The following is a 144,179-nucleotide window of genomic DNA, read 5'->3' as shown; positions in this document are numbered from 1 at the left end:
ATCTGAAAAGCACTTTTTCTCTTTTGTATTATATTATTTTATTATACTTTCCATTTGTGAACCACAGTAAAAATATTTTATCTTTTGTACCTCATTACTATGCTTTTGAAAGATAATAAAATTGATAACTTCTGGTAAAATGTTCTTTTTATTCATGAAGAAAAAACAATCGTATAAGCAGTAGCAACATTTGTTTTGCTTCCAAAGCCCACAAGTGAACATTTCTTAAATCTTCCAAAGAAAAGAGCTTGTAGTCATTAAAGTAAGAATGAGACATGGACCTTATTTCATTTCTTATTCACCATGAATTCCTGCAACCCCAGAGGTGCAGGGTCTTTGGAGACCTCATCTGAATGATTCATGCCAGATCAGTGACCTAATATCTGTTGAGAGGTGGTACTTTTTGATTGCTGTTTACCAAGGTGATCTCCCACAAAGAGACCTTGACTAGGGTGACTCTTCTCTCATCAAAAAATCTTCCACTAAATCCCTCCCTGACATTAAAAATGCTATCTCCTACATTCGGTGAGGTTAGCAAACTGCAGAACTGACCTCCTAGTGCATAGCTGTACTCATATTTGCAGTAAAAAATAATCCAACAGTATTTTATAGAGTATGAAGTTTGGGAATTTTTCTTCTGGGCTTGAGAATAAATCAGTTTTTTTATAAATACAGTTGACAGAGGCTTGCTGATCTCTTCCTTGCCACTGAGTACCTTAACTTACTGTAATAGTCCTTGAAATGTTTTACTTCTTAGCAGACAATGATGTATTCCTTAATGTTCCAGCTATCCCTGGTTTAAGGGAGGATGGTATTGAAGTGACTTATGTCAGAGTCTCCATTTTGAAGCACTACTGTTCTTATTAGAGTTTTTCATGAAAAAAATCTAAAAGTAATCTGTTTTATACATTGAGGATGTTTCTCCCTTGATCATACTTCTGTGGCGATAGCAATACTTATTGATTTTTTTTTAACCCCAAAGGAATGGATTTGAATAATACAGCTAATACTTAAACTGTGTGTGTCCTTCCAGGAGATGATATTCTGAACAATCAGAGAAAAGCCCAGCTTACTGATTTTTCTCCTTCTTGTGAAGCCAATGATATACACAACCTTACTGCTATATCAGAAGACTTATACTTTAGATGCTGCTGCTATTTTTCTTATTCTTCTTTGCATCCAGGCAACCCATCTCTATTCTTAACTTGCATCCTGGAAGGCTTATCTCAAGTAAATAGGACACAGCAGAACTGTGCAAAGCAATTTTGCTGAAACTTCGGCATCACTTCCAAAGCTTTCTTCATTTTGCTAAGGTTTTAATTGGCATGCACATTTAGAAATAGAAATTATTGATTTTTCAGCATTTCTCACTTAAAATGGCTGCCCATTTATCCAGTTTCAAAATTAAAATTCAGAATGAAGAATTTTATTTATTTTACAAATATGTCACAGTAAACATTACTGATGATATTAGTTGGCTCGGCATGACTGTATCTGCATTTTTAACATTGGGTATGCTTATTGAGGGGAGAGAGATTCTTGCTAACCATAGAAACTCTGTAAATAGAATCCTTCTGGAACAACTGTTATGTGTAAAATTAGCTTTGTTTAAAATTCACATCCAAATACAATGTGAGTCTATTTATCACATTATCTTCTTTTTTTGCATCTAAAAATCATAAAACGCTCTCAAACAGTCATTCTCTTTATCTTCATTTTACAAGTAACTGCTTAATTTGCATTAGCAATCTAAACAATCACCATTTTATAGAAATGGAAGCATTTACAATGAAAATATCTCCAGGCTGATTATTCACAACTGGCTTATTTAAGAAGATAGCTGCAGGGTATAGAAACAGAAGACAAAAAATAAATTCTGTGAGTGAGAAAAGTTCTACTTTTTAAATTAATCTCTAATTTTCTTTCCCAGTTATTTTGTTATGTGTAAAATTATTTGTTTTTGATATGTAAGAAACTACCCCAATTTTAGTGGCTTAAACTCATCACTTCCATATTTTTTTCTAATACCAAGGGTAAAGAATTTCAGAAGAACCTGATTTTAGCTTTGTTTCTGACATAAATTCTGGAAAGCTTTTATGTCCCTGGAGTTCTTAGGGATGGAGAATTCACTTTGAGGGTAGCTCCTTTACCTTATGTTTGAGTTTTCTTTCTCTCTCTCTCTCTCTCGCTCTCGCTCTCGCTCTCTCTCTCCCCTCCCTCCTTCCCTCCCTCTCTCTCTCTCCATTCTTTATTCTTCAGAACAACTCTGCATGCCATGATAGTCTCTTTTCACTCTATAGAAATTTGAGAAAAATTTTACTTTTTACTAGGTGACTCTCTTTCCTAAAAGCAGAAAATGAGTGTTGCCAAGCCCTTATGGTTTGGATCTGAAAACTATCACAGCTTCACCCTACCTTCTACTATTTGTCACAATAGTAGAAACCCTTATAGAGATCAGGGTATAGATAATTCTACCTCACCTCTCAAAGGCACATATTTCAAAAATATGGGACTACCACTATTCTTCTGCAGCAACAGATTTCTCACACTAGTCTTTCAGTGTCCTATAGATTATTCTAAATGAAACATGATGCATTTTGTTAGACCATCTTTGAGGTCTTCTCTTCCAATTGCTAGCCTCAAGAAATGTACCAACAGTTCCCAATGATCAAAACCAAAAGACTGTGTCAACGCTATATCAAGTCTAAGAGACACTTAAAATTTTTTCTAGTCATTCATAAATCATACCAAAAACTTCTACCTGAAATTTGTTAAGAATTTTACCTTATTAAAACCTGATGATTGTACCAGTATTGGGAAGAGGCATCAAAATGTATTAATGTGCTGGTATTGGAAAATTGCTTTGATAATTTCCAACATGTAAAATCTAGTCAGAGCTTAGATGCTGTGCAAGCATGCAGGCAGGGAGGGGGCTGCAGTGATTACAATGCAGAGTTCCTCTCTCTCTTTGCCCTTCATTCTAATCATTAACCTATAGTAAAAGCCTTAGAGTCAATTGAAGCCTTTAGCCCTAAAATTACAATAGAAGCAACTGGTACCTCTGTTTACCTACTCTCCTCTGGGATCTGGCTTGGGCATATGGAAGGTAAACTTTGTGTGGGGCTTCAAAGCACCCTAGTTGATGAGCAAGCAATACTGCCCAATACAATAGACCCGAGGACGAGGTAGATTCTTGACCCTTACACTTAGGAAGTGCGCTGTCGGGAGACAAAGAGGCACCACCTGGCTAAGGAATAAGTAACTACCCCATTGCCTTGGTAACGCTGATGAGAAAGATACCAATACAAAATCTATTTAAGTGTTTGGGTCCCCAAAAGGGGCTGGAGTTCCATTTTCGAGCTCTCCAGCATGTGGGTCAGCATGCTGCTTTTTTCTTTCTCTTCTCTATTTCTTACTGCTCTTTTTTCTAATTTTGTAATAAAGATTGTTAAGGCTGCACTGAGCTGCCCATTAAATTTTCTATTCAACCAACCTTAGTTGAATAAGAAAAAGAACCCCCACCATTTCTTATCTACCCATAGACCATTGTAATAAATTTCCGAAGTTGTTATTTAAATATAAGATTGAGAGGGTTAGGTCACTAATGGGGGAATTTATCATATATAGTATTGCTAGGTTGATATATACCTCATTCTAATGATATATGAGATTGATAAAAACAATTAGGGGAAACTACAGAATATTTACTTGTAACTTTTTTATTTAAATGTATAATGAGCTAGAGGTGGTGGTATATACCTGCAATCCCAGTATATATGGATGGCTGAAAGTAGAATTTCAGTTTGGAGACTTTTAGCAACTTAGCAAAACTTTGTTTCAAATTAAAAATAAAATGGTGTCCGGTGTGGTGGCACACACTTGTAATATCAGCACTTGGCAGTTCCATCCCCAGTGCCATTGCCACAATAAATAAACAAATAAATAAGTACATAAGTAAATAAGTAAATAAGTCAGTAAGTAAGTAAGTAAGTAAGTAAATAAATAAATAAATAAATAAATAAATAAATAAATAAAATGGGGCTGCAGAACAATTCAGTACCATAATGCCCCTGGAAACAATCCCCAGTACCACATAATTCTTTTTCAACATTGAATAAGTACTAATTAATATAAACTGAGTTGAATATGTGGGTACTAATGTATGTCCTTGTTGAGTTTAAAATCTAGTAAGTGAGACGGGTTAAATAGTAAACAAATACATTATTTCAAAGTGTTTGAGGGAATTAACACTATGATACTTAATAAAGGAGATAAAAATCTCTGAAGTGGCTTTAATCTGAGAAAGGAACACTAACACTGAGAAGTTAAGATTGAGATAGGTTCATCCAGGTGAAAATTAAGATAATAACTACTATTGAATGAAGAGCAATGTAGAGCAAACTATCTTAGTTGGGCAGATGTGTTATATGATTTGGGAATGGAAAAGAAGCCAATGAGATACTAACATGGTATGTAAAATGTAGATAAATTCTGATTGACATCGGAGAGACAAAGATCAGGAAAAGCTTTTTGTTTACAGTGAAATGTTAGGAATAATCTATAAAGAGCTAGGCACTCTATGGAAGAGAATAATACAATATAGACCATGTTTGTCTTTCATGTCAAAGCAGGGAGGCTGTCCAGGCTAATAAAGGCTTATGTAAGTAGGTCAAATTTCTCAGCTTTAATGCTATGGAAAGTGAATTTTCTGTTTGGGGCTCAGGGTTGTCCCTCACATTGTAGACCATAGCAGCAGCATTTATGGAATCTACTCTTTAGATTCCAGTATCAGTCTCCCTAGTCAGAACAGACAGATAGCTCAGGGCAATGTTAAATGCTCCAGGGAAGGAAATAATCTCAAGTAATTAGAGAACAGAAAATGAATGTGAAGAGAGTTGGGGAGACATACCCTTAAACTAAAAACTATGTGATTGCCATACTTAGTGGTAAAAAAAAAAGAAATCTATTTTGCTATTAAAAGCAATTATTTATTTATTTATTTTAATTTTTAATATATTTTAATTGGACATGATACTGTAGTAAAAGATTTAGTGTATTTTTATTTGTCCTGAGATAGAGAAAACTGAGAGAAAGAATATTAGGGAAAAATTCAGAGTTCAGGTTTAGATATAAATTTTAAGTGTCTACTTGAAACCCATGTGTACATATTAGGTAGTATTTGGATATATCAATGCAACTGATTTACATTTATTCATATAATAAATGTGGCCATTTAAAATATACCTTTAATTAATCTTCAACTCTTGCCTACCAACAAGAACATTTTTTGTGTGTGGTATTAGGAATTGGGCCTAATGGCATTCTCCCTACAACCTACACCCCCAGCTTTCTTTCTTTCTTTTTTTTTTAATGTTTTACTCTTAAAAGAGGATCTCATTGAGTAGCTGAGGCTGGATGGGAAACTGTGATTCTCCTGTCTCATTCTCCCAATTGATGGAATTACAAGTGTGGGCCACCATGCGCTACTCTAACAAGTCCTTTAAGATAAACTTTATCCTGTCCCTTGATCTCAGAATATTTTGGTTAATCCCACTCTTTTTTATTTTTCAGGCATAAGAATTATGTGAGTTGTATCTTTTATATATTATACATTTTATAATAAACATTTAAATTTATGTTATACATATTTTATACTAACTGTATATGTTTTATACTCTAATTATTTAATCATATTCTTATAGATAATATCATTTTACAGTGTACTTATTTATTTTGTGTATAGAACGGGGAATTGAACCCAAGGCCACTCTATCTCCCAGATACACCCTCAGACCTATTTTTATTCTTATTTTGAAACAGAGTTTTACTAAGTTGTGGAGGGCCTCATTAAGTAGCTGAGGCTGGCCATGAACCTGTGATCCTCCTGTCTCAGCCTCCTAAGCAATGGGAGTACAAGCATGTGTCACCACCTAGCTCTATGGTGGTGTATTTATTACAATTACCCAAGTCTAACTATAAATGAATCATGATTAGCTATAAATTAAAACATAATTATAAATAATTTATAAATCTACATCAAAATTTAGTTCTAATTATTCAACTAAAAAGTAAATTATAAATTAAACAGAATTGATTTTGAAATATTTACCAAGGCTAAATCAAAGCTGTATTTATTCTTTTCAAAGCTCTGCTCTTCCTAATCTCAAGACTCACTCAAAAAGGAAAGAAGAATGTCTTATTTGTTGTTTTTTTCATGCTTTCATTCCTCCAGTTTTTGCAGGATTTTGGAGAATCAGACCAAAGAGAAAAGAAATGAGGAGAAGAAATATCTAACTTGCTCATTTACCTGTGCTGTTATAACCTTGTTAGCAAGACAGTCTGTAGCAGACACTCAAAAACTGTTTTTCTGATAAAGATGACATGAGAAGGATGTTGAGGACAGTTATCTGGCTCAACAGATTCCACGCACTGTATAATTTGTTTTGTTTTGAGAATGATATTTGTAGTTGTTCCCATCAATGATCAACCTGCAACCTCTTTTTATGAAGAAATTCCTTTGTCTCTCACAGGATACTTTTCTGTGTACATTCCTTTAGACATCTTTATATTGGTACCATGAACCTTCCCATTCCTCTAAAGCATAGCAGTCAGATTATTGACCACTGAAATAACGCGCTCTGTTTCTCCGTCTCTCTGTCTAGCTCCCTTGCTTTCATATAATTTCCTTGCTTCACAATTGGTCAATTCTTTGGTCACATACATCTCCAAACTCCATAGGATGCATATCCATCTCTCTAATAAAGTTCCCTAGGATTGTGACTACAAAGAATCCCCATATACATCTCTCTAGTAAGTTCCCTAGTACTGTCACTACAGGAAACCTCATGATTTTATAGTTCAGCACAACATCTATCCCAGAAAATAATATGTCTCCCTCTTGATAGATATTTGTTATAAATAGGGGGAAAAACTTATCATTTATCTCTGATGTAGAAGGTAAAAAAATAGTTTGGCATTGTTCTCCTGCTTACAATTAACTTAGTCTCTCCCTCTTCAATGAATTTCTATTTTATAATTTTTTATTGTAAAATATTACCTAGCATATATTTATGATGTGCAGATCAGTATTTCTTTTGCTTTAATACTTGGGGCTTCAGCAAAGTTCTGAGATAATCTTTTATGTCAGACTGACACTCAGAATTTGATATAAAATAAAAGACCATATGTGAAATAGACTTAAAGTCAGAGTAAAAGCCCAAACCACCTGAAATCAGTAATGTAGAATGAAAATAACCCTACAGAAACATCATAAGGAGATGGAGCCCTTGTAGTTCTGGTAGGGGAGGATATTTGAAAGGTGTCCAAACATGACCACAGTTGTAATAAAATATTCAGGACACTGCGGCATCTTGGAAATGCTAATATTTAGGACTCTCAGATGAAAATAAATAAATTTTCTCTAGCTAGCTAAACCAGAAGATATTTGTTTAAAATATTATGGAGGTTTGCACTATCTTTGATATGATAAAATAATTAAGTTTAAAAATGTAATCATTCCATAGATATTAGCCAGAGCAAATGCCAAAGTTCATCTTGAAATGAATAGCCATTACTTCGCTAAAATTGGGGTTTATGGCAATGGGATGTAGTAACTAAGCACTCTATCACATGCCAGAAACAGGTATGTCTGCGCTGATAGTTGCTTTTCTATATGCTTTTCTATAGTTTTCTATATGCTTTTATATAGTTTATATATATGTATGTGTGTGTGTATTTTATATATATATATATATATATATATATATATATATATTGATATTGCTTTCACCTTATCTTACCTTGAAAACCTAGGAAACTTTTGGTAAAATAAATAACAATTTAAATCTACTGGTTTGGATAGAAGACTCTACAGTTTATAAAAAATAGAATTATGGATAGAATATGTATGCATAATAGTCCATTGTGTACATTGTAAAAAAAAAAAAACACAGACTAGGTAATTTAAAATCAGTTCATAGTCTAGAGACAGGGGAATACAAATTCAAGGGTCCCAAGTTGAAAAGGTCCTTCTTGTTGCATCATTCATCGTAACATGGGAGGCTAAGGAGAAGCTAAGAAAGAGCAAGAGATCAAACTTGCACCCTCAAGCACTTTTACAATTGGCATTAATTCATTCAAGAATCACAGGCTCATGGCCAGCCTCAGCTACTTAGCTCTCTGCAACGTAGTGAGATATTGTTTCAAAATAAAAGATAAAAAATAGACCTGGGGTGTAGCTCAGCATTAGAATGCCACTTGATTCAATCCCTAGTACTCCAATAAATAAAATAAATAATTTTAGGGTGATGGACATAATGCATATTTATTTGCTGATTAAAATATTTTAAAGGTTAGAGAAACTAGAACAAAAATTTAAGATTCAAAATAAATCCAAAATATAAGGAATTTAATGGTTGAAATAATGCTCTGTGTCTATCTTAAATCGCCAATGCCAATCTCAAAGACATGGATGGAGAAGGGGGAGAAAGTTGGGACCCAGAGGGAAATGCTCTAAGAATGTGTGCACATACATTCCTATCACTCTACACTTTATTATAAAATACAATTACAATTAACTAATTAAAGTTAAAAAGTCTATAAAAACAACTGAGGACAGGATTAAAAATGTATTGAGTAAAAAATAATCTATAATTGGAATAAATACATCCTTGAGTATGAAAACATGAGTTAAGGCAAAATTTTTAATTAGCACTAGAAAGGCAGAGTTGGCCTGCTATATGTTTTAGTCTTACCAAAACACAAATTATATCATCACTTTATGTACGGAGGAAGAGTAGAAAGTGGAATAATTTGATAAACATGAAAGGAAATGTGAACTTTCTTAAACATATCACTAAGTTTGCATAGGTGTATTGAGTCTATATTCTGAACTGAAAGTGAATCCAGGCTGCCAGTTTCATTGATGTGGATGTGGTTAACATGATGGATCATAGGGGAGCATGAATGAAATGAAAAGAGAAGGCAGGAGCTTGTTGATAAATAGAAACCAGTGACATTAATAAAGTGGAGGTCATTATATGTTCAAAAATAAAGTGGGATACTTGAATAAATAAAAAAGAAGGACTGGGATTAGTGGTGAGAGAATAGAAAGAATGCATTTTGACATTGGGTAGGATTTGGTGATGATAAATTCTGAAAAGTGCCCTTGGAATTAAATGTGTGAAATATGACATGCTGAGAAGATGGAAAGGGAAGGTCACTGATGATTGATGAAGAAGAGGCAAATAAACCAAGACCAGAGGATTCGTCAGATCATTCATAAAGACGATTATGCCTCCAGAGAAAGTTACTGGTGTTCACAAGGAAAGGACTGTAAACCAGTTTAACAACTAAAATTGTCCATGAATCAACAGCACTAATAATTGAAGTCAAGTGATGAGACCAGGAAGTCAGTAGATGAGGAGGGAGCCTAGTATATCTGATAGTTGTAAGGCAGCTTTTGTTTCTTTTTTGAAAGAATGTAGGAGGTAAAATATAAGTGATTAATATTTTGTGAAGTAATGAGATACTTTTCATACTTTATATGGCACTTTGTAAAAAAAAGGACTCGTATGTGTGTGTGTGTGTGTGTGTGTGTGTGTGTGTGTGTGTGTGTGGTACAGGGGATTGAGCCCAGGAGCATTCTACTCAGGGCTCCAGCTCCAGCTCTTTTTGGTTGTTCTTTGTTTTGAAACCAGATCTCTATGTTGCTGAGTCTTTCTATGTCCTAGAAACTGAAATTCTCTTGTGTCAGTCTTCCACGTACTGGAATTACAGGCATTGCCATCACTCCAAGCATTAACCAATATTTTATATGCTGATAGTGAATACCATGCTCTCTGGCAGCAGCTGCATTTCCATTAAGTAAAGAGATTATGGGAATATTCAGAGATGCAGCAGAGATATAGGAACATTTGTTTTGTTTTAGAGATCTAGATAAAATAGTGGATGAGTTTGAAAGTAAGTAAATGTCTTGGTGAATTATTTAGTCATATTAAAGAGTGGTTGTCTAAAAAATAAAGGGAAGGCGTTACCATCCAACAATTTTTAAAAAAAGCAAATCGGCAAGGTAAAGCAGTCAAAATCATTATAGCCTTTAGGAGATACTTGCATCAGTCTGAGTCCTCTGAGAAATACACACCAGGACAGAATTAGAGGCAAAAGATGATTTTTGGAGGATGGGGGCTGTAAAAGATAAAAATGAAAACAAACCATTTGGAGGCAAATAGGACCTTCAGACCCCACTGTAAGTTAGACACTTGTGCAGGAAATAATGGGAAGACGGAAGTTTATATAAAAAGAATTTCAGACTGTAGTTACTGTCCCGGGAACATTAAGGGCATAATGATAGAGAATCTTATGAGAAAAGATGACCCATTAGAGGAGTCCTTTGTTAAGCACAATAGTAAAGTTCAAAATCTAGCCATGATCACTTGATGGCCGAGGAATAGAACCTTCGTGTGTGAAATGCAGTACTAGAGTCTCATCCTATTGCTCACCCTCTATCAGAAACATGTCCTGAGGAGGTAGGCTTGCCATGCCTCCATAACTGTCAGTTCTAGTTTTATTCTTCTCCATTACTCTCACTCAGTAAATCTGCTTTTCAAGGTGTTCTATAAGAGAGTACACCCATCTAGAATGAATCATATCAGTCATAAACTTTAACTTCATTGTCTATTTAAATGACATTTTATCATAAAGTAGTTAAAGTTTCTGTTAGATTCACATTTTAGTGGAGAAGACAGAATAAAGAATAAAAAGATACATAATTATGCAGTGTGATAAGTCCTATGAAGTTTTCTTATAAGGTCTTTAAGAAAAGAGATGAAGTAAGGCAAATTCATGATTGGTTAAATTGGCTAATTTACAATTTTTTTTAATGTCTTTGCCCCAATACTACTGAATTATTAATATAAGCAAAAAGGAAACTTTTAAATGGCTTCAGTGAAACTTGTCCTTTCCTAAATGGTTCATTCAACTATTTTTATTTAATCAATGGCTTAAAATGTCAATGAAAGTCATGAGGGATGTTGAAAGTAGATGGGTGAATGCAACTGTTTTGGTTTTGAGATAAAAAGGAGTCAGAATCCAAAATTATCTCAAGTGTCGTGTGGCAAATCAGAAGAAATTAAATAAAAAAGACTTATCTCACAGTTCTAACATTGTAAGTGCAAGATGATGAGAATCACATTCTGTGCTGCTATGTCCAGAAAAAGCCTGGCAGTGCTGCATTCAGAATCGGATGTCACATCTTTAAATAAATCATTGACAATTAAAGAGTTTTAGAGGACAAAAACAGGGCAGACAGGTGATTTAAAGCTATGGCACATAATTATGACCTGTCAATAGAGGCCAACATTTTATTGGTCTCAGAATTTAATACTAAGCTATGCACTTACTCCATGAGATCTTCTACTAGTATTCAAGAACACCAACCACATTCCTACATCAAGAGCTTTAGATTTGTTCTTTTCTCTCCTTGGACATCCTACCTCTCCTGCCACTATCATCCCCGCAAACATGACCTCAGTTCTTCTAGAGATGCAAGAGTACATGTAAGTATATACATGCCTGCACATAGGCATACACACCTATGTGCATATTTGTGTCATGACTTGCTTCTGCAGTGTTAAAATATCATGAATGTGTCATGGTGTTATGAACCTGTAATTACAGTATTTGGGAACCTGAGACAGGAGGATCACAGGTTCAAGAGCAGCCTTAGCAACAAGGTAATATTGTGCTTCAAAATTAAAAATAATAGGACTGGGAGTATAGCTTGGTAGTACAATGATTCTGGGTTAAAGCCAGTGTCAAAAAATAAATAAAAATAAAAATATTTGTCATATCTATTTTATAAAAACTTGCTCAATAACTGTTGTGAGGAATACTTTTTGCAGAAATAAAAATACTAAATGTATAAAAGGACTCAGGGAGAAAGAGGGTAAAAATTGAGTAATTGTTTAAAACACTTGGAAAGACTTTTAGAATTTTTTTAGAATTAAGTTGTTTTGGTGAGATAGCAAGTGACAGAATATTTTAGAAGTTTGAAGTTACTAGGTCAAAGTTTTTCTCAACAATTGAGAAAGAATTATAAGTGAAATAATTATCTAAAGAATAGATTACTTTTAAAATGCTGAATTTTCTGTCACTAAATCTGTTCCAAAACTTTGTTTCTTGATTTCTTAGGAACATTTTCTTTTCACATTATAATGTCTCTTAAATTGGAATGTCTCTTTCATGTGATGTTGTCTTAAAATTGCCATTGTAATTATTTTTCTTGCATTTCTGATCATTAGACAATGCCAACCTTAAACTTGAAAAATCGTTGTCACTGGATTAAAATATAATCTTCAGTTTTAACCCCCTAAAAATCTAATAGCTATGAGAAGAGTTGAGGGCAGATGATCAGGTGTTTGGCAGCATTCCTGGAAGAGACTTATGATGATTTCTGGCCAAAAATATTGATTTGAAGTACTATTGATTGAAAGAGAATATTATATAGAAAATAAACATTTGAGTCCTGAGTTGATTTGAAATAATAAGAACCTGGGTGTGTAGAAGTTTTAATATGATTTTAAATTATTTTGCCTTTATTTTTTATACTTGTACCAAAATAATAGGTGAAGAATAATTGTGTTTAATTAAGTGTTAAAGTAGAATTTTAATAAGTTTACAACTTAAATCCTGAGAAAACACTGTGTCAAAGTTTAATTAGCAGTGTTTCCTTTTCCTTTCAAATGGCAAAAAGCATGCCTCTTTTTAGCAATCAATTTTATTTCATAGTCTTTGAAGTATGATCTCTATTCTCCAATATGCTGCCATTTAAAGTATGTATTGGAGAACATACACTGGAAATAGATGGAAAATTGAAACTTGATATGCTTTGATTCCATTTTAACCTTAACTTTATCACTTAGTGTTCTGGGTTTAATTGAGGCCTACACAAAACATGTGCTGAACTCCTACCCCCAGTGTCTGCCTAAGTGACCTTATTGAAATAGAATCTTTGTACATATAATAATATGAACACGAGCTTTTACTAAGATACTGTCCCCTAATTCAATATCACTGGTTTTTATCAGAAAGGAGATGTGTGGAGAATGTCATGAGATGACACAGAGACACAGAGGGAACATAACCTCAGGAAGAAGAGACAGAGATTAGAGTTTACATACCCAAACCCAAGAAGTGTTTTGAACTACCAGAAGCTGGAAAGGACAAAGGACAGAGTCTTTTGTAAGAGTCTTAAGAGGAAGTGTGACCAAGTTAAGATTCTGATTTTGGATGGGTAGTGTCAAGAGCTGTAAAAAAAAAGAGTACTTACTATCACCTTAAAAATCGACATCAATTCTCTAAGGATGCCATAGAACAGTCAGAAAACAACATAGCTTGAAACAAGAGAGATCAATTCTTACAATGATAAAGATAAAAAATCTAGCCAGGCGTGGTGGCACACGCTTGTAATCCCCGCGCTTGGGAGGCAGAGACAGGAGGATCGCGCTGGTTCAAAGCCAGCCGTGCGCGCTGGCTTAGGAGACCCTGTTTCCAAATAAAAATGTAAAAATAGGTCTGGGAGTGTAGCACAGAGGTAGAAGGGCTTCCAGGAACCCCAGTACCAAAAAAAAAGATAAAAAATCAAATATTAAGGGGTTGATACAATAATAATCTATTAGAGGCTCTACTGAAAAATCAGTTTCATGCCTTTTTCTTATCTCTGTTATAGCCAAGGTCTCTGGAGCTCCTTCAATCTACAGATGCTGCTTCATTCCAATTTCTTTCTCTAGCATCATTGTCTACCCCTACATCTTCACATAGTCTCCAAGGACAGCCATAATACAGAATTAAGAGCCAACCTCACTTCATTGAAATGAATCATATCTTCAACTGTGCAATTTTCAAATAAGATCATATTTTGGGGTATTGTGGGCTAGGACTCCAACATATCTACTTTGAGGACATAATTCAACATGCAGCACTTAGCAAATTAACAAAAAAATATTTCCCATATTGATGAGCTAAACAAATCTCAGTCGTGTACCTTTGGTATCATGATACTGAAAACAACCTTTTTTGTAAAAAGCTTTTAATCCATCTTATTAGGCAGAATGCTAATTTGTGGTTTGAAAGTATCTGAATTATGCATTTTGAGACTTAAGCACTCACAAAAGCAAATAATGTTGTTTCATTAGGGAATCTGATACATTTATTTCATTATCATTCATATTTTACTGTTTCTAATAAAAAGAAATAATAGAGACCATTTCTAGGACATTGAAATTTTAATATTTGACTAACTAATTAATTATAAATGGAAGAAGATATTCATATCATCTTAGGCATTCTTTTTAGAAGTAATCTTTTAAAATGAATTATGCAAAAGACACTTGACAGCTATATAATTTTCTTTTAAATAATTGTAATCTAATCTAATAACAAAAAACTGCCAACGTCTTGCAGTTAGGATTGTCTGGGTTGAACCAGCTGTTTATAAAGGTTAAATTCTCTAGCTGGTCTCGGTTTCTATTTCTAATGATGACTGTTTTAAAATCAGAATTCCTATTTGTAATGTTTTCCTATTTCCTAATAAGTTATTTTTTGTAGTCAGCTTTTGCATCACTGGTGACCAAAATACTTGGGAACCACAACTTAAATAAAGAAGGGTTATTTGGGGTTCATAAAAGAGGTTTCTGTCCATTATCAGATATCCAGCTCCTAGGCAGGGACGGGGGCAGCAGGACTTCATGGTGTAGTGGAGGAGGAAGCCTCACTAAGCTCAATGTCTGGGAAGCAGAGTGTGTGGTGGGATGAGTGACAGATCCAGTCCTAGAGGCAATGTCCCTAGGACCTCACTTCCTCCAACCATGCCATCTCAAAACCTGGCTGCATCAATTAACAATGAGCCTTGGAAGACATCTACAATCCAAATTGGAGCATTACTAATTCACTTTTCCATGTTTTAAAAAATAAATTATCAGCCGGGCGTGATGGCTCATGCTTGTAATCCCAGCATTTGAGAGGCTGAGACAGGAGGATCCAGTTCCGGGGATAGCCTCAGCTACTTTGTGAACAACTCATTGAGACCCTGTTTCAAAATAAATAAAAATAGGGCTGGGGTGTGGCTTGGAGGTAGAATTCCCCTGGGTTCCATCCCCAGCACCCCCAAAAAAAATTATTGGTGCATATAATCATATATCATTCTGAGGTACAGGATAGTAAATGTATACATGAACACATCACTTATTTAGCCCTTCCCCAATTCCCACCCCTTCTATCCCTCTCCCTCCTCCTTTTTGGCTCAGTGAATGACTTTGACATGTTTGTGAATGTACATCATGTGCATTACCATTTTTATTAAAATAAGTTTTATTACTGCTAATAGAACAAAATATGTGAGTTTTCTTACCACAAGCTGCCAAGTTTACTGACAGTATGCAATATGTATATATGCGCAATTGTGTATATATTCAAGGCCAGTTTTCATGACTGATTCCACACAAATTAGGAATGAAAACAGCATTTCATTCAAAAAAGAATTTAGATTAGTTTTATTTTTATGTTTGAGGCACCACAAATTTCCCTTCCAATAGACCTATCACAAAAAAAAATGCACTAACATCTAATTGGAATACACCATCTGTTAACTAGAAAGGAAATACTCTGTGACAACACCTATCAACTCATTTGTCAGGTTGGAGATGAAGAAAAACTACAAGTGTAATCCTAAATACTCCCCGATGGTTAGCATCTCTTGACAGTCACAACAACTCTCCAGAAAGTTGCTTGGGCTTGAGCTCTGTTTCTTACTTTCTTTGAGACCAATTTTTCCTCCTACCATAGAGGAGAAGCTTTCATATGATACCCCCACCCCCCACCCCCCCAAAAAAAGAAAAAAGGCAAAAGCTGCTGTAGAAAAAGTACAAACCTTGAATAGAATGATTGAGCTGTGATAAGGGATTCTTAAAAAGAATAACCCAAAAGGAATGCCATTTTGTAGTCCTAGAAAGAGAAAAGGACTTAGAGAGATCTTTTAGGCTCCTGTGGAGTGGGCAGGACTTTTAATAAAATGCAAAGGGAACTAACAGACACTCTCTCTCTCTCTCTCTCTCTCTCTCTCTCTCTCTCTCTCTCTCTCTCTCTCTCGTGGAGAGAGTTCAGGCCCTAATATATTTGCACTTAAGGTCCAAGGACTTCAGCTGCTCTAATATGCCTCTATTAACCTGGCATTAAACAAGTTTAAGTCTACTTTTCCCAATCTAGAAATAATGAGGCTAGTCACATTCATTATAATCTATCTTGTAAGCTGGAGAATATTCGATGCATTTTGATTAATACTTATGCGGGAGGTACCTTTCCTCTATAAAATGTCAAGTTAGGACCTCATAAATTACTGGCTTTTTTAAAAATCCACAGACAAATTGAAAAATTAATATGGACTTTATTTTCTTGTGATAACTTTTTCATTTGTGCCTGTTTTTAATCTATGGAGTGAAGAGTTTTAGATCATGTATGGGAAGGTACTTTTTAAAAATTAATAACCCCAAACATAAAACTGAATGTATTAATAGGGTAGAAAATAATGTTTTGATATATGTATGCACTATTCAACTATTTTAACAGGTAAAACATATCTCTCTTTTCAAACATTTACATTTTTATAGTGAGAACTATTTTCATTAGTGTTCCCCTACTGTGTGATGGCACTCCAGAACTTCTTGCTTTTATTTACCTGTAACTTGATAACCACTGATCATCCTTTCTCTAGGAACAACCTCATTTAAATGCATCAAAAGTAACAGAGATTATAATTTTACTCTTCAAAACAAGCTTAAGATCCTGTTGATAAAAATCTATTGGTATGTTCTGAATATATACCCACAAAATCCTTATGTTGAAATTCTATTCTCTCATACTATTAGCAGGTGGGGACTCTTGAGATGTGATTATATCTTGATAATGGTGCCTTTACAATTGAGATGAAAGCCCTCCATAAGAGACTGCTACACCTGTCACCATGAGAAGACACAGTAAGAAGTTGCTGGAACTGGCTCTACACAAAATTTCTAGTCTGCTGGTGCCTTACTTTTAAACTTCTATTCAACAGATTTAATGGGTTAAAAAAATCTAAGATCTAATGAGTTAAAAAAATGAATTTCTTTTGTTCATGAGTTAAAAATTCTATGGCTATTTTTAGCAACCCAGATGGATTAAAATATTAATCATTAAAAGGAGATAGCATGGATGTAACTCATTTTGTGGATCTTTAAGAGAAAGGTACATATATGATTGGAGTTTGTGAACAAACAATTTTCTAAGAAATAAAAGGCTTTTCTTTAGGACTGTATGAAAGAGGAAAGAGTTCTTTCCAGAGGAGTTTTTTTTTTTTTTTTTTTTTTTCAGTATTGTGGGTGAAACCCAAGGATATTCTACCTATGAGCTACACCCTCTGCCCTATTTTTTATTCTTTATTTTAAAACATTTTATTTTGAAACAGGGTCTCACTGAGTTGCAAAGGACTTCACTAAGTAACTGAGGCTACCCACAAACTGTGATCCTCCTGTCTCAACCTCCCAAATGCTGGGATTACAAGTGTGCACTACCAGTTCAGCTCTGATGAGTTAGTTTTTAAGAGTAGAATTTTCAGGTTATATATCTCACATCAGCATCTCATTTTCTTTTTCAACTGCATCTGAGTTTTGGAGAGGAACTAAGTCCAATTAGAAATGCTAATGTTCGTGATCATGGTGTCTCTCCTGCCAGGTAAGTACAGTAACGTAGAGGGTTTCCAGGAACCCCAGTACTACCAAAAAAGGAAAGAAAAAGAAAAAGGAAGGAAAAAAAGAAAAGAAGAGAAAATAAAAGAAAAGAAAAGAAAAGAAAAGAAAAGAAAAGAAAAGAAAAGAAAAGAAATGCTAATGTTCTCCCAGTGTGGTGGCCCAAGCTTGCAATCCCAGCATTTGGGAGGCTGAGCCAGTAGGATCCCAGTTCAAGGAAAGCCTCATCTACTTAGTGAGGCCCTTTGCAAGTCAGTGAGACCCTATTTCAAAATAAAGAATAAAAAAAAGGGCTGAGAGTGTCACTCGGAGGTAGAATGCCCCTGGGTTCCATCCCCAGTGCTAAAAAAAAAAAAGAAAGAAAGAAAAGAAAAGAAAAAGAAATGCTAATGTATTTTCTTCAGGTTTAAAACAGGAACACAAATGTGTTCCCCCTCCTTTGACTGGTAAGTATGTTAACAGGAAGCCTGAAACTAGTGAAAATATTCTTGTTGCATATTGTGGGCCATATAATGGAAAGAGGAGGCAATATAAGAAGTTAGCAGATATAGCTGGGTATGGTGGCACATATCCTTAATTCTAGTTCTTGGGAGGCTGAGACGGGAAGGTCAAGATTTGAGGCCAGCCTCAGCAATTTAGAGACCCTATTTTGAAATGAAAGGGTCTGAGGAATGTAGCTCAGAGGTAAAATGCATTTGAGTTCAATCCTCAGTAATAAAGCAAACAAACAAACAAAAAGAAGATATAATCTAAGATACAGAAAATTATAGAAATGATATTGGAGACCTGATGTCACTGTCATGAAGCATGTGTAGATTAAATTATATATATATATATATATATATATATATATATATATAGTCACATTTCTTAACTTTATATTAGCAAGTAAATTTCCAATTTGTATATATGTAAAATTAAGTTATATGGTGCTTCAATCTAAAAGCAGACTGATATAACCTGCCATTTGACTTGTAAAAATATAGAGTGGGATACGAATTCTTAACACCAATGTCATGACAGTCTGTTGCTGGGAGCCAAGGTGCTATAATTATAGTCTCTATTTCAAAAATTCTGAAGGGTTTTCTTTTAAAATAAATGAGACATAGTAGTTTTTATAATGACATCTCTGCCAATTAGAAGGAAGGACAATATTGTGATCTTTCTCATGTAAAGAGTTACTTGTAACTCATTATGTGTTTTCTCTCAGTGTCTCAGCTCTTGTGTCCCTGTGCATTTACTGCACCTATGAACATCATTCATCAAGGGCTATGGACAGCAATGTAACAGCTGAAAAGAAGTGATTCAGAAATCTATTTCTGAATAATTTTTTCAAGGAAGTACATATATGATTTGACAACAGGAGTCATTGAACATATATATAACGTGTGTGTGTGTGTGTGTGTGTGTGTGTGTGTGTGTGTGTGTGTGTGTTACTGGGGAATGAACCTAGAAGGGACATTCTACTGAGCTACACCACAAGCACATTTTTTATTTTTTATTTGAAAACAGTCTTTTAAAATGGTGAAGCATCTCATTAAGTTGCTGAGTTTGGCAGCAAACCTGTGATCCTCCTGTCTCAGCCTCCCAAGTACTAAGATTACAGGCCTGGATCACCACGCTCGATTCTGGTATATGTAACTTCTACAGACGTTGCAAAACACATTTATGATTCTATGACATATGCATTTGCAAAATAAATATCAGATATTTTTCTTTTACATCTGTTTGGTTTGTAGGTTTTATGTACAATCATTTATTTTCACTCCTATTTTGCCTTTCTATTAAGCCAAAAATGTTATTTGATTTTTTAGAGATAATGTAATGATTGCTTCTCTTAAAAAATAATCACTTTTACTTCTCTTATCTCTCAGTAGATTTTTACCATCTTTTCCTATATTAAAAATAAAATAAAATGATGATTATTATTATTTTTGTTCTGGGATTAAACCTAAAGGGTATTCTCTCTCTGAGCTATACCCCCGGTCCTATTTTATTCTTTATTTCAAAACAGGATCTCACTCAGTTACCTAGGGCCTTGCTAAATTGATGAAGCTGGCCTCCAAAATGTGGTCCTCCTCTTCAACCTCCCAAGTACTGGGATTACTGAAATTCACTACTATCCCCAGCTGGCTAAATTTATTTTAATATGTTGGGTCCAATATTTAGGTGAATTACTTGAGCTTACTATGAGTAACCTATTTAGTTTAATTTGAATTATTATATTATTTTCCTTAAAGGTTTGAAAAGAATCATATATGTAACGTATTTAGTATAGTACAGGTTGAGTACTCAACAATTGCTGCCAATTTCTTGAAATGAATCTGATGCTACATATGACTTAGATTCTTATTGATCCTAAAAATTTCAAATATATACCAAAACTGGAGAATGAACTAAGCATAACAATGCCTAAAACTTAAGTATTAAAAATACCAAAACATTTTGACATATAGTCATTTTTATCCTACATAAAATGAGTTTTGTATTATGTCCAAATTATATATGAAAAATTTTAATTTACAGGAAGTAAAGTGATTGCTTTTGTTCACACATACAGAAAATACAAGTTAAATGGCCCAAGCCCAAGCCTTTGTTTTTCTTTTTTTGTACAGGGATAGAATCCAGAGATAATCTACCTCTGAGTTATACCCAAAGTTCTTTTTACTTCTTTTAAAACAGGGTCTCACTTGGTTACTGAGAGTCTTGCTAAGTTTCTGAGGTTGGTCTCAAACCTGCAAACCTCCATTCGCAACCTCCCAAGAACTGGGATTACTGACATGTGCTACCACTTTTATGTCCCAAACACAAGCCTTTTAATTCCAAGCACCATATTCTCTCTGCTATATTTATCATGACTCTTATCTGACAAAGATCAGATTAGATCTGCACAATATTATATATATACTGACAAGGAGAAAAAACATTGAATAACCTTGGAAGTCAACAGAAAAGTATATCTGATACATCTTCAATGATAAATTAATATGTACAAGCAGGGCCCAACGAATGTAACGTACTTAAAAAAATCTCTTGGAAATATTATGCTTTTGAAGAATTGGAATATTTGTAGCTATGCATAGATTGGATTAAAGAATATATAGAAACTAAGCATAATCATAATTGCAATGATTATATTTTGTGTTATAATTACACTTTAAAATTTTCCTGAAAATTTTCTATTTTCTTCTCATCTTTTTATTTTCACCATTACTCTATAGTGTTCTCAGAGAAAATCTCCAAGTATAATAACTATCATTTTAAATTAAGACAATATGAGCAGTTTTATTTAACATTTCTTATAAATGATATGAGTTTTGCTGAGAAATTTCCAGACTTGCAACAGAATGTATGTTGGTGTTAGGAAATGTCGAGTAACTAAGAATAAAACATAGAGTTATAATTTGGTTTTGTGTGAATCGTTATGTAGGAATGGGTATGTTTCAGTGTTCACAGATATAGTAGACAGGGAAATATTTGTAAAAGATAATTCAAACTCTTATCACACTGAAAACTTTAACTCTCACATGTGAGATCAAAAATCTTGAAGTCATTGTACAAGAACTGTTATAATTTTAAGTAATATATTCAATTCTATAATTGCTGTAACCAATCAGAATAATATATATGATTTGTATAAAAATTTTATCTTCATTTTGGAGAAATAATAGTGCATAAAATCAGGATTTTTTTGTGTGTGGTACTGGGGTTGGTACCCAGAGGCTTTCTACCTCTGTGTAATCCCAGACCTATTTTATATTTTATTTGGAAACAGGATCTCACTAAGTTGCTGAGAGCCTCCCTAAGTAGTTGAGGCTGGCTTCAAACCTCCTGTCTCAGCCTCCCAAGCACGGGGATTACTAGTGTGAGCCACCATGCCTGGTAGGGATTATTTTTTTAATTGTGAATGCTGAGCTTTAGGAAAACATTGATGCTATTTGTATCCCCTTTCTCATCTGCTCATTCATGCAAGTCCCTTGTAAGTGACATAGGACATTATAGTATCTCAAGGTATAGTCATGCATCGCCGCTATTTGTCCTGTGGTGATTTCTCTGCATCTTGGCTCCATGCACAAGATTGCAGGTGACCTAACTCTATGACTAAAAAAGCAGTCCAGGAAGTGACGATAGAGCTGGGCCTCTAACCAGATAAAAGCAAGTTTTTATACCTACATGGGTAAATATATTAAATGTGGGACAGGTTTAATCATTAGAGTTCTGCATATCACAGTACGAGTTTAGGACTTATTCGCATTGATATAGGAAACAGATGAGATGTTAATGCTTTGGGAATGTTGCAAATTAACATTTGTACTGCCACAGCCACTTAAACCTGATTTAACTCTAATACATTTTCCTATGTCCTTAGGAATCAATCTCAGCCTGCAGCAGTTAATGGAAGAATGTCAATATCTCTAATACTATTTGTTAAACCTGATTCAAGGTGCTATAAACTGCTATGAAAAAATGTGTACAATAAGTGACTTTTTTTTCTTAAATTTCTACTTATTTTGTTATACGTCCCCAAGACTATCTCCCAAGCCTCCCAAAGGACTACTCAAGGAGACACCAGTAGGAAATACTCGTTTCATCCTTCAGATATTTAAAGTATCTAAAGCTCGTTCTCTGCTGACTGAGAGCTGCTGTTCTGCCTTGGCAGCGCAGATGTTTTTCCTCTCTGTGTTGTCATAATTAGAAAACTTCAACCCTGCTGCAAGGAAGTGGGAGTGATAAGGAATCCTTTAGTCAGTAAATTGCTTTTGGGGGTTTAAGTGTGTCTGCATAATAGGGAATTATGCCAAGGAGTGTACATTAGAAACAAAGGCTTTCAAAAGAAAGAAAAAACAAAGTTGATGCTTAAGTAGTAAATTTTGTAGCCCGGGAGGGCAAGGTGGTGCACTCCTGTAATCCCAGTCCTTTGAAGGCTCAGACAGGAGGATTGCCAGTCTGAGACCAGCCTCAGAAAATTAGCGAGATTTAGCAACCTAATTTTAAGATGAAAAAAATATTTAAAAAATCAAATTAAAAAGGGCTTAGGTTGTTCTTCTGAAGTAGAATGCCCCGTAGGCTCAGTCACCAGCAACACACACACACACACACACACACACACAAAAAAAAAAAAAAAAAAAAAAAAATCTGTGATTCTTTGCACTGTAAATATAACATTGACTTTTTAGGTGGATGACTTTCTATTTCTTTCTTTCTTTTCTTTTTTTTTCAATAGAGGATTGAACTAAGGGGCATTCTATCTCTGAGCTATATCCCTAGGCCTATTTTTATTCTTTTTTTTTTTATATAAACAGGGTCTCACTAATTTGCAGAGGGCTTAACTAAGTAGCTGAGGCTGGCTGCGAACTTGTTATCCTCCTGTCTCAGCCTCCCAAGTGCCGGGATAACAAGCATGTGGCACCAGGCCCACCTAAGTTTTTATTTCGGAATACATTCAAACTTTCATCTGGGTTACCACACAAATTGTATTAAACTACCTCAAAGGGACTTGACTCTGGGCCTTTCTGAATTTCTTGTTGAGAGATAAATATTAACCCTTCCAAAATCTTTGAAATGACTGAGTTTTAGACATGCTCCCTGGTTAAAAAGCAAACTTCAAACTTCTCCCTCAAACATTTATTAAAGATATATACAGTAAGTAGCTATTTAATAAAGTCCCCATATTGTCCATTCAGAAGGCCCATACTGTGACAAAGAGAACAAATTTCAAAGGCAATGTTGTTTGCAACATTATGCATAGCATCTAGCATCCAGGGGCTGCCCATAGCTGGATATCAGAGCTCTTCAGGGATCAACCTTGTGATCTACCTGAGAGAGCATTGAGGCTTCAATAGATTCTTAAACTATTTTGTATAAAACTGAGCATACTTCCAAAATATTTTCAGCCAACTTAAAATAACCTGAATATTTTTAATTTTTATAAGAAATATCCCATTTCTAACATGTACCTTACAAAATAACAGAATAACATATCATTGATTTAAAAAAAACTCATTTCTAAGCGTTCCTTGCACTCCTAGTAAAAAAATTGGATTTTAATTGATATATAAATGGCTGAGTGCCTGTGGATTGTGCTTACTTTACAGTATGTTACTTGATCCAGATTATGTCTTATCCTAAATTTCACACTTGAAACTTTAATGTACTAAGTCATATATTTCAAGTAAATTATATGTACTACCAAAAATCCCACTTTAAACTGAGAGCATAGATTATGGTAATAGGGTCAAGGAAAAAAAAAACGGTGCTCACATGGTAACAAAATATTAAAGTCAAAGAGGTTGAATTCTAAATCATAAGAGTCTATTTTTACTCATGATCTTCTGGATCTATTGTTGAAAACATAAGAACACTGAATTTCGTCATGATCATGAAACTGGATTTCAAGTCCAACATTGGATAAATGATGTAGGAAAACTCTCTAAACCCTTAACTCAGTTTTCTTATCTGGTAAATGGGTTAAAATTCTCACTTTCCAAAGTCCTGAGAATCAGGTATCAACAAGATGAAGTTTAGCACAGTGCTTGGCTCACCCTGCTCCATGAACTCACTGGCCCTCCTTTTGAAGGCATAAAATTGAAATAGCACATGATCATTCAGAATGTAGAATGAATCATTATTGACCACCAACAGAAAGAGAAGTTCCAAGAAACTTTACAGGGAAACAGAAAACAGCACCTCTATAGAAATTCTGTTCAGTTGAATAAAATCTATAACCTTTTCAATTTTATGTTACTAAAGAATTAGAACAAGCTAGCCGTAAGAACTATGTGTTTGACTGAATTTTAACGGGATAAATCATGCATTTAAGTAAACTTTAAGCCATAGAGAATCAGTTTCGTCCCCCATTGTAACATGGCTTAAACTTTGCTTACTGACACATTATTAATAATTGTATTTCATTATGTATTTTATTATCCTGTAATTACTCATGTAATATAAGACAAATAGCATTCCTTTTTAATTCCTACTTTCTCTTTTCATTCTTCAAAAATTTTAAAAGAATGAGATTTGACTACTCTCTCACTGATTGTTAATAATTGACAAGCAAATGTTTGCACCTGTGTCTTTGAATATAAAATGTGAACGATGATGCTGAAAATAACAGTCATTAAAATACTTGCATAATTCTTAACTCTAAAGGCATTCCTTCAGCCCTATGGGAAAAAACAACCTGAACACTACTCATCCTATCAAGAAATATTCAGTCCTTCTGTCTTTCCTTCCTTTGGTCCTTCCTTCCTTCCTTTGGTTCTTCCTTCCTTCCTTCCTCCCTCTCTCCCTCCCTCCCTCCCTTCCTTCCTTCCTACCTTTCTTTTTTATTTTTATTGTATTATATTTTTGTGGTACTAGAATTGAAACAAAGGACATTCTACCTTTGAGCTACACCTCCAGACCTTTTTAATTTTATTTTTTATTTCAAAACAGGGTCTCAACATTGGCTGCAGAGATTCTCTTATCTCAGCTTCCAAAGTACTAGGATTATAGGCATACTCCACTGTGCTTGGCAAGAATTACCTTCTTAGAATAGAAGTTATTTCAATTCCTTCTAAAAAAATTAGAATCCTAGGGGAAAATATATATATATATATATATATATATATATATATATATATATATATATATATATATATTAGTGGTATGTAGAGAGTCATGTAAGCTTGAGTAGAGATTTTTTTTTTTTTTTTGGTACTGGGGATGGAACTCAACGGCATTCAACCTCCAAGTGACACTGCCAGCCCTATTTTTTTTTTTTTTTAAACAGGGTCTCACTGAGTTGCAAAGGGCCTCACTAAGTAGCTGAGGCTGGCTTAGAACCTGCACAATCCTCCTTTCTCAACCTCCCAAATGCTGGGATTATAAACATGCACCACCATGCTCACCTCTAGAGATTTTTGTTATATGTTTTCCCTAAAATTATAACTAAAGTTACTCTGAAAGTTTATGCTTATTTAAGGATCATGTATAATTATTTACATTATATAATTATTAAATAAGTTTATTTACTTTGTGTCAACAGATAAATATAACCTAATAATCTAATTTCATTCTTCTATCTGTAGATATTTTTGTGAAAGATATAGATGATTAAACTGGCTATGGTGGCAGCCCTATAATCCCATCTACTATGGTGATCAAGGCTAGAAGATGGAAAGTTCAAGGCCAGCCTAAGCAACATAGATAAACCTTATCTTAAAAAATAAAAAGGTTTGGCGATATAGCTCAGTGATAGAATGTTCCTGGGTTTAATGTCCAGTACTAAAAATGAAGATAGTTAAAATGTACATCACAGGGTATATGAATATTTAAAGTATCATTCAATTTGCAGATTATTGCCCATAATCTATTTTGAATCAACTATATTATATGCTTTAGTTTTTATAGCTGGCACATGTCTAAAATTAATTATAAGGAGTTATAATATCCAACAATCACTAAGGAAATACTAAGTGTCAGGCACACTTTTGAGTAGTTTGCTTGGATTATTACTTTCAATTTTAATAATAGATTTCACCAAGGATAACATAAGTAGTTGTAACACTTCTACTACACCTTATTACTTTTAATTGGCTATGAATTAAAATTCTGAAACTTAAGCTTCTTTGTATCCCCCTTCATGGTCATCAGTTTTAGAGGGCACCATGTCCTAAAGCTTTAAAAAATTTATGCAATCCTGTTTTCTAGAAATATTCCACTAACTCTATTTTTTGTCTTTTATTGTATTTCCCATTTCACTATTCAGAGGTTTCTTTCTTATTTTTTGATTTCTTCTTTTTTGTGTTCTTTCTTACTCCTTCCTTTTGTTTTTTCTTTAAGCTTCTTTTTGTCTTATTTCTTGCTTTATCCCTAAAACTTATGCATATCTTATTTTGTCCCTGCTTATTTTCTTTCCCTCCCAAATCTTTCTTAACCATCAACATCCCTGATCCAATGATGTTTCTGAGTCATATTTAGGTACGTGTTTTGACTTATGTTCATTTTCTCTCTCTAGGAACATTTCCTCTAATTCAAGGATGGGTGTTAGCAAACCCAACCCTCTGCTGCTTGAAAGTGTTTGTTCAAAGGAACAACAATTTTAGTGGGGCACACTTGTTCAAAAACGGAATTGGCTTTGATTTTCTGTGGCATGATGTCAGTAAGAAAGGACATGCACATCGAAGATGGGATTCCCTTCTAACTTTGATCAGTCCCCCACAATGACACAAGAAAACTATTATAGGAGGATTTCTCTTTGGATGTTTCGCTTATATCAAATTTGAAAATAAAAAATAAAGAATAAATGAAGCTTTATGTGTTCTCTTTTCTTTTATATGTGGCTACTTAGTTCTTCAACCTCATGCTGCCATACTTTGAGAAATCTGTTTGATTATCCTGATCACAGTGGCTGGGAAAGTCATGTAGATTACAGCCCCATAGCCTGGGCAGTTTGAACCCATTAATCTTTCTGAGCCTTCCTGCTTCAATATGAAATGAGAAGATTAATATCTCACCTGTTTGAAGGCCATTGGCTGCCTCTTGATGGATGGTATACACACTTCCTACTTTATTCAATAATAACCTGATAAAGAGTTGTTTAAAGCTTGACATAATTCAGTAATGTGGGTTGCTAGATTTCTACCCCTAATAATTTAATAGTACCAATGATTTGTGATGTGCCTTAACTGAAATGTTTATTATCAGATCAGTGTTAAGGTTGTAGTGGAAATGCATGTGACTCAAAGTGGAGTTCTGTTAAGTCTCAATGGCAAACCATTTTTAACACATTATATTTCAATTTTCTGGAAATTATTTTCCCACCATTGAAGTTCTTACACCAGTTAATATTATCAGATACTCTTGCGTGTATTTTATTTAATTGGCATAGTCCCTAGAAAACAACAAAAATAAAATTTCAATGAAAACATCTTATTACGAGTCCCTTTTCTGATTAGATTTGTATAGATGTCATAATACCAATTCTTACCTTTTAATAAATAGGTTTTAATTTTATGTTACAGAAAGTAAGCCAGATATGGTAGAGAATGCCTGTAATCTCAGTACTTGGGAGGCTGAGATAGGAGGATGAAAAGTTTGGAGTCCAGCCTTGATAATTTAGCACGGTCCCTCAGCAACTTAGAGAGATCTTGTTTCAAGTATATAGAGTAAAATAGCTCAGAGGTAGAATGCATGTGGGTTCAGTCTCTAGTACCAAAAAAAGTAGTTTTATTCTATTTATATATAAATAACTCATAAAAAGTTTAGAAGGTCTTGTACGGTTCTAAATTTATTTTAATAGAGCTAACCAGATATTTCTAGCAACTTTAAATCAATTTCAAGAAATTAGATAATTTTCACAAGTAATTGTGTCACTCTCTGGGTTTTATTTTTCCTATGATCTCAAATATTCACACCTGCTTAGCACAAAAATCATACTAGTTAAACAAAAGTGATTATTAACTAATAGCCAGTTATGAAACATTTACAGAGTCAATGTGCATATTTTTTTATTAATGGCTATTCTTTTCCCTGTTTTAATATTAATAACTTTAATGTCATATCTTGATGTCATGCTTGGTCTCAGGTCACTTATTTATGCTACTTTTTCTCATGCCTCTTTATCTTCCTGACCTCTGGCCTTATATTTGTCTTAACTCTTACAGTTTATATATTCTCTCACTCTTTTTTTCCAGCATTTTTGTAAGCATGTAGGCTTATCACTTTCTGTCTATTCAGCTACTTTTACAATATTAGCTTAGACTTAATCTTCTCTTCTTAATTGTGAGTTTTAATCAGTTCCTAAACTGTTGAACAAATAAATTACAATGATTATTTACTATTTTCTCAAAATTCTAGGTCTCAACTACTTGCTGTTTAAGTCTTAACCTAATGCTAATAATGGCCCTGAAATCACCATGAATTATATGATAATTCATATCATTTAATGTCTTCATATAAGTTTAAGGAAAATAGAAGCTTTGCTATTAAAATTAATTTTGATTCTTATTCTTTTATACACCAAATAAAGTAAGTTTATTTGGTTTGTTTTAAATTTGAAAAGAAGCTTCTTCTTGTTTCATAATTCTTCATTATTTATCTTACAGAAAGAAGAATAGAAATTCTAGTGAAGGTTCCCCCAGTAGTGTTTTTATTAGTACATGTTATGGTTTGAATATTGTCTCCGGGAAAAGCTCATCTATTGATGTTTAGAAATGTGCTCATTGATAAGGACATTTCCTATGCATAACAATTTCCCTGAGACATTGACAGTATAGTAAAGAAAGTAGAGCCTGAAAATATTTAAAACTTAATGTGAAAGTAGATAACTAATTAGAGAATAGATAGGAGGAGAGTATGATGTCTATACTGAAAATATTGAAGAATATTCACAGGCTGGAATATAACTACAGTATCGTACAATTTTTGAAGAGATGGCTTTCTGTAATTCAAATCACAAACTAAATATGCTCACATTTCTTTTGCTTGGGTACATGTACATGTGTGCAAACTCACCAGATAATATGTGATAGCCAGCTATCTCTGCAGAGCATGGTATTAGAGCCGTTTTACTAAATTGTATTTGATCAATAGTAAATTTTACTATCCTTTAATCTCTCACTTTGTATATTGATAGCAAAAAGCCCTGAAGTTTGGGATTCAATATTAAAATCTGAGATGTTAGCAACAGTAAAACCACCACATGGTAGGAGCCTCAATTTACAGGCTATTTTGGTAACCCCTCACACATACTGGTATGGAACCATAGGTCATATCAGGCACATTCTTTTTTAGGCAGCTGAAACTTAAAAGAATAACAATTAAACATACATTCCAAAGCTTTTAAAAAGAATAGAAATGTCATCAAGTTTTTCTTAGGAATGGCTTGTCATTTTATTCTTTATGGTTTGTTTATGCCATTCCCCACCACTCTGTCACCACCTGATCCTTATCTAACTGGATCAAATTCACTTTGTTGACTCACATCTCAGAATATTGTAGCTAAAGATACACACTAACTTGAGCTGGGAAATGCTTCCAACAACCCACGCAGTTTATATATGTTAGGAAAAAATTTTCCATGCTAGCTCACAAGTGTTCTCCAAGCTCTCTTCTATTCTCTTAGAAGCACAAACATTATTAATTAAAATAGTTCAAGCTAGAACTAAGTAGAACCAAGCAGCACATTCTGGCCTGCTTTCATTATTACTACTGAGGCTCTAGGACCAAGTTCTGGAAAATGGTGCCTAGTTTTTATGTTTATCTGTTTATCTCAATCATAAGAAGGAAATTATAGACACCTTTATTGATACTCTTTTTCTCATGGGTTCAGTTAAACTTTAAAAAGGATTGAAATGTTGAGCAGCCTAGATACATGAACTTGGGCAAGTCCTCAAATTTTGTAATACTGTGTCTCATTTGCAAAATAATTATTCCCTCAGAACTGTAAATACGGTCTTTCACAAAATGCTTTTTAACAAAACAATAATCTCAATGATGGCTCTGCCAAACATAGATTATATAAAGAACATGTTTGGGAACCTATAAATACTGTATCTTAATCTTTAGTATCAAAATTTCATTACCATATTAATGATTTTGAGATATAGCAAAGCAACTCAACAGTTACAGGAAAAAATGACTGCTTAAACTTTGAGTTTATTAATTATTAACTGGTGCAGAAATGACTTCTGGAATGCCTTTTAAAAGATACTCTTCTAACCTGTGCATGGTGGCACACTGTATACCTGTAATTCCAGTACGTGGGAAGCTGACACAGGGAGATCTCAAGTTCAAGGCCAGCCTCAAAATATTACTGAGACCCTGGTTAAAAATTAACAGTAAAAAGGGCTGGAAGTATAGTTCAGAGATAGAGTGGACTTGGGTTTGATTCCGGGTACAAAGAAAAAAAGAAAGAAAAGAAGACAATCTTCTGAAGATTGAGATGCATATGTCTAGCCTAGATCACTTTGTTGATTCTAATGTCTGATTGAATATTTAATAACTCCCTTAGGAATCTGAAATGTAGGTAATTTTTCAAAATGAAGTCTTCCTTTGCTTCCTAACTGTGTATCTTAGGGTGCTGTTCTTAACTCAGTAAACTTCAAACTCATCTCTGACTCAAAACAACTACACTGAAGTTGTGTGTGCGTGTGTGGTGGGGACAGAATCCAGAGAGGCTCTATCCCTGAGTAGGTAAAGCCTCATTTCATTTTGAAGAGGCTCTTGATAAGTTACCATGTGCTTGTCTCAGCCTCCCAAATACTATGATTACAGACTTGGACCAGTGCTGCTTTACATTGAAATACTTTTTACTCCTCTCTGTTGCCTACTTCATATAATTCAGGGAAAAAAAAATCAGGTTTAAAGTATACCAGAAATGTAGCTAATGCTCACTAACTTCACTGTTATAACCCTCAATCAATCCACTATAGTCCACTAGAGCAGGATCTCTGTACTATTTTAGCTATTCCCCTCTGGGCTTCTACAGGCTTTTCTCAATATAGTAATAGGAAGAAGGTCATTTTGTTTGTTAGTTTCTTTTGTGGTACTTGGAGTTGAACCCAGGGGCATTATACCCACCAAGCCATACTCTAGCCCTTTCATATTTTCTGTTTTGAAACTGGGTCTTTCTAGGTTTCTGAGAGTCTTTGTGTTGTTGGAGCTGTCCTGGAACTTGCAATCATGTTGTCTCAGCCTCCCAAGTAATAGGAGGTTTGTTTTAAGGTGTAAATAATATTGTGTCCATTTCTTGCTCAAACTTTTCTGTTGTCATTCTTACTTCCTCAGAGTAAAAGTTAATGTGCAAATGATTCCTATAGAAGTTCATCAAGATCTGTCCAACCTCTTTATTAGCAATAAACTTACATTTTACTTTTTATTTTGTAAGTCTTGCTATCAAGATTTATCTCCACATTAATGATTATGAGATATAGTAAAGCGACCAAATATTTCCCAGAAAATTTGACTACATAGGCTGTGTATTTATTAATCATTAACCTGCTGAGAAATAGACTTCTGGAAAGCATTTTGGAAATGGTCTTTTAAGGATTAATGATTTTTTAAATACATGAGGAATGATTCTATCTGGAATTTTTGTCACAACAGTCTTCTTTCGTTACCAAAATATCAATTAGATTCCTCTTTCTATCATAGCAACAAACATTATAGCTTAGGAAAACAAATATATTTTTCTACATTTCAGTGATCCAAGATAAGCCTTCTTGTGAAGGCTGGTTTTATCTGCAGAATCCAGAATACATTTGATTCCTGGCCTCTTTCAACCACTATTGCTTAAAATGGCTGGCATTCATTGGTTTGTGGGCACATAACTCCATCTTTGCTTCTTTCTTTTGTATAGCCTACAATTCATACTTTGACTTCCTTCATAAAAAAGTTGCAATTATACTAGACCTAATCTCATAATCTCAGATACCCATTTTATCACACCTGCAAAATTCTTTGTCATATAAAATAGAAAGCATAATCATATATCCAAGGGATTAACCTTGGTATCTTTTGAAGGTACTATATACATGCCTATGTATATACATTTTTTAGTAGTACTAAGGATGAAACCCAGAGACATGCTCCCACTTTTATTTTGAGACAGGTCTGGCTAAATTACTAAGGCTGGCCTGAAATTTCTGATCCTCCTGCCTCAGCCTCCTGAGTTTCTGAGATTATATTCTGTAGAAAAGTATGTAATTTTAACCAAGCATGGTGGTACATGCTTGTAATCTCAGTATTTGGGAGACTGAGACAGGAGGATCACAGGTTTGCTGCTAGGCTCAGCTACTTAGTGAGGCCCTCCACAAATTAGTGAGAGCTTGTTTCAAAATAAAGAATAAAAAATGAAGCTGTGTGTGTATCTTGGAGGTAGAATACCCCTGGATTCAATCACCCCAAACCACAAAAAAGTACCTAATTTTTAATTTGAATAATATAGGCAACTTTTCTAAAGGAATAGAAGCACAGTAAAAATTTTAAAAAGTAGGGAATGGAGAAGTAAAAATAGAACTTTAAATTAAAAAAATCTAACAAACTTCTTAATTATCAAAAAAAATTTTTTTGGTGGTACTAGGGGTGGAACCCAGAGGCTTTCTACCTCCGGGCTATTCTCCCAGACCTTTTTTATATTTTATTTGGAAACGGTCTAGCTAAATTGCCGAAAGCCTCACTAAGTAGCTGAGGCTGGCTTCAAACCTCCTGTCTCAGCCTCCCAAGCACAGGGATTACAAGTGTGCACCACCACGCCCGGCTCAAATAATTTTAAGACATATAAATATCATATACATCTGAATAAATTGAGCACTTCTCCCAAAGTAAAAACCAGACAATCTCAAATTGAGAAAGATTCTACAACATTTTTATTTTAAATGATATATATACTAATTGTAAAAAGTTATAGGTCTAATTAGAAGCTCTGATGCAGGGATATTTTATGAAATGATTGGTAAGAATACATATATTTTTTGGACACATGAAAAATTCTCTGTTCTACGTATTTTGAAATATACAAGTTGTCTTTCTGTGCACTCACCCTTCCTATCTAATTATATATTTGTATCTTAGCTAACCACTTATTCCTACCATTTCCAACCTCAGGTAACTATTATTTTCCTTAATTCTGTGAGAACAACTTCTATATATTTTATATTTTATATGCAAACACAATCATGTGGTGTTTGTCTTCCTGTATCTGATTTATTTCACTTCATATAATGTCTTGCAGATCCATTTATGTTGTCAAAAATAAGATTTTATACTTTATTTTGGCAGGATGGTATCATATAAACATATATAAATGTGTATAATATGTACATATATAATATGTAATATAAATAAATGTAAAATATATAATAGCATTGATCCATAGAAAGGATAATGTGATATGCAGATAATCACATCAGCTTTATACATTTACCTATTTATGGACAGTTACATTAATTATGTATCTTGGTAGTATAGAATAGTGCTGAAAGAAACATGGTAATGCATATATTTCTTTAAGAAACTATTTGCATTACTTTTGAGTATTTACTCGAGTGGTATTGCTACTTTATACGGTGCCTTTTATTTTTAATTGTTTGAGAAAAGTCATGCTGCTTTTCCATCATGACAATTTTATTTATATTCTCACCAACTGTTTGTAATGATTCCTTTTTATCTGCAGAATCATGACTATTACAATTCAAAGTGTTAAGGTTTTTAGAAAAAGAAAAAAGCAGAGAAAATATTATGGATTGAAAAAGACTAAGATACAATGACTACATGCAATATACATACCTGCAGAAAGTTTTGAACAATATGCCATGCTTCATTTAGATATATACAGTATGAAAAGCCAAGTGATGCTGCATAGGAAATTTCTGCAATATCTTTTTAACTGTTGTGAAAATCTTAAATGAAAGGCTTTAATTAATTTTGCTGATTTGACTATATTGATGACACTGCAAGAAAAAAAATCCTGTATGATATAGGATTTCATAATTTAAAATCAAATTTGGTAAAAAATAATGTGTAAAATTATTTTAAGTAACTATTATATATTTAGAGCAGATTAAAAGTTCTATAAAGGTAGAATTTAAATGAAGTACAAACTGCCCTATTAAACATACTACCTAATGTGACAAAGAATATTCATCTATTCATTTCAGCTAAGTAAATTGGTTATATACAAGAAGTAAAACAAAAATCACCTATAATTTTTATATTCACATAGTCTTCAATTCAGAGTTCTACTTTGTTTATTCAGTAAGATTTGATGTGCCTAAAATGTCATTTGCATTATCAAAGGAACTACAAAAAAATTATAATACTCAAGTACAGCTCAATATGAGCAATATTTTTGCAATGATATACTATTTAGGATTAAATACATGAATTAAATTAATGATTCAGTGTTCAAAATTTATTATAATAACTTGTTCAAAATTTATTGATAAAAAAGTTAAACTTGTATACATATGTAAATAGTTGAAAATAGAGTTAGGGGGTTTAGGAGGGAGGTAAAGACACCAACCGAGTTATCAGAGACCGCTGTTTTATTAGACCCCCAACCCTAGTACCATCCGGAGAGTCAGCCGGCTGGGGGAAAGGGACCAATGGGCCACGCGTCTGGAGAGTTGTGGATAGTCCTGATCGGCCAGCTGAGTCATTTGGTGGATCAGAGGCACCGATGTTTTATAGGCATGCCGATTCTCTCACGACATCCTGAGTCTTCAGATGTTTGGAGTCTTGAGGCACCTGTAGTCTCACGACTGCTTCTGGCTTCCGGGGTTCCACTGCAAAATCACATGGAGGAGGGACCCAACTTATCACAGCCTTTTGGTGATAATAGGCGGAGGTCAACTCTTGAACTACTTCTTGGTGTCAAGGGGTGTCATCAGGGGGCCCCTTGGCTGGGAGAGGTCGGGTCCTCCCAAAGTGGGCAGGTGGGAGTATGGCTGCAGTGGGAGTCAGAAGTTACCCTGAACAGCTTGGTGATGTGTGTTCGAGGAGACTTTAACAGCTGAGGAGCTATTAAAGAAAAGGAAAATCATTAGAGCAATGAGTGGGTTTGGTTAGTCTGGTCAAATGAAAACATGCTATTGGGTCAGGAACATCAGCAATGGATTTTAGGGAGTTTAATACTTATGGCTGTTTGGCATCTGGAGAGGGGGAGCACCATACTATGTAAACGAGTGGACCTGCTAAAATAAAAACATTAAAGAGAATTATGCCAAGAAAAATGAAGCTTACTGGGCCCCAAAACTGTGTAAGACAATTTGTCATGAGGCTGTTGTAGTGAGGCCCTTTTAAGACTTGGCCTGAGCTTCAGGCAGAGAAATTTTGTCTTGTAAAAGAGGGCCTGTAGTATGTGGCCATGAGAGCTTGCCATCAATTCCCTATACCGAGATCAGAAAAGAAAAAACTAGAACCTGAAAGGATGGAAGCACTGAGCAGGCAACCAAAAAGGAGACTGGCTTACCTGCTACCTAGAGAGTTACCCTGGCCTGGCAAACAGGATGGAGGTTGAGGGATCCAGGAGCCATCATCAGTCTTAGGCCAGGCTGAGTAGGGCCAGCCAGCAGTGCCTGGTCTGGAAAGGTGGTCCCCCTGTGTTGAGGCATCCGAGGCTCACCACTTTTCCAAGGGCACTGTTCTAGTGTCCCTCCTGGCCGCATGCCGGGTACAGTCTGATTGGTGGGCTTGGCTTTGCCACACTTGAGGCAGGCTCCTGGAGGTAGTCATCCTTGCTGTCCTCCACCCCTAGGTAGTGCTCCAGAGGGCTGAGCCACCACCGCCAGGGCAGCTACCAGGGATCTGCCTTTTGGCAAAGTTGGAGTGTACACTCCATCTCCACCTGTTCCTTTCTGGAATTAAAACTTTAAATGCTATATTAACCAGATCTTAGATAGGTGTTTGAGGACCATCATCAGCCTCTCTTAATTTTTATTTTGAAAAGCCTCCTGAGTTGGTTCCTTAAGGGAAGAAGGCAGGGTGAAAAGAGCAGGTTAGAGTCGGAGGCTCTCCTGTGATAGGATAGTGACCGGGCGATGAGGAAAGAACCCGTAAATCAGTGTCCACAGAAAGCAGCACCTACAAGCTAGCCGGGTCAGATGCTGGCATCCATGTGTTGTCACAAACTTTTGACTGTGCCTGTGAGTCAGCAAAATTGCAGGCTGGCGCAAGTCAAGATGGTGACAGTATAACGTCACATGGTCGTGACTGTGTAATGTCACAAGATGGAGACCAAGATGGCAACTGTGTCATCACCAGGCAGAGACTATGTGCCATCACAAAATATTAGCTGGCAGGAAAATGGAAGCTGATGGGTGAGAGCATTTGGAGGGACAGAATGCAAGGGGAAAAAGCCTGAACATAAAGACTTTCAACCATTTACCAGACCACTTACAAAAGTTCTTAACCGTTCTTGGGCCACTGCAACCAATTACCCAACACATATCAAGACCAGACAGGCACTTGGGGCATAGGTTCTCTGGTAGTTTAAAGGTTCGACTTCCCATAATTGGTTCGCAGGTGAAAACAAAGAACAGGAAACAGGCATCCTCATTTTCCTGATCAATCATTCGGAAACAGAGGTTAAGAGATTGGGAAAGATGTCTCCATCCCTTCTCAAAAACCGGAGGACGGCCCGATCATCTGTAGGGTGGTCCCAGTGGACAGGGGGACAGTGGGTCACCAAGCACTTGGATTTCGGGGTCCCAGTGGACCGGAAGTCCCAAGTCTGAGACCCACTAACCAAGGGAAGCAGAGGAAACTTACCAGAGTGAAGTGTTGCCAGCCAGCACCAATTGTGGCAGAAGTGCTGAGAAGCTGCTGGGGGCACGGTGGAGCCGGGGTGGTGCCGGAGCCTGTGCCTGGCGTGGGTGACACTGGCAGCTGGCACGTGCAGAATCAAACAGTGGTGCACAGGTGGCGTGGCTTGCCGGGTCCACAGCATGCAAACAAAATGGCTTCCAGGTACAGGCAGCCGCTGAGGCCAAGCCATCGGGCACACCACCGAGCAAGCCTGGCTTGGGGGCTGGCGGAATGAAGTGGCGGCAGCGAGTGGAGCTATACCTGCAAGTCAAGCCTGGCGTGAGTGGCTGTGGTGGATGCCGAGGCCTGGCCGCGCACCAGAGGTTCTCACGGTGACCAGAGCTGAACAGAACAGTGGTTGTGGGAGGTCCAAGCAGTGTGCAGAAGTCCTGGCTTGCGAAGGTGGTTGGCGGGCTGAGCAGGCGCCAGCAGCCATGGGGCATGCACCCCCAACAAGCCTGGCTCATGGCATGTGCAACTGGCCGCCTGGAGGTCAGCAGAGTCTCACACCGCAGCATCAGTGGCAGCGCAACAAGCAGAGCGCTGGTGCGAGACCTTGCAGTTGAGCTGCTGGAGGGTCAGAGAGTCCAGGCTCAAAAGGAGAGTAAAAACGGAAGAGAAAAAAAAGAAAACGTCTCCCCAAAAATCCATAACTCTTTCCGGGGTTGGCACCAGATGAATAGTTGAAAATAGAGTTAGGGGGTTTAGGAGGGAGGTAAAAACACCAACAGGGTTATCAGAGACCGCTGTTTTGTTAGACCCCAACCCTAGTACCATCTGGAGAGTCAGCTGGCTGGGGGAAAGGGACCAATGGGCCACGTGTCTGGAAAGTTGTGCATAGTCCTGATCGACCAGCTGAGTCATCTGGCAGATCAGAGGCACCGATGTTTTATAGACATGCCGATTATCTCGCGACATCCTGAGTCTCGAGATGATTGGAGCCTTGAGGCACCTGGAGTCTCATGACCACTTCCGGCTTCCATGTTCCACTGCAAGATCATGTGGGGGTGGAACCTGAATTATCAATATGCATATATGTTTGCATATAATAATGTCATTTGAACCAGGTGTAGTGGTGCACATTTATAATCCCAGCATTTGGGAAATGGAGACAGAAGGATTTGGGTTTGTGAATAGCCTCAGCTACTTTTACAATTTTTGAGGCCTTTTACAACTTGGTAAGACCCTGTTTTAAAATAAAGTATAAAGCTTAGTGTGGTGGCACATGCTTGTAATCCCCCACTTGGGGGGCAGAGACAGGATGTTCGCACATGTTCAAAGCCAGTCGTGCTGACTTAAGAGACCCTGTTCCAAATAAAAAAGTATAAAAATATGTCTGGGATTCTAGTCCAGAGGTAGGAGGGTTTTCAGGAATCCCAGTACCACAAAATAATAATAATAATAATAAATAAAGAATAACAAATAGGGCTGGGGGTGTAGTTCAGATGTATAATGCCTTTGGGTTCCATCCTCAGCAGGGCAAATAATAATAATAATAATAATAATAATAATAATAATAATGATGATGATGTTATTCAAAATATAATTAAAATATTCAGCAATGCCAAGGAAGGAAAATTTTGAACATTTGAAGGTAATTAAGAAACACTAAATTTCAAATTGTGAGATTCTTGTGAGGAGCAAGTGATGTGGAAGCTCTTGTGAGAACTCAACTGCCTCTTGGAAAAATTATTTTTAAAATTCATAGGTGTTAGCTAGATAAAGTAGAGCAGGACTGGATGAAAGAGAATTATTATAGGATTGTATCACTTTGAAGAAAAAAAAAGGCTCTCACTGGAGTGGAACATATTAAAAAATGTTAAAGACCTCATCACTGAAAATATCCCCCAGATTTTAGGGTCATGATGCTCGTTTGCTATCAGGCTATTCTTTACAAACTGCTCTAGAAGGAGTTAGTAACAAACATTAAAGAAAGCTTCTCTCATTCTAAGGACAGTGATTCTTTCTTTGGGGCATTTTGTAAAACACTTATTTATGTGTTGCACTTATACTCTAGGAGATAACTTTTTAGCTTCAGAAGAAAATTAAATATGTTGGAAGATTATGTAAGCCCAAATATTATACTTAAACGATTGAGAACCACTAAGGTAAATGTCAGCGGGATTCACAATACTTTGCTAGGAAACTAGCTCCAATAATAGAAAATATAACCCCAGAATCATATCCCATTAAAATGTAAATAGACAGATATCTCAATATGTTTCTTCCAATTTTTTTCCATGAAAAATGAGCTGTACTTTATGCATGAAGCTACAGCTAAAATTGTCTTGTTGCACATCTGCATTGTGATTACTGGAGCTTTAGTGTTGGATGCAAAAAAGAGATGAAACTCATATCCAGAGGTGATCTGGCGAAAAGGAAAGCATAACTTTCTTTCCTTATATTGAGCATTGTAGATTTCTGAATTGGATCCAGAAAGTTTGTATTCATTTAAATCAACTTAGAAGTAAGGTTTCTTACTTAGCAGCACATTTTATGACAGACACAGGCCTGGACATGAACTTGAGATACTATGAGAGACCTCACTCTTCCTGATATGTAATAGTGGAAAATCTAGTCCAGTCCTTGGTATGGGCAATGACGGAAATCTAAAATGGGAACCCAACACTGGTCTGGCTGCTATTCTATAATCTACTGTTCAGTCTTTCTGAAAGCACAGGTTGGCTGCTGTTGTGGTGTAATATATATGGTTCCTAGCATTACAATTTTATCCAGTACTGTATATGTGGTCTCAGAAATCTTTTTTTTTTTCAGTGCCAGAAATGGAACCCAGGAACATTCTGCTTCCTAGCTATACTCCAAGTCCTATTTTTTAGTCTTTTATTTTTGAAACAGGGTCTCACTGAGTTGCAAATAGCCTTGTTAAGTAGCTGAGGTTGCCCGCAAACTACAATCCTCCAGTCTCTGCCTCCTGAAAGCTGGGATTACAAACATGTGCCTGGCTGTCTGAGAAATTTTAAGATTAAGCCAGGTGCTGTATGTGCACCTGTAATCCCAGTACTTCAGAGACTGAAAGAAGAGGGTTAGAGGTTTAAGACCAGTAAACTGTATCTTAACAAGACCCTGTTTCCAAAAACAAAAAACAACAACAAAAATATACCCCCCAAAACCAGAAGTCTACAGATCCAGGGCAAAATGTCCTTGGGTTCATTCCCGAGTAACACTCTCTTCCGTTTTCTCTCTCTCTCTCTCTCTCTCTCTCTCTCTCTCTCTCTCTCTCTCTCTCTCTCTCTCTCTCTCCTCCCTATACTACACACACACACACACACACACACACACACACACACGCATACGCATATATAGGATTAAACACTATAGTGGGTTTCTATTGTGTTTTGTGAGAGCCTAGGCTACTTCTCTCTTAGAATTTAGTCTACAGCTAATGGATTGAAACAATTTGACTCCAATTTAGTGTCACAGATTTTAGAAAAGTATTATTCTTTCCTTAAAGTTGTGTTGGTTTGAGTGTCTTTCCCAAAGTTAAAAATATGATCTATAATATGATGATACCAGAAGGCTGAAACTATAGAAATTTTGGGGTTGAGAGGCACTTCCCTCAGTAATAAATAAATATCATCATCACAGGAATGGATATATTACAAAATAAGAAATTTGATACTCTTTTGTGCAAGCTCTCACCACCCACCCTTAATTTTTAACATTCTGCCTTCCACAATTGGATGAAGGAACAAGAAGTTCCTCACTAGAAGCCATTCCCTTGGTCTTGGACCTCTGGCTTCAAGAACTATGACAACATGAATATCTATTCTTTATAGACTCCTTCAGTCTGCACTATTCATTATATATGTACAATATTAAAACAGTATAGAAACATTATTAAATAGCTTTATATATTTTGCTTATTAAATTAACTCATATTTATCATTGTTAATGGAGAAAACAATTTGAAAAAAACATTTACATAATCAGTCACATTTATTGCAATGTCACTGACACATAGCAAAAAAAAAAATTCCCAATTATGAGATTAGATATATTTCTGTGCTTAGTCATGCTTTTACATATCTCTCCATTATTCAGATTTGGAAAAAAAAGTTGTGGTAAGAATTGGGAAGAATAGAATGAAAACATATGAGAAAAAACAATGTATTAAGAGTGGACTCCAAGTTTATATTATCAAAATTTTTTCATTCATTTCTAGAGATGATACTTGAAGCAGTACTAATAACATTTACTTCTTTTTAAAGCTTGAAAGAAGAAAAATTAATAATTATCGGGAGGGGTTGAAGAAATAGATTCACTCTTCATTTTACAATGAAAGACTATAAAGAAATATTCCAAAATTCCAATTAAATGTTAAAATTCATCTATCCACAAAGATGATTTTTAAAACGAATACACACAAGGACAAAATAAAACTACCCAAATTTATTTCCCAAGGACTTATTTAAAAATTTAATGGAGTATAAAGCTGAATCTAGATCAACAAGGACAATTTTCTAGAAGCCATGTTATGTAATTTTTGTTTGTTTGAACTTACTTAAAGATTTCTTAGTAAAGACCACTTCAAGCATAATGAAATCTATTTACAAAAATTTCTAAGATTTTTTTATATAACAACCAGGAAAGTTACAGCTGTGTGCTATGAATCATATAATTGCTAATATTACAATAGAGTTATTTAGGAGCTGCATTTTAGGAGAAGGAATAAAAGAAATTTTAAAAAATCATCTTAGATTAAGCTCTTTCTTTCCTGTATATTTGTAGCAGTTTTATATGGGTGAGTTTGTATTTGCTAAAGATGAGAGGTTGTTTTGAATTTTGCTTAGCTGCCAAACATATGGTCAAAACTGTGGCCTATGAGGTATGATATTTAATGAAAGATGAGCTATGGATTTTGTACTAATTTGAGCTTCACCAATGCCAAGGTTAGCTCCTATGGATAACACTGCCAGACTATTCATCATGCTTTGTCTTCACAGGTGGCCTTGTTCTCTGATGAGAATCTGTAGTTCAGTGGACATTGATCATAACTGAAGGGCTCGATTGAATCAAATGACAGGGATCAGTTGGCTTCCTAAGAAATATATCCCTTAGGAAAAAGAAAACCAAGGAATTGGATACATTTCTCTTATATATCTTCCGTAATTTCATTCAATCCAAACCTGATATGCTATTAACGTACAAAGTTTACTCTCGTAAGTAAAGGAGTAAATACCTAAAGTATATGTTCCCAGAGACTTCTTTTTGTATTACTTTTACTTATCTTGCCCTCTATACTTTTTAATCAGCAATCCTTTAGAAATATTTTATTTAATATGGTGTCTAGAAAGAATGTTTTGTCTTTCTGGACAGTATTTTAATGAATAATACACAGAAATATGAGTAATTTCTAAAATTCAGGCTCTGATTCCAAAATAAAGAAAACTAGAAAACATCCCTGAGCATATATTATTTAAGCAAACCATCTTATAAGAGGGAAAGAATTGAATACATAAAATTTTAATTGGATTTTTACAAAAGCATTTCCATTTTTCACATTTATCATTTTATAGTAAAAACTAGAATAAGTTATAATTTTTGTTTTAATTTCCATAAATATAATGTCAAAAGTCAGTTATAGCAACTTTGGAGCAAAATTATTTATTTCAAATATAAAACTGATCATTCCATGGCTATTTCATTTCCAATAAGTCATTTCAACACTTTGGACCTCAGTTTACTAATCTCTAAAAGTAAAGTGCTGTCTCAATCAGAAGAGGATTGCCTTTCTCAATTTTTTTCAGCTCTATAAGTCAACAGTAACAATAACTGTTTACTTATGTGCACTACTCTTGAGTCAGTGAGATAATGTTAACTATGGCTGGTGGCCCCAAATTCAGAACCAAATTTTCAATGGCTAAAAGATTCTGGTATTAATTTGTGCTTAAAATTTCTTAGACATCAAAAAACCAACATTTCTTTTAAAATTAACTTATTTTTAAGTCTTTTGAAAAAACTTTATATATGTATATATACATACATATACATATGTGCATACATACACACACACACACAAAACGTGTAGATACATGCACATTTTAAAGTCAATTACATTTGATTTATACTGTAATAGATATAGTAGAATACCTTCCTGGTCTCAGAATAGAACTATATTGAAATTTTTAACAGTCAATATATGTATGTATACTGACTTAAAATGTACATATCTACATACACACTGTTAAAATCTTTTGTTATAGCCAATATAGATCTATTCAAGAACAATAAGCTAGTACTCTATTTATTACAGTATAAAAATCAAATAAAATTGACTTTCAAATGTCATGAAAAATGCAGGATAAACTGTTGGGCTGTAAATCTATAAAAATGTCTCTATTATTTATATTATTTTCCATGAATGATATTTTCATATTTCTAGAAGTTATATAAATAACATCTAGGGTTACATTTTCTTGACTTTTTAATGCAAGCCCTCCACAGATTGGGATCTGTAAAATATCATTATTGACTTTTACTCCCAGACAGATTCATTGACTTAATTTCAGTTTAAATTACTCCAGGGTATTTGCAAGATTATAAAAATGTAACCCATCCACTCCCAAGAATGAGAGGTAAAGGAAAGCCTTGCTCTATTACTCTCATATTTTCTCTTTAAAATTTATGTAACATTATCTTGTATTTTCAAATGATTGATGTATAACAATAACTAAAATGAATACTTAAATTCTTCAAAATTATAGGTAAAATCTAGATTGTATTCCAAGGATAAATAAGCTTTTCATTCTTGTCTACCTGTTCTAATAAGTTTTATATGTGACCATCAAGATTTCATTTTTATAGACATGCTTAGAATTTATGGATGAGCCCTTATTTATGCTATAAAACTGCAGTAATACCACAACGTCTTTTCGTTTCCTCATGTCCTACTCTTTGATTTATTTGATTTAACATATATGGAAGCTATTGAAATGTTAAACTTACTCAAACATTTTTATCTTGGTTAATTCTATGAGTCAGTGATTTACAAAGGGTGTTTTCCAGTCCTTTCCTGTCTGTAATATTCCTTATCCCTTCTCACAAATTGAGAATTAATTTCCAGCAATATCACTGTATAACATTCTGCTGCTAAATGCACTCTTGTTATTTTGTTTTAAAGCAGAGAAGTAAGCATTGAGGAGGAGAAGTAAGCATTGATTTTGTAACCAAACACTCTTTGGACTGTGTTCTATCACTGTCCTCACTCATTGGTGTTTCGAAGGTTTGGATATTGCACTCTGGTAAAACAATCATGATGTAAGTGATATACATGTCAGATACTCAATGGTTGATAGTGTGTTCTATCTGTATTAGTTTGCTTCCTTTCTCTGAAAACAAAACTCTTTTTCACTAAACCATATCTGAGAGGCATTGATAAAATTTATTTCATATTTCAAAGTGATCATACCCCTTATAATGAGTACTATTGTAATGCTTTAGCTACTGTATTAAGTTGTTAATGTCAGGAATATTCTTTAGTTTTAAATGTCATTATGGTTTTGAATAGACAGTAACCACACCTATGCCACATGGCTACTGTAAAACTGGACTTACATTTAATTATGAGGAAGAGTTAAAAGAGTTAAACCCATGTTTCACACACTGATATTTTGCTGTTAGTGGTGGAGGAGACTCAATTTTTGGCAATGGCATTAACTAAGGAGTCGAGTCCTGTAAACAGCCTAAGCATTTATTAAATACCCTGAAATGTACTTTAAAGGAAAGTCAATCAAGGAATAAACCCCTCAAGGTACTAAAGTCAAGGTTCAATGATTTTACTTCATAATTATATTAAAGTAGCTTGAATTTCTAGTGTTCTAACATAGATTCTGCCTAAAGAAAAACCAATCAAGAGAATAATATAAAGAATCTTGAAGTCTAAAAGTGTTTCTAAAATTGTGTTTCATCTATTTAAGATCGCACCTTCAAATTTAAAATATCATAAGAAAATACAAGCCAGGCGTGGTGGTGCATGCTTATAATCCCCGCGCTTGGGAGGCAGAGACAGGAGGATTGTGCTGGTTCAAACACAGCCCCGCTGGTTTAAGAGACTGTTTCCAAAAATAATAAAAGTATAACATAGGTCTGGGAGTGTATCCCGGAGGTAGAAGGGCTTCCAGGAACCCCAGTACCACCAAAAGAAAGAAAGAAAGAAAGAAAGAAAGAAAGAAAGAAAGAAAGAAAGAAAGAAAGAAAGAAAGAAAGAGAAAGAAAGTACAAATATGACAAGTTGTGATATCAGAAATTTAAGACAAAATGAAAATACTAAAAATAAAATATGTATTAAGTAAAATATGTAGAATAAAGTAATATTAAGAATTAAAAACAAAAATCTAGAATTATAAGAAAAATAACTAAAATGAATAATATAAAAATAAATGATTAAATAATGCTGAAAGTGCATAAGAGAAAAAGGATACAAGTTGATATGGTCTTGCAAGTATGGACTTGAAAGCCTAGAAACAGAAGATAAAGAGAATGGCAAACCACTATTTGAAGTGGTAATGACTAATGATTTCACAAAACATAGGCTAAACATTAAGCCAAAAAATAGAGAAGAGAAAAATAAATGCAATAAACAACACACTGAGGCATATCATTATAAATTATAAAATCAAGTGTAAAAAGATAAATATATAGGAAAAATATATGCTACATTCAAAAGAGAAGCAAAAAAACAAAACAAACAAATATCAAAACTGAAAGTTCATTTTTGAACAGAAACAATTGAGGTCAGAATGCAAGACTACAAACCCAGCATTCAAATTATTCTTCAAAGTTGAAAGCACAGACAGAGGGAGGAGCTCCTTGAATCCATTTCCCAGCAATGCTATCCTAACTTGTAAACATCCTGCTAATAGGAATGAATGTCCTAGAAACAGTTCTGAGTTTATACAGCAGGTCGAGAAACATTTCTTCAAGAAAACTTACCAACCTTTCAAAAATAGCAAAAGTTTAAGGAATTGAAGCCAAACCTCTTCCCATTCCCAGCAAAGCACTATAGAAGTCCGAGGTCGGTATGTTCAGTAAGAAGAAGCTCCCTCTTTTCCCAGTTCTTAGGCAAGGACGACAAGACCTCCCTAAAAAGTGGAGGCCTAAAACATTTCTCATACATACACTTCCATTAGCATGTTTCAGAGGTTAAATTCCATCAGAGAGGGATGAGTTCACTTATTCCACCCAGAAAATACTCACTGGTTGGAGACTTTACTCCAAGCATGGCAGGCCAAGCTTACCGTAGCAGATTGTCCCTTTTTGCTTATTGACTAGATGGAAGTTCCATGGAGAAAGAGGCAAAATAAGATTCCCAGAACTTTTCACTTATACCAAGAGAAATTCCCCAGCACAGGGATGACATTTCAAGAGCTGTGGGCCATTTCATCTATCCTACTTCGGAAACTATGACTTAGAGGCAGTTAATAAAATATAGGAGACTTTCCAAGAAAAAAGACTTTATTTAGAACTGAATTTGGAAAATTCAAGCCTATTGAGATTTGAACAATGAGATTTTGTTAATAATGCATTCAATTGAAGCTTTCTATCTATAGGAGAGCTATAAGTTAATCCTGAGGCTAGCCAGGTTACAAGGAAAAATAGTTAAGGAGGTAGTTAAAAAGACCTTTCCCGGGGTCAAAGCCAACTGCAGAAACTATTTTAAAAACTGCACAGGAACCTGGGATTAATTGAACAGATCAAAAAGTGGAACATTTTATACCCTATGACAATGCAAAGCTCAGATGCAGATAGCTTAATTAGTAAATTCTAACACAGATTTAAACATTATTAATACCAATTCTTCATATGTTTTAAAATATGACATATCAAAATTTCCAATTATATTCTGAAAACAGTATTTCACTGATATCAAGTCCAGATGAACATATCATAAAAAATAACTGTAAGTGAATAACATATGAATACAGTAATAAGAATAAGTTCAATACTGGTTAACTGGATCCATCTTTGCATGTAAGGGATTGTGCTCCATAACTGAGTGGGATTCATTGGTGTTGTGTAAAGTTGCATAACATTTGACAATCAATTAATATAGTAAACTATATTAAAATAATAAATGACAAAATACATGATTATTATAATAGATGCAGAAAAATTATTTTACAAAATTTAAAATTTTTTGTTGATTAAAATGTTCTCAAAAATAGGACTAGAAAGAAATTTCTTAACATTATAATGAAAACTACAAAACAAAAAAGAAACTGAAAGCTAATTCAAATTTAACGATAAATAGATGTTTTCTATCTAATATCAGAAATAAGAAAAAGATATCTCTTCTTGTCACTTTTATTTAGCATTTGACTGAAGGTCTTAGCCAGGATATTAAGCATACAACTTAGAAAAAGTAAGCAAAAATTGTCTTTCTTTGCAGATGACATGATATTGCATATAGAAAAATCCTAAAAAACATCACTATATACTATTAGAAATACTTCAGTAAGATTGCAGAACACAAGATAAATACACACAAAAAATCAATTGCATTGCTGTGTACTAGGAATGGATAATCTTAACAAAAAATAAACATTTTCATTTACAATAACATCAAGAAGAAAATATACTTAGAGATGAACTGAATAAAATAAGCACAAGATATATAAACTTAGATCTGCAAGATTGTTGAAATTAAGAGAACACATGTTATGGTGAAAGCATTTATGTTCAGATATTGGAATATTTATTAATGTAAAAATGGCAACACTTTGAAAATTGATCTCCAGATTATATATCATATGTGGGACCCCAGAGGGAGTATAGGCTGGCAGTTATGACATGACCGCACACAGCCACAGATAGCACATACATCTTGCCTTCACATAGAGGCAGGCACATCGCATGTATGCACAGTATATAGTTCTGTAAGTATGACTAAGCAAGTGTAACACACATGTGCATGGTATGTAATATAACTAAGCAATGTGTAATACACATGTGCATATCATGCGGGAGTAGTGTGTGCCATTTTTTCTGGAACCCTATGTAAACCAAAGGTCTGAAAATAAATCTACTGTTTGTTTTCCTCTAAAAGGAAACTACCCATGCTTTCATTTTGCTGAATATGTCATCTCAGAAACCTTTCTTGTAACCATAGCTGCCCTGACCCCTGATATCATCTAATTCAAAATACATTATTAACCTAAATGTAATTACTATAACAATAAAACTATTTGAAGGAAATAGGCATACACCTTCATAATATTGTGATCATTAAGAATAGCCAAAATAGAATGATAATTTTCAAATTTTGAGACCCTTGTGTATCTCTTTGAACTTGCTGTTGAGTTCTTGTAAAATTAAGTTTCTTTCCTTTCTACAATCATCAGTGATATGTTCTGTAACTGCTGTTTTGCAGCATGTTTCTGTCCTAATGGACATATGGACTTCTGTTTAGACCTCCAAACTGCTTAATTTATATTCCCACTGCTAATGGCTAAAGATATTGGTATAGCACTTTGGGAATCCCTAACTAAAAGATACTGAGGTTCTGAGAGTAGTTGTGATTAGAAGTACACTAGCTGAATCCATGAGGCACTCACAATATTAGAAAGTGTTGGTATTTAACTTATATTTTGTTTTTGATTTTGTTTTGATTTTGTTATTGGGGATTGAAGCCAGAGTCATTCTACCCCTGAGCTACACCCTCAGCCCTTTTTTATTTTCCATTTTGAAACAGGGTCTTGCTAAGTTACTGAAGGCCTCATTGAATTCCTGAAGTTTACCTGGAACCTGCAAGCCTCGTGTCTCAGCTCCCCAAAGTATGAGATCACAGGTGTGTACCACTACACTTGCCTGGTATTTAACTTTAATATAGTAAGTAAAAAAAAAAAAAATCAAAGTTTAAATAAAAAATAACTAGGTTCTTATTTTCATCAATTAGTTAGAAAGTTTTATTCCATGAGAAAGAAAAAGTCGCAGAAGAAGAAAAACTAAGAACAAATAAAACTTGTAGTGTGAACAACAATGAGTTTGTTTTGACAAATGGTTTTAAAGTGATCACAACACTAACATGAGAAATAAGGTCTAGGCAGAAAGTTGGTTGTAGAGCAGAAATTAGTTTTTTCTCTAATGCTTGCCATATTTATCATTGCAATAGCTTGAGAATAAGAAATTAATTTATTTTAAAAATATCAGGGAATATGGAAGAAGCTGCTAAAAACAATAGAATATACTATTACAGATTTTGATGTGGTCTTCACAAGAAAGTAACTTGAAGTGGGACTCTCCCTAAGATTGATGCTACTTGAAACCACGACATAGAAAATCAAATACAATTAAAGATATTGCAGGTATATCAGCTAAAAGTGTAGGGGCTCATCAGAGTCTGGAGGGCATAGTTTTTGGTTGCCAGCGATGTAGTTCCGTCTGTGCACCCCCTTCCCTTAGTCCTTTAGGAGTGCTCCCAGCCATCGACTTCTCTTTGATAAATAGTAAACAGCTGCTATCTCAAGGATGGCCATTAATCTCCACACCTTGATGAAAGCAAGTGGGAAAAGTTGAGCAATGCTTTGTAATTAGTGATTCATGAGATACTTTCCTACATGAATAAAAGTTCTTCAAATCCCTTTCTGCTTGGAAGAGGAATATGTTTTAATTGTTATATGGTAACTTTAAGAAATCAGTGTACAACAAATGAGATGTAAGCTTTAATTTTTCTTAAAGTTTTTCTTCCTGGTAATTGTTTAACTTAGTTTCTGCCAAAAATTATAAAGCTAAAGTGTACAGTACAGTGATTTTGATTTTAGGCTGAAGAGGAATTAAGATTTCTTTGAAAGTAATATTAAGTGATCTAATAAAAATGTATGATAGTCATTACAATGCCTTTTAATTTTTAAAGTATAAAGATATTTTTATTATCACACATGGAATTCAATATCACATATTATTTTATATTCACTAATAGATAAAATAAAGATCTCAAAGTTCTGTAAAACTACAATTAAAAAGCATGTGCTAGCCAGGTGGGGTGGCACACTCTTGTAATCCAGTATTTGGGAGGCTGAGACAGGATGATCACAGATTCAAAGTCAACCTCAACAATTTATGGAGGCCCTCTGCAACTTAGTGTGACTCAGTTTATAAATAAGAGAAAGTATAGATTATTTTTGATAAAATATATCACAAAGCATATTAAGAAGTCCTATTTAAAACTTCCTCATAAAAGCTAGAGCATGCTATTATATAGAAATTTCGATGTAAGAATACATTTTTTTTCTCTCAGGAGAGCAGAGAATTCTATATTTTGGCCTGATAAATTGCTCATTTTACAGATTATTAAGTGTGTGTATTTTTACATACATTGTGGTATTAGCTGTGATTATATGGCTAATTTATGCTTCCAATTTTTGATTGGTTGATTAAAATTAATACTATTAATGAACCTTGTACTGATATATGAAGACAAATAATCCCTTGTATTTGCACTTAGAATTTCTCTACAGAACTACTTCCACTTACTCTAGTAATAAAATTTTCAGAAACTTTGCTCAATAATCTGAGGTTTCAAGTCTCAAAAAATTGATCAAGTATATTTGGGGATTCAACAAACTTATAGTTTCTGAACATAAATTCTCTAAAATGTTCAGTATCTACATTCTATGATGATAATTATAGTAAAAGTTTATGAAAATTGATGTCGCCTCCAAAATCTGTAGGTTGGAATCTAATATCCAGTGCAACAGTATGAGGTCCTTTGGGGAAGTATTAGGTGGTGAGGGCTCCATTCTCTTGGATGGACTTAATGCTTCATGCAAGGCTGTGAGAGATTCTGCATTCCTCTTCCACCAGGCAAGGGTGCAGCAGAGAGAAAACATTCACCAGACAGAGTCCACCTAAATCTTTACCTTGGACTTTTCAGACTCAAGATCTATGAGAATCACATTTCTATTATTTATAAATCGCACAGTATAAAATATTTTATTCTATTACTCAAAAGAGGCTAAGGCCAAGTTAATAATAAATGTGTAGTACTCATGGTCATTTTGAAATTGAAGAATTTAAAAATATTCTAAAATGCCTGTACACTCATTTGTAAAGCTTTTAATGTTCTTTTTATTTTTAGGCAAATGATGAGACCCAGGGGGTAATTGTCCTAGTTTCTTTCTCTTTGCTGCCACTTCTCAAGGCTTTTGTACGGTGTTTGTTTATGGGGAAAAGGAAGAGAGAACATCTCATTTTCTATTCAGTAGAATATACTCATCAAATCTTAAACTGCCAAGACTGACACATAAATTAAATCCTTTCTATAGGCAATGGACATTGATTTAATATGAATGAAGCTACAGAACTCCAGTCACAGGATTGTCAGCATGCTCCATCTTACTACTAGTAAAATATAGAAAGATTTATGCTACTCCATTCTTTTGGAGATCACAGAAGATGTACTCTAGGTCCTCTCATCAGGGTACTTTAGGTTTTTAACTGGGCATTTTCACAAGATGCTCTATTTGACCTTTAGAATTGCAACAATTAAACTGCTGAAAATAGGATGGTTTTGAATATTAAATAACAATTGTCATTCAATTTTCCAGATTTTCTTTCTTTATACTTTTTATTTTGTTTTTATTTAATTTTTATTTTTTATAAGTGGAACATATTGAAAATGGTGTACATTTACATTGTGCTTCATGCCCTTCCTCCTCCCACTCCCTCCCCTCCCAATAGAGAGTGTCCATGTTAATCATGTTGTATTTATGCTATTACACATATTCTTAGGTAGCTCCTCCATTGAACAACCTCAGCTTTCTTCGTCTCCTAGTCTTCCATTCAAGCTTTTCTGAGATTTCCCCTCCATCATCTGGAGTCCTTCTGGTATTACCACTACTCCCTAGCTTGGACATATTAGAGAAAACATATGTCCCTTCTCTTTCTGTGCTTGACTAATTTCACTTAACATAATGTTCTCTAGTTCCTTCCATCTTCTTGCAAATGCTATTATTTTATTTTTCTTTAGAGCTGAATAGAATCCCATTGTGTGTATTTCCCATAATTTTGCAATCCACTCATCTGTTGATGGAGACCTGGGTTGGTTCCATATTCTGGCTATTACAAACTGCACTGCTATGAACATGGGTATGCATATGCTAACATAGTTCTCTGATTTCGACCCCTTTGGAAAGATACCCAGGAGTGGTATAGCCGGATCAAATGGTGGATCTATTCCCAATTTTCTAAGGAATCTCCATACTGATCTTCATAGTGGCTGAACTACTTTGCACTCCCACTAACAGTGTAAAAGAGTTCCTCTTTCCCCACATTCTCACCAGCAATTGTTGTTGTTTGATTTCTTTATGTTTGCCACTCCGATTGGGGTTAGATCTCAGCATAGTCTTGATTTGCATCTCCCTGATGTCTAGTGATATTGAACATCTTTTCACGTATCTATTGGCCATTTGTATCTCTTTTGTGAAATGTCTATTCATTTCAGTTGCCCATTTCTTGATTGGCTTGTTTGTTTTGCTAGTGTAGAATCTTTTGAGCTCTTTTTATGTTCTGGATATTAGCCCCCTATCAGAGTGGTGGCTGGTAAAGATCTTTTCCCATTCTGTAGGCTTCCTCTTTAGGTTCTTGAAGTTTCTTCTCATCAAAGGAAACCATCTTTTTTTTTTTTTTTTTTTTTTGCGGGTCTGGAGATGGAACCCAGGGGCATTCGACCTCTGAGCTACACCCCCTGCCCTATTTTTTATTCTTTATTTTGAAACCGGGTCTCACTGAGTTGCAGAGGGCCTCACTAAGTAGCTGAGGCTGTCCGCGAACTGCCATCCTCCGGGTCTCAGCCTCCCGAATGCTGGGATTACAAGCGTGCGCCACCACGCCCGGCTCCATCTTTATATTTTTTAAAAATAGGCTTTTATTGGTGCATTGTAACTATTACATCATAGTGAGGTTCAAAGTGATACAAATTTACATGTAGCCAGAACTTAACTGTGTTTCCTCCATATCCGATTCTGCTGCCTGCCTCCCTTGTACTTCTTAGTGAGATTGACAGTGATACTACCATATATAAATGACAATAATAGTCATACATAGACAAAGCATTATTTTAATGATTTTCTTCATTAATTCTCATTTTTTTTCCTCTTTGCTTCCCACCTCCAATCACCTTCCACGATCTTAATGGCCTCTCTCTACATTTATATGGAGTTTGTTTTCTATTCTCTTTTGAGCTTTAACATATGAGAAAAAAAATACTTATTCCCCTTAAACCTTAGTGGTGCAACTTGGATTAAACAACTATAAATTGACAACATGCTCTCATTATTGGATCATATATATTCATCATTTATTTTTCATTAATTCATTTCTATGAAGATCAATTAGGAATGTATTATCCCCAAAAAGAATAATCACTTAGACTATTCTAGGAAAATTTGCATCTACCTATTGTAAGTTCACATATCCTATCCCCCTGTCTCCTCTAAAATGACCTATTGGTCTGATTTTGTATTTTTATTTTTTTCTTGTTTCAGTCTTTCAAGAAGAAATAGTTCACTACTATTATTTCTAGCTTGGTAACAAGCTCCTTATTTTTGCAAGTGACAAGCACACCATCTCTATCATGTATCAAAGTTCCACATGACATGTCTATTTGAGTAATTCTATTCTGTTCCATTGGTCAGTTAATCTCTACAATACACACTGACTAAATAAATTAAACATAGATTTTTACTTGAATTTGTTTTAGAAAGTTACTCTAACCTCATCATCCTATCAACAAGGATAAAATATAAAGTTCCAAATAGTGTTCCACTGAACAATAGTACTATTGTAAAAGTGAAAAAGAAGTCGCTTTAATACACTTCATATTTGGTGAACATTTGATAGAAAAATTAGAAGAAAACATATTTTTTCATAATACTTAAAAAGTATGAGAACTTAATCAGATTTTTCCAAAATTGTATATAGACATCTGTATTCAATTTAGCATAGAGATCTAAAAATATCTTCTTTTTAGGTGTTAACATAGCTTCAACATACATAATGCTTTTTTTTTGTAAATGAGAACAGTTGCAAACACATGAACAAAATAAATAAAACAGGAATTGAACATACATATGAAGAATTCAAAGACTTCTAATGTGTCCATGAGAGATGGTACATTAATCCTTGAAAAAAAGAAAATTTATTAATGTTATTCCAACTTACACATAAATTTTCCCCTTGGAGCTCTTTCCATGTCTTAAGTATCAAAGACTAAATGGCTAAAGATCTTAGCAGAGGACAGCCATCCTGGTACAGAAAAGCCAGTAGAGCTTCCAAAAAGTTCAACAAACAGCGAGAAAGGCAATGGAATTTGAGCCTGGCTTCCTTAACAAAAAAAAAAAAAGTTGTGCAGACCGGATAATGGAGAGAGGAGATGAACAGAGGTTGAATATGATATTCCGTCTATATTTCTCCTGAAGTTATTTTCCAGTTCTTAATGTGCATTGGAACAAATGCTAATAATACTAGTGTAAAAAAGCTGAAGTGCTTTAAGGATGTTTTGACAGTCTTACAGTGATGCATTTCAAACAAGTCTAACATTAAACTGGAATTTGGAACTTGGCAAGTTGGAATGGAATGGACCTAAAATAGATCAAGCATTGCATTTATCAAAAGCAACTTTCAGTCATATTTGTACAGTATGGATTAAGATAATTTTCTATAATGAAGTCTGACAGAGGCTTATATAAATGCTATATGGAGAAATATAACATCATCCAAATAACCTATTTTAGTTTACAACATAATGTCTGACACACTAAAATATTATTACGCATTCTAAAGGAAAGACCAAGAGAAAGAAAAGACATAAACCATTTCCAAGTAACTTGGCCGCTGACATTTTGGGGCATATACTTTATTGTAATAGTTATCAAAGGTGGGTGTGGTGGTGCATGCTTGTAATCCAAGCATTTTGGAGGCTGAAACAGGAGGATGCAGTTTGTGGACAGCTTCAGCTACTTAGTGAGTGCCTTTGCAACTCAGTGAGACCCTGTTTCAAAATAAAGAATAAAAAATAGGGCTGGTGGTGTAGCTGGAGATTAGAATGCTCCTGGCTTCCAACCCCAGTATCACACAAAATAGTGATTAATAGGTCAAAAATATGAAAGGTAGATGAAGAAATTAAAAATATTAAATCATTTTATTAGTATATTTTAGTCATACATCATAATGGAGTAGAAAATGGTAGAGGCATACCTAACACATCACTCCTTTACCCTTTCCTCACTTCCCATCTTATTCTCTCCCTACTCCCCTCCCTCCTTTTCATGTTTGGCTTAGTGACTGACTAAAATGTTTGTGAATGTACATCATGTACATTAGGGTATTTTCCCCTTTCTTGTCCCATCCTCCACAATTAGGTTGCCTTATTTATTAGTCTACAGTTTCTCCTTCTTTGTCTAGAGTTCCTCTTATGACCCATTTTTTTTTCTCTAGCTTATGCGTATTAGGGAGAGCATACAATAGTTTTACTTTTTGTTAGTGACTAATGTCACTGAGCATAATGTTCTCCAGTTCCATCTATTTTTCTGCAAAGAAGATAATTTTGTTCTTTATGTCTGAGTAAAATTCCATTCCATTTTGTTCATATCCCAGTTTGTAATTTATTCATCTATTGATGGACATCTTTGCTGGTTCCATACTCTGGCAGTGGTGAATTATGCAGCTATGAACATAGATATGCATGCACATAGATATGTATGCCCAAAAATATTAAATTAAAACAAAATGATGAACATTACAAAATTAACCCATACTAATAGATTTGAATTGTTCCAGAAAAATTAAAGAAATGACTTTTGAAACAAGGCAAAAAATATAGGAAAAAGTGCATGCAATGTATGAAATAATTAAAACTACATAAAAATAATTATCAGGAGCGTAAATTAGAAAGAATTAATATTAAAAAGATAATTGTTTACACTCAAATTTAAAAGAATATCTTACCTGCAAGAATTAGGAACAAGGTGTATCACCTTCAGATGAGTAACAGCATACTGGTCAGCTTAGTAAACAAGATAAGACAGAAAACCTTGAACCATTAAAAAGTGAATGTCAGGTAGCTAATATATTTAATTTAGAATCTTCACTAAATTAAATATTGCTCACAAGTGAAGACAGAAAATATTTCTAGTCAATAGACATGAAAAGAGAATTCATCACCAACAATTCAACATGAAAAGTAATACTAAACAATGTACTTTGTGTTTTTTGTTTTTTTTAATTTTTTTTTATTGGTGCACTGTATTCACACATCATAATGGGATAAAAAAAAAAAAAAACTTTTGTAGACATACATGCACACATCGCCCAGTTAGCCCCGACCCGATCCTCACCCTGTTCCCTCCCCATCCCTTCTTCCCATGCTTGGCTTAGTGGTTGACATCTAGTATTATAGCAATTTATCCAAAATTAAGAATGATAATCTCACATAACAATTTCATTTGTCTGATACCAAGCTTTTGATGAATTAAAGATAACATTTCAATATTTCTTTTTGCTTTGTTTCTTACCAGAGAATAATTTTTTCTTTTTTTAGATGAAACTATCATACATTTATTTATTTATTTATTTTTCAGAAAAAATCTATTCCAATATGGAATATGGACTCTAGATACCCAAAATGATCTCAAAAAAGAACAAAGCTAGAAGATGTATATTTTCTAATTTCAAACTTTATAAAGCTACAATAATTGAAACAGTGTAGTACTGTTATAAAGGCAGATATATGAAACATTGGAGTTAAATAAAAGCCTAGAGATAAATTTTTCCATATATTGTCAAGTTATTTTTGACAAGGTTTCCACGAACATTTGGTGGAGGAAATAATAATCTTTTAAGTAAATATAAGATAACCAATCTTAGTTGTCTGTTGGATGGAAAATCTTGTTTCTCTGGTTCTGGTGTGTGTTACCTATTTCTTCTTTGTAATTAATTTCTTTGAGTATTTTCTCTAGCACTGGTTTTGAAGATATAAATTCCTTCAGTTTCTGTTTGTCATGGAAGCTTCTTATTTCCCCATCTAATTTGATAGAAAGTTTTGCTGGGTAGGAAATTTTTGGCTGAAAGTTGTTTTCTTTCAGAGTTTGAAATATGTTACTCCAAGCCCTTCTGGCTCTCATGACTTGGTTTGGGAAGTCTGGAGTGATTCGAATTGGTTTGCCTCTGAATGTCACTTGGCCCTTTGTTTTTGTTGCCTTTAAGCTTCTCTGCTTGGCTTCCACATTGGTCATTTTGACAATTATGTGGTGTGGGGATCCTCTTCTCTGATCCTGTTTAAAGGGAGTTCTATAAGTTTCCTGGACCTGTGTATCGACCTCTTGCTCTATGTTTGGAAAATTTTTTACTATTACTTCCTTGAAGAAATTGTTGATCCCTTTGGTTTCACCTTCTTTTTCCTCCTCTATTCCAATTATTCTTAGGTTAGCTCTCTTAAAATGGGCCCATATTTCTTCAATGTCAGATGCCTGCTGTTGGATTTTTTTTCTAAATTAGAAACTATGCGTTCATTTCTGGAGTGATCATCTTCTAGGAGCGAGATTCTATTCTCCATGTGGTCTAATCAGTTGTTTGTATTTTGAATTGAGGCCTTTCCTTCATTAATTGCATCCTTTATCTCTTTTTTGCTCTCTCTGAATTATTTTCGAAACACCTCTATTATTTCTACAGTTCTTTTCCTGATTTGATCTTCTAGAAATCTCTGAATTTCTGTTTTATCAGTTTCTGAAGTTGTGGGGTTGTGAGCATTCATTGCTCCATTGTTATTCCTATTTCTCATGATTTATGAAGTTTGTGCCTTCTCTGGGTTCTTTTCTGGGTCACTACGACTCCACTTAAGGTGCTCTGGACCTCGAGTGTGTGGTATCTCAGTCACCACTAATCCTTTACTGGGTTGTATCGCAAAGTCTCAGACCCAGGGAGTCAATAGAGGCTGCTTTAGACCATGGGGAATGCCAGGTTGGGCGTTCTCTTGCGGGGAGTTCTGACTATGGTGTGATATCTCTGCCACCACCACTCCCCCACTGGGTTAAGTCCCTGGGAGTGCCGTACTGGGATTTCTCCTCTAGGGGCCCCAATTTGACTCACAGTTATTGAGTGTGCCGATGGAGCTGTAGTGGACTCAGTGAATTTGCTGCTGCTGCCGCCAGTGGCAATGTGGCACCACTGCCATGGCCTCGGCCGTGAGGCTGGCATATTTCTTCTCTGGTTTTGAGCTCCACTCTGAGTCCCTGCAGGGTGTGCTGAGCCCAGCTCCTGGGAACTTTAGACACTCCCTGCGCCGAAAAATCTGCCAAATTCTGTCTGGCTGATCCGCAGAGGCTCACCTCAGCTCGCTGACTGCCGCTCCTCTCTGGAGCCTGGTGGGCTGTTGCTTGCGTTGGTCTGGTGCCATCCGGTGAACTCGCTGCTGCCATCAGTAAGGCACTGCTTCTGCGTCCTCAGGCGTGAAACCAGCGTATCTCCTCTGTGGCTCTGAGCTCCATTCTGAGTCCCTATCCTCTCTGGAGCCTGGTGCTGCAAGGTAAGGTAGTGCTGCAAGGGAAGGTGGCGCCCGCAGCACTGAGGTCTGGTTTCTTTCTAGAGTCTTGTTTTTCTAGCTCTCTTTTCTCTGTCCTTTGTATTTACATTTTTTGTTTCTCTGCTGATGGTGTTTTCTGGCTATGAAAGGCGCTGATTTTGTGGTAATAGAGACTGGTTGTTAACGGGGCTTGTAAGCCCAGGTTTTCTCTGTAGCCATCTTCCCAGAAGTCTCAACAATGTACTTTGAATGAAAAAAAATTATCACAAGCTGATTCATAGAAACATAAAAAGGAGAAAAAAATAAGTATGAAACTATATGAATGTGTCTAAATAAATATTGATTTTAGACTACAATAATTAAGATTTGATTCAAAATATTAAAATATGTGTATAAATTCAATTTATGAATGCAGTCATTTTCAAAGGAAAGAAGAAAATATTTTAGGGTAATAATATAATCTGAGAAGCCTGGTGTAGTGGTGTATATTTGTAATCCCAGTACTTAAGAGGCTAAGACAGGAGAATCACAGGTTCTCAGCCAGCTTCACCTACTTAGTGAGGCCTTCCACAACTTAGTGAAACCCTGTTTCAAAATAAAGAATAAAAAATAGGGCTGGGGTGCAGCTTGGAGGTAGAATTCCCTTGGTTCAGTCATTTCCAGTAGTCCAAAAATAAATAAATGAATAAATAAATAAAATAATAGGAGAAATGTTAACTTATTTATCTTAAAGGCAAATAAGTCTAAATATGTATACATTAGATTATGAAATAATAGTAAAATATGACAAAAACTTAATACAATATAAAAAGATAATGACAATAAGAGAAAAATGAAAGAATATACAACAGGTGGAAAAGTTAAATCAAAAGATGCTAATTAAAATTTTAAATAAGCTGGGAGTGGTGGCACACGCATGTAATCCCCGCGCTTGGGAGGCTGAGACAGGAGGATCACACAGGTTCAAAGTCAGCCTCAGCTACTTAGTGAGGCTCTCAGAGGCTCTTAGTGAGACCCTGTTTCCTAATAAAGTATAATATAGGTCTGGAAGTATAGCCCGGAGGTAGAAAGCCTCTGGATTCTACCCCCAGTACCACCAAAAAAGAAAAAAAAAGTTTCTAATTAATCTATTTATATTAAATTTAAGTAGCATAATTTTTTTAGATTCAAAGATTATCATACCAAATATTTATAAAAATATTATGCATGAAAACAAAATGTTTTGTTTTATTTTACTATTATTATTATTATTATTATTATTATTATTATTTATGATACTAGAAATTATACTCAGGGGCATTCTACCTCTGAGCTACACCCCATCCCTATTTTCTACTTATCATTTTGAAATCGAGTTTCACTAAGTTATGGAGGGCTTCACTAAATAGCTGATTCTGGCCACAGATCTGTGATTGTGCCATCATGTCCACTCAAAGGAAATATTTTAAATGGAAAAACAAACACTGAAAATATAGAACATCTGTCAAGCAAATATTTTTTGTGTGGTATTAGAGATTGAGCATAGGTGCACTCTACCTTTGAAGTACACCCCAAGGCCTATTTTAATTTTAATTTTGAAAAAAGATCTTGGCAAATTATCATGTGCTGGTTTTTAACCTGAAATATATATATACATCAATCTCAGTACTCTGTATTACGAGGGAAGGTAGTAGAGAGGCAGGGAAACACATCTAGTACTATGTGCATGTATGTCATTGTCAACATAATATGTCATTGTCAACATAATATGTTATAATGTGAGATGATAATGTACCAAAAGCACATACATAAAAAAGTATTCCAAACATATTTCTAAGACTAGGTCTGAAGGTATTTTTTTAAACCTTCTGCCTGAATAATTATGCAAGTCTCATTATGAAATTTCAATAGTTCTGAGCAAATCCATTTTTATTTAACTCCATGAAACATGTAATATAATGTCATAGGTAAATACTGGTGCTACTGCAGTCATTGACATAAGAAGAGAAAACAAAATCATAAAATTCATGTGATTATATTTTCATGTATGCCTTAAAACCACATTTCTTCTCCAAGAGGAAAGAGAGAAAAGCATTCACAATAAGATGGGCTTTTTGGATTCCAGAATAAATGGTGCATATAAATAAATATAATTAATGTCTCCCAGGTCCTGATGCATCTAAATTCTTTATCTCTGTAGCCACAAACAGATTTTAAGGATGCTAAGAAAACAAAATTTGATTGACTCTTAGTTTGACACACTTTGAGTTACTTTTCTATCCTTATTATAAACACATTGCAGAGAAAAGAGGTAATCATACCAAGTTGATAACAATACAATTGTTTAAACTTATTATTGGTTAAACTAATAGTTAAGCTAACAACCAATATTTTTCTAAGTTTGACTATCCAACCATCACTTGTAATTTGGGATTAACTCTTCAGTTTTCTTCAATTACTGCCCAGCTCATAACTAAAGTTATTCTAGACTATCATTAGAAATATTTAACTTTCAAAGACACTGCATTTTATCCGATATGATGCATATTCTAAATGAAACACAAGACCAAAGTTAACAGTGTTTTCTTTCCTTGGGATCAGATTTTCACTCTTAAGTTGACCTTTAAATGTCTCGTTTTGTTAGGCAAACAACATTATTTGAAATTAGTCACAAGTTTCTTGTTTTGTGCGAGCAAAGCTTGATTACAAGCCTTTCTATAGCAAGTCTATTCCGTTTAATAATTCATACTTCTCTGCTTATCAGCTTTAGAATTCTAAAGGAGGCATTTACCTATAAATCTTCCCTACTGCTGCATTTTATTTTAATTCACAGCCACAGAACACTAACATAATTGGTGCAATCTGTTATTTACAGATATGTGGTGAAATGCAGGTGGCAAATTCTTTTTTAGTGTTGTAGAGAAAAGTCAGACCTTCCACACAACTTGAGTTATGTGAATAAAAATTACAGAGGGGTTAGGATAGCAGCCATGCTACTCTGGGTGTTTTCTACTTCTGCACTAAATCTTTTTCCACCCAGAATAACTTTTTCAATTCTACTCTACACCAGAATATATATAGTTTTGCCAAGAACATTTATTCTTTTAAAAGTGGCCCAATAAAGCAATATCATCAGGTTTTATTTATGTCATTCTTAATATCCAAAACAAATGCTTTCTGAAACCTAAAATACACAATGGCATTTTCTTGCCTTTATCACAACTTTTAGATTTAAAAACCTCAAATTTAAAGCTCAGAGTACTGAGCTACATGTTTTTGACACCTCAATAAATTGGTTAAATTATTTTCTTCCTTTGTCCTACACTTATAGACCTTTAAGTTTTATTTTGAGACAGAGTCTTGTTAAATTGCTGAGGCTGACCTGTGATCCTTTTGTTTCAGCCTCCCAAGCACTGGGATTATAGGTATGCACCACATGCTCATTTTTGATCAATATTTTAAAAAATTACTGCTGAGTAATACGTGAACTCCAAAAAGGCTACTGAATACCAGCATGAGTTTAAATTAACTGCAATCTTTCAGAAAATATATAATCTAGTGAGATTAGCCAGTCAAGAAAGTAGAGGTCCTTATGTTTTTATTCTTAGTGGAAGCTAAAGAGAAACTTGAAATAAAAAAACACTTCATATAAATGAGGGGAGACACTAGCAGAATGGGGGTGTAGAATTTGGGGAGAGATGTGTGTAAAGAAAGAGAAGATCAGATGATGATGAGAGCAATTCAAATAATCCTTTGTTTATACATGAAGTTATCTGTATTAATGTAAATAATATCAAAGGGGGGGGAGATCAGGGAGAATCTTGGAGGGAAACAAACACCAAGAGTTGTGTGCATGTATATATTTCCCACTCTGAACCTCACTATGATGTATAGTCACAATGCACCAATAAAAAAAGGAAAAAGAAACCTATCATCTCTGAGTACAAAACACTAGTTAGAGAAGATGTGGGGATGTAAGATCATATAGTAACAATACAGTAAAATACAAATATTGAACAAGACTTTTTGAAATTTACATTATACCAATGCTTTCCATATTGTCTTATGAAATTCTGAAAACAATTTTGAGATGTATTTACTATTATTTGAATATTGATAATTAAAAAGAATAAAAGATCTGATGCTATATAAGCAGGAAAATATAGTCTTTACGGATACATATATGATTTACAAAGTTGATGATATTGGAATAAATTACCTCTTATTGTGTTCATGACACTAAAGAAATAAAATTCAATTACAACAAATCCCAAATTTTGAAAGAAAATAATGGGAAAAGCAGCTTTCTTAATACTACATATTAATTTGTATAATTTCTTTCATATAAAACGTGTGAACAAAATATTCGATACTTTTCATATCTACATTGTCACCTCATTCTTGACTCTATTCCAAAAGAATTGTCACCATCATTATTTTCAGAGTCATCAGTAATGATCACATGTCAAATCCAATGATCCATTCACTGTCTTCATCTTATTATTAACCTCAGCAGCTTTTGACAAATTTGATGGCATTTTTGTTTAAATTATTTTCCTTTGGCTGATTACATGCATTATCCTGGTGCATGTTTTTCTTTTCCATTAGTACTTACTCTTTTTATTCTTAACCATGCTCATTCAAGTCCTCTAGTTAGTTGCTTGCTTGGTGTTATTCTTTCTTTCCTTCTCTCTTTTTTATTTCTAGTCTTACATTTCTAACTTTTCTGATATCTTATCTGGTATTATTTACAGATAATTGAGCAAATATGTAATCTGATATGTATAATCTCATTGAGACCAAGAGACATACAACTTAGTACTTGTTTCCATTTTTTCAAAGCGTAACTCTACTTTTGCCTGAAAGGAAGCTTCTCTAATGCTCTCTCCATGTTAGCATTGAGAGGTTTCTAGTCACTTAAATATACAAGTCGTCCTTGATTCTTTTTAACTTTCACTCTCATTTTGAAACTAATTCATACATTTTAACAAGTCAACTTTATTTTTAATTGGTAAATAAAAATTATATATTGCTATCAAACATGGGATTTTGAAATGCATACACACTATAGAATAATTAAAGCAAACATTAACATGTATATCACTTCACATCCTTTGTTATTTCCTGTACTGAGAGCAAAAATTCTATTATCAGTAATTTTAAAGCATGTAATATTTTGTTATTAACTATAATCACCGGATTATACAATAGATCTCTTGAATTAATTGCTCTGGTCCAACTGAAATTTTGTATCCTTTGAAAACCATTTTCCATTCTTTAACCCCAGTGCTTCAGAATCATCATTCTTTTTTCTGTTACTTTGAGTTAGATTTTTCTTTTCTTTTTTTTTTTTTTTTTTTTTTTTTTTGCGGGTCTGGGGATGGAACCCAGGCACATTCAACCTCAGAACTGCACCCCCTGCCCTATTTTATATTCTTTATTTTGAAACTGGATCTCACTGAGTTGCAGAGGGCCTCACTAAGTAGTTGAGACTGTCAGCGAATCGCGATCCTCCGGTCTCAGCCTCCCAAATGCTGGGATTACAAGCGTGCACCACCACACCCGGCAAGTTAGACAGTTTTAGATTCCACATATAAATTAGATCACACAGTATTTGTCTTTGTATTTCTGGCTTATTTATCTTGATATTATGTCCTCCAGGTTCATTCTTGTTAATACAAATAAAGGGATTTCTTTTTCTTAGGGCTCAGTAGTATTCCACTTTAACATATATATCAAATTCTCTTTTTTCACTTGTTCATGGATAGAGTCTTAGGTGAATTCCCATGTACTGACTTTTATGAATAATGTCATAAGGAACATTAGAGTACAGATATCTTTGTAGCACACTGATGATATTTCATTTAGAGCTACTGATAAAACAAATTAAAAGCACATCTTAGATTTAACCACTGTCTTCAGTGTTACCCTTAACACCCTTGCTCAAGGTATCATCATCTCTTTCATGTTAAATTTCAGTGGTAACCTTCATAATTTGTATTATTCTAATGTAGTTTTGTTCTTATGTTGCCATTAGAATAGACATAAAATCTTTGAAAAGACCATACCACCATCATTCACAAAGCTTTCTGGTGGTCTTCACTGCACTTAGAACAAACCCAAATTCCTAACTTGGGCTTCAAGTCCTCCTCCCATGATTTAATTTTCAACCTAAATTTCTACAAGTTGTTAAACACACCAAGTCATTTCTTTACTCAGAGGTTTAAACTTATGTTTACTCCACAAAATATTTCTCCCTCACCCTATGACATCTTTCTCTTCATTTAGGGTTCTGCTTCAAAATAGAGGCTCTTCCTGACCACCTTATTTAAAAAAAAAAAAAAAAAAGTTTACCACAATTCTGCCTGCTCTTTGTTCCCTGTCTTTATTTCATTTCTTTCAAAGTGATTATCACGCCGGGTGTGGTGGCGCACGCTTGTAATCCCTGCGCTTGGGAGGCGGAGACAGGAGGATCGCGCAGGTTCGAAGCCAGCCGTGCTGGCGTAAGAGACCCTGTTTCAAAAATATAAAATAGGTCTGGGAGTGTAGCCCGGAGGAAGAAGGGCTTCCAGGAACCCCAGTACCACCAAAAAAAAAAAAACCAAAAAACAAAAAAAAAAAAACAAAGTGATTATCACTACTTTGAATTTGCTACATATGCCTCCTAATGTACTCTTACATTCTGCAGTACCTTCTACTCATAAGGAAAGCTATCTAAACCTTAAAAGATAAAGATGTTTACACTATGATGTATAATTACAATACACCAATAAACATATAAAAAAGATAAATTGTTTAGAAACATATTTTGGTATATTTATTATTGAAACTGCTATATTAGTTATATGAGAAATAAGATGAAGTAAGCTTCCAGAGCATTCCTATTTGTAGTAACAATCGAAATTCTAATTAAACATCTATGAAGTAGTATTGTGAAAAATGTTAACTCTTTTTGAATAAATACTTCAGGTTTTTCTCAATGTTCATAAATTTCTCACTGTGTATAAATGTTCTATTTGCATTATTGATTTTATTATAATAGATACTTTATAACATAGATGTGCCAAACTAAAGAATTAAAAGTCTTTAGAACAGGACAGTTTCCCCTCCCTGCAGTGCAATTATAATAGAATAAATAAAATATTTAAATTCAACTAACAAAAATGATATAAATGGAATATTAAGATAACAATATACATTAATATACAAATTTAGAAAAGGTGTGATTGTGGAGATCTATGATTAAATAAACCAGGAACTCTCAATTGCAAACTTAAGTGGACTTATCATTTTCAAGAATCATTTATTTGTCTCCCAGAATTGCCAGCAGAAGCAGTGAATTGTTGTGAGGCAAGTGACTATAGAACATCATTGAAAGTAGTCAGCATTTTTATTCATGTTCTACAGAGACCCAGCTACCCAAATGACCTAGATGGGTCCTGCCAGTGTGATTGAACCCATCTGTTCTGGCAGGAATTTGGAACTGTGCTCATCAAGACCATAAGTTAACAAGACATCCTGTCCCAGCAGAAGACTGCTCTGCTGTGATTACAGACACTTGCATCTTACCAAATAGACTTATGTGGTATCTGACTTTGCAAATCTCCCCTGTGGAGGTAGGGGTGAGGACTACTGTCAGACATAGTAGAAACATGATTTAGCATTAGAGGTATTCTAGGGAAGATGAGACTTATAAATTGCAGTTTGATGAGTCCTTATATGTTCTCCAGGAATCACCACAAGACACCCAGTCATGGTATCTGGGGAAAAATAATTCAGCCTACTGAGTTACAGGCTCAGAAAACAATATATTTGCATCTGGCCATGTTTGAGCACTAAAAACACCAAAGTCAGAGGCTAATAAAGGCGCATGTGATTGCAGCCACTCAGAGCAGTAGTGTGTCCATGAGCCTAAACGACTGAACCACCCAAACTCCAGACTTAGAACTACAGTTTCTCTCTGTCAGAGTTTAGGCCTTCAGTATAGAACCATGGCAAGCCCATCTTGGACAGCCCATTCCTGGAGGCCAAGAGGCTAGGAAACCAGCAGGGTTTCACTTAATCACAGTCACAGGCTGGAAATACAACATTCTCTCTGCCAGTGGAGCTTGTACCTGGGCATGCATATATGCTTTTGTCTGACAGTACCCTGCAGGACCATAACAAACAAATCAGGATGAGCCTCCAAAATCCCATCAAAGCTCAGCAAGCTGGACCACAAACTTGTAACAGAGCAATAGCTGACTTTGCTGAGTTTTATCCCACAGGCCACAGAGGGCAGAGGTTAGCACTCTGCATTAGCATGGACTCACAATCAGAAGGGAGTGATGGTGTACATGGAATACTAAATCTTAATCAGCAGGCTGCAGGATCTAAATCGATCATCATAGTCTCTGGCCCAGCAGAGTATGGGCCTGAAGACCAAAGTGGCATGAAGCCAATCAGAGGCTTCTGTTTGCCTGCAGTAAGAATATTATCTAATTTAAAAGGCTCTAGAGGACAAACTAAAATTTTTATTATATGAATCAGATACATAGAGGCAAATATAAACCCGCAGCACAGAACTTATTATAACAAGATAACAAATAGACACAGGACTCAAACACAAAGAGGAAGAATATGTCAAGATAACAAAAACACAAACCTGAAAAATCTGAAACCATTAGAATGAGGAACAGGGAGTTCCTCATTCTAAACTTTTCAAACACTAAACTTCCACAACTCAACAACAAGAAAGATTACCAATACTGAGCTGCAGAAAATGCAAGAAGGATAATTCCAAATTTTGATCTTCAATATGATGAAATACCTCAAAGAAATTGTAAAAGAAATAAAGGAGAAAATTTGAGACTCTAAGAAAGAACCAGAAGAAGGCTTTAAACAAAATGAAGAAATCAATAAAATAATTTAAGACCACAATAAAAAACAACTCTGTGACAGGCTAGACCACATGGAAAACAGAGTATCACTCTATGAAGACAGTTTGTTCAAAACTGAAAACACAATTAACAATATACACAAGACATTAAAACAATACAACCTAAACATACAAAAAATATGAAACAATACAAAATGTCCTAACTTACAGATAAAAAGCTAAAAGCCATTGAAGAAGGGCTAAAAGCATAAACCCAGGGTATCAGAAATTACTTCAGAGTAATAATTTTAGAAAAATATCCAAATATAGAAATATTATTAGATATTCTTTTACAGGACACATACAGAACATTGTTAAAATAAAATTAGAGTAGGACCCACCAATGCCACATAATAATCAGAACAACTAACATAGAGGCAAAAATCAATCTTAAAAGCAGCAATAACAAAATAATAAGTGACACTGAAGGGCAAAACAAAACCATTTCAGATTTCTCAACCAAGTCATGAATGCCAGGAGAGACTGGTATGATGTACTCCAGATTTCAGAAGAAAATAATTTCCAATCAGACTCCTATATTAAGCAAAGATATTCAAAATTCCTAAAGAAACAATAATGTTCCAAGATAAGCAGAAACTTGAAGAATTCATAGCTGACAAGCCAGCATTAGAGAAAATACTTAAATAAATAAATAATAAGAATAAAGAAGTAAATTTCAGGACCAGAGAAGAAATGAATTCCATCAAGTTGGCAACTAAGCAAAAAAGAAATAATAATACATAAATAAAACAGAAAATTTAATTCAAAATTGAAGAAAATAAAATTATATCTCAATAATAATATTGTGTATTAAAGGTCTTAACTCCTTAGTTAAAAGATATAGACAGGAAAGTTATATTAAAAGACATAATCCACGTATGAGATGCTTGCAAGAAACTCAACTTACAGCCAAAGATATTCACATGCTAAGCATAAAAGGATAAAAAAAATACACTGTGTAAATGGAGACCAAAAACAATCAGAAGTAGCAATGCTCATATATGAAAAAACAGACTTTAACTTAAAATACATCAGAAGAAACAAAGCAGGTCACTTTTTATTAATAAAATGAACAATCCAACAAGGAGATATAATGATAGTAAAAATTTATGCCCCCAATGTGAGTGCATCTACTCAATTAGACCTAAATAAAATAATGAAAAACTTCAATACATCACTCATGCACTAGATCGATATTTCAGACATAAAAACAGTGACGACTCTTCAGACTTAACACAATAAACAAGTAGAACTTATAGACATATTCAAATATTTCAGCCAGCAACAGCTGAATATATATTAATCTCAGCAAACTGTGAAACTTTTTCCAAAATGGAGCACATCCTGGGCCACAAAGCAAGAACTGGAAATTCAAAAAATGTAGTATAATTTTCTGCATTTTCTCAGATCACAACAGAATGAAAATAGAAATCAAATAGAGAAAGAAAATAAGAATCACTAAGCCAAACATGAGACAAAGGGAGGAGGAGGGAATGGGACAGGAATTGGGTAAGCACTAAGTGGGAAATGTGTGCATATATGCTACCACCATCTTGTACCCCATTAAGATATATTGCTACAATGCACCAATAAAAAATTAAAATAAATAAATAATAAAAATATAAGAATAAAAAACAAGACTTGGGGTGTAGCTTTGGGGTAGAATGCCCAGGACCTCAAAGGAAACATTGCTTATGGAAAAATTTTATAATAGTAACCAGGAAATAATTATAGCTATCTCACTGACATAAAGGAAAACCCTTACTTTTCTAGTTCACATTCAGTACATCTTCTAATAATTGTCTCTTGACTTCAAAAATGAAAAGTGTCCTGAATTATTTGCTACAGGTTGATATGTATACTGTGAAGAAAAATGACCTAAGTGGTAATGAAAGTAAAGCAAATATTTTCTTTTGTTGTATAATTCGCAGAAGAAAACATATTAATTATATTTTAACCCAATTTTGTAAAATGTGCTAATTAAATGTTATAGTAGAAATAGCAATGACCATAAAAATGACAACATAAAATGTGCTATTATTCTCATAGAAAGATTTATCAGAAAAGTCAGATTTATTTATTTTCTAACTTCTTTAAAGCAAAGAATTATAAAAGTAATAACAATGTAATAATAATAAATAATAATAGAACAATAAACCTGAGAAGTATAAAACTGTATTTTTCTGTTGTTACATTTATGTCCATAAGACTTGAATAGAACCACTCTTCTCTAAAATAATTAGGTAATAAACTATTTCATATAAGTTAACATTTCAAATAATTGAAGCTTATATTTTGAACCATCAAACTATTTTATAAAGAGTTTGAGTGGGTAACATGTATGCATGTATCTTGAGCAATTTATGTTTTTATTTTATTCTTATGAAAACAAAATATGAAAATAAGAAAATAATCAGTAAAATAGTAGAAATGGCTGACATTTATTGCATATTCATTATGTTCCAGGCACTACAGTGGATTCTGTATTTATCCCCCATTTAGTTTTATAAAACACTATGACATGTTGACTTGTTCCTTTTTACTAGTGAAAAAATGTGAAAAAGTAAAATTTAATTGACAATAGAAATGTAATAAGTAGTTATTATCAAAGTTCAGAACAAAGTGACATGTGAACCTAAGCCTTAAAACCCACACTCTTATTAAATTTTCATCCATTCATTTATTTATTCATATACTATACTCCTCTCTTAAAACAGGATTAAAATCAAGCTGTTATATTTAGAATTTTTTTCTTGGTGCTGGAGATTAAACTCATGTTTGTTCTACCTCTGAGCTAAACCCTGGAGCCTATTTCCTTTATTTAGATACAAGGTCTCACTAAGTTTCTGAGGATGGCTTTGAACCTGTGAGCCTCTTGTTTCAGCCTCTTAAATACTCATATTATAGGTGTGTGCCCTCATGCCAACCCAGCTTGTGTTTAGATTTTCAGCATGTGATACTTCATTCTGTCTAATTTTAGCTGTGTCCTCTTCAATAGGTTATTTTTTCCTTTGTCAGTTTTTTTTTTTAATCTCAAATCTGAGAGTAGAGAAGAAAGAACATGCCACATAGGACAGCTAAATGAGAAAATAGATGTTAAACAGCATACCATGGAGAATTATTCAAAAGCTATTAAAATTATTTTCCATTTAAGAAAGAATTGTTAAGCACCAGCAACCAGGCACACAATTTGTTTAACACTAGGAAATATATAGTTCTTAATCTTTCTGTGAATAAATCTTTACTACGTGTTGGTGACATCTATTCTTTCTGTACGTTTTGATGCCTTTGGTCTATCTGTACCTATCATTTATTCAGCATCATCTCCTGAACACTTAATATGTGCTAGCTTCTAGATATTGAAAGATTAGAAATGCATGTGTCTAAATCCACTATTAAGACATATCTGGGCATGTCTAGGAAACTGATGGGCTAAATTTAATTCACATCAATTTGCATGAGGTGAGAACACATCCAAAAGGAAAACTAATAACTAAAACTCACTGAGTGTTTAGTAATGCCATTTTGATTTAAGTGCTTGTCAGGAGCAGAGAACAGAAGAGTAGTTCCTGGGACTAGGGGGAGTACAAGAAATGCAGATCAGAGCACACAGAGTAGCAAGTATGTAGGATGAATAAATTAAGATATCTAATGTCTTATATCAGGACTAATATCAGTACCATAAGATAGTATTATAAAATAGAAATTCATGTTAAGTGCCTTGACTTTAGCTTTTCTTGTCACAAAAACAGAACAAATATAAGAGTAATTATGTGGAATATATTAATTTGCCTTACCAAAGCACATTAATCTTTTTACTATCCATGTGTATCTTATACAGTCATGTTGTTTAATATTTTAAATATGCACAATAAAATTGACTTAAACTAAAAAATAATTCTGTTCATGTATATATACAAGCCAGTTTAATTTTACAGACCTCTGGAAGTAATATCCTATACATATTTTATAATTAGGTTCACATTTTATATGGTTGCATATTTTAGCAGCATTATTGCAATATGACAGGTATAGAAGGACCAATCATATATATATTTGTGTGGAAATATATATTTAACAATTATATATTTAATACATATAATGTGATGCATTTGGTACCATTTTATGGAATGTGAAGTTAAGAGAGATTGACTTTTTTCCAGTTAGTCTGTGGAGTTAGCGTCTAAACATAGTCAGTGAAGCTTAGAGCCTACACTTTTATAAACAGAATGACATACCATCAATTTTGGATATGAAAAAAGGTGTTGTAATACAGAGTTGTAAAGAATTCCTTTTCCAGTGTGGTGATGGACAATTAATATTGTTCACTATAAATTCCCCAGAGACTTCTGCTGAGTTCTTATATTTTCACTGGAAACTGTGCAAGATGAGAGTTTAAGAAGCAATTCTCTGTCACCTATTTAATTGGTTATATAAAATAAGAGAGACATTCTATACTCATACTGCCACAGAATATCACACAACTTCATCACTTAAAAAAAACTTTTATGGATCCAGTGTCTGGCTAGAGAGATCAGTGTTTGGACACAAAACAAACAAGCAAACAAACAAACAAAAAAAGAGAAACAGTGATCCGTATGTCGGGCAGCAGAATTATTAGTTCAGTAGTAGTGTCCTCTAAGGGACAGACATGGCCCAGGCAGGGCCACATCATTGTGAGTCACTGGCAGAGTCAGTAGTGTTATGTGAGCATGTTATGATGTCAGTAGACATGGTGATTCACACAGAAAGGAAATCAAAGCCAAAGAGCAACCAAAGAACAAATTAGGTCTCATGGCAACTGTAATGAGCCAGAAGTGTTAACAAACTCATGTATAGCACGCACCAGGATTCTCAGGAGAACTTGTGGAAGTATTTTTTAGCATGCAGATTAATAGCTACTGGACTACAGATAAGGACTCTGATTGTGATGCTGATTGTATTTATATTTGACAAAAAACACAGATTTCACCAGTCAGGCGGAATCGCAACTTAAAAACAATGCATGATGCATAATAGGTGAGACATGTGAATGTTTACTTGAAACATGGCTCTGTCTCTTAGTTAAGCACCAAGATGAGGTCCCTATCACAATCAGAAAGAAAGACGATTAACTCCCTGCTCTTAAAAGTCCACCTTATTCTGCAACATCTTTCCCCAAAGGTGCCTCTTATTACTCTGATTGCTGGTAGAATGTTTGTACTGTGTAAATTAAGCCAATGCTTTGGTTCATGAGGGTGAATTTCTTTTATGTTTTGTGTATTTGCTGTTTCATTTTATGCTATACAGGAGAAATGAATGAGATGGATACAATGCACTTATACCTGGCACTTATGTTCTAAGAAGTCTCCTCAAAAACTGAATTAGCAAATACTGAAATGTGGCTTCTTCGGGAACTATAGGGTTAAGTTCCTGCGAGCCTCATGGAATTTCGTCAATTGGTCACACACACACACACACACACACACACACACACACACACACACACATGCTCCCTCTCTATATATAGGTGCTATATATATATGATTATCTTTAACCCATAGCCAAAAGTATAAAATTCATGATTGATTGAAGTATATGTAATACATATATGTTCTCTGTAAGACACAGCCCAACCTTCTTTAGCTTAGAAATACTGATCATTTATTTCTTTATATGTATTATAAACAATATATATGTATATATATATTGGTGGTGCTGGGGTTCCTAGAAACCCTTCTACCTCCGGGCTACACTCCCAGACCTATTTTATATTTTTTTTGGAAACAGGGTCTCTTAAGCCAGCAAGGCTGGCTTCAAACCTGCGCCATCCTCCTGTATCTGCCTCCCAAACGCGGCAATTACAAGCGTGTGCCACCACGCCCGGTAACATATTTTTATATGTTTTATTTATTTATTTAATGTTTTCAAGGTACTCTGAACCACATTGTCAGCCTTTGCAGATAACAAACAACACAAAAATATGAGTTATGTCGCTCTAAATAGCAAAAGAACACTCATTCACAGTATGCAAACTGAAACAAAAAGGCAGAATGCTGAATTGCTTTCTGGCTTGACTTCAACTAGGAATGTGTATGCATGGCATCAGTTCTTTTAATAACTTTCTGTATGTTGGCAAATTACCTGAAAGGATGTCATATATTGATGACAGTATTTTAAATAAATTTTAGCAAATAGATAAATTTGCAAATACAGACTCCACAAAGAATAAAGAATATCTTGAGAAAACATCATCATTTAATTAATTTTCATAATTTTTATTTAAAATTCTTACTGAGACCCTAATAATAATTAAAATTAAATATTTTTAATCAGTTAAATGAGACATGTTTGCCCATAGCTGATAATAAGAAAAATTCTTTAAAATCTCTTCTTGGTTATGATGCAATAATCATTCTCATTTTCCAAAGATTTTCCAGTAGTAAATATGCATTCATTTCACACATATTTTAATATTCATGGAAATTTTCCGAGTTTGGTATTTTTAGTCTTCATGGCTGAAGAAAAAAACATGCACAATCCTGAATAAATTGCCCCCTAGTGTTTTCTTTCTGAACAAACTATCCTGACATATCCTTTTCATTAAGTGAATTTTGAGTTACCACTCTGGCCAAACTAATTATAGCCAAAATTGTTTTGTAAGGAAAGCAACCCGGTTACACAGATAATAATAAAAACTAAATGCCTTTGAGAGAGTTTTAGATAAAATTGTTTCTAACAAGTGTCCTTCATACTGGATGGTGATAAAATTACCTTATCATATGAGATATCTCAAGAATATCAAGTTCCCACGGAGAGTGTGAAACACTACTTTTCTTGATCTCTTTTCTTACAATAACAGTCCAGTTTTGCAGCTCCAGAAATTATGGTATGATAAAGTTGCTAACAGTTTCCTGTATCATGACACTTCCCTTGTATCTTTCTATCAGCTCTCAAATTCAGTATTAAGCTGCATTTGTTTATAATTGACAAGAAAAGCACAGCAGATTATGACTGGGGTAAATGAGCATCAGAGAGTTTGAGGAACTGTCTAGGCCACACAGTCAGCGGGGACACAAGCCACAAACTCAATATGCAGGCCTCAAGGCCTCTTTGTTTCTTCACATACATGAAATAAGAGAGCATTCATTTTGTTGATATTGCTACTGTACAAAAGCACAATATCAGTATATGTTGCACATAACTTCAGAGAAAGATTAAAATTCATTCTATGCTAAAAACCCACTCTAAGAGAGGAAATCAAATTTGCACATGTACATGCACATGGTAGATTATTTTATCTTCGTCTATAAATTTTATAAGGTTTACTTATTCCCTTTCCATCTGCAATTATTGAGTCAAAAAAGATCTAGCATACTGGAATTCACTTGTAGGGAAAAAGATCCTCACTCTATAGACAGGAGGTAAAATATTCACAGATAAAAGGAAAATTCATCTTTAACCTCAGGCTTACTATGTTAAATCTTACAAGGACAAAACATTTTACTGGATATTAATCAAGAACCAGGCTCCTTAGGCAGGAAAGACCTGAACAGGTTGGAAGCATGATGTGATACTTGTGAAGTGCCTGAAAATGTTGTCACCCCTGCTGAGGCTCCTGATGCTCTGGCTTCTCATGCCAAACCTGCTGTCCCTGCAAGCTACCCTCTTGCTCACACCACTGCATGCTCTGTCCAATGAGCCAGGGAAGTCACTCAAAAATCTGTCTGCTCCAGGTACAATAAAAGCATTTTTAGTAACCACATTATGAACTACTGTGGCTGAAGATCAGTAACCATGATTGATTATACTCTAGATGTCTGTTCTAGAAAAGGCAATCCAATAAAAACAAAAGGCCAGGAATACAGACCTAAATGAAAATCATTTTCTAAATTGGTAGGATGAAACAAAAAATGTATGTGTCTATGAAATAGTAAATAATTGGAATAATCTTGTAATGATGATTATTATTTAGATTCCCTAGGTACCATAGACATGAAATAGATTAACATTCTTGGAATTAAGTTAGAATAACATATTCATAAACTAGGAGTGATACGATAGAAATGTACTTTTATTACACATTCAGGCAGTTAAACATATATTTAATTATTTTTTGCAACTCTTATTTATACAGTTAGAAATTGTTTAAAACTGTATTTGATTATTTAATCCTTTTATGCATACAAAGCTTTTATATTGAACTTACATACTTACATACATAGCTGAAATATGTGTCCCTATTAATAGATTCTCCTTTATAAAAGTATTCCTAGAAAATTTAAAAGTTCTTGTATTTATTGACATTATTATATAGTATGGTAGGTTTATTTTATTAGAAGTATCAGAGAAAGTGTTTTATATAAGTCCACTCTTCTTAATATAATAAATTCCAAACACTTATCCTCTTCTTTCAGAAAGCCAGATTGCCCAAAAGATACACGAATCAAAACAGAAAGGCTAGATTTTTTCATACTGGCTTACCACCTCTTTGTACCTCAGAGACTTTGTCTATGTTATTTTACTTCATTGAAATTCAGTAAGTTGGTGCTGAGCATGGTGGCGCATGCCTTGTAATCCCCCTGGTGCTTGGAAGGTGGAGACAGGAGGATCGCGCAGGTCCAAGCCAGCCGCGCTGGTTTAAGAGACCCTGTTTCAAAAAAAAAAAAAAAAGAAGTATAAAATAGGTCTGAGAGTGTAACCCGGAGGTAGAAGGGTTTCCAAGAACCCCAATACCACACCAAAAAAAAAAAAAAAAGAAATTCAGTAAGTTTGGAATAATAATTATCTTAATTAAATACTACTCCCAATTACTTTTAGTAAGCTGATCAAAGACTTTTTTAACCATTTGGAATTTTTTAAATGAAAAAATATACATGAATATTTTGCATATGTTAACATGTGCAAACCTTTTTTGTTCTTGAACCAAATATTGTTATACTCTAGTTCTTTTTCTTCATTTAATTGTCTCTGTTATATTGTCCATCTTTTTAACATATAAGAAGAAAATAAAAATTACATATATTTAAGGTATGCAAAATGATGTTTTACTATACATATATATTGTAAAACACAATCGAATTAATTAACATATTCATTATATCACATAGTTAAGCTTTTGTGTGTAGGTACTGAGAATGTTTAGAATGAACTCTTCGCAAAGCTCAGGTATAATGTATGCTATTATTAACTGTAGTCATTAAGCAGTATATTTCATTTCCAGAACTCATACATTTAATAACTCAAAACTCTGTACGATGTGATCAATATTTCTTCATTTCTCTTACCTAGATTTGGTAAGAACCTATTATCTGCTACTGAGTCTGGTTTATTTTTAGATTATACATATTTGTGATATCAAATAATATTTGTCTTTCTGATTCTGGTGTATTTCAGATAGAATGATGCCCTCGTGGATGATGCAAGACATGGCAAATGAAAGGACATCCACCTCCTGTCTTCTTACCCCTCCTCCTCCTCCTCCTCCCCCTCCTCGTCCTTCTCCTCCTCCTCTTCCTCCTTCTTAGGAAATTGGGATTGAACCAAGGATCATTCTACCCCTGAGCCACACCCAGAGCCACTTTTATTTTTTGTTTTGAAAAAAAGAGCTCCCTAAATTGCTGAGGAAGGCTGGCCTGAAACCTATGAATTTCGTCTCAACTTCTCAAATACTAGGATGACAGGCATGCAACATAATGCCTGGCTGATTATCTTCTTTTTTATGGATAAATACTATTATGTTTTGTTTGTTTATATGTATGTATACACAAAGACCACATTTTTACAAAATGTATTTGTCAACAGAAAGCCAGTTTCCTTGTCTGAACTACTCTGACTAATGCTATAATGAGCATCACTTTCATTTCCTTTGGATACATACCTAGAATTGGGATTGATAATTTGCCAACTGCTTTCATTTTAATTATTTGAAAGAAATTCTGAACTATATTTCAATAATAGCTCTATCAGTTCACATTTCAAAAAAACATAAACTATCTTCATCATTGCTAATACTTAACGTTCTAACTTTTTCATTATAGATATAGTAACAGGTAAGATGATATCTTAGTATAGCTTTGGTTTCTATTTTTCTGATAATTTCTAAGTAATATAGATTTTTTTCTTTACTCTTTCCTTAGTGCTAGATAAAATGAGTACCTCCATAATGCTAGGCAAGTGCTTCGATTTTTTTATTACTCATTATCCTGCATTAGAGGTTTATTCTTTATGATTAGCACAAGGTTTGCGTAGAATATCTAATAGTTATAATAGCCTATTTTAAATTGAAAATTTCAATTTCATACAAAAACTTGTACTTCTGATGACATTTAGGAAACTAAAGTCAATTTCTACATGTGAAAAGACTATATATATATATATATATATATATATATATATATATATATATATAATTTTTTTTGGTGGTACTGGGGATGGAACCCAGAGCTTTCTACCTCCGGAATATACTCCCAGACCTATTTTTATATTTTATTTGTAAACAGGGTCTCACTAAGTGTCTGAGAGCCTCACTAAGTAGCTGAGGCTGGCTTCCAACCCATACAATCCTCCTGTCTGAGCTTCCCAAGTGTGGAGATTACAAGCGTGTGCCACCACGCCAAGTGCTGTATCAATATTTTTACTTTTTTGTTTTTAATTATTTTTTTGCAGTACTGGGGATGAAACCCAGGAGTATTCTACCTCTGAGCTATACCCCAAACCTACTTTTCATTCTTTATTTTAAAACGGTCTCATTGAGTCAGGAGGATCTCGAAATGAGATCCTCCTGACTCAGCCTCCCTAATGCTGTAACTATAAGCATGCGCCACCATGCCCAGCTTTTAAAATTTTTATATTAGCACTAAATGTGATTTATGCTCTACTCTTATAGTATTAGAGAATTCTGAACTTCAGTATATATTATTTTTACCCGAGCTATATAATTGTGTAAATTTTCATACTATTGTTAAGCACTCTTTTGTCTACACTTGACTAACTCCCTTTGATTTTCTTTTAAGGCAAGTCTCCTATTGATGAAATTTTGTCAACTCAAAAACTTGTGTCTTAAAATGTATTTTTTTCCACTTTTTCTAAAGGACAGAATTGTCAGGTAGACTATTCTTGGTTTGTCATTTTACTTTCAGTACTTTGAATACATTACCTCATTCTCTCCTTATTTCTAATTCTGTTGAGAAATTCTCTGATGGACTTATGGAAGTTCCCTTTTTATTTATTTTATTTTTTAATTAAAAAAATTATTAGTGCATTATATTAATACATCATATTGGGGTAAAAAACTTATGTGTACATACATGTACACATCACCAATTTAACCTCTACCCAATTCCCACCTCATTTTTTCCCTGTCCCTCCTTCCCTTGCTTGGCTTAGTGGTTGACTTCGATATGTTTAAGTACATTGTGTGTTTTAGAGAATTTCCTTCTTCTCCCCTCCCATCCCCTCAATTTTTACTTTTTGTTTTTATTTTGTTTTTTATTTGTTTTATTTTTGTGATACTGGGTATGGAATCCAGGAGATTTTTACCTCTGAGCAAAATCCCCATCCCTATTCCATACCCTTTTTATTTTTTTAAACAGGGTCACACTAAGTTAATATGCTGCAATGACCTGGAATCTGTGATATTCTTCTTTCAGCCTCCCAAATACTGAGATTACAGACATGTGCCACAGTACCCTGTTGGTGTTGGGAGTTCATTTTTTATATTAAACATATTTATTTGTTCTATTTTATAACCCTCTCTTAATAATTTATTTGTAGTGTGTTTTAAATATAATCTTCTATAGAAAATTTTTTTGAAGTCATTTGAGCCTCACAAATCTGCATGTTTATGTTCACGTAAAGATTTAGGAAGTTTTTAACTATTATAGTCATGTTTCTCTCTCTCCTGAAACTTCTGCAATACATATTACATAAATTAATTTGATGGTGTCTTATAGGTTCTGTATTTTTTCTTTAATCTTTTCATTTCATTTTTCATTGGTTCTATATTGGGTCAATTTTACATGACCTTCTTTGTTTGCTTTCTTTTTCATTATTAAGTTTGCTACTGAAGTAAACTATTCAATTTTTAAGTTCTATGATTTATTCTCTAGGTAAAGCATTTCCTAGCCCGGCGTGGTGGTGCACACTTGTAATCCCAGCATTTGGGAGGCTGAGATCGTGGTTTGCTGACGGCCTCAGCTACTTAGTGAGACCCTCCACAACTTAGTGAGACCCTATTTCAAAATAAAGAATACAAAATAGGGCAGGGAGTGTAGCTCAGAGTTCTAATGCCCCTGTGTTCCATCCCCAGACCTGAAAAAAAAATAATTTCCTTCTGGTTCTTTTTGTCGTTTCTAGTTACTAAACCCTTAATTTTGTCCATATATTGTATTCTCTACTTTTTGCCTGTGTTCTTTGGAATACCCTTCAGTTTCTTCATCGTGAATCTTCTAAATTCTTTATTATATAATTTTCAAATATCCTTTTCTTTGGGGTCAGTTAATGGAATTTTATTGACATCTTTGTTGGTGTTGTGTTTGCCTGATTTTTCAGGATCCATGTAGATTGTGTGTGCATCTATGTATTTGAAAAAAGCTAGCATTTTCTTCAGTCTTTACGGACTTATTTAATCAGGTAAGGATTGATGGGTTTCTGGACTGACAAGATTGCCTCCCAGACTGCAGTTGAATGAAGTCATGTCTACATCATGTGGGTGCTGCTACATACACAGTGGAGTCTGCAATTATCAGGACTGAAAAGAAGTGTCCGTCAGGTTGAGTAGCTATCTCATTTCTGAGCAAACTGGATTACCTTCAATATTTTGAACAGTAGAGCTGGATCTGAAGCATGGATCTATTTCAATATCTGGACTGGATCCTGAGATGACAGCTAAGTTCTTCAATGCATGTCACTCATAGGTTCCTAGACAAGAAGGTATATTTCCAGACCACAGCTAAGAGGAATTGAAATCAAGTTACAGGACCACTTGAGGATTTGCAGTTAGCTCAGCATTGAAAGGCCTGTGTATGGGCACCAGAACAGACTCATCTCTCTCCACTTCCTTTGGTGAGTATTTTTACTCTTGGCTCTCTAGCTGAGAGAACCAGGAGCTGAGTTAAAAAGTCATTTCAAGATCTTCTGTGAGGCTGACATTGGCAGGATTGCCTCCAGGGTCATTGATGGCCATGTCTCCCATTGGGTGTCTAAGTAGGAGGACTGTGTGTGAGAGCTGGATATAGGTCATGGGCCAATTCAAGGTTTATAGCCAGTACTGAGGTCTGAAATCCTGTCACTTGAGGCACATCTGGATGTGGCTTCATTCTCATCCCTTGGTTGGTGGTGTAATGGTAGGTAGGCCAAAGGGAGCTAGATACAGTTTGGGGGCATATTCAAGTCTATACCTAAGATCATAGTGAACCTTCTACTTGCCCATGGGTTTACTTTATCTAAACAATCCTCTGAGCTGGCTTGGTGGTGCATGCTTGTAATCCCAGTATTTGGGAGGCTGAGACAGGAGGATATGAGTTCGTGGACAGTCTCAGCTACTACATAGTGAGACCCTTTGCAACTCAGACCCTGTTTCAAAATAAAAGAATAAAAAATAGGTCTGGGAGTGTAACTTGTACATAGAATGCCCCTGGATTCTATCCCCGGTACCCCCCCCCCAAAAAAAAACCCCATCCTTTTCAGTCTTGGAAAACTTTAGGTTTTTACAATTTTCTACCTATATCTCAGACCTCTCTTAAAGGCATGATTTAATGAATGCTGTCAAATTAATGTTGCTATAGGGTAGTATAAACAAGGAAATTTTATATTTGCCATTCTGTGACAGCATTCCTAAATTAACTTTTTCTGTCTTTTATTTTGTTATCAGCTTTCTTTGGGCAGAACTGTCAATGCACCTTTCATTTTCATAGCAAATTATGAACAGTCAAGAATTTGGCAAGTAATTGGATAAATTTAGAAGTGTATAAATGAATTAACCAATGATTTTTATATCTCATAGATTGGAAAACTAATAAAAGGCAAATTTATTGTTCATTGAGGCATTTATATATTTGCAATTATGCTCTTGAAAGACTGTTTGCTCTTACCTGTGAGTCTTGTTTTATCTTAGAAAACTGCCTTTGTTTAATAAAGAATCACTGTGATAATTAGCAAATTCATTAATGTATAAATTAAATTTCAACATTAATTTCAATATACAAAAAATCTGTAATTTATGTATAACTACTATGTCCTTAATTTCTAAAATATGCATGCGTAGATAAATTCTCAATCTAAGATTAATTAACTTCATTATCTTTGCAGGTATATTTTTCATACTACAAAAAATAATGATGTGAAATGATTTTTCTCACTCATAGAAAAAAGACCAGATTTATATCTCCAGAACAAGTATTTTCAATGATAATTTCCCACTATATTTTATAAGCTTTTTCCATCATTGTAACCATAAAATCTGATAAGCACAACTTAGAAAAAGATTTTTGGGGGTTGATGATTTCATAGGTTTCAGACAGTGGTCAGCCAACTTGTAGCCTTAGAGGGACCCAGTGGCAGGACTTCAGGGCGTGGTAGAAGAGGAAAAACTGTGCTTGCCTCAAGGCAGCCAAGAACATAGGAGGGAACTAGAGGCATATATAGTTCTGTAGACCATGCTCCCAGTAACCCACTTTCCCTAGCCATGCCACACCCTTGAACCTTCCTGCATTGGGGACCATGATTTTAACACATGAGCTTTCTGAGGAAAATTCTAAACCCAAATCATGAGAGTTCCAAATATTGAAAATTGTTGATTAGACTGATGTTTTTAGTTGACTCTCATCTCACAGTTGCTTTACCATAAATGTGTTTTTTAATTCACTCTTTCACCCAAGAATTTCTGGGTCATTGATGACAGTTTTTAACTAGCATCTTCTGAAAATATATATATCAGCATCTTAAAAGGGGAAGAGTAGAGAGCAGTTGTAAATAAGACGAAGGCAGAGTGGCTTGCCCTTTCTGTTTTTATCACTGTCCATTTCTATTAGTAAATGAATGAAAATAGTACCTGAACCTATTCTATATCATTAAAGCTTAGTTGAGGGTATCTTGAGCATTTATTTTATCTTTAAAGCTTAATTTAGAGTTCAATAAATCTGAAAATCAATTATTTATATAGATCATGAGGCCTTGTCCAATTTTCTCTTATCCTGGGTAGAATACTCATTTTCTTGGGAGTATTTTTTTGTTTATAGAATGAAACACTGATATCTAAGACTATGAAATTTACATATATTATTATATTGATTCAACTGCCCTTCATGTTTTTAATTTCACCTCTTTGACAATTTTGGAGCATTTCCTTGCACACTGAATACTGGATGTCTATTGCTTTCTACACCAATAGTTTATGTTTTGATGAAAAAGCATTGTTTTAGCCTTACTACCATGGGGGCTATTTTATGGTTGTTTCTACAATTTAACATTAGGATTGGCAGATGGGGTGGAAAAACTATATCTGAGGTGTGCTGGCATAATATACTGAGCTCTTCAACTTTCAATGCACCATTGTAAAACAGAAAAATAAAGAGATGACCATTACGTGTATTGTATTTTTGTGTGTGTGTGTGTGGTACTGGGGTTCCTGGAAGCCCTTCAACTTCTCGGCTATACTTCCAGACCTATTTTTTATATTTTTATTTGGAAACAGGGTCCCTTAAGCCAACGCAGCTGGGTTCAAACCTGCGCAATCCTCCTGTCTCCGCCTCCCAAGCGCGGGGATTACAAGCATGAGCCACCACACCCGGTGCTATATGTATTGTATTTTTAATCTCAGACCTCCAGTATTGGTATTTAAATAATATTTTAAAACATTTTTAAAACTTATTCAAGCTGATGTCTTATAGGCTACTAGATGTACTAGAAGCTTATGAAGTGCAAGAGTACTGCTATCTTTTTTCCTGAGCCATTGGAGTAAAGTGTAAGTATCTGAGAAAAATCCCTAAATTTGTGTTTTAAGAACATCCTATTGACATCATGATAGCGATAAATAAACCCACTGCAAGACTATAAAGCCAAACAAGGTAGAGTATAGAAGACCTAAAGTCATTGGCAAAGCATCTACCTTAATCCCTTCTAAAATCATATAGACTGATCTTTCTAAAATGTAAATCTGACTATGTTATTCTATATTTACTAACAGTCAAGAGTTTCTTATCATATCCAGGAATCAGCTAAATAAATATACTTAGTTATTCTGTCTAGTTTTTTTTAATCAACTTTTATTTTTTTATTTTTATAATATCCCTAAAATCTGCTGTGGATGCCAAATACTTCCCAAACAACCCTAAAATGGATTTCTATTTGGGAACTGAGACTACAGGTCAAAAGTTTTAAGGTTGAGAATGAATAAAGTATGATAACAACATGTTTTGGACTCTCAGGTGACAGGAAATGACATTCACAATTGGAGCTCTTGAAAGGACTGGATGCTGCAGTAGGAAGATCCATGATTTCTTGTGTAAAGCAGGAAGGTTCTAGTTATAATGAAAGACAGGAACAATGTCACATTGGGAAAGGGGTCCACAGTCAGACCTCAGACAATGTAGACCTAGAGATGCAATTTATGCAAAGGAAACAACAAAATTCTGCCTTTTTGAGAGTTTTCACTGACTCCCTCCAGAATTACCTGCTCTTGGGGAGCTTTCTGACTCTGAACACCTCTTCGGTCAGTGAGTATAGCCACCTGGCCCATGTAGATCCTCTCTCAACCTCCCTGTGCATATACTAGGTGGTTGGAACTCTCTAGCAACATCAGAATTCCATGGTCACCCATCTTCTACTCTCCCCGAGGAGGAAGAGGAGGAAGAAGAAAGCTGCTGCCCTAGATGCCAAGAGCTAGAGCGGGAGGTTAATTCACTACATCAAGAAAATGAAGAACTCAAAAGAAAGAGAGCACCCCAGTGCTTAACAAAATTTACAAATTATTGATTTTTAAAATAACTTTACTGTCATTTTCATTCTATCAACCATGCAGAGAACTAAAAGGCTTTTGACATGAGATTCTTATGAAGGATGGAATTACTAATAATTTCATCAAGCTATACAACTCCATTGATGCATCTCATCACTCTTGTCCTTTTTCTTGTGTGTGTGTGGTACTGGGGATTGAATCCAGGGGCATTTAACTAACAAGCTTTTTTTCAGTTCTGGGATGGAACCTAGGGGCATTCTATTTCCGAGCTAATCAATCCTCACATATAGTAAATAAACACATTGAAGATAAACACAACTGAAATGTTTCCACCCACTTTATTTTTATTCATATCAGTAGACCATAAGACAATGAAAATAATGAGCTGAAAGCTGGTAGAAATTCAGAACAGTTGAGCTTGATTCCATCTTTATGCTTTTTCTAGTACTGCCTTGACATTCAACTGACTTCATTTTTTTTTTTTTTTTTTTTTGGTGGTACTGGGGTTCCTGGAAAACCTTCTACCTCCGGGCTACACTCCCAGACCTATTTTATATTATTTTTATTTGGAAACAGGGTCTCTTAAGCCAGAGAGGCTGACTTCGAACCTGCGTGATCCTCCTGTCTCAGCCTCCCAAGTGTGGAGATTACAAGTGTGCACCACTACGCCCAGCAAATTGACTTCATCTTTAGTAAGTACTTCTGGTTCCCACCTCAGAATTGATGATCCAGGTAACATTTTTAGTGGTTGCTTTTATGGAATTCTCTTTTTCATTCAATTTCTGATTATTTCCATTCAGTGTAACTTTAGGATAACCATTCCTTCTTAGATTCAGATTCTCAGAGTTCATAACCCTGTGACTCTCTCTATAATATAAAGGAAACATTGTGGTCATTGTGTCTTATATGACAATTGGACATAAAATTGTAAAAATCAGACTAGGTAGAATATTATATCACTACTAAAAGGAAGCTGGATAGCTCTTATTGCATACAAAATGTTAAAATACTTCAGAATGTTTATTCACATGTTTAATAATAAAGACAACTGAGGAAATACTGTCTTTGTTTCATAACAAAGAATAAAAAGGGCTTGAAGTGAAGCTTAAAGGTAGAATGCCATTAATTCAACTCCAAGTACCAAAAAAAATTAATGAAAAAAAATAGTCAATACTCATTTTTATTTGAACTTTAGTGCACATTTATGTACCTAGTAAAAGACATTGAAAAATATTTTTTACAATTATCCAGACAAAATAGTTATTCTTATTGATAAACAAATAAAAAATACCAATAAAAGATATTCATTAAATAATTGTGAAGAAAAAACATTTATATTCTATTATTTAATCTTCAATAAAGTTTGATTTGAATTTAAATTCTTCAGGATCTTAAAAGTTGGGATAGTGTTTTGTTTTTCACTGGTGCACTGTAGTCATACATCTTAATAGGGTGCAATATTGTAGAGGCATACAGGCACACATCACTCATTTAGCCCTTCCTCAATTCTCTCCCCCTCCTTCCTTCTCATGTTTGGCTTAGTAATTGACTTTGATATGTTTGTGAATGTATATAATGTACATTAATAAATTATCCTCTTCTTCCCTTTTATCCTCCTCATTTAGGTTGCCTTATTTGCTCATCTATGCTTTCTTTCTTTGTCTAGAGTTCTTCCTATGACCCAAACTATGAAACAACCAAGATGTCCATCAACAGATTACAAAACTATGGGATATGTGATAGTACTTTTATTTGAATTATTTTGTGTGTCCTAATGTATGCCTTAGTAATTGTCTCAAGATATTTAGAAAACATCTTAGAAAATAGTAAATATTGTCAAGAACTATATTCAATAGAATAACATGGAAAATATAAAAGCCAAAAATGGAAAAAAAAGGCCACCCATTGAAATTTTTTTTGCCTTTTATTTTTTTTTAATTGGTGCACTGTATTCATACATCATAGTGGGATACATACTTTTGTAGACATACATGCACACATTGCCCAGTCAGCCCCCACCCGATCCCCACCCCATTCTCTCCCTATCCCTCCCTCCCATGCTTGGCTTAGTGATTGACATCTAGTATTATAGCAATTTATCAAAAATTAAAAATGATAATCTCACATAACAGTTTCATTTGTCTGATACCAAGCTTTTGATGACTTAAAGATAACATTTCAATATTTCTTTTTGCTTTCTTTCTTACCAGAGAATCTATTTTTTTCTATTTTTTAGGTGAAACTATCATATATTTTTATATTTATTTTTCAGAAAAAAAATCTATCCTAATATGGAATATGGACTCTAGGTACCCACAACGATCTTGAAAAAGAACAAGGCTAGAAGATATATATTTTCTGATTTCAAACCATATAAAGCTACAATAATTGAAACAGTGTAGTACTATTCTGAAGGCAGATATATAAACCATTGGAGTTAAATACAAGCCTAGAGCTAAATTCTTCCCTATATTATCAAGTTATTTTTGACAAGGTTTCCACGAACATTTGGTGGTGGAAATAATAATCTTTTAACTAAATATTGTTGAAAAATAATAATTACATGGAAAAGAATAAAATTGGACCCTTACCTAATCCCATATACAAATATTAACTCAAAATAGATAAAAGACCTAAATATAAATCTTAAGACTATAAACTTTTAGGAGAAAATCTGGGTCATAAAACCTCACAACATTGAAATTGGCAGTGATTTCTTGGTTATGATTTCAATGGCACAGGCAACAGAAGAGTATACAAACTCCCTAAAAAATAAAAAACATATTGTATATCCAAAGACAATGTAAACAGAGTTAACAGTTACTAATAGAATGGGATAAAATATTTCCAAATGCTATATCTGAAGGTATATTAATATTCCAACTAGAAATCCTAAAAATTAACAATAAAGGCAAACAATACCCTTTAGAGATAGGTAAAAGACTAACATAAATAATGAATCTCCACAGATAACCAATCTTAGTTGTCTGTTGGATGGAAAATCTTGTTTCTCTAGTTCTGATGTGTGTTACCTATTTCTGCTTTGTAGTTAATCTCTTTGAGTATTTTCTCTATTGCTGATTTTGAATAAATAAATTCCTTCAGTTTCTGTTTGTCATGGAAGCTTCTTATTTCTCCATCTAATTTGATAGAAAGTTTTGCTGGGTAGGAAATTTTTGGCTAGAAGTTGTTTTCTTTCAAAATTGGGAATATGTTACTCCAAGCCCTTCTGGCTCTCATAACTTGGTTTGGGAAGTCTGGAGTGATTCTAATTGGTTTGCCTCTGAATGTCACTTGGCCCTTTGCTTTTGTTGCCTTTAAGATTCTCTGCTTGGCTTCCACATTGGTCATTTTGACAATTATGTGGCGTGGGGATCCTCTTCTCCGATACTGTCTAAAGGGAGTTCTATAAGTTTCCTGGACCTGCGTATTGACCTCTTGCTCTATGTCTGGAAAATTTTCTGCTATTACTTCCTTGAAGAGATTGTTGATCCCTTTGGTTTCATTTTCTTTTCCCTCCTCTATTCCAATTATTCTTAGGTTAGCTCTCTTAACATGGGCCCATATTTCTTCAATATCAGATTCCTGCTGCCGGATATTTTTTTCTAGATTAGAAACTATGCGTTCATTTTTGGAATGATCATCTTCTAAGAGCGAGATTCTGTTCTCCATGTGTTCTAATCGGTTGTTTGTGCTTTGAATTGAGGCCTTTACTTCATTAATTGCATCCTTTATCTCTTTTTGGCTCTCTCTGAGTTCTTTTCGAAGCACCTCTATTATTTCTACAGTTATTTTCCTGATTTGATCTTCTAGAAATCTCTGATTTTCTGTTTTATCGGGTTCTGATGTTGTGGGGTTGTGAGCATTCATTGCTACAGTATTATTCCTCTTTCCCATGATTTCGGAAGTTTGTGCCTTCTCTGGGTTCTTCCCTTGGGTCACTATGACTTCACTTAAGGTGCTCTGGATCTCGAGTCAGTAGTATCTCAGACCCCACTACTCCTTTACTGGGTTTTATCACAGAGTCTCTGACCCAGAGAGTCGATAGAGGCTGCTTTAGACTGTGGGGAGTGCCAGGTTGCACGTTCTCCTATGGTGTGATATCACTGCCACCGCCCCTCTCCCACTGGGTCAAGTCCCAGTGAGTACAGTACTGGGATTTCTCCACTGTGGCCAGCAATTTGACTCACTGTTCTTGAGTACGCAGATGTAGCTGTACTGAATTCGGTGAATTCAGTGCTGCTGCAGCCGGTGGCAATATGGTGCTGCTGCTACGCCCTCGGCTGTGGGGCTGGCGTTTTTTTTCTTGGTTTTGATTTCCACTCTGAATCCCTGCAGCGTGTGCTGAGCTCAGCCACTGGGAGCTTTAGATGCCCTCTGCGCCGAGAAATCCTGCCTGGCTGTTCCGCAGAGGCTCCCCTCGGCTTGCTGTGGCCGTCCCGTGAATTCGCCGGTGCCGCCGGCAGTATGGCGCTGCTGCCGCGTCCTTGGGTGTGAGGCCACGTCCTCAGGCATGAAGATCTCCTCTGTGGCTCTGTTCTCAGTCCACTTTCTCTCTGGAGCCTGGTGATTTTTTTTTGTTTCTCTGGTGATGTTGTTTTCTGGCTTTGAAAGGCGCTGATTTTGTGGTAATGGAGATTTGTTGTTAGCGGGGCTCTTAAGCCCCACTTTTCTCGGTCGCCATCTTCCCGGAAGTCCCCCATTGAAAATTTAACAGAGACCTAAGAAACAGAAAATTTAAGCCTTAGATCTCAATTTTGACCAAGTAATTTTCCTACTCTTAGTCTCCTTTACTGTGGAACTGGGGAGTTAAACAGGATGATATTACAAGATAGGTACAAGTCTAAATGAAGTTTTCATTTATATGCACAATTATTTCTCTATCTTTAATTAAAATTGATATCACTTGTTCAACTTGTATCTTGCTATATCAACCAAAAATTTTTAAATTATTGATTTTTACTCAGAGATTAATATTTACTAATGAAAATTGTCATTTTCAGTAACACATCTCTTATTTTAAAAAGTAATTGGTAATGCATTGTGTCATTTTTCCCTCAGAAGGAACTGCTCCAATATTTAGTAAAAATCTTTAGTGGGCCATATTCTGGGATTAGCAAGTTGGGCTCGCCTCGTGGCTGTTTCTCTACTAGTTTCTTGGATTGGCTCACTCACGTGTGTCAGCTGAGCTCCTAGGTCAAGGGTCAGGTGGCAGTTGATTTGTCCAGAATGAGCTATCATCTGAAGTGGCATTTTATTGATCATTATGTTTTTTTGGACATCAACTAGCAGGCTATTCTATATACATTTACTTGACATCTGAGCTTCCACAACCATTAAAAGTAGAAACTGAAATATCAAAATAAACCATTAACATGCATAATTAGTACCAGTTATATATAATATATAATATAAACATATATAATATATACAATACTATTTAATATATAATATATAAACATACATGTATGAATATATATTATACATATATATAGGTCTACATATATATTCAACCATAAATAACACAATTAAATATGTCAGAAGTGATGTTATGCAAGTTCAGAGTTTGTCACAATAAAACATAGAATGGGGAAAAGGAAAAGTTCCTTCTCTTAATATGAGTTGTTAGAAAGCACTGAAGCCATTTTGAAAACTTTCCCAGCAGTTATTAAAGTATTGTTATACATACTAAATGTCACTATGATTCAATGTTAGTATGTGGTTTGTTAAATTTTGATTATTTTGTGTACCTGTGTTTTGCAGAGAATTTAGGGAGAGAATTCAGTTTCAGCTAAAATAGCTTTTCAATAATGAATTATTGCTCCTTTGAAAGCCTGTTATGCATTTTCTAACTACCTCAGACAATAACAAGCTTCAAATTCTTTGTATATATTCTATAATTTAAATGTATTTTTTGTTTTTCATTGCTTGGAATACTTCAAAATGTTTTAGTTAAATCACTTACAGTAAATGACAATGAAATGTTGAAAAAGGGTAAAATTATAATCAATAAAAAGTTTTAGAAAAAATACTAATGCTATCTTGGATTCAGGGAAGGTGGTTATTTACAAGTTTTAAAATATATGTTGGACTAACAGATGTAACTGACCAACTCAACATTGTCCCAGTTATCTCTTGCTGCATAAAAATCTTTCCCAAATTTGGTTACTATGCAAAAAACTTTAGTATTACTTTTCTTTGATTAACTGGAATCAGCTTAAAAGATAGAAAATATTATTGTTTTACACATATTTAGAAAACAAAATCTACTATAGTAAGTTAGGTCATATAATATGTAGCACAATTAGGATAAAAAATTTAAGGTATTACTATAGTCCTAACTAAGCCTTGATGAGATAGAAGGAATAGCCAAAGCCTGTTTTTCAAAAAATAAGAAGAAATAGGGATATATAGAGAAGGAATGTGTGTGTATTTATATTTGTGTATATATGTATATGAATATATGTGTAAATATATATGTATATCTATCTATCTGTGTCTATATATACATATACATGTCATTATATATATGGATATATATCTACATATATATCTAGGCATTCCTGTATCATATATATGTATGAATATATCCTAGATTATTCCAATATAACTAATTTTATATGATATATAACAAGACAATATTTTAGATATATTGATTAATTATATTAAACAAGAGGCACATATACCATCGGAAAAATGTTTTGGTAAAACAATGGTGTTAATCATTTTACACATATTTTAAAAGAAATACTATTTTTAAATTCTGTGGTATTGGGGTTGGAACCCAGGTGCATTCTAACTTCAAGCTGTACCCAGCCCTATTTTTTATTCTTTATTTTGAAACAGGATCTCATTAAGTTATGGAGAGCCTCCCTGAGTAACTGAGGCTGGCCATGAATCCCTGATTCTTCTGTCTCAGGTTCCCAAGTACTGGGATTACAAGAATGTGACACCATGCCTGGATTCTGACTAGTTTAATTATCAAGCAAATGTAGTACTTATCTTTTGATCAAAATGGCCTTAATATTTCCTTCATCTTGACTAAACTAAGCAGCCTTATCCCTGAGTAGAGATTCTTGATCTTCTTCTTTCTAGAATATTTAGAAATCTGTTTTAAATTCATCTTTTGCCCCTTGGAGTTTAAAATAATTTATTTTTTCAAGGACCTGGGAATCATTTTTAAATATGCAATCAAGAAATGCATATATACAATGGGAAACTATTCAGCTACAAAAAATAATAAAATTCAGCCACAAAAATAATAAAATTATAACATTTTTTTTTTGGTGGTACTGGGGTTCCTGGAAGCCCTTCTACCTCCGGGCTACACTCCCAGACCTATTTTTGCATTTTTATTTGGAAACAGGGTCTCCTAAGCCAGCGCGCGCGGCTGGCTTCGAACCTGCGCGATCCTCCTGTCTCTGCCTCCCAAGCGCGGGGATTACAAGCGTGCGCCACCACGCCCGGCAACATTTTTTAATAATAGAGATAGAACTGGAAATCATATTAAAGAGAGGATATTAAAGAAAATAAGCCAGAAACAGAAAGATAAATGCTGGAGGTTTTCATTCATATGAAAAATCTAAAATACTTATTCCCATAGAAATTGAAGGTAGAATGATAGTTACCAAAGGCTGTGGAGAGTAAGGGTGGGTGAAGGAAAAGGCTTATCTTTGGGAAGGCAACAATTTGTTGTGATATTGCACAGTAGAAAAATTACATGTCACAAATGCACATTGCAAAAAGGTAGAAGAAAAGATTTTGAATATTTTGATTGCGTGTGTGCATGTGTGTGTTTTAAATTCCTTTTATGAGGCCAGTATCACATTAATCCCCAAACCAAATAAAGATACCTCAAGAAAGGAAAATTACAGAAGAATATCCTTAATGATCATAGATGAAAAAATTCTAAACAAAATACTCGCTATACACATTCAAAACCATATCAAGAGAATTGTATACCACAACCAAGTTGGTTTCATCCCAGAAAAGCAAGACTGGTTCAACATATGTAAATCAATACACATTATTCACCACATTAATAGAACTGAGAACAAAAACAACATGACCATGTCAGTAGATGCTGAAAAAGCATTTGACAAAATCCAAAACCCATTTGTGTTAAAAACATTGCTGAAAATTGGAATAAAAGAAAGGTATTTCAACATCACTGAAGCAATATCCAATAAATCTAAAGGCAACATCATATTGAATGGAAAAAACTGCAAGGATTCCTTCTAAAATCAGGACCAAGACAAGAATGCCCACTATCACCACTCCTTTTCAATATAGTCCTCGAGACTATTGCCATAGCAATAAGAAAAGAGAAGAAAATCAAAGGAATTCAAATAGAAAAAGAGGAATTAAAACTATCCTTATTTGCAGATATGACCCTTTATCTAGAAGACTGAAAGAACTCAACCAAAAGAGTTTGGAGCTGATCAACCAATTCAGCAAACTTGCAGGATACAAAATCCACCTAAAGAAATCAGTTGCTTTTCTTTATGCCAACAATGAATCCACAATGAAAGAAATAAAGAAAATAATTCCATTCACTATAACCTCAAAACCAATAAAATACATAGGAATAAACCTAAGATAATGGAGGGGAAATCTCAGCAAAGCTAGAATGGAAGGATAGGAGAGGAAGAAGGCTGAGACTGATTAATGGAAGAGCTACATCCAAATATGTGTAAAAGTATGAATATAGCATGGTTAAACTGAACTCTCATTGTTGGGAAGGGGGAGGGGGAAGCAGGTGGGGGGAAGAGGGCACCAAGCACAGTCTAAATGTATATAATTTTCAATATATTCCACATATAAATAAACATAAATATATTCCACATATAAATAAAATAAAATAAAAATAAATAAAAACAAAAGGATAGCACTCTAATACTTTTGTTTTAGAAGAGTTGAGTTCAATCTTTTTTGATTTAGTCTCACATGTTTGTAGCCATCCAGCACAATTTTTTTTTTTGATACTAAACAAACAAGTTTGCTGTTTGTAAGACACAAATTTAATTAGCACGCTCTTTCCTCTGATTTCCCTTTGACATCCCTAATTGGAGTCCCAGGAGCTTGGTATTAGCATTCTTCTTTGATTTCAAATGCAATCAATTTTTCAGTTATACAATAATTTGGATTATTTATAGAGTAAACTATAAAAGATCTTCCCAAGGTAAAAGCCTCAGGCTCACATGTCAGGTGTTACAGGTGAAGTAAGACAGGTTTTGAGTATGTTGGGATCTTTTTAGTGTGGGGCTGGAGATAAAGGAGAGCCTACAGGCAGAGTCAGGATTTCCAGTCATGTAAAGCGTTTCTCTTATTTTAGTTGCTTATTGTGAAGAAAGCAGGAAGAAAGGTAGAATGGAATTCTCTTTATTATATAGGAGTAAATGCAAGGTTGGGGATGAAGCTATTGCTTAGCATCCTGGAGGCCTTGGCTTCGACCTCCAGCACTGCAAAGAAAAATAATGTTGAAGTCATGCAGTATTTCCTGCAAGTGAGGAAGAAAAGAATTTAAGTAAGACAAGGTTTGAATTATAGATTGAGTCGCCTCTGTAGGACTTTTGAATGTGAGAAATTTCTATATATAAGACTGAGAACTTTAGCAAGGACTTAGTAATATCTACCTGACATACTTTTGTGGTGTCCCGGGTGGTGGCCAGGAAATTGGATGTGCTAAATCAATAAGTCTTTGAGAAAGAGAGAATTTGATGATGACTTAGGCAAGGCTAACTTAACTATTGGTACTTAGAATTATAAAAGTAGTCATTAAAGTACTTTGCAAACAAGAAAACAGGCTGTGATCTAAATGTCTCTTTACTGATGATGGTGATGAGGATATACTATATAAGCCAAATCTTAATAATATTTGCATAAATATAAAACCACAAAGTGAGCACTTAAAATATAGCATGACTATGTGTCGAATAATTTTAATTCTCTATACTATTATTTAGAGAAGTAACAAGAAAATTCACATATTATAAATAAGGTTTGAAATTATGCAATTTTCTATTCCTAGTACCATGTGTTAATATGAAAAGGCCACAGTGGTTTATCAAAAATATTTATTGCTGGGCATGGTGGTGCACGCTTGTAATCCCCACGCTTGGGAGGCAGAGACAGAAGGATTGTGCAGGTTCAAAGCCAGCCGCGCTGGCTTAAGAGACCCTGTTTCCAAATAAAAATATTTTAAAAAAATAGGTCTGGGAGTGTAGCCCAGAAGTAGAAGGGTTTCCAGAAACCCCAGTACCACCAAAAAAGAAAAAAATATTAATTTATTCATTATTTATTTTTTATTGATTGATTTTTATGTGTCTGCATCTGTGTGTGTGTGTGTGTGTGTGTGTGTGTGTGTGTTACTAAGGATTAAAAGCAGGGTTGCTCTTTCTCTATACTCCCCACTCTTTTTTTATTTATTATTTTGAAACAGACTCTCCCTAGATTAACACATGAAGGCCTGTAACCTGAGATCCTTCTGTCTCAGTTGTCCAAGTACTGGGATTACAGGTGGGAACCACCTTTTTTATATGTAAAAAGCTTAGAAAAAGTTACATCATTAAACAAAAAAGGAAAAAAAGATTATTTATATTCACAGATCTTCTACATCTTTCAGGTGACTACAGTGTGATTGACAAAATATCTTACTTTTTTATTTTTGTTTAATAAGAATTGATTGTGCTTATTATAGCTTCACGCCTCACCCTAATGCAAGAGCTCAGCAGGGATTTCTTGCTAAATCCTGTGTGCAGCCACGTCCAGCCTTCACAGATAGACTGGCTGGAAATTCATCATCATTTCTCTTCTCATTTCTAAATGAAGATTTTCAGGGGATATTTGGTGAAATTCTATTCTCCGTTTCTGAGTTACTGAAGCAATAAAATTAGATATTTTCACCTGCATGTGTTTCAGTTACAGTTTGGAGTATTTTATCGTGAAGGTTATTTGAAGAGGTGCTGGGAAAAGTACAGTGCCACAGTAGAAAGACTTTGATATTTTTAATATAAAAGTGTCACTACACACTTTTAATTTATTATTTATTATTGATTGATTGTGTGTGTGTGTGTGTGTGTGTGTGTATGAGACTATAGCTGAGAAAGAAACAGTACAACTCTCAAATGAACTCTTTCATTTTGTCAACTCTCACAAAAGTTAGCAGGCAGAAACAGGTATTGCTGATTTTTTTCTCTAAAGGGCTATGAGTTTTACACTAGCTTTTAACCTGGTATCACATTTTTCCTACACCAATGATGTTCCATTTAAATTTACAAATTGAACAACAGCAAATTACATTTGCTACATTTACAATTGTTATGATTCCATAATTATATTTAGACCCTGAGAATTCAGAGTTATGAAGTTAAGAAATAAACGAGGTAGGAAAACAGTATTATTTTCCTTGGTTGCCCTAACACAGTACTGCAGACTGAGTAACTTCAAGTACAGAAACATATGACCTCACATGTTTTTTGTTTGTTTTGTGTGTATTCACCCTGGAGACTGAAGGCAGGGATGCGCTACCGTTTAGACACATCCCCAGCCCTTTTATTTATTCCTTTTTTATTTTGATAAAAGATCTTGGCAAGTTGCAAAGGCTATCCTTGAGCTCATGCTCTGCCTTCTCCAGCCTCTGTGTCTCAGAGTTTCAGTGGGTAGAAGTCTTAAATCAAGGAATTGGCTGAAATAGGTTCTTCTGAGAGTGGTGGCAACACATGTCTCTTTAGTTGTTAGTGTGTTGTGGTATCCTAGAAATACCAGGATATCTGTGGGGTTCTTACTTTGTATATCTTTTTAAATCTTTAAATAGTATTCTTCATGGACGTATATCTATCTCGAATTTTTCTATTTTATACTGACATTAGTTATATTGCAGTAGGGAGCTGCTCTTTTCTAATGTAACCCATCTTAAATAATTATATCTGCAACAACTCTACTTCCAAAAAAGGTCTTATTCTGAATACTAGTGGTCAGCACATCAACATATATACTCCGTGGAAGCACAATTCGACCCTTAACAACACCTGTTCTACCTAGATTTAGATTTCTTTTCTGAAGCTCTAGTTTAGGTGGATTATATAGAAAATTCTATTGGTAGAATAGAAGATGTCCATTGCACTTAATAATAGTTTTAAAAATAAAAGAAAGGCTAAGGAGACTTTAAAACTAAGATAAATGTATGCCCATCAGTTTGGTATTGATACTTGTCTCATTATTCTAAGATTATTTTTTTTATGATAAGTCTATAGTGCTCAGAACATTTAGGGCAAATTCTCTAAGATGTTGTTTTTTAGTTTTGAAAGATTCAGTAAGAAAAATGGCACAAATATATTATTTTACTAAAAAGTAATTTGATTCCTTTTAATTTTTAAACATTAGTTGGTGGATAGATATAGATTGAGTTTATGTGTGTTTAGTAATTAATTTATATTGGTGGCTAACATGCCTGTTTGATCACAGTGGAATGCTATATTATGAAATCCATAATTGGATTAGGTCTGATTTATATAGCAATGGAACAGAGAGAAGGGTTAGAACACACACAGAATAATAGGACAATTAAAAAATCATGGGGAGCCGGGTGTGGTGGCGCACGCTTGTAATCCCAGCATTTGAGAGGCTGAGACCGGAGGATAGTAGTTCGCGGACAGCCTCAGCTACTTAGTGAGGCCCTCTGCAACTCAGTGAGACCCTGTTTCAAAATAAAGAATAAAAAAATAGGGAAGGGGGTGTAGCTCGGAGGTAAAATACCTCTGGGTTCCATCCCCAGATATGCAAAAAAAAAAAATTATGCTATGTAAAGAAATTGAAGCATCTGAAAATTGAAGAAAATAAATGAAAAAAGGGAAAACTTAAGTTTTATATGCATGTATCATGTGGATCACTATGATGCATTAGACATGAGACTATAATGCACCAATAACTGTAAAAAGATCAATAAAAATGAAAAGATTTAGCACTGTACTTAAAAAATGTAACTAATGACACATTGGCACCATATTAACTCATAATAAAATGTAAACGCAGAACAACAGCAAAAAAGAACATCATCAGGCCTGAACTTTGTTTTTTAAGCAACATGTGTTTTAAGTCCTATGATCAGGTAAGAATCTCATAATAATGTACTTCACTGTCACCTTTCTCCATTCAGATCCACCACACTTTTCATACAAGTGAGTTGATGTGATAATTACTTTCATTATAAAATGCTATCAACATACATTTTAAATTTTAGCAGTCTTAAAATTTTTTCTGTAGTTACACGGGAGTAAAAGTAAGAAATATTTTCATTAGCTGTAATTTCCACTTCTGTGCATTTGGCACTTTATTCCCCCAGATAATTAGAATCATAGAATCTCACCTGGTTGTCATATTTCAGCATCCCAAGTAATAATTGAGAATCAGGATAGGTAATTTGTTACAAAGCTCATTGATAAATTTAATTAATATTTGCTGCTAATTCATGACTATGGTAAAACCTTTTAAACCATTGTTATGCTTTGTTGTTTTCTATCTGTAAAACCAATTATCAAATCATAAACCTTCCTCACAAAACCTGGGCTGTTTCATTTAGTGAAACCCTGCATCACTTTATGTTACTGGTGGTGACTGTTATTTTCTAGAATATTTTCTGGGTTTCCCTCATTTTACACCTTTCCACTAGTTTATATAATAGTTCTCAAAATTCCTACATCCTCTGAGTACTTTGAAACCTTTTGCAGCATGCAAAGAAGACAGTAATCATTATGTGCTCCATATGTGTGCATTTCTTTGGCCTTGAATTCCATGCGTCTATGACTTAGGCTTCTGCAGTCCAGGCTTTCCCTAAGTCCATTACCTCATATTTTACCCTTGAATCTCATTGTCTTGACTTACTTCTTGGTCTGTTACACCATTTTATTTTTATAGTTTATCTGCTCAAAATTAGCACAGCATTAGCTGGAATGGTGGCATATCCCTATATTTCCAGTACTTGGGAGGCTAAAACAGGAGGATTGCAGATTCAAGGACAGCCTTAGGAACTTAGGGAGACCCTGTTTCACAATAGTAAGTAAAAGCGCCGGGCGTGGTGGCTCATGCTTGTAATCCCAGAGCTTGGAAGACTGAGACAGGAGGATCTTGCAGGTTTGAAGCCAGCCTCAGCTACTTAGTGAGGCTCTCAGCAACTTAGTGAGACCTTGTTTTCAAATAAAGTATAAAATAGGTCTGGGAGTATAGCCTGGAGGTAGAAAAGCCCCTTTGTTTCACCCCCAGAACACACACACACACACACACACACACACACACACACACACACATTCACACACACACACACACACACACACACACACACACACAAAAGAAAAAAGAAAAAAAAAAAACAACAACAACAACAAAGAAAATAGGGCTGGAGGCATAGCTCAGATAAATGCCCCTGGGTTCAGCCTTTATTATCACACACACACACACACACACACACACACACACACACATGCAGCATAACAATAAGTGGCCTAATTTGTGATTAAAATTATTATCAAATAAAATTTGACTTCATTCATCTGAAAGAATTTGCCTAAGCAATCCTCAAATCTCTTTCTCTGTGGCATTTTCTGCAATTAGTGACCATAGATTTTTTTCCCATGGGTAATTGTAACATCACAATAAATTTTCTTTGCCACATAACTGAAAGCCATCTTGCTCTTTAACCCAGAACACTGCTACATGATACAACTTTCCAGCATGATGTTTATCAAGTTGGGATTCTGTAGAGTTCAGAGCAGGATAATCGACCAGGTAAGAGAGAGAAGTCCTAAGAAGTGTAAATAAATGATCAGAAGTGAATATTTTGTTCAAAATTCCCCCTCATTTATTATGTGCATCTTACTATCCTAAAAATGTATGAGGTTAAATATTTCAAAATATTACTTTATTAATATTCAATAATCTGCCTTGGTGAATATTGTCATTGAAAATATTAATATGTTTCTAATTAAGTAAAGTATTATTTTTCCCTTTTTATACTTTTGTTGATGCCTTTGATTCTTCTTCAGGCAGATTTTACGTTCCTCTGTTAAATTGAAATCTAACAAGAAGGATGTAGCACAGCAGCCTTGCTACTTATGTCGTTATTCATCATCTAATCTCCTCACTGGCTTCAGCAGTGAAAATGGTGGGGTTCTAGGAACATTAAGTTGTTTAGAGGAAATTTCTAGTGCTACTTTCTCTTATTGTATCAAGCCTCATGAAATAGCTTTATAAATTCTTCTGGATCTTATTCTAAAGAGTTTTTCACACAAAATGATCATCATAGTATATTTTTTAAAGATTCAAGCCCGGCATGGTGGCGCACGCTTGTAATCCCCGCACTTGGGAGGTGGGGAGACAGGAGGATCGCACAGGTTTGAAGCCAGCCGCACTGGCTTAAGAGACCCTGTTTCCAAATAAAAAAATATTAAAAAAAAAAATAGGTCTGGGAGCATAGCCCGGAGGTAGAAGGGCTTCCAGGAACCCTAGCACCACAAAAAATAAAATAAAATAAAATAAAATAAAATAAAATAAAATAAAATAAAATATAAATAAATAAATAAATAAATAAATAAAATTGCATTTTCCTTATATACTTGGTCTCAAATCAAATCCTAACACTTACATATGGAATATTTTATTAATTATTATTAGCTTGAGTTCTGAAGTCTAGTAGCCATAGATTTAATCCTTAAATTCTCTGAACTTCAGGTTTCTTGTTTGAAAATGTTGATACTCTATCTTAATAAGCCACTACAGAAACTCCACCTAGAATATATAAAACGTCTAGTAAATATTTGTATTCGGTAGCTATTAATACTATTGTTATTATCTTCATAATTTTAAGTTGAAACAGCTGATACAAATAAACATGACCTGATATTTAGAATTTGAAGTCATGGATTGATACCTTCCTTATCTTTTAAGAGCTTTAGAGTCAATTTCTTAAGCTCCAATTTGTTACATTTATAAAATATTTATCTTTCTTTTGACATCTGGACCCCTGCTTGATTCCCAATTTCTTCCTTCAGTAAGATGCAGCCTTTTTCTTTCATGACACACAAATAAATTAATAAAATTTATAAGTTTATAAATAAATTAATAAAATTAATTGATAAATTAATAAAATCAATAAATGCTATGTGAGGTCAGAAGGTCTAAAAATTAAAGCATCTGCTAAAAATCTTGAATACTTCTATATCCCCTACTGCAGAAATACTCCCTTTTTTTCTCTGAATGCTTTACATATCAACCAAGGTTTTCGCCTGCTAGCTATTTCAGAACATTCCATATCTCTTGAAACCTGTCTTATTTCTAGATTGTTGGCTTTTTCTAGATTTTTTCATTTGTCCCAAGTAAAGGAAAAATGTAATAAATTATCTACTGCAACAACTGAACAAATTAAACTATTTTTGATAGATACAGAAACTGTGCACTAAAGTTGTAACATGGTATGAACTTTGGTATCACTGCTATCTAAAATTAGGCATTTGGGGAAAAACATTTTTATAATAACAAGTGTTTTAGGTTTTCTCTCATATTCAGAAGCTAGAGAGTATCAGGATACAAGAGGGACTTGAGATGATGGAATAGAGACCCTAGTGGAGTGAGGGAGGTGGTCCAGAGGAAGGTAGTGTGGTATGGAGGAAGATTAATTAATAAAAGAAAGACATCTAATGATATTATGTACATGTATGATAATACTGGTGACAATCTCAATATCACCTATCACTTATGGAGTGGGGAGGGAGCCAGAAAGAAATCCACCACATGCTATATGTATGTATGTCTCTATCACCATGAAGTACATTATGATGTGAAACTACAATACATCAAAAAGTATATAAAATAAAAATAATACTTGTAATAAAATTATCAGAAAAGCTGTAACTAAATACGTTTTAGATGAAATTTCTTCTTTGCATGACTATTTTGTGAAATTAGATAACTTCCATAATTATTTTAATCATGTATTTGATGAAAGATTAGAAACACAAAGATGGATTTTCAGAAAAAAATATTTATTAGTTATTTGAAGCAATTTTATAATAAGAGAATATGATTGAAATAGTTACATATTGATTGCTAAAGGGAATTTTTTTGTAAATATGAAGTAGGATATTAAATAATTTATCAATTGAAAGATCACCCAGAAAGAAACTAAAGCTAATTGCACAGCTGACTACTTTTCAACTGACAATGTAATAATCATCAAGGGACAGTCAAGAGAAACTTGTAACACCAGAATATTAAACTACTTCAATAAATGATAAAAACAACACTTGACTGACAGCTGTTTTTTAACTTTAAAATAGCTTCACCTGCTATTGTGAAATTTGTCACATTGGTATAAACGTTTCAACTTTTTATTTAGAATAAATGGCTTTTGAAATTCAGGCTTACTATAATTTGAAACTAAAAGAAACAGTAAAATTTTATTCAATATGAACAAAGAGAGGAAGAGAGAGAGAGAGAGAGAGAGAGAGAGAGAGAGAGAGAGAGAGAAAGAAAGAGGGGAGAGGGGAGAGGGGAGAGGGGAGAGGGGAGAGGGGAGAGGGGAGAGGGGAGAGGGGAGAGGGGAGAGGGGAGAGGGGAGAGGGGAGAGGGGAGAGAGGAGATAATGCTGGATTCACCTGAACTTCTAAAGTCCTCAGCATTTCTTCATGGTTCAACACATATTAGCCTTTTCATAATTTTGAGGTATACTGACTAACTTTCTTGATGTTCACAAGGTGATTATGACTCTCATATGTCTTTTTTATAGCTTAAAATGTAATTCTAATATGAATGCAAAACTCCAGATCTACATCCATTTTTTTCTTACTCACATTTGAAAAATATTTTATTCCATTTCACCTATATTGTGATCATGTTTGAAACTTGGCATCTTGTCAGAAGCTGTAATTTGAATGTTTTTTTGTAAGAAAGAAGCATGTTGTGACACCGCATACTTCTTTAGTCCTAGAGGGACTGGGTTAATAACAATGATCCCAAACCATTTATTACTTGATAATGTAAAATTTAAGTCTACTCTGAAATTAATATATTGCTATTTGGGTCACTTTTTATTGACAGAGAATTTGTAATTCTTTATGGAGAAATAGAAATAGAAAAAAATGACAAAGATTATAGTTAAATATTATTTATCTATCCATTCATTCATTTATTCATTCATTTATTTTGTGTGGTACTGGGGATGACCTCAAGGGAATTCTGACTCCACGCTATACCTCCAGCCTTTTAATTTTTTTTTTTAATTTTGAAACATGATCTTATTAGGTTACTGATAGCTGCTAAAGCTGTCCTGAGACAGGACAATCCTCCTGTCTCAACCCCCCCTAGTACTTGGATTACAAGTGTATACCACCATGCCTGGAATAGTTAAATACTTTTTATGTCTAGTTTGGAAAAATTAATATTTGATGACTAACAAAATGAGTCACACAACACACACACACACACACACTCACACACACACACACACACACACACACACACACACACACACACACATTGAAGTTGAAACAAGGACAGAGACCCCATTGTACCATCAGGAATACTCAAGAGCATTTAGGGGCATAAATCCCATTGTCATGTATCACTCTGAAACCTTGAGTTAAAATTTCTGTAACTGAGTTTCAGCTATACAGAAATACACAGATGGACATTTACTAGTAAAGAAAAATTAACAGATTACATGGAAAGGCAGAAAAGACTTAAAAATACATTATTAAAACACAAGCTGGCAGATAAGACAGAGGGGGAAAATAAGAGAAAAGACAGGTGATGGAGACAAATGGCTACATAAGGATAGAGAAAAAGCAGTAATACGAGAGTTTCAGATGTACAAATTCTGTAACTTATGGGCAGGTCCTGCAAGTTTGGTGTAAATATTATTACAATGCAATAAAGATTATAGTACTGAGTAGCTGACAGTGAGGAGAAGCAAATGGATATTAAAAATACATGAAATGAAGATAAGACATTATAGAGAAAAATTGGATAAAAGAGAAATTGAGTGATACACATGCTCTATGTTTTCACTATGTGGGTCATATCTAAAGCAGGATAAATAAAATCTGATGCACAGAGATTGTTTTTTGAGCAACAGCATTTAGATAGACAGCTCTATCAATTTTAGATAGGCCCCATCTTTTCCATCACTTAAAAATGAACTGATATCAAATCAGTTTTATACCAGTAAAGGAACAACTATTCATTCTATTTTGTTCAGGCTTGGATGAATTCACAGACAGTGTGATTCTTTTGTTATGAAAGTCAATTTGTAAGTCTCTGCATTTGAGTGGAGAACTAGAGGTGACATTGTCCATGTCCACAGGAAATTGACTATGCATCACATATTTATAAATAAATAATCATATTTATTTAATCAATCTTACATAGGATATGTAGGATTAAACTAGAAAAATGTGGCATTTAATCATTTGTAGCTACAGTTTAGAGAGAAAGAATTTAAAGAAACAATTTTATAAACCGACGTAATTCATACAAGTTATGATAAAAGCTACAAAGAGGTCATCCAAACTATCACATGAGTATATAAAAAGTTGGCAGAGGACATGCCACCACCAGAACTAGGTTTGAGGCCCAGAAGAGATGTCCTAAAATAATGTTTGATTCAAGGTTCTAAGAAAAAGTAAGACTCCCCATAGCATTGGGGAAAATAAGGGTGGATTATGCTGTTTAGGGGGTTACATTCAAAGCAATGGTCAAGTCAAGGTCCAAAGGCAAACATTGGATTTGGAGGTTAGTCAAGAATCCAGAGTTAGTAGTCCAAAGTAAAGTTCTGTATAAATAAAGTAAAAGAAAAGATCATTCTTATTGCAAGTTCAGAAAAGGCATCATGGAGGGGTTCTTGTACATTAGAGGCATTATAGAGAGGTGAGGTTTTAGTTGGAGAGTTGAGATGATATGAACAAGTGGAGAAAAAGGAGGATGTGACTTGGATTGGAAGTAATCTATGTTTAAGGACAAAGTTGGAGACAATAAATTTAAGACTGCAGCTTAGACCATATGAAATTGAGAATGTCACACAATGCTAGGCACATGAATAAATTTTATTTTAATTTATATTGAAGGCAGAGGAAATGCACATTATGGAACATGTCTATGATCTAGCCCTTGGGAGGCTGAGAGAGGAGGATTGAGTTTCATATACTATACAGAACATGTGCTTTTACTCTGAGTTGCTTTTAACGTATCATCTTGTAAATTTGGGAAATTTACTTAATTTTTGGCCTATTTTCTTTACTTGTAAATTAAGAAAATAATAGTATTTTAGATATAATGTGAGGATTAAATAAATATGCAGTAAAATGAGTAAAGAATTTATCTCAGATGGCATAAAAGTTTAATAAACAATGAGTGTTATTTATGATTGTGATAATTCACATATAGGACATTTGCATCTACTGTATAGAGATTTGAAGACAGAGATTGAAAGCATTTTTGCTAATAAGGTATTAGGCAATGTGAACTTGAGCTAAAGAAGACAATTGTATAAATGCATATTATGAAAGCAAACAAAACACAGTGTGAAAGTACAAGGGCGTGTGTATCTCTATCACTCTGAATCTCATTATAGTGTATAATTACAGTGCACCAATAAAATTATTGTTTAAAAAGTATAATAAAGAGAGGCTGTAAAGTAACAAAAGACTAAAGTTTTCAGTTTTAAACATGATATTTTGCCATTGCCCAGCTTCAGAATACTGAGAGGATAAATTTTTTAGGGAGTCAGAAATTGGTGCCTGTGAATAGTTTTCTTTAAATAGTGAAATAAAATCATGTCTAATAAGAAAGGATATGTTTTATCTGAAATTCAAATTTAGTCTGCTACTTATCATTCAAAATTTGTCCAAAATGAAGACATTTGAGTTTAAATATATAACTTGTGCTTTTTTGGAACATGTTGCCTAGGACTAGCACACACTAAATAAAACTGCATATGTATATTAAATTACCAGTAATAACTTGTAAGAAATGTACAGGATAGGAGAAGGAGGGAGATGGGACCAGGAGAGAAATGCTCCAAGAGTAGTGTGGATGTGTATGTTCCTAACACTCTATACCTCAGCAGGATGTATAATTACAATGAAACAATAAAAGTATAAAAATAAACAACACACACAACTGATGGGTAAAAGCAGAATTTGTACTTGTATACTTGCTTACTTTTGTGAAATAAATTGCACACACACACATACTATATATATATATATATATATATATATATATATATATATATAATCACAAATGCACAGCTTAAGTTATTATTATTAAAAAGGATTATGTCATGATATAAGAAAATAAGGAAGGGCAGGTGAAGTGGTACATGGCTTTAATCACAATACTTGGGAAGCGGAGCTATAAGGATCAGTGACTTGAGGCTAGCCTGAGCAACTTGGAGAGATTGTTTGTAGATTAGTGAGTCCCTGTTTCTAAATAAAAAGAAATAAAGCATTATAAGCCTTTGGCCAGGTATGATGGTGTATGACAACAACTGCTGGATGTGGTGGCACATACCTATAATCCCAGTAATTGGAACCTGAGAGAAGAGGATTATAGGTTTGGGCCAGCAATCCTTCAGTTAGTTGTCCATGCCATGGAATTTGCCTTTTTTCTGATTCTAGTATATATGATGTTTTTCTTTCTGTTTTATGTGTTTTATTTTTTAAGTATTTTCTTTACTGCTGGATAAGTAGCCATACATTCTTTTAGTTTCTGCTTATCATGGAATATTTTTACTTCCTATCAACTTTTAATAATATTTATGCTGGATATAAAAATGTTGGTTAAAAGTTGTTTTCTTTCAGGGCTTAAAGTACATCATTCCAGGCATTCTGACTTAAATGACTTGTGTGGAGAATTCCTTAGTGATTCTTATAGTTTTGTCCCTGCATGTCACCGATTATTTTGCTCTTGGTGCATTTAAGATTATTTTCCTAGATTGTATGTCAGTCACTTTGATTATTATGTTCTGTGGAGAAATGCTTCTTTAATGTTGATTTGTTAGTATCCTGAATATCTGTTGTGCATGTATGTTCAACTCTTTTTATATGTTTATATAATTCCCCAGTGTTCTTTTTCACCTTAAGAGGCATTTAATGCCCTTAGTAGTTCTCTAGATTTTCTTTAATGCCTCTTATCCATATATTAGGTTATCTTATATTATCCCTTATTACTTGAATGTTTCGATCATGCTGTTGTTACTGTCTTTTTCATATTGATGACTGTGTTATCATCTTTAAATGAGATATCTTTTAAGAGTGAGACTATTTTCCATGACATCTAGTCTTCCAGAAGTTATTTCTACTCAGATCTTTCATTTATTGTCTCCTTCATTTTACTCAGGGCCTCGTTTTAGTTCTTACTTAGGGCCTCAATTTATCTACTCATAGGTTCTTTCATTTTCTGTATACTTTCTCTGATTTCATTTCTGAAATCTTTGATCCTAGTGAAAATAAATCTAAATTCTCTTTCTGGCATTTTCTGCAGGTAGTATTGGTGATGTCTCTTATTCTTGAGTTGTAGGAGTTTATTGTTTTTTTGATGTTCTTCATTCTCATGTTTTCAGAGTTGAAAGGTTTGTGTTTTTGTTCTCTTGACAATTTTTGTTATCCCTTTATAATAAGACCTATGCTGGGAATATATATTTGCTTCAAATAAGACCTATGCTGGGAATATATATTTGCTTCAATGAATCTATTTTATACAATAAAACTTTTGTGTTTGTTCCTCAAGACTCTTTAATGAGATACATATCTTAGTAATTCAAATAAGAGCCTCTGATTGGATGCAGACCTCCATGTTCTCTAGGCCAAAATTCAGCAGGGTCAGAGATTATGATGTTCTATTCAGAGCCTCGAGCCTGCTGGTTAGAATTTAATGCCGGAAAAAACATAACGACTATTCTGCTGATTGCAAACACATGAAACACTACAGAATACTGATCTCTGGCATTTTGGACACTGGCCATAAGTTTAATAGAAATTACTATGTTCTGAACTTGTGGCCTAGTTTCCTGAGCTTTGATGATTCATGGACATCACAAGTGATTTTTCTGGTTGTGATCATGTGGAACCCTAACAAGCATTGGCATGAATAGTTGCCAGCCACAAATTCTGTAAAATGAATATTGTGATTTAATCCTATAGCTGTGATCAAGTGGACACCCTTGATCTTGATCCCCCCTGCTTTTAGGACACAAGTCATGGCACAGAAAGGTTTTATTTTTCTGAGCCTTCATGGAATAACATGAGAAGTTGTTGTCTTCTAGACTTGGTGCTTGTGACATCCAAACACCACCAAGAGAGAGTTTATATCCTCTTGAGACTGGGGCATGGTTGGTTGAGTTACTTTAGCCCAGAGATACCATTGCTGACAGGTCTATAGTGATTGCTATAGACCCTGCAAAAGCATGATTAACTGCTGTATTATCCCACCCAAGTGTCCCGAAGGACTGTCCACCAATTCTCATTTCTACTATGTTGAGCTATACAACATGCTCCCACCTTAGCAGGGGGGATTTGCCAATTTACAGACCTTGAATGTCTGTTTGTTGTTACAACTGTAGCTGTGCAGATTCACACTGAGATGGTTTGTAATCTCACAGTCTTGATGAGTGCTACTCAGGTTTATGCAGAAAATGTCTATAGTTTCTCAGTTCTCAGTCATTCTGTTGAAGCCACAGGAATTCACTGGGTGATTCGGTTGGTTGATCTCTAGATTTCCAGTGATTTTGAAGAAGCAGGATATAGGTATTTTGTTATTTGCAGGAAGATCCTGTCATTTTTAGTCCAAGTTTTATTTTGATGTTTATGTGTATATTTTTTGTTCACTCAATATAAAAATCTTGAATAAATGGACTAGTTATATTCTTGCAGTTTGGAAATTTTTCATATTCTACCTTTTGTATTACTTCAATTTTATTAATATACTCAGCACTTCTGAGACTATATATATATATATATATATATATATATATATATACTGAAGCTTCTTCTGTATAACTTGTCTTTTTCTCCTTCACAAATATTTCTGAAATTCTGTCTCTAAATGCTGCATCCTGTCTTGTTGTGGCCAATTGCTAATTATTTCTTGTTCACCTTTTTCTAACATGCAATTATGTCCACTTAGTCATTATTTTAAATTACTATGCTATTTAGCACATTTTATAAAGATTTCCTGTCATTATGCTTATTAACTTTTTGATTGTTTCTGGTACTCTGCATGGTTTTTGAATTTTAGCCTTTATCTCCTTAAAATAGAAATAAATAATTTTATTTTTATTTTTGGTAAGTGTCTCTTAATTCCAGAATTCTTAAGAATCTCTTCTCTCTTTTCTCTTTCCTGAAATTCTTGCTTATACAAATTTACCACTATATTGGCCTATTTACATTTGACTCGTTTGTAAAATATTGCCATTCAGAATGCTGTTTAAGTGAATTGAGAATTAAGATTATGTTACCTATGACAGCATTTTACTCCAGAAAAGGATTGTCATTGAAATTTACCAGCTTTCTACGGACTTTAGCAATCATTAATTACTTTAATCTAATTGTATAGTCTGAATTTTTCTTGATTGTTTATTCATATTCTTCAAGCTGTACTTCATGAGATATGAATGTCAATTTTAATGCACTCATCTTTACCACAAAAATTAATTACTTTGGGCGACAGGAGAGAAATGGTTTATCTTGGTCTATTCTCTTTGTTCTCATTTATATCTACATTTGTTGTCTTAGTTTTATGAAGCTATCAAAGTACAACTCACACTTTTGCTATTTCTAATAGGCTGCAAATACTTAATTCAAGTTTAATAGTTAATTCTTTGCCAGTTATACTCAGTACCCTTTCCTGTCTTTATTTCCAGCTGGGAAATGCGTCATAATTGCATTGACTCTTTGATTTGTTTTATTTTAAAAAGGCTAATTATCTAGAAAGAAACAATTAAGGGTGAAAATTCAGTAATATTTTCAAATTCAATAGTCTTTTGATAAATTTTCCACTATGTCAATAACTATGTCATCATAGAAATATCTTCCTTTCTTATTCTCCAGTAAGGCTAAAGTGAACATTGTTCCCATTGCTTTTTTGCAAATTAAACCCTCTCTTTTAAGGAAAGGTTTTCCAATTAAATGTAAACTAGTGTTTTGTGGGTGAATAGAAATATTAAGTAGGTTCAAGTTTTGTTTCTCTCTTCAGAAAGTAGAAAACATAGTAGCAATTTTTTAGACCCAAGAACTACATTAATAAAAGCTATTTAAAATTGTACTTTATTGTTTTATCATTTCTTATATTTACAACATAGTGTATAACATTTCTAAAAGAATATTAAGATATAATTATCACATTTGCTTCTTTGCCTCTTCTGTGGTAGATATTCTATTAGAATCCTTCCTTACTCCCTTCCTTCCTTACTTCATTTCTTCTTTAATTTCTTCCATCTTTTACTCTTTTCTTTTTCTTCTACTCCTCCTCCTCTTCCTCCTCCTCCTCCTCCTCCTCCTCCTCCTCCTCCTCCTCCTCCTCCTCCTCCTCCTTCTTTCTTCTTCTTCCCTTATTTGCAGTGTTGTGAATTGAATGAAGGCCTTATGTGATACACAATGGCTTTAATGAAAATGTTTTTTATATTATTTGTAACTTACATAAAACTACCTAAACTTCAGGTGTAACGTACATAGTACACCTTTCTAAGTCTCCAGGTTAAGATAATGATGTTAAAAAATAAAAAGGTAAGTAACTTACTCTAGGCAAAGACAGTATCACATAAATACAATACAATTCAAAAACACTTTTGTCTGATCTTAATTTTGTTTTTCATAATATGTCATACAATTAACAGTTAAATTATTAAAGAATGTTTTAAGTTACAATAAAATATTTGGGAGCACACAGAGAAACCAAATTATATTTGAATAATACGAATAATTTTTATAAAGATTGTATTGTACAACTCAACATGTTTTCTGATTTTTGCTAAATAATATTAATTGCTTCTTCTTTCTAGATAAGCAGAGAGATATTTAAGAAGCTTTTAATTAAATATTTTTCCCACACTATAATATAGTATATTTTTCTGGGAGATGAAGTTATTTTTAAAAATTGTTATAATTACTTGTCAGCATCAACATTCACTCAACTGACACTATAGAGACATGTCAAATGATGTGACATAACATATTCAGTAGGGAGACAGGAAAACGAAATGCATTTTTCCTTTTCAAGGTCAAAATTTGAGTGCAAATTTGGGGTTAGGAAATACAATCAGTTTCTATATTAAATAAATTAAAAAATAAAAACATGAATAATTAATTCACCAGAACTGTATTAAATATTTTCTAAGTGTATTTACAAACCTTGTGTGTGGAGATTCAACTCTGGGACTTGGAAGAGAGAGACCTGAAATGAACATGCAAACAGCTGCCTGATGAGCAGCTGCCCGAAAATGAAAACACGGACAATTGCCTGATGAGCAACTGACAACTTTATTCTCTAGGACTAAGTTTTTATACCCTTTTTCAGCTATGCTAAAATCATGATTTCATGAGAAAGAAAACATCAAAGTGATTGATATAGAACATACGTCATGTGCTACAAAATACAATTATTAAAGGGAAACATACAAGAGCAACATACAAAGAGACATGGTTAAAGATTATTAATAGTGTGATTGCAGCCAATTCCTGCTCTCAACGGTGGACCGGGGGCATGATATTCCGTAAAAACCAGGAGGCACCCAGAGTCGGAAAGTTTGGCCTTTTCCCAAACCACCTTAACTCTCTTGGAACCTTTCATTCCTTGTTCCTCAGGCTTCGTCCATGTCCTCCATCACTTGTGTAAATTAAATTTTACTTTCTTTATTACAGATATAGCTCAGAGAGGTTAAAACACTAGTCTAATGTCACAGAACAATTTTTCTATCTTCCTACTATACCACTATCTTTCAAATATAGTCCCCCAATTTTTTTCATAAAAGACAAAGTAAAAATAATTTAAGTTTATCTAATATAGCCACATATTTTTCTTCCTGCTTATGATCACCACCATTGATCAATTATTCTTTATACGCTGCAGGCCATGATATTTCCTGACCTTCTTAGCATATCTTTTATATAAGCTTTGTATAAATTATCCAAAAATAGATTTATTTTGGTTTATATAAAAACTTCTCAATGATATAAAGTTATTTGGTTAAAACAACATTTAGTAAAATAAAAGCATCCATTGGAATTCAAATTTTCTAAATGTACACTCTTTTTCTATGCTTATATAGATTTGACTATCAAGATCAGGTATGCACAAAAATGAATTATTTTGCTACTGTGTGCAAACACAGATATCTTTTATTTGTAGAATAATTTCTATAAAATACTGAACACTATTCAATATGTTGCAGATAAAATTGCTGCATGTAAACAATACTTCCATATACTGATAAACTCACCCTTCTAGGTTAATAATAGCAAGGTATAATTAGCATTTTTCTGTTAATTCATTGAAGAAATACTTGACTAAATAAGCAAGTACATCTTCTATTACAGTGTCAGATTAATTCTACCTATTGTTGAAAGAATCTGAACAGTTTGTTTGAATTCTATAGGGAGTCAGCCCAGTTTAGACTGAAGTACAGTTCTGGTTAACAAATATTTATCTTTTGCCAAGTGCCATGTGCTAAAAATAAAATATAGAGTGGGATGCATAGTGTCCATCTTTTACTCTATTAAGGAGACTTTCTTTAAACATTGTAATAAGAGTGAAAATATTTTCTTCTGAGAATAAGTCTTTGCTTTATTAAGCAAATAGATAAATATGTTATGGAGCAGGATTTTAGTACTTTGTCAGACTTTATTTCCATACTCTGAACATTGAAAGTAATATTACCAAGAGCATATGTGCAGTAGATTCACTTTTAGTGTTGTATCATGTCTCTGAGCAGTAGAACTGAAAACATTCAGCCTAAAAAAAAATGCCCTCTGCTTTTGCTTTCCCTATGTTGATAACTGGTCCCGTGATTGTGAAAAATCATTGGATCTTATTCCACATCCTCAAACTGAAAAGTACAAAATGAACACATATTACAGCTACTTCGGATCCAATTCTTAAGGATCATAAAAACTCATTTATTTATCAACATCTAAGTCTACCTAAGTAGAGTGGATTTTCAGTCCTATTTTCCCCAAATCAATTACGTTTCTTAGAGGTGGCTTAGATTTAAGTGTTATTTTAACTGGTATAATGCCTTCTAGACAATGTGAATTGATAAGTCTGTTAAGAAACTAATATAAATTAATATTTTTCTATAAAAATAGGAGAAGGAATCTAATATTTCTCAATGTTATGGCCCTAGGTTCTGTGCTTTCTTATAGCTTTTGTTTCTTCATATTCTACTTTTTCTTCTGATTTGTGACTTATAAATTCATGCATGTGATGTAATTTAACAAACATCAAAGTCAATCACTAAGCTAAGCATGAGAAGGAGGGGGGTGGAGGAAATGGGAAGGAAATTAGGTAAAGGACTAGGTGTGATTTGTGCATTTAGGTCTCCACCATCTTGTATCCCATTAAGATCTATGACTACAATGCACCAATAAAAAATACATTTTTTAATTTTCTAATGATTTAGGACATCATATTTACTGAGAATAATTGCACTTCAAAAGATAAAAAAGACTATGATTTCCATCTTACTTGACAACCTTTAAAGATCTAAACTTATTTTTTTAATTGAGAGTTATGAATTGGAAATAAGTAACATATTAAATATTTTAATTATAAGTCTGATACCAAGATAATCATTCAGTAAGATAATAATAAAATTATCTTCAATAATATTGTATAATTAAGGTATTCATGGCTATTTAGTTATCTTGTGCTTTTTGCATTTTCTACTGTAATAAATTCAATGTGAATCATCTCCTTATAATGCCTATGGTTTGTATATTAGACTGAGTCCTTTTTTTACTTTCAAGAAGTGATTTTCATTTAAAGTGTTGTTTCTTCATCTTTTTGAAAATATTTATTTTTCAAATAATGTCAACTATGCACTGTGGGTTTTCAGACTATGTCCAGTAAAAGTTCATATTAGTGGAAATTGGAAAAACAGTTTTCTTAATCTATTTGTGTCTTTTCTTCCCAGAAAGTCTTCTTGTGTTCACCTGGTATACATAGTGTTTGCATTTGCATGAAAATCAGAGAACTGGAGATTAGATGCTGAGACTTTCTCCTTAAAAAAAAAAACAACAAACAAAAAACTGTGTGCTGGACGTGGTGAATATTTGTAATCCTAGTGTTTGGGACATTAAGACAGAAGAATGGCAGGTTCAAGGACAGCTTCAGAAATTTATTAAGGCTCTTAACAACCTAATGCCCTGTTTCAAAAAAATAAAAATAAAATAAATTCACCTGGGGATATAGATCAGAGGTAGAATGCCTCTGGGTTTAATTACCAGGAACACACACACACACACACACACACACACACACACACACTAAACTGTGGAAGAGTAGTTAAGAATATAGAATCAGATGAGAACAGTATGGCAAGTTTGTATTCAGATAATAATGTTCAAATAAAGAAAGATGACAAAGGTAGTGGAGGGGATGAAAGTCAAGCCAACATACACCCCTCCCTGATATGAGTGTGTGAATGCTCCACCCTAGTAATGAATGGCTGGTAGATTATATGGCATAGTTACAGTTAGGTGAGAGGATTATAAATATATTACAAAGAGCTTGTGAATGTTATTTTCTGACTTGCTTCAACGACATCATTAAATAAGTTTATGAAATCTGAGTAAGGGCCAAAAAGGAATTATTGACAAAGTGAGGTAAGACCTGGAGTGTTGGCCCAACTGACTTTTAATCACTTCTAGAGTGATCTTACTCAGAATAGTTGTATACCTTTTTCCAGCTGTTTACAGTTTTTTTTCAGCAAGCAATGAACATACTAAGAGAAATGTTTGAGGTCACTGTCATAACCTGTATAATGTGACAATATATTGTGATTTCCAAGGTCAGCGTGGAATATTTGGGCTAGGTAGAAAATGTTATGAAACTCAAATCAAACTCAAATCAAGTTAAGGAATGCACTGAGCCAGACACATGGTAAAACAATTTGGACAACCTCTGATTTATATTTAATTTTCTTAAATTTATATTATATAATTTATTATTTTTTAAATTTATATAAATCAACCTCTGATTTATAATGGCATTAACTTATGCTTGAAATCCTTCCATTTCTTCCATTTCCATCTTCTTATTCAAGTCTAGAACTTGTTAAGAATTGGCTAAGATATGTCAGTTTCTTTGTGGGAGGCCATATGTGAGCAACATATAAGTTAAAAATAAGAGATAAATTATTTTATAGTACAAAATTGCTGAAGGTCTTCGCTGGCCTGGATCCTCCTGCCTCAGCCTCTCAAGAGCTAGGATTACAGGCTTGTGCCACCACACCAAGCCTATATAGTCTTAAGATTTACATTTAGATCTTTTATCTATTTTGTGTTAATATTTGTATATGGTATCAGGTAAGGGTCCAATTTTATTCTTTTTCATGTAGTTATTATTTTTCAACAATATTTAGTGAAAAGATTACTATTTCCTTCACCAAATGTTCTTGGAAACCTTGTCAAAAATAACTTGACCATATACGGAAGAATTTATTTCTAGGGCTTTTATTTTACTCCACGGGTTTATATACTTGCCATTATAGCAGTACTATACTGTTTTGATGATTGTAGCTTTATAAGGTCTGAAATCAGAAAATGTACATCTTCTAGCTGTGTTCTTTTTTGAGATTGTTTTGGGTGTTTAGAATTTATATTTCATGTTAGGATAGATTTTTTCTGAAAAAAAGATGTATGATAGTTTCACCTTAAAAAAATGAAAAGAAAAATATATCCTCTGATAAGAAAGAAAACAAGAAAGAAATATTGAAATGTTATCTCTAAGTGATCAAAATTTTGATATCAGAGAAATGAATCTGTTATGTGATAATGTCATTAATTTTGGATAAATTGCTATAATATTAAAAGAGTAAAGAATAAAAAATTTAAAAAGAAATATTCAGAAAAAAAACTGTGTCACTACTGAACATGTACAGGCCTTGTCTTGTCAATATCTCCTAACAATACAAATAAGAACCATTCAAATAAAAAAAAGATTGCTGCTTGGATCTGTGATGAGATACTATTACTCCTGAATGAAAGACATCCTGCATTTATCTTTTAGTATTTCTTGTTCAGTCAAAATACCCTGTTGAACCATATAAAATTCTCTTATGCTTTAAAAGACATCTGAATTATTTCCCCTTAACAAAAATTTAAAATTTATTTTCAAAATTAAAACTTTCATAGTTAATTCAGTTCCACTGGCATTATGTATGTATGAGAATAACAATACCAATCTCAGTGTTGTGCATGTGGAAGGAGAGGGAGTGGGGAAGAAGAAGCTTACAAAGTGCTGTATTCATGTATGTCACTATTACTTTCTCATAATAATATGAGACTACAGTGAACCAATAAAAGTGCATAAATATGTAAACCTATGTATATATACATACACAGCCTGGTATCCATGAAGCAGCCAGAGGATCCTTTAAAAGTTAAGAAAATTAAACCTGCCAGACATGGTGGAACATATGTGTATTTGGGAGTCTGAGACCAGAGGATCACAGGTTCTACATCAGTCTCAGCAATTTGGCAAGACTTCAGAAACCCAGTGAGAGGCTCTGTCAGGGTCCAGCCCTAGTAAGTGTCGAGGGTTGTGTGTTAGTGAGGGGAAGCCGAGATCAAAATGAGAGAATTGTTACACGAGATCAATCTTCCCCATTTTATTTAGGATTTTTTATAATTTTTATACTTTATTTTTTGGCAGAAAAGCAAGGGCATAGCCATGCAAGCAGGCTCTCTAAGGACGGGAAAAGTTTTTTTTTTTTTTTTTTTTTTGGTGGTGGTACTGGGGATGGAACCCAGGGGCCTTCTACTTCCAGTCTACACTCCCAGACCTATTTTATATTTTATTTGGAAACAGGGTCTCTTAAACCAGCTGAGGCTGGCTTCGAACCTGCGAGATCCTCCTGTCTCAGCCTCCCAAGCGCGGGGATTACACGCGTGCGCCACCACGCCCGGCTAAGTTTTGTTTTTTTATATAGAGATTAGGGCAGGGTGTCAGACATTTAAATAATCATAGTATGCTTTGTCTCACTTTACAAGGCTGACTCAAACCTAATCTTATACAGTGGCTCAAACTAAGGTCAGTTTGGACTTAATGTTTGGCCCAATAACTTTATCCTTGGGAAAAAAATCTTTGCTTCCTGAGTCTCTCACAAGCCACTGCCCATCAGTTTTAGTTATAAAGCTTATACAAAAAATTCCAATTATACATATTAATCCAAATAATCCTAAAATAATTTTATGAAGAAAGGAAGGCTAGACATACTTCATGGGGGATCTACGCTGTTGCGGATCCCCTGATTGAGCTTTCTCAAGATCTGCATGAGATGCTGCAGCAAGGCTCTTTCCAAATAAAAAATACCAACAACAATAACAAAAAGCTGGGGGTATCTCAGAGATAGAATTCCTTTGGGTTCAATCCTCAGAACCAAACACACACACACACACACACACACACACACACACAACATAAAAAGTGGTTCAAGAAAGTTACAACGAGTATTTCTCTGTACTCTTTAAATATCTGCCTTCTCTATCTTGCTTTTTCTTGTTAGAATTTTACTATTATTAATTTTTTACTCCCTCTTTCACTGTGATTTCCTATGCCACTATGTTGTGTGTGTGTGTGTGTGTGTGTGTGTGTGTGTGTGTGTAGGGGGAGAATTTGGTTGTATTTGCATAGAAGCACATTTTCCCCTCTGAAACCTATAGTGCATTGTGATTCGTAAAGCAGAAGTCCTCAATAAACAAGTATATTTTTCCATTTAGAAACACATCCAGCCTAATGTCAATGCAATCCTTCCACTTCCCCAATTCTCATCATAGTATCCTTCATAGCTGTGTTCTTGATGGCCTGGAATCTAGTCTAGAAACATGGTTACTTTTTATTCTGCGAGTGCATGTGTGTGTGTGTGTGTGTGTGTGTGTGTGTGTGTGTGTGTGTGTGTTGGGAGGGTACTGAGGATTGAACTCAGGGGAATTCTACCTCTGAGCTATACCCCCAACCATATTTTGTTTTCTAATTTGAAACGAGGTCTCACTAAGTTGCTTTGGCTGACCAGGAATCTGTAATCTATTTAAGGATTAAAAGCCTGTGCCACCATGTCCCATCTTGTTATAAATTTAAGTCTCTAATCTAGGAGAGTTTTTCCAAGACTTTTCTTGCCACTAAAGAAGTTAAGGTCTTGCAAAAGTATGACATGGAAAGTTTGAACCCACTTTCCATAGCAGACTGGAGGTTTTGCTTCTCATTTCATAAAAGTCTAAATATGCTCATAAATTTAGTATATAAATTATAATTATAAAAGCTAATTCTGTTGATAGAGACCTAGGTGGTTCCATATTTTGGCTATTACAAATTGTGCTGCTATGAACATGGGTATGCATATGTTACTGTAGTTCTCTGATTTCAACCCCTATGGAATGATACCTAGGTCTCCATGAACAGACAAATAGTTTGCAAAATTATGGAAAATACACACGATGGAATTCTACTCAGCAATAAAGAAGAACAAAATTGTGTCATTTGCAAGAAGATAGAAAGACTTGGAGAACATTTTGTTAAATGAGATCAGCCAAACACAGAAAGAGAAGGGACATATATTTTTTCTAATAGGCCCAAAGTAGGGAGTATTAGGGATATCAAAGGGACTCCAGATAATGGAGGGGAAACATCAGCAAAACTAGAAGGAAGGGTAGGAGAGGAAGAAGGCTAAGGTTGCTTAATGGAGGAGCTACATCAGAATATGTGTACAAGTGTGAATGTAGAATGTTCAACCTGGACACTCATTGTTGGAAGGGGGATAAAGAGAAATTGAGTGGGAGGGCACCAAGCACTGTATATGCCATTTTTAATATGATCCACATACATATTAAAAATAAATTATATCTCAATAAAATTATTTTAGAAAGCTAATTTATTTTCACTTAAAATAGGATATCTACGTTAGGAGTAGCAAAAATAGGCTTTTTTTTATCCCCCAAAAAGCTCATTTGTGTTGTGTAATAGTTTAATTAAATATAAAAGTGATATTTAAAGAAAAAACATAAACTTTTGATCACACACTCTGTCTCTATTGCTAAGTTTTCCATAAAAACTAAGCCAGTTGCTTAATTATAAAAGTAATAAATGTTTTGCTTCAAAGCAATTTTCCAACTATATAAAATACTGAAAACTGATTAGTGTGATTTATTGTATGCTTTTCTCAAGTGCAATGAAATATAAATTGTTTGACTTTCTGTGCTGTGCTTTAGTATGTGAAATTTGTCATGCTTTTATCTACCCTCTAATTTCATGGTGTTACAATGTTATTACTCAATAATGACTTAGAAGTTACTCCATAATTACCCTTTCACTGAATAGTAATTATCACATAATTAGAGTATCAATTTCCAAAGATTGGAAAAAATATGGCCATTTGGGCCTTGTAAAGAGTGATTGTAAATTTAAATAAACTTATAAGATTATTGCTTGCCTATAAAATAAATCTAATAATCATGATTTAAAATCTTATAACTAGATTATAAGACAAGTTGAGTATTGAATTTATGAGGAATAAATAAAAGTATGTTTATATTAATGGAGCAATTATTTACTCCTCATTAAAAACCTATTAGTAAAACATTGTTTCTATTTATAATAAATAATAAGCCACATTCTTAAAACAGTTGGAATCAGGAATTAATAAGTGATAGTTGTACTATTGGGAAAATAGTAAATAAAACACAGCTGAAAATAATTATTTTCATATGTCATTATACAATATATGATCTACTAGCAAAGATTACATTAAATGAAATCATCTGGGTTTCATTGTTTTTGCTGTGGTTTTTCTTGTTCTAGATGCAGCTAATATGTATTTTGTGATATAATTTCTAACACAAAACTTGAAAGCACATCAACTATTCTACAGATCTACACAAAATATTAGCAATCCCCTAGATTAATTATTAATTCTAGTATAATTCACACTTAATTTTGCTAATTACACTAGGCTTTTCCTTCTCCTGGACCATTGCTATGGTTTAGATGTAGTCTGTACTCTTAGAACTCATGAGCCTGAATCTTGCCTTGGGATTGTTATTATGTTGGGACCTAGTGAGATGTCTTTAAATCATTGGAGACGTGCCTTCAGATGGGATTAATGTGGCTGTGTCTGAAGTAACTCAAGTTAGTATGCAGTCTCTCTTTTGGTTCCCTATCTTGTTCCCTGATTTCTTCCTCTCACAGATACTTCCATGTGCTTAAAAATACTCTTTGGCTGAATTCTAATGCTTATTATAATCACTTTTGAATGATGGACTTTGAGTAGCTAAAATTGGTGCCTGATGGACAAAAGTAGAGTAAGGACTGATAGATTATTAACAGCTACAGATGGTGTTATAGGTTGTCATAGGCATTACAAAAATATTGAAAACAAGAGGCTTGTCCTAAATTAGATAGTCCTTCTCTATCCTTTGCCTACATTAAACAGTTAAACTTTATGCTTTTTATCTTTTGATATCACTAATTCAATCTCATTGTCATTCTATAATGAAACATATCAATTCAACACTCACCATTAATACATGTATTACTGTATTGGTATCTTTTATTCTACAGTTTTTAATAAATAGAATGTACTATTAGAATGACACATACATTTTTGGAACTCTGTGTCATCTTAGCCACAATGATCTTCTCAGAGTTGGTGTTCAATTATTGTCAAGATTGATGACATAAATAAAAATAAATGGCTTTGAGAAGGGATGATGGATAGTGAGGACTGAAGTTACATGTCTTCTATATGCAATAATAAAATGGGTAGAACTTATTAATAAAATATTTTCTGACTTTAGGAACTTTGGTAGTGCAAAAATGAGATCTCAAAAAAAGATCAAAATCCTGTAATCATCCTTGCTTTCTTTAGTAAGATAAGTTCTTAATTTTGTACATAGGAAGAAATGCAAGCTATAGTGAATTAAAATATTAAAAGAGGCACTAAGCCAGGTGCATATGTGTAATCTCAGTACTTGTGAGGCTGAGACAGGAGGCTCAAGGCTTGCTACCAATCTTAACTACTTACTGAGACTCTCTGCAACTTCCTGATACCCTGTTTCAAAATAAAGAATAAAAAATAAGACTGGGGTGTAGTTTAGAGGTAGAATTCCCTTGGCTTCCATCTCCAGTACCACAAAAAAAAATCATTCCTCTCTCTCTCTCATTCATTCTCTCCCTCTCTCTCTCTCTCTCTCTCTCTCTCTCTCTCTCTCTCTCTCTCTCACACACACACACACACACACACAAACACTCACACACATATATACAGACATACACACATGCGCACACACACAGAGGAAGATATGAACACATATCCAGTAAAACTATTTTATTTTTTAAAGCAGCATATCAGGAGAAAAGCAGCATATTTAAGATAATATTGAACAACTGAAAGCCCTTTCATTTTTGTGGAAATAGCTCAATACTTTAAAAATAGTTTTATAATTTCCTGAAAGTTAAATATTAAATTATCATACTTTTCAATATTCTATTCATTGATATAAATCCTCATGCAAATAAAATAAAACATATAATACAGAAAAATGTGTGCAAGCAAATATTTCTTTAGCATTATTGGTCATAGCCAAAATTTGAAATAAGTCAATAACCATCAAGATGTAAATAAAATAGAAATTATGGAATGTACATAAAATACCATTCAGTAGTAAAAATGAACTTTCGATTTATAAAACTACATTGATGGATCTTGAAAGCATTCTATACACCATAGCAGGACAAAATAAGAGCATATGGTATAATTTTATATATGTTTCAAAAATGCAAACTAATATACAGTAACAGAAATAAAAGGATAGTCATCCTGGTAAAGAAGGAGTATATAGAGAGAGATACTTGCCACATCATCCTTGGAAACAAAGTAGGACAGTAAATCAACATTTCCCTGAAGTCTTCCTATTCAGGCCAATAGGAAAATGAGAGTGAATCTGCTCTAGAATATCCATTATCTCAAAGGATTCTGACTTTCTCTCCTATAAGCTGGGAATTATGAGAAGTTAGGGCTTTCTACAGCAAACTGCTTCTTGGGATGCTGGCCATATCATGGGACAAGGCAAGCAGAGCTTATAGTGCCACTGCTTCTATAACTGAATTTATAAAATCCCTCTCCCTGTGAAATTGAGGACATAAGAAAAGCTTTCATATTAAACGAGGAAACTGGTATAGAATGTCATTGTAAAGTTGCATATGTACTTATTTGACTTATCAATTTTTATGCTGGTGTTTCCCCAAGGTAAATTAAAGTATGTGTCTTTACAAAGATTTGAATATAAATGTTTATTTCAACTTCATCTCTAAAATTTGGAAATGCAAAACCATCAAAATTTTGGAAAATTCATAAATATGGTACTGACAAAAATATTATATTGAAAAAAACAATATACTATTCAATAATTTTAAAAAAGTTAATGTTGATTACTTTAACAGGTTTATAATAATTAGAAGATGCTTAGCACTCTAGGTACTATATTATTACATTTTATTTTTAATACTTTTACTGTGATGTGACAGTCTCACATCACAATGTATTTCTTATTGATAGTGACATAGATGCACACAACACCTGGTGGGTTTCTCTCTCCCTTCCTTCTTTGCCATACAAGATGTTGAGATTGGCATTGTTTTTATCTTATATACATATAATGTCCATGGAAGTGATTCTTTCATTGGAAAAGTTCTAGAACAAAATAAACCAAAATTAGTGATTACTGGGGGTTAGGTGGGGAAAATAGTATTCAGTTACAAGGAAAAATAAAGAAACGTCTATGGTTAGGAAAATGTTATCTGGGTTATGATCACTATCTGACCATGTATTTACCAAAATATATTTAGAAAATAAGAAAAGTACTTGTATGCAGTTTAACTGGGTATAACTGATCAAGACAAGACTAGAAGTCAAACAAAATTATAAAAATAATTAATTTATATTTTCATGGAACGGACAACAGTGCCCATTTAGTTTTGCCTTGGACCTGGATAAATTTGCTTTCTTATAATAGAGAATATTTATAAATCTATTGAGGCATTATATTTATGACATTATTGTGGCTGCACAACACAAGTAAGAAGTGTCTAACATGCAGAAAGCTTTGATAGATATGTGGATTTCAGAAACATGACTATAAATCATATACTGATTTATTAGCCTGCACCACAAATAAACTCTTTAGACATTCAATCGGCAAGGGTATGCTGAAATAATTAGAAGATGTTATACTTCTCCTATTTTCCTCACTATAGTATCCAGGAGATATTTGTTATAATTGAGAAGTAATCTTTAAATTGTGAATTATTTGCCACACTGTAGGCAATTTTTTTCTAAGCATCCAGAAGTTTTAGAAGCAAATTTAAGCCTTGTCTAATAATTTTGTGCTGGCTGATTTATTGGTTGACATGGAAACAATTTTTGATAAAGTCTAGGGAAAGTTAAAAATATCTTGACATTCTATGCATCATATCCTATAAATTTCTTATATTTCTGACCCTGTTTTGGCTCTTTCTTCTGAGAATAGCTAAGCTAATAAAGCACAACTTCTTTAACAGCAATCTTTTTGCCAGTGATTCCTGTAGAGATATACAAAACCTCTTCAGATCTCCTTTATAATCTGGAGCTTTTACTGTCTATCTCTTCCTGCTTGATTATCTTTCTTTTACTTTAGGATCTACACCAGAGTTTGAGGCATTTTCTTGCACAACCCCCCCCCCCACAAGCACCTTTGATATTTCACAAGTGTTACTTTTATTTTTTATTAAAAATTTTTGCAGTACTGGGGATGAAACCAGGGGCATTCTACCTCTGAGCTGCATCTCCAGCCTTATTTTTTAATAAAAAAATATATAATGTAATATATATATATATATATATATATTATTGAAAATAGATGGTATACATTTAACCTGTACTTGGTGTCCTTCCCCCCACCCCTGTTTTCCCTGCCCCCCTCACAATGAATGTCCAGGGTAACCATGCTATATTCGTACTTTTACACATATTCAGATGTAGCCCCTCATTAATCAAGTTTAGCCTTCTTCCTCTCCTATCCTTACATTCAGACTTTGCTTAGATTTCTCTTCCATTATCTGGAGTCCCTCTGGTATCCCCAATGCTCCCTAGTTTGGGCATATTAGAGGAAACATATGTCCCTTCTCTTTCTGTGCTTGTCTGATCTCACTTAGCATAATGCTATCCAGGACTTTCCATCTTCTTCTGAATGACATGATTTTGTTCTTCTTTATAGTTGAATAGAATTCCCCATTGTGTGTATTTCCCATAATTTTGCAATCCATTCATCTGTTGACGCTTATTTTTTGTAATTCTTCATTTTGAAACAAGGTCTTGCTGAGATACAAAGGACCTCACTTAAGTATCTGTGGCTGTCCCTGAACCTGTCTTAGCCTCCCAAATGCTGAGATGACAAGCATGTACCACTACATCTGGCATTACTTTTAATTAAAGCTTTTGCACCATCACTGGTTCAGCATCCACTTAGTGAATTACTAAAACTTCAAATCATATTCATTCAAGATTGACATATTAAAGTTCACAACAAATTTACTCACAATGCTTCCAAACAAGAAACAACTTTCATTTCATTTATTACTGAAAGTATTAGATGAAAGTGAAATATAATCATATTGGAATACTACTAAGCAACATAAAGTAATAATTTATAAACACTTTTTAAGTTTTGAAACACTCTCTCATTTTAACGAGCTTAAAATACACTCATGTATCCATCACTGCAATTCATAAACACCATGTCTCTATTAATTCAAACTATGAGAGAAAACAATAGACCCTCCGCTTTCTACAACTGACTTACCTCATTTAGCATAATATTCTCTAGTTCTATTTATTTTCCTGCAAATTGCAGTTTTCTTCTTTTTTATGGCTAAGAAAAAAATCTCTTGTGTGCACAATACTTTAGATCATGATTAATAATCATGGTTCTCTGGGCCCTAGATTTCCACTAAAGTTTTTCAGAAGCCATTTAGGCACAAGAGGGAAGTGAGCAATTAGATTTTTTTTTTTTTGCATTCTCCTATTTTTCCTTAACACATCTCCCAGACAATCTTTTTTTGTTGTTTTGTATTCAAAGATTTGGTAAGCTATTTTATTGAGTTAAAATGTTCAGAGTAAGCATAATGAATAAATTAGCAAGTGTTTTGCTGTTAAATATATATAAAAGACAAGCTGATAGTCTAAATTCTTTTCTTGTTACTTTAACAAGTAGACATGACAATGTGTGAGTCTCCTGGTGGGTAATAAAATGGTTTCTTTCTTAAAGGTAACGCTCTGTATTATGAAAACAAAACACACAAAAATAATTTCAAATTCCTGCTGAAATGATAAAGAATTCAAGAAGTCTTTGTCACTGGATATATTAATGTTTATGTTTCCATGATCTGGAACATAAAGCATTAGTAAACATTTCTAATGATCTCTTTATAATATGAAATACATACACATTATCTTTAAAAAGCATTGCTAATTACTACAAAAGCTTCCTTGGTGTGTTGGCCTCTCAGTTTCTTTAGAAACATAAGCTGCCTATTCCAGTGATAGAAATATCCACACAGCCAGTATCTCTGACAAGCATAACAGTACTCTTAAATACCTGGGGCTTATTGATTTGGCTAAAAGATGTTGGATATCAGAAACTTTATTAATTCTTAAGAAGCCAGAAAAAGTGTATTATTGCTTTTAGGTACACAGGCAGTAAGAGAGTTCAAACATTAATGAGCTTCAGAATATATTTCAAGATGAAATCCATGTTTTTCAGGTTTATCTTCATTATACAGTAGTGAGTGGTTTTCTAAGTGTGCCCCCCAAACCTTCCAATTCAGATGAAAACATATTACATTCTGTACAGTTAGATCTCTCATAAGAGTTAAATTATACAATTTATTGAATTTAACTCTGAAATAATAGAACCAAAATTAACTAGAAGGCTATCTTACCAGGAAAGATAGAAGGAATATGTATTTATAGCTAAACTAAAAGGTAGATAGGTTAACTTGCACACTTATTTGAATATGGTAAGTGTCAGAGCAAAGAGAAATTATTTTGGTACAAAGCCTTACAAAGCTGGCAGTATTTGGATGACATATAGAAAAAGGGACATTCTGGGGAAACTTGGACTGTAAGACAAATGAAGTTGTTGCAGAAAAGTAGTAAAATTAATGTGGAATGACCTACTTCTAAAAAATATGCTAAGTTAACTCAAGGAGTAGGCAGAAGTCAGGTGATGTGTTATGCTTTTCATTGCCACTGCTTCTCATATATTTTCCTTTTAGGGAGGTGAACAGGGTTTTGTAAAGAACTATTAAGAGTGTTTTTACATTCTTGTGTGTGTGTGTGTGTGTGTGTGTGTGTGTGTGTGTGTGTGAATTTGGCCCACCAGATAAGCTTAGTCAGCATTCTACTACCAGGCTATACCCCAGCTCTTATCCTATATTTCAAGTTAGGTGACTCCACTACAATGAAAAAAAAAATGTTAGCAAAGTGCCTTTGAAAAACCTACTACGTGTTACTTGAATTAGGAGAAAATCACATTAATTCAACTGTGTCAAATATTTTAGAAGAAAACATTCTAATACCTGAATATAAAATAAGTACATTTAAACAATTTTGCTCTGTATTCCTTAAGAGAGGTGAGCCAAAAAGTAATAGTAAAAAAAAAATTATGATACCAAAAATAGTTATAACAGTAGTATAAAAATTAACTTCAGTATGTCCAAAAGTGATCCAAAACTAGGAAGTGTGAATTGTCTGTACCCTCATTATCTTGTTTTACATACCTCCCACAAAATGGCCTCTGTGTTAGTCTGCTAGTAATAATAACCAACTTATATAATGTAATATGGGAATATAAATCTACCTGGCACTTGAATGAAGAAAGATAGGTCTTGTCTTGCAGTAGAAGAAAGAAAGACAGTCCTATGCATATAGATCTGATTAAGAAATTTTGTAGACTAATTTTATTCTACAGACAATTATGGGATTTTTTTTGGTGTATTGTAGTCATACATCTTAATGGAGTACAAGATGGTAAAAGCATATATGCACACATCACTCATTCAGCTCTTCCCAATTCCTACCCTTTTCCCTCCCCCCTTCTCATGTTTGGTTTAGTGATTGACTTTGATATATTTGTGAATGTATTGCTTGTTCATATGGTATAGATTTATTTCCATTCTTCTGAGGATCCTCCATACTGTTTTCAAAGTGGTTGCACTAATTTGTAATTCCACCAAATGGGCCACAGTAATTTGTATTTCTCACAGGTACTGAATGATAATTTTGCTTGTGGTTGAGAAACATCTTTTTTTCTCTCCATATGTATATAGATATCTTAAACATTCAATAATAATATAAGATTCTATATATTATCAGAGTATTATGAATACATAGTATAGTAAATACTATTTTATGGCTTTTAATTGAAGATTAATCTTTAATCAAATATAGAGCATTATAGATGACTTTAAACTAGTAAAGGGAGAAATGTAAAGATTCATTTATGATAAAGAAAAATTAAATATGTGTTAAGTAAAATATATTTTTTTCTTAATGTGGCAATTTATTTACATTTAAAATTAAATAAGATTTTATTTAATCCTGAATTTAAAAAAATCATCTGTAACTCAGAAAACAAACAATGCAAGTTAGCATTAACATGCTAGTTTTCAGTGCCCTAAGTAAAACAAAATCTGTCATCTCAGCCTGTCAATATTCATAAGAATTATATTAACATTATAGAACATCATGTTTCTTTCAATTTTATTTGAGGTTTCAGTGATTCATTGTAATACAATATTAAATCTAATTTTGATACTACTTAATTCAAAATGTTAAATTTAAAAGTAAAAAATAGAAGAATGCCTATAGTGTGAATGATAATAAATATCAATTATAAATTATAAAATATTTGGATAAAATTTTAATAGATTCTTTTAAAATTTAGTAATTTGAACATTTCTTTGAAATTATCATTATAAGTTATTACTGGTTTCTATTTTACTAAAATAGTAATATATTGAGCAATATTGAAAGCAATTTTATTTAAATAAGTAACTATTTTTTTTTGGTACTGAGATTTAAAATAGAATTTGGGAGGCTTAGGCTCTTCCTAAATTCTGAAGCTGGCCTCAGAACTGTGGAACTCTTATCTCAGCCTCCCAAGTACTCTGTGTTTGGCTGAGTTTGAGTATTTATAAGTCAAAATATTTAGGATAAGTTTCCTGAATCCTGTCTTCTGTGCATTCGAATGAACACAACAGCAAGCCCCAAATAATTAATATTGTGCACATAGGCAGTACACAATGTACTCTCTGCATGAGGCCCTGATGTGCACTTTTTAGTTAGAGCTAGTTTTTGGAATTATTCCTAGAATATGGTCTATAACTGCTAAAACTGTGCTCAATAAATATATTTTAATATTAAATGTATCTCTTTCAGTCCAGAAGGCTCAAAATGACACTTATTATGAACCCATGCTTATTATTACATAATTGATAAGATCACAAAGGTCAGATATGTGGTCAAGTTTGTATTTATATATCCGTATTGACTACTTTGTTTTGGCTAGTAGATATTCTCTAATCTTTCTTTTAGAAAGTGCCAAGTTCTTTCAAAAACAATGCTTCTTAAAGAACTTGATGAAATGTTCCAAGACTTTATAGTGGAGTGGAGCCATGTTTAACAGTTCTGCTTTGAATAACAATCACCTGAACTTAAAATCATCATAAAACAACTGAGCTTCTTCGGGTGAAAAGATAAAAGAAAATATTTTAGCTCTTGGTTCCAAATGCACTAGTGTATTGCAAGTTGGCAAGAGAAGACAGGGATATTTCTTTTTGGCTCCAGTGTCCTCATTACTGGCCACTGTGAAAGAAATGTGTTTTTATCAGGCAGAATTTGACAGCAATACATGAGGTTCTTTGGAGAGGATGATCTTTTTCAGCTGATATGGCAAAAAAGAGTAAATTATTCAAATATATTAATGATCTTTTTCATTTTTTAATTGCCACATTTTAAAGCCAATGATGCCAAAGATGGTGGCAAAGCCTATAATCTCAGAATGAGGAGGCTGAGATTGGAAAATTACAGATTCAAAGCCAGCCTGAGAAACTTAGTGAGACTTTAAGCAACTTAGGAAGGTCCTGTTTCAAAATAAGGAATAAAATAGGCAGAATTTCCCTGAGAACAATCCCTGGCACTACAATAAACAATTTCATAAATAACTACGTAAATAACGACAATGAAATATAATGCAAACTAAATAAAAGAATCAAAGGTGAAACAAATGATAACATAAGAGAAAACAATGATGAGAATTTTAAACAATTTAAATTTTATCTGACATAAAAGAAAATATATACTGTTTATTAAATGCTTGCTATGCAATGGGCACAGGTTGAAAGGAAGGTTTTAAACAACTTTTGGTTTAATGAAGAGACAGAACACATTAACAATCACCAATAAATATTACAAGCAATTAAAAATGTTGACTAATATGTGGAGGTAATAGAAACTCTTATGCACTGTTGGTTGGATTACAAATTAGTACAAATTATTACAACTATGGAGATCACTATGAAGGCTACACAAAAGAGTAAGTATGGAGCCAACATATGACTCAGCTATACCACTCCTATTTATATTTTCAAAAGAATTACAGTCATAATACTATAGTGATGCATGCTTACCCATGTTTATCGCAGCACAGTTTACAAGAGCTGAACTATGGAAACAACCTAGGTGTCCATCAAAAGATGGAGAATGAAAATACTCCATTTGAAATTTTTTTCAACTATAAAGAATAACAAAATTATGTCACTTGAAAAAAATGAATGAAATTAGAGATACGATGCAAAGTAAGATTGGCCAGTCTCAGAAGGTCAAGGGTTGAAATTTTGTTTTTGTTTGGTACTGAAGATGGAACCCAGGGGAATTCTACCTTTGAGATACACTCCAAGTCCTATTTTTATTCTTTGTTTTGAAATAGGATGTTATTGAGTTGCAAAGAGCTTCACTAAGTAGCTGAGGCTGTCTGCAAACCTCGATCCTCCTATCTCAGCCTCCCAAATGCTGGGATTACAAGTGTGTGCCACCATGCCTGGTTGAAGGGGTTGAATATTTTATCTCATTTGTGGGAGCTAAAGAGGAAATTAGAAACAGAAAGGACTTTATATAGTTGAGGAGAGTAAACACCTTAATAGTGGAAGGGGATAATAGAGGGAGAAGAATGAAAAGAAGGAAAAACTGATAGAAAAAAATAACAGTTCCAATTATGGTATGTCCTTGTATGAGCATAAAGGGAATGATGAGGATGGTAAAGAGAGGAAAAAGATGAACAAAGGAAAGATACAATTCAAATTTTTCTGTGCTCATGTATAAAGGTGTCACTACCAATCTCACTACTAGGTTCAGGGAGGGGTGACTAGCGAGTGGGGGCCTGAAGGAAAACACACTAAGACCTGTGAACATGCTTGTTTGTATGACTTTGGACCTCACCATAATATATAATTATAATGCACTCATAAAAGTATAAGACAAGCATATAAACAAAGAGAGATGGGTAATATGGTGAATGGTGTCATAATAACATTAACAAGGGGTATATATGGCCCCATTGGTTCTTATGCTTACCCCATATTATAATGAAATTTGGGGCAAGGTACTTTATTTGTTTAGGACTAATTTTTATTAGCTCTGTCCCCAGTTAAAAGATAACTAGAAAAAAGACAGAATGTATCTATAATCTCACATGAAACTTAGAGAATAAGTAATGAAAGGAGGAGGAAGAGACACTGCTGATGGAAGCATCAAGAAAGGTTTTGGCTCTCAAGGAGGCAGAATATAAATAGAGCTTTGATTAAAAAGCTATTTGAATGGCTTGAAGAAATCCCTGCCTCAAAGAAAGAGCTAGAAAAAGAAAGACTTGAGGTTAGCTTTAGAGCTTCAAACACATGGTTTTAGATAGTTCTTAAAAATTTTTGTTTTATTTTATATGCGTGCAATATATACATATGTGTAATATAAACTTATACCTATAAAATTAGAAATGGATTATTTATATACATTAAAGAAAAGTGGAACTATATACAGTAATATTGAAACATAAAATCTTTTTCACTAAAACAGTAAATATTCTGATAATATTCTCAATAGAGTATTTTAAGATACAATTTAAAACCTCTGTTCAAGGAGAAAACTAAAAATTTACAAATAACATTTTTGGCAATATATCAAATTGTAGTCCGTTAATCCAAAGAACTTATTCAGCATATTGACTTCAAATATATGAAGAGCTGCCAAACTCACCATTCCTAATTTATATGGAAGAAAATTATTTTTAAAATTATACTCCTCCTCTTCCATTACCCTGAGAAGTTAAAATATCAATAGTAATAGTCTCAGATTTGCTGACTTATTAACATCCATATGCAGTATTCTTTCCAACCTGGTTAAATGTTAGTTATTAAATGAAAAACAAATAAATTATATTAATTAAGGATCAAAACTAATTGATGGTATGCACCAGAATCTAAAATTGTAATATCAGTAACAAACACTTGCAGAAGTTCAATTTAATTAAACACTTAAAGTCAACAAATTAAAATTCTCTGAATGCCAATTACTTTAATTCCTCTCTACTAGTACCATCTGGGCCATGTGTCATCATTTCTCACCTGGACTATGTCAATAACTCTCAAAAGAGACTATTTGCTGCCTTCCTTGATCTTTTATGATCCATTCCCTGTACAGCTGTCTCTCTTTCCTCCAACCACACTGACATTGCTTCTGTTACTGAAACATGCAGTGCTTCTTTGGTAGTAGCACCTGCTGTCCTTCTGTTGGGATGCTTTGCTGGTACCTGTTCACATTAATGGCTTCTTACTAGTCTCATCTCTGTTCACAGCAGTTTAGCAAGGCTTCCCTGCAATTGCTATGAAATTAAGCTACCAACCCAAATAAGATCCTCTGATCTTATTACCCTTTGATAGAGTCTCTGGATTTTTTTTTTTTTTTTCGGGTCTGGGAATGGAACCCAGAGGCATTTGACCTCCGAGATACACCCCATGCCCTATTTTTTATTCTTTATTTTGAAACAGGGAAACAGGGTCTCACTAAGTTGCAGTGGGACTCACTAAGTAACTAAGGCTGTCCACAAACCTGAGTCCTCCGGTCTCAGCCTCCTGAATGCTGGGATTACAAGCGTGTGCCACCACGCCCGACAAGCTCTCTGGGTTTTTAATTAATTTATAATTTTAAGATTTATCATGAAATATTTCAAAAAGTAGTATTTTGGAGCATAAGATTTATATGTGAAAAAGTTGTCTTTTTTTTTTTTTTATGCGGTACTGGGGATGGAACCCAGGGGCATTCTACCGCTGAGCTGCATGCTAGCCCTATTTTTTATTCTTTATTTTGAAACAGGGTCTCACTGAGTTGCAAAGGGCCTCACCAAGTAGTAGCTGAGGCTGTCCTTGAACCATAATCATTCTGCCTCAGCCTCCCAAATGCTGGGATTACAAGCATATGCCACATGCCTGGCTGAAGCCTGAGAAATTTTAAGAGCAAAAAATTCAACGTAATTTTGGGATACTGGGAATCATCAAAATACTGTCACTTCTTAAATCTCAGCACAATGATTTTACTACAATTCTTACAAGTAACTTGATTTCAACACAACTCTTTATAAATATTTTTATGAAATTTATAGTGCTTCTAAAAAGTATATTTTCAAGCCAGCCATGGCGGTACACACTTGGAATCCTAGCATTTGGGAGGCTGAGACCAGAGGATTGCAGGTTTGTGGACAGCCTCAGCTACTTACGCCCTTTACAATTCAATGAGACCCTGTTTCAACATTTAAAAAGTAGGGTTGGGTGTGGCTCAGAGGTAGAATACCCCTGGGTTCCATTACCAGTAAATAAATAAATAAATAAATAAATAAATAAATAAAGTATATTTGCATTTGATAAGATTTCTCAATATTATCTCATTAATCTGTCAGCTTCTCAGTCATAGAAAACTAAGTCTATGCCCAGTGTCAACACCCACCATTTAAATTTAGCACTGAGTTGTTTGTAACTGAAAGCCTAAAAATTAGGCTATGTGATAAATAATATTATATTTGGCAATATTAGGAAGATAATTTAGATGACATTTGATTCTTTCCTGCCTTAAATTAACATGCAATAAAAATGATCAAAATTTTCTTTCATAGAACAATTTATTCTAGAATTTGCCTGTAACTATATAAATGGAAAACATAAAAAGATTATTCAGAAAGTAATTAGACATTCTGCAAAAAAAAATTGATCTGCATTCTGTTCTTCTTCTTACCTACTTTCTCTTTCCAGAGTTTTCTCTCATTAATTTTCAACACTAGCATTTTGAGAATCAGTATAGTTGAGAGATTGAGTTGCTATTGACTATTCAGTAACTATAGGACTTCAGGCAAGTTAGTTAATCTTTTGTACTCCAGATTCTCTTCTACAAATGGAAATAATATCATCATCTCATAAGCTGTAACAAGATACAAAGGACTAAAATAATTTTATAGACAAATTTAGCACATAGTATTTCTGATGTTCTTAACTGAAATACTCAATATTGGTAAAAATATCAGCAAAGTAGTAGTAAGGAGTACTTGCAAATATAAGTAATATTTGCCATGTACTACTGTAATATTCAGAAATTGTAAGAGTGGCAGCAAAGAAAAATCTTTTATCCAGTCTGGATATTCTCTTTTACCTTGGCTTTCATTGAATTATTAAAGCCATATAAATTGTTAACAGTTCTATTTATTATATTTTCAGTTACATACTTTTCATTTCTTTATAAATTCAAATCCACTGACTGTTTCATTCTCCATTTTATCCTCCATCTTTTAAAGCAATTCAGTAACATATATTTTAATTATTTCAATGTTATTATTTAATAAATTATACTTTGATTTTGATTGGGTGTCAGAAATTTTTATTGCAAATTTATAGACACATATACATGCTGTCTTCTTCCAGAGAGGACTCAATTTGAGTTCTTCAAGACTTCCTGTGCTGAAATTTTTTAAGCTCTCTCAACCTTAACAGTTTTCATATCTAATTTTTTTCTCAGTAGACTAGTGAGAATTTTAATCTAGAAAGCCTATCCACTCTTTCAGTGCCTCAGAAATCATTTTGTGTCTGTAGAAGCTAAAAGAAACAGAGATGTTTAATGTTAGGTTCCTATATCCCTGCTTTCTTCCTTTACACCTCAGCGGATTTAGCTGTTTGAATTGCCTCCAGGGTCCTTCAATTAGGAGCTTATTATTGGCCTTGTACAATTCACCCACCATGTGAAGAAACAGAAGTCTTTCTAAAAACTTAGTAGACTTCTTATTTAAAAGAATAAAAATTAAAATAACAAAGTTATTTTACAGAATTGAGGCATTTATATAAAAATGAAACCAGTATGACATCTACACAAAATGATTTTATTTTAACCTAAAATTAAAATTATGGATTAAATTGAGCAAAGTATTTGGGACAGATTTGGACCAAACATATGATTTTAGTATGGTGGATTAACTTTTTTAGCCTGTTATTATCCTTTTGAGGAATATCAACATTCTAGTCTTTCTCCATGAATAATTATATGATAAACGAAAAAAACCTATTGAGACTACTGGAAGGAAAGCGAATTGTAAAAGCAAAGCATTGTTATGCCATCTGGATATAGTGTGTTAGCCAGAATTAGGTGGAGGAGAGTAAGGGATGGATCACAGAATTTAAAAGCAGGAAGAATGGGTTGAGTATACAATTGGTGGAATGCGTAGCAATTATGTTGCAGTGTTGGACCTTCTTCAAGGTGCCTCAATGTCTCTGGCCTAATTTCCAAAGTTTTTATCTATTTTTAATTAACTCGTATGCAACACATAGGCACAGGTAAATCTTTCTCAACAAGACATTAAAGGCACAAGGAACAGAAGGATCGATCAACATGTATAATTGTATAAAACTGAAAAGCTTCTATACATCATAGAAAACCATCAGGAGAGAGAAGAAAGAATGGTAGAAAAATTTTGTCAACTACTCCTCCAATAGAGGACTAATATCTAAATATACAGAGAACTAAAATAACTCAGCACTAAAAAAAAAAAAACAATAAAAAATGGGCAAGTGAAGTAAATAGACATTTCACATAAGAAGAAATTTAAATGGCCAATAAATATATAAAAAAATGCTCAGCATCAACAGCAATCAGAAGGAACCAAAACAAAACTAACCTGAGATTACACCTATCTCCAACGGAAATGTCAATCATTCAAAACAAAGCAAAAAAAAAAAAATGCTGGCTACAATATGGAGAAACGGGAACTCTAATACATTGTTGGTGGGATTGCAAATTAGTGCAGCCACTTTGGAAAAGAGTTTGGAGGATCCTCAGAAGAACGGCATGGACGCTACCATATAATCCAGCAATACCACTTCTGAGTATGTATCCCAAAGAACAGAAACCAAATGACCAAACTAATGCATGCATATCTATGTTCTTATCTACACAATTCACCATTGCCAAACTAAGGAATCAGCGAAGATGTCCATCAACAGATGACTGGATCACAAAACTATGAAATATATACATAGTAATATTTTACTCAGCCATAAAGTAGAAGAAAATTATGTCATTTCAAAAGAGGATACCAGCCAGGTGTGGTGGCACACACTTGTGATCCCATCTTTTGGGAGGCTGAGACAGGAGAATTGCAGGTTTGTGCACAGCCTCAGCTATTTAGTGAGACCCTAATGCAACTCAGTGAGATCTTGTTTTAAAATACAATATAAAAAATAGAGCTAGGGTTGCAGCTTGGAGGTAGAATGCCCCTGGGCTTCCATTCTCAGTACCTCAAAAAAAAAAAAAAAAGATACTGAATATTTGAAATTTCATGTGACATTGACCTTGTGAATGTTGAAGGTCATATATTACGCAATAACTTTTAGTAGTAAAACAAGGAGGGTGCCTTGGAAATTGAATAAATCAACATTTTATGTTAGTTACAAAATTTAGAAATAGCATGTGGTATAATCAGATGAGATGAGTTTCCATAAAAGTGGGATGGAAGCCTCTAATGAAAATATTTTATCTGGTAAAATCAGAAGCAAGTAGAACATTCTTCTACCTCATGATCCTGTAGGTATGTGGTGTAAAAATGAGCAGCCATCATAAGAGAATGAATGGCCACACCTCTCAGATCCCACCTGGGGAAATAAGAGAAAAGAAGGTACAAAGAGGAGAGGAAGTTTAAAGTGTGAGAGGACAGGCTGGTGTCATACGAACATTAAAGTGTATATTGAAAGGTTTAAGAAGTGGAGAAGAGCTGGAGAATGAAATATACACCATGGACAAAAATGATATAAATGGTTTTCTAAGCAAGGGTGGCTTGTCTTTGAAATGTAAATGGACAATTAATTTTAGTTATAAATGCTGCAGAGGAAGGCTTTTGGTGTCAATGTTGATTTCGGTGCTGGCACTGTGAAAGTTACAGCTTTGTTTTAACTTCTTATATGATAAATTTGGAGTGTAGTGAAACAGTTGAGAATGGAAGGTGGGACCATGATCCACATAGTTTATATTTTCATACAACATCAGAACATCTCTAACATCCTAGACTGTCTTTCAGTTACATTTGTGCTGGTATTTTGTATCACACTATAGCATTTTTATGCATTTAGCTGCTTATGATCATCATAACTGTGTATGTGTGGTGTGTGTGTGTGCGTGTGTGTGTGTGTGTGTGTGCATGTGTGTGTGCATATTTCCCATTAATTTTCCTATAAGTAAAGTGATATTTGTTTATGATACAATTTTATATTAACTTAATTTTGTTCCAGTAACTGTTTATAATCTTTAAAATCTATATTTCTCACTATGCATAAAAATTGATAAATAATGGTGAAAAGCCATGATATAAATTCTGACTTCAGACCTAATACTTTTAATCAATACACTATCCTTTTTATTCTAGTTTACAGAATTGTGTACTCACATCACTAAATTGAGGAATAACAATTTAATAATCCTTCTTTTTGACAAAGAGTAAAAGTTGTGAAGTGCAGTGTCAACTCATATGTTGTGAACGTTTTTTTTTTTTTTTGTCATGAGTCTTTACTCAATACCTATTGCATGCCTGTGAGACGGTGCTAATTTATGGATGAGGTTAACATTAATATGTCCTTGTACATAACTTGTATGGTGTGATTATGTCTTGTGCTATTTGGGAGAATTCAAACTCTGCAATATAAAGCTGATTATTATTTCTGTCCAAGTTATAAGCAAGAATTAACCATTAGGAGGAGTTCATCTCAGGTATGGAATATATAATATGAAATTTTCAAGTAGGCCCATTAGCACTTAGACGCAAACATAAATGCATATATTTATAGAATGATGGGTGATGATTTAATTGTAGATCTGTTGTACCTTCAAAGGGGATAATGATAAGTAGGAATGGAATGATAAACTGGGATTACACTACTCAAGGCTTGAATTATATGTTACTTTTAACAGTCTAATATGTAGCAGAGAATTTGAAAGTATTTAAGCAGAGAAATGCCATGATGATATTAGTTGTATTTTTGGAAGATTAATCTGGAAGAAGTTTATATAAGTCCTCACAAGGACAAGAAAAAGCACAATAGATGCTTTTTAAAATAAATAAAATTAAAAGTAAGAAGTATTTTTAGACTTTTCTATTAATAAGCTGTAACTTCTGGAAGATTTAACTTTATATGATAATTGTGGATATTACTAATCAAATACTGAAAACTCTTAAAGCTTCTAGAAACAAAACATTAAACCTTAACTTTTAATTTACTTGTTATTTTTTATTTCTATGTGTGTCTGTTTGTCTTTGTGTTTGTGTGTATATTCCATGAAAGTTATAAAATATGTGATGGACTCACCCTACTTGCATTCAGAAATAAAACAGGTAGTGATCAAAATAATAATTAGCAACTCAATATAACCATTTCATAATACTTGTTCTGAGATAATAGATAACAATCTTTTTAGAGCATGTTCTGAGATAATAGATAACAATCTTTTTAGTTGAACATCAGTTATAAAGGGACAGATTATGCCAAACTTCCATTTCCCATACTGAGATCAACACCACCACTTCTCATGAAAAAATGACTAAACCAATGAAAATTAGATACATCGATATTACTTAAAAAATCACCAATGAATCAATATCTATGACATGCAAAGATGCATGACATAAAATAACTTTGTATGCTCTTTTACATTATATTGTAGTTCCTTAGTAGATTCTGATAATTTATTGACCTCAAGAAAAAATAGTCCCCAAACCTTTCAAAATTAAGAATTAATAGCAAAAGTGAATACAAATAAGTTTACTCTTTCTGAAGGAAGTCAACTCCTTCTTTCAGTCAAAACTTTTTATCTCTGCTCAGTTTTTCAGGTCTTTCGTACAGTTTAATATATTTCTACAATATTCACTAGTAACAGAAAGCTTTACCTTTAAAATAATAACAAACACGCCGGGCGTGGTGGCGCATGCTTGTAATCCCCGCGCTTGGGAGGCAGAGACAGGAGGATCGCGCAGGTTCGAAGTCAGCTGCGTTGGCTAAGAGACCCTGTTTCCAAAAATAAAAAAAGTATAAAATAGGTCTGGGAGTGTAGCCCGGAGGTAGAAGGGATTCCAGGAACCCCAGTACCACCAAAAAAAAATAATAATAAAATAATAATAATAATAATAATAATAATTAATAATAATAATAATAATAATAACAACAACAACAACAAACACAAATTAATCTGAGTTATAATATTTTACTCTTAGGCAAGTTTAAGATGTCAAAAGATCTTGAAGATTCTACTGAAAAAGAAATAAAGTAGAGGAACTGAGGCCTGAAAACTGAAGGATATACACTCACCTAGGTTCTTTTTTTTTCAAAGTTTGGGATTAAATAAAAAAATGACAGTGGATGTACCTTATTATTTCTGTGATCAAGCATGCAATTGAGAAGCAAGAGCACATTGTAATATGGCTAAACAAAAGCCCTTCTCCTTTATGTAGCATGGGTAATTAGGCATATGTTGCCAACAATTCTGAAAGCTCAAAATAGGGTTTTCTTCCAAGTAATCTAAACTTGTCAAATATATTTTTAAATAAAAAAGGTTCCCTGCTTTCTTTGTTTTGGATTTTAGAAGCTTGTTTGCATATATTAAGTCCAAATATCTCAATGTGTTGAAAATAATGTTTGCAATATCTAAAAATATTTGTTTTAAGGCAAGGAGCATACATATTTATAGTAAATCTTTTATTTATTTCTCTTTCTTTGTTTCTAGACATCAAAACTAAATTAGGGTCTTCTTTAAGCAACACCTTTCAGCTGGAACTGAGATTCCTATGTGAATATCAGTATTTTTCATAGCCCAGAGTAATTGAGAACTCATGTCTTTATAAGGAAGCCAATAATTTTGTTAATTTTTAATAGTTTACAATTTTTAATTTGTATAATTTTCATGGAAACATTCCACTTTACATTGAGATTCACATTGATACAATTATATATGCACATACCACAATTTGGTTTGTTTTTTCCCATATTTCTCTTTTCTCTGCTTTAAATTTTTGAGAGTAATTATTGACCTTTTTCACCCTGCTAAAACAGTAGATACTGGACATAATTTAGGGTTGCATTCCATACTCCAGTTATCTAAAAATTAGACTTTTCAGCCAGCTAGCCTGGTCAGTCCCAATCTTTACCAGCCATTCAATCATTTTTGTGCCAAAATTTGTGTGTCTTATTCTGGACTCCTACTTCAATTCACTCTGATTGTAATAATCATTCTACAATTTCTTTGAGATAAGTGTCTTGTATAACAAATTACATAAAAATAAAAGAAGAACAGACAGAAAGCTTAGTTTAGTACTGAAGTTCTTGGACACAGGAATTGAATGATGACTTCATCAAATGTGTCAAACAGTAACAACTGTACAAAGAGACTATCTAGTGCTGCAGAAACAGGGACCTTTCTTTGCCACCTCAAATGAGGTCATTATATCAGATTCAGGTATGCATGCTTCTCAATATCATGAGTTATTAGAACAAAATTATGTCATTTGCAGAGAAATAGATGAAACTATAGAACATTATAGTTAGATGCTATTAGTTGATCAATTATAATCTATCTAGTATGCTTAAACAGGGATGGCAGTTTGTTTACTATTAGATTAATATCTCTCAGTGGCAAAATAAATATTCTTATAAAAATAAATATAAAAAGTTTTTGATGTAATTGTTTTGAGAAAACTACTGCATAGACAAAATTCATCCCCCTTGCTGGGCGTGGTGGCACATGCTTATAATCCCAGTGCTTGGGAGGCTGAGACAGGAGGATCACACAGGTTTGAAGCTAGCCTCAGCTACTTAGTGAGACTCTGTTTCCAAATAAAGTATAAAACAGGTCTGGGAGTATAGCCCAGAGGTAGAAAGCCTCAGGGTTCCACCCCCAGTACCACCAAAAAAAAAAAAAAAATTCATTCCCCCCAAATGGAGGCATAAATGGTGCTTATGGGTAGAATGTGCTATTTTTTAAAAACTGAAATTGGAATAATTTATCACCATTATTTAAAACTCAGTATTGTTTTTATATTTTGCAAACTTTTTTAGTATACATTCTCTCATTTCATGGTCCCAACTCAGTGGAGAGTGTATTCAAATTTTCTATACAAGAAAACTAAGGTTGTAAATGATTAAGTAAATCACCCCAGAACACAAGCCAAAAATTGGTGAAACATGGCCACAGATATAAATGCCATAAAACTAAATTTGCTTCTGTCTGCTTCAAAACCTGCTGACTTTCATTTATATGCTTATCTTATAATTATCTGTAGGAATATCTGTCACATTATAGACAACCTGAAAACCAAGAGTTAAATGAAAAATCACAGATCACTATAGAAAATTATGTTATTCCTTTGCATTCTAATATAAAATTGAAAATATTTTTCAAGACCTGTGGGCACATTTGTTTATATGATTGTAAGATGCATATCCTGAGCTGCCCATTCCTTTTGTAGAAGCTTAGAAGTTACAGCATGTCTACTAAAGTAGTACAGGCAGGGATTTTTGCAAATTTGTTAGAGTATAAATAAAATGCTGCTAAACCTTCTTTCCTAAAATGGCTTTAATTCATTGCATATTTCCAGGAGCAAAGATACAAACAATACAAGAAAGTATTTGTGAATGTTAGAAACAGATTCCTTAGCTGAGAACCCAGCCTTCCACTTCCTTACGCTCGTAACTTTGAAAGACTCACCTAATCGTTCAGTGCCCCTTATTTTCTTCTATAAGTGACAAAAATGACAAAAATAGCATTTACCTTGAAATCTGTTGTGAAGCATGATGAGTGTTAATTTGTTTAGGATATAAGCTTTGTATAAAACTATACCTCTCAGGCCTCAAAAGAACCCTAAGACGTGGGTGTCCTCATCCTTATTTTAATGATTAGTTTGTGGGTCCTTAGACAGTTAATGAACTTGCCCAGTGTCAAACAGGTGTGTGGCAGAGCGGGAAATGAAACACAAGCCTGATTATAACACCTCTGTTTTAACTAGTATGTTATGTTTTAACATATAACGAGTCAATGCATGAAATGCCATATTCCCTGAGGTACTGCATTATTTAATCAATTCAATAAGTGTGATATTATATAAAATAAGTTGGGAATTCTAAATAATAAACATTTTACCAATTTTTTCTTTAAAAGTTTTCTTTAAATAACAAAACAAAGGTGGTTTACCAAAGATAACACTTTACTACAATGATTATCTTTGCCAAATTACATTAGCTACTGCTTACTGAGTACTGTATATACTTCAGCACTTTTCATACATTGCACCAGATGTTATCCAAAAAAGGAATATAAAGATTTATGTGTGTACATAAGAATTCTAACATTTCAGGCTTGTAAATGTGAAGAAATCTACTTAAGTTTATTTAGGTATAAAGTTTCACACTTATAAAATGAAACCAAGTGAGTTTAGCTCGGATGCTTATAGATTTAATATAATGGAAGAATTTTCTTTCCTCTGAATTTTCTTTAAGAGCCAAAACAATACCTTTACAATGTTTGTGTCTAGCCAATAATCATGTTCTTACTCATGGGAGATAACATGCCTGGCACACCTTCACATTTTTCTTATCTTATTTTAAACACAAGAATGTATTAGCCGAATACTTTTTGTTTCATTAGTCATATGGGACAAATATATTTACCCCCTAATACAACCATCCATCCATATTTGCATGCATTCCTAGTTATGTATAACTTTATCTACCTATTGAAATATAGGTATTGGGCATCTTCTCTGTGCTAGCACTTTAAAAAAGAACACGTTCTTGAGAACCTAAAATGAGTTATATACTCAAAGATGGCAGATTATTCTAGTTAAAATCTCTTTCTACCAAGGTTTCTTGGACATATCCAATCTTCTCCACATTGGTGTGTCCTGTTTCTTATCTTTATTACTCAATTAGTCATTCAATTAGTCCAATATTAAGTGTGGCAAGTGGTAAAGAAATGTTGAAAATGTATAAATTCTGTGAGAAAGTAGCATCAATATTTTGTCATCTTGTTTTTACTAATAAGTTTGTTCATCAAGACCTAGAAGAAAAACAATGTAAATAATTAAAAATTACACTTTTACCCTATGATAAATCAGAACTCACCAGTGTCACTCTTTGTGATTCTAGTCCTCAAAATAAATAAGATCTTCAGCATCATCCACATTTTATGATTATTTATTTATTTATTTATTTATTTATTTATTTTTGTGGGTCTGGGGATGGAACCCAGGAACATTCGACCTCCAAGCTACACCCTCTGCCCTATTTTTTATTCTTTATTTTGAAACCGGGTCTCACTGAGTTGCAGAGGGTCTCACTAAGTAGCTGAGGCTGTCTGCAAACCGCGATCCTCCAGTCTCAGCCTCCCTAATGCTGGGATTACAAGCGTGTGCCACCATGCCCGGCTCATATTTTATGATTATTTAATTAAATAACTTTATTACTGAGTTCTACGGTGCTGAACTCTGGAAAAATGAAACTGCATTTTTGTATTTGATAACCATGCAACAGATATACCATCCTTACAGAATTAATAGATAAACCTTAGAAAAATTTGAGGTTTTGTATTGCATGTGTTTGTATATGTGTCTATATTCATTTAAACATCTGGTGTTTAAATGGACTATGTGCAGTGACACATGCTTATATTTCCAGTATTTGGGAGAGTAAAAGAGAAGTATCACAGGTTTGATTATAGCTTTAGGAAATGAAAGAGACACTCAGAAACTTAGTGGGACCCTGTTTCAAGATAAAAGATGTGAGGGCTTACCTTGGAGGCAAATACCCCTGAATTGCATCTTCAGTACCAACCTTTCCTCCCCATCAAAAAAGCAAAACACTTATTGTATGCACATTTTGTCTTTGTCTGATTGGTTATTTTTTCTAAAATCTTGATTAAATGCATTTTGAGTGAGTAAACTTTTTTCCTTCTGAGTTCTTTTATATATCAGACATTCTTGTACACATGAAATGTTTTTGTAAACAGACAGCCTACTCTATCATCCACACACTTAATACTTAAGGAGAGGTTAGTCAAGCTTCTCTAATCTGTCAGACATTTATTAGATTCAGATACAAAATAAAATAAAACAAAGGCTTTTTTTCATTGCACTTAATTTACACATAGGAAAGGCAAATAACAAGTGAGCAAGAACATTTTAGTGTGTCAGTTGGGTTAGAGTGATAATTAGTGCTAAAGAGCATGTGTGACTTGTGTAAATTATAGAAACAGAAAGTACTTTTCTAATAGGGTCAATATTTGATCTGGTACCTGAAAGCAAGACATAAAGATTTTCTTTTTTTTTTAATTGGTGCACTGTATTCATACATCATAGTGGGATACAAACTTTTGTAGACATACATGTACACATCGCCCAGTCAGCCCCCACCCGATCCCCACCCCATTCCCTCCCCATCTCTCCTTCCCATGCTTGGCTTAGTGGTTGACATCTAGTATTATAGCAATTTATCCAAAATTAAAAATGGTAATCTCACATAACAGTTTCATTTGTCTGATACCAAGCTTTTGATGACTTAAAGATAACATTTCAATATTTCTTTTTGCTTTCTTTCTTACCAGAGAATTTTTTTTCTATTTTTTTTAGGTGAAACTATCATATATTTATATATTTATTTTTCAGAAAAAATCTATCCTAATATGTAATATGGATTCTAGATACCCAAAACGATCTTGAAAAAGAACAAAGCTAGAAGATATATATTTTCTGATTTCAAACCATATAAAGCTACAATAATTGAAACAGTGTAGTACTGTTCTAAAGGCAGATATATAAACCATTGGAGTTAAATATAAGCCTAGAGCTA

Source organism: Muscardinus avellanarius, assembly GCF_963383645.1.
Source record: "Muscardinus avellanarius genome assembly, chromosome: 1".
Taxonomy (NCBI): Eukaryota; Metazoa; Chordata; class Mammalia; order Rodentia; family Gliridae; genus Muscardinus; species Muscardinus avellanarius.
The sequence above is the reverse complement of the archived record's forward strand: the minus strand, read 5'-3'. Positions refer to the sequence as shown.